The following is a 144,179-nucleotide window of genomic DNA, read 5'->3' as shown; positions in this document are numbered from 1 at the left end:
TAGGCTCCTGAAAGCCTAAGGAGTTTGGTATGGAATGACGGTTACGGTAACTGATGTCCATCTCACAGTAGCTAGAGGAGGATGTTCAGATTATCAGCTCTATACATAGGTATCGCAATGGTATGAGTGACCCCTTGAGAAAATCTCAAGATTATCATTTTGTTTAATCTCTTTTGAGTAATGTAATTATCTACCAAGTGTTGGGGTGCATGTCTGACACTATTTGGGAAACATGACCAGCAAGACTGGATATGTCACTCTCAACACCATCTGAGCAACATGCCCAACATGGCTAAGCGTGTCAGGTGGATGCCTAGATTGGGCGTGAACCTATATGGTGGGCTCAAGCTTTCATGTTTGAGTCCCGGCATACACTTAAGATGAGCGCAGGTTACCATATCGGAGCCCATGTACTTTGGTAGAAATTATACTCGGTAGCCAGAACTTATAAAAATGTTTTTAGATAATTTTTAAAATTTTTAATTTTTTTTTATTTCTGTTAAATTTAGATAACCAAGGACCTGATAAGCAGCACTATAATAATTATTTTTGGTTTTTTAATTGTCAAGACCACCAGAAACATTGATGATGTTGATAAGAAAATAATAAAAAAAAATATCTTTGTTTTAGAGAATATATATATTTCGAGCAGTTAGGCATCAAGATTGATGGCCAGTAGAACCGTGGCCAAATTTCGAGAACTTAGTCAAGGTAGGCTCCCTAAATCATACCCTGCCGAACACGAACCATCACCAGCCGCCAAGCTTTTATCGGTTAACGGGCCACTTGATGCCACTAGCTCACCTAGGTAGACCACAATTTCCTATCAAGAAAAACATGGTAAAACTTGACTAAAAGAAGATGGTAATAAATGATTGAATAAAAAAATAACAAATTATATATAAAAAAAACGTGGAAAATGGAGGGGCATAAGATCTTTATCCATATAATGTGCCACAGTGGATACATGTCGACAAGACAAAAAGTGACGTGGATGTTGAGTTTTCCTGTAAGCCCACGTGGACTTGTCGGATTTATTGGCGTTTTAAGAGCTTTTTCCAAGAGGATGTAACTCAATTGGACAAGGAGTCGGAGGACGCAACTGTCAGGATCAACTTGTTTGATATAATATCATATCGGCCAAAATTTGGCCCATTTGCCAGACTTGCTCTCAAGGGACGGGCCAGTTTGATTTTGCCAAGACTCGGTGCTGAGTCATGAACAAATTATATATATATAAAATAATAATATATTAAATAAATTTAAATTTTATAATTTAATTTATTTAACTCACAATCATGAATCATGAATTTTATTGAATTTGATAATGTTTTTTAGCTAAATATATAATAAAAAAAGAATTGTTTTTTTAAAGCTAAAGTAAGTAATTGAAAAAAAAAAAAAATTTAAAAAAAGATTAGATTTGCATGCTAGCTTGGGTAGACCAATGCATCTACATCTAAAAAAAAAACTTGTACATGTCGGTCTCAACTTTAGGCTCATGCTTTGGGCCCTTTATTTATTTATTTGATGTAAGGGGTGAATCACTTATTGTTTGTATCTTTTTTTTTTAAAAAAAAGTAAAACAATATCATGTTGTTTGTTTTTACCAAGATTTGTCGCTGAAAAATTATAAGTTGGTTTTTCTAGATAAAAATATATTTTCAACCTTATTTTTATCTAAAAATATCAAAATAACATCCTTATAAAATTAAAACAGTAATTTATCAAGTTAAAAAAAAACCAAAACCCGCCCCAAGAACACAAAATTAATCTGGGAAAGATTATTTTAGCATATGCTACAATTATAATAATATAATATATACACAACAGTGGTAATTTAAAGGCTGTTACCTGGCTGCTACTTGCTTCCATCAGAAAACAAGTCAGTAATGGAATCTAATCATCGCGACAAAGAGGGAGAGGGGGAGCATGTGGCTGCCTCAGGTCACCAAACGAAAATGGTAATGCATGCACTCAAGTTTTGTCGAAGGCTTTGAATGTTAATACAGGAAAGCATGAGAGGGCATGACAAGCTAGAGACCGCGATGGTGGCTGGAATTTTGTGTCTATGCTCAATGGATTATACCAGAAAACAGAGACACCATGTCCCCACCGTCCCTATTAGTGTTGGGCAGCGGCGAAGCTGATGTGAGACCCTTTGTCGTCTCCATTTGTGGCTTTTTACCAAAGATCTCCGGCAAAATATCATACTTGCGCTCCAATAATGGTTAGCTATTGCACCCTCTCAAATTAATAATAATATGATACCATGAAGGAGTTCATTTTCCAATAATATTTACTGATCTGCACATAATCATGCCAATCATAACAACAACAACAAAGAAATCATATTAAAAAAATGTTCATCAACACAAAAAAAAAAAAAATCATCAAGAAACTATAGAAAGAGAATATTTGTTGTAATTTGATCCTTTGATAGGAAAAACATTAAGAAACTATTGTTTTTTTTTTCTAGAATTAGAATAGTACGCTGTTGTTAGTCAGCAACCCATTCAATATCAAGGACAGCCATCATTCCACTCATCCTCTCCATACGAGAGCACCACTACACGTCAAAATCAAAAGTTACTGCTGTAATTTTATTCTCGTTATCTTCTTTCAAGTCTTCAATTCTTCTTTTTATTTCTTCCATGCCCTATGATTTCTCTCAATGTGACGTTCTCTTTCACAATGACAAGATAAGATGATAATAATAATTAATAAAAAAGACTTTAAAGGAAGACAGATTCACTGTATATGCAGACACATTTTACTATTCACTTGAATTTGGAGTTACCATTTTGAAATGGGAGGTAATTTAATTGTTTTAGATTACTTATTAGAAGATTGATTGGGAATATATGTATTTTTTATAATTTTTTAAGCATAATAAAATAATTTGATTATGTCCTTTTACTTTTTTAAAACATAATAAAATGACGACTTTACCTCTTAAATATAAAAAATAAAACGTGCATCTGGGGGCCTCTTGATTTTTTCACTAAGTTTTTGTTTTTAGATATTAATTGCTAGTTTCATGGAGGGTAATTGTATTGTTTTTTTTTATTTTTATATATTTTTTAATCTTTTAGAAAAAGTTTTATTTATTTATAATTTTTTTTATTTAATCTTAATTTGTCATATACTAATTTTTCAATTTGGTCCTTATTTTTTTTTATTTCTAATTTTTTTTCTTTTTCATCTTTTTGTAAAGGTTTTATTTATTTTCAATTTCATCATTCAATCCTAATTTGTTATATATTATTTTTTTTCAATTTTATCCTTATTTATTTGATTTCTATTTTTTTCTTGACCCTTTTATAAAGGTTTTATTGGTTTTTAATATTATCATTCAAACCAAATTTATGATATATTATTTTTTTCAATTTGATCTTTATTTTTTTGATTTTTTATCCTTTTATTAGAGTTATTTTTCTTTTCAATTTCACCATCTAATAAAAAATTTATTGTTGCCCTCTAATTTATTTTTTATTTGATTTTGATTCTTATTCTTTTAATTAATATTTTGTTTTGTTTTGTGTCCTTTAGTGTAATTGTTTTCCTGATTTAATTTTTTAATGTTTGATTTGTTGGAAATTGGGCTTCATGATTTTTTCATGCACGGTGTTTTATGGTCTAATGATCCATTTCACGAGTTTGAAAAATTAATGAGAGTCAATATTATTTTTTTGACTTATTTTCTTTTTTGATTTTATCGTTCGACATTAATTTTTTTTTTTAAAAAAATTAACTTTATGATTTTCTTCAATTTCTTTTCTATTAGGTTTTTCCAATCTTATGATCTAAGACACAAATTTGATGGGTTAACATGAGTTGGCTCGACCTTTATTGTCTAGATTATATATCTATTATGCTAACTCAAATCAACTCAAGCTGGTTTTTTTTTAATCAATTTTCCTCAATTTTGTCTTTATATTTTTCAATTGACTAAAAATTGAACTATATCATTTTTTTATTCTAGGAAAATGATTTATTTCTCATGTTATCATGATCATTTTATTTTTAATTTTTATCGATTATTATTATTATTATTTTTTTATCATTTGATTAACATAAAATCAACTTATTTGACTAATTAAGATGATAAATTGAGACATGATTTAAAAAAAAAACAAAACAAAACAAAACATACTTACAATATCTAAATATTTTAAAATAATAATAATGCAAAACTACGGCATAGATTGTACCCACATCTAGTTGAAACTATTACCGAACCAAGTTCTACCTTTGGATTTACTATGTCCATTAAGTTTCTTTATTTCTATTGTCTCCCCTCTTCTCTGCTACAAGAACATATGCATCATCTGCTGTCATTTCACTTCGTTTTCTTTCTTCAATGAACAAGTTATCTTTAACCATGGATAGCGATAAAACACAATTTGAAGCATAATTACAGCAGAGTGTCATAACCATAGTCTTTCAACTTTCTTGTAAAGTTCTAGTGGTAACAGTGCTTGTAACTCTTCATCGATCTAGCACTATTTTCATGATTTTCACTTGAATATTAAACGAATCGTAAACGTCATTCAAGTTTCCAGATGAAGAACAAGTCTCCAGATGAAGAAGACCTTCCATCTCTATATTTCAAATTCACAAGCTACTTCACCAGAAAAGCTTTATTCCATACAGTCTCACTTTTCGTATGAACTTTTTAATTTTATCCATATTTCTTGGGCATCTTAGATACATGATGAAACGCATTATCATCAACCCACTGTCTGATGGATCCAAAAAATTTCTTCTGCTCTTTAATCCAAGCATCATTAGTCTTGCTTGATGGGTTAGATTTACTCAATTCAACAGCTCGACTTTTGAATCGAGTAATTCAAAGCCATCAGTCTGATCATGGTTCCTGTTGATGGCTTTGAATTGCTCGATTTAAAAGTCGAGAATCTTTACTTCCTATAATAGCTACAACAATCCAAAATCTTTTGTGGTATTATAAGAGGGACCCATTACTCAATAGAGGTTGCTAAATGAAGGAGAATTATTAAAAGAATAATTATCAGAAGATAATTATAACTAGTTTGTTAATTGTTACTTGTATGCGATAAGTCAAAAAAAATTTAATTATAAATATTTGACTATTTTTATAGAAAATCACAAGTACTATAAAAAGGATTCTAATATGATATATTTGAGAACCTGAAAAGTTCGATCTATTATTGTTTTATTTAATTGTTTTGAAATTAAAAAATTTCTTATCTGAAAAAACATAAAAACTATCAGATAATAAATTTGATCCCATTATAGTGGCATTTGTAGATGTATGGAATCATGTGTAAGAACTACGTCTTAAAATATTTGAACTAATTTTATAATACATATAGTTTAATCAATAGTAAAAAATGTACCATAAAATATTTGGATCATAAGTATAAGTTAAAGATGCTAGTACGAAAAAGTTCATAATAAATGTTTTTTTTTATTTTAAGATGGTTAATTCAAGAATTATAATTAGCCAAATTCAAGATTTCTAATTCATCTTGCATGACATTCATACTAAAAAATTGGTTTTGAGTAAATCTTTTCAAATGAGCAATTATTGAAAAATTATCATCATTTTAAAAAGATTTTAAGAACTACTTTAAGTGTATGAAGATGAAAGTTGAAAGCTTTATTCCAAGATTAAGGATACAAGAGAAAAATAAGTTGTCTAAAAGGAGATCCAACACTTCTTTCATGACCTTTAAAGCAAATATTATGACAAACAACAATAAAAACTAAAAATAATAGCTTGTTATGAAAGAAAGGGCATTTCCAAGAAGTTCAATGGAAAATGCTTCATCGACAATAAAATTGGACATTTAGTTAAAGATTTTAAAAATATATCTCAACAAGGAAACTTTAATAAATAAATGACTGCTTAAACCAATTTCACTAAGGTTGATAACTTCTCAAATGAAGTGTGAGAGATGAGCTAGTTTGTCAATAATCTTAAATAATAGTGGGTTGATACTAGTGCTAGAAGATATGTTTTCATCAAAAAGAAGATATTTTGTACTTATAAATAAATGGATAGTAAACAATTGTATATTAGGAATTCATCAACCTTAAAGGTAATGGGTATTGGAAAGGTCATACTGAAAATGACTTTCATAAATCTTCTCACCCTTAACAATATGTTTTGTATTATTGATATTATACAAAACTTAGTACCTGACTCATTGTTAAGCAAAAATAATTACAAGATGATCTTTAAAAGTGATAAACTTGTATTCGTAAAAAGTAAGATGTTTATAGGTAAGGGGTATGTATGTAATGAATATTGTAACCAAGAATCACATTAATAATAAGAATAATTCCTTATTTTTTTATTTGCTTGAGTCTTATGATATATGATATGAGTGGTTAGGACATGTGAACTATAATTTTATACAAAGATTAATTAATCTTGAGTTATTATGAGCTACAATTTTTAAGAAAAATCCATAAGTATGGAGTTTGCAAATAATGAAAATTTATAAAGACTTATTTTTAAATAATTAAAAATACAGTGAACATCTATATTTAATTTACTCAGATATTGATAATTTAAAATTTATACAAAATAGAGGTGGGGAAATTATTATATTACTTTTGTAAATGGTTCATAAGATATTGTTAAACTTAATTTTTATGAAGCAAAGATGAGGATTTTGAAATGTTTAAATATTATAAGAATGAACTTGAAAATCAATGTGATAATAAAATAAAAGTAATAAGAAGTGATTTAGGTGTAGAATATGAAGCTTTTTTTGATAATTTTTGTTTTTAAATGGGATTATCTATCGAACTACTACTCTTTATTCAATTCACCAAAATAACATTATAGAATGTATCGACCAAAATCTAAAAAAATTAATGAATGTCATGTTAATAAGTTCGAGAGCACCTTAAAACTCGTGGGAGGAGCCAATTTTGATTGACAACTATATAATAAAGTATCTCATAAGAAGTTAGAAAAGATATCATATAAGTTATGGAAAGATAGAAGTTCTTTCTACAAATACCTTAAAGTATAGGTAGGGTTGTTTAGGAAAAAAAATGGCAATACCTAATTCTAAAAATGTCAAGATAAGACTTCTAATTATGGATTTTGTATTCAGTGGATATGATTACAGTTGTAATTCATATCGATTTCTTGAACATAAGTCAAGTATTGAAGATATTTATCCTAATACCATAATAAAATAAAGAGTTATTGTGTTCTTTAAAGATACATTTCCTTTTAAGAAAGCACAAGAAATTTGTTTACTTAAAAAGATAAATGAAACAAGCTCATATAGTTATTATCAAATAGAAGATGATGAAATTGATCCCAAAAAGAGTAGGAGAAAAAATTTTTTATCCAAATTTTCAAACATATTTGTTTCAAAATGAACCTCCAAACAACTATGAGGCAATATTCTATTTTGAAGCCTCCAATTGAAAGAAAAAGGCAGTCAACTATGAAATTTCAATCCATTTTAAAAAATTACACATGAGAACTAGTGAATGTTCCATTAAGAAGTAAACCATTAGTACATAAATAAATCTGAAAAAGGAAGATGAGAGCTTATGAAACTATTGACAATGTAAAGTAATACTTATTGTTAAAGGATTCAAATAACAAGAAGGTGTGAACTATGTTAACTCATATTCATCTATGCTAAGGATAAATTCTATACAAATATCAATAGTCATCTTAGACATTAATAAGCTTGAAATATGTCAAATGGATGTGGAAACATCTTTCTTGAATGAAGAACTTAACACAAAGGTCTATATGAAACAATTTGAGGGGTTTATAGTTAAATTACATGAAATAAAAGTTTGTAAACTTATCAAATCATTATATGGTTTAAAATAAGCACCTAAAAATTATCATGAAAAGCTTGACAAAATTATAGTGTCAAATGAGGTTTAAATGAACACGGTTGATACAAGTCTTTATATGGAAAAAACAAATAAATGTTATATCATTGTATATCTCATTATATATCTATATATGAATGATGTGTCAACTTTCGGCAACAATGAATATACAATCAAGTCTACCAAGAAAGTATTAACTATAGAAATAAGTGTAAATCTGTCTAAAAATAAAGGTGTGAGAATAAATCTATTATAATATTCTTGAATAATTACAAGATTGATGTATTTTAAGAACTGTGCAAGACTAAATATTACATACTTGGTTGGTAAGCTAAGTAGATTTAACAATAATTCAAGTATGGATAATTGAAAAGAAATATATAGGATACTCAAATATTTTATGCACTTCTTAGATTACTAGGTTGCACTATACTTGGTACTCGACTATACTAGAAAGGTATAATAATATGAATTGGATATACAAAACTTAGGATTTGAAGTTCATTAGTAGATATGTCTTCACACTTGATGTATACCTTTAAAGATGAAAAAGTGTCATGATAATAACCCTACCTAGTTAACAAATGATCATAAGATATAGGTTCAACAGAAAAATTAAATCATGTGGCATTCTAGTAGCATTCAAAAATACATTTTACTTGCTTATTCCTATAATGAAAACATGCTATCTGTAACCTAAAAAGGGTGTCAATTGTAGCCTAATAAGGATAAATTGTGTTCTTAATGATTTTCATATCTTAGTTTACCTAGTTGAATATAGTAGAATAATTTTAATGAAATATCATCTATATAAGAGATAGATGTGGTTATTTATTTAAGAACTTTTTGAGTTAAGACTTTATTGAAAATTATTATTTAATAAAAGTACTTTAACATGGAGCATTAAAATATTTAAAATAAATTATGGATGAATGAGAAATTGATTTAAAAAAACTTTGGTTTGCATGCTTTTACAAATCCAAATCCAAATTAAAAACCTCCAATCCTATATTTAAACATCACAAGATTTTCTATATAGTAGAAAGTTAAAGTGTTAAAATTAGGCTCATAGAGCACCAAAACATTTAGAAGGGAGAGGCTCCAAACTAAGTGGGCTTTGGGCTCAAGCCTTACCTATGTGATTACTCAACATGGCATTGCTTGGTATCGAGCATTGGCTCATGTTTGGACTTATTGTAAAATAACTTCTTCATCCAAAAGAATTAGTTTTTATTAGCACATGAATAAATTAATTGAATAATAGTTTTTTTTATTTGAAACAATTTATTCTTGAAGAAAAAATATTAGGTTTTTTTAGGCAAATAACTGCGGTTTTTTTATATAATTTGTAATTAAAGCAATAAACGACAAGAGTTAATTAATTAGAAGAACTAATTTTGGTTCAAAATTTTGTACAAAAAAGGTTAAAGGGAGGTGTTCTATATAATAAATAGTAGGTATTCTCATTTCTTCTCCTCTATTTTTTTCAGCCTTTTTTTACTCTATTCTTTATTTTATTTCTTACAGTATTCTAGAGCTTAGGTTCTAGTATTTTGTAGAGAGATTTTAATTATGTTTTCTAAGTTCATGGATTTTAATTAATTGTGTAACTAATTAAGGTATTGTTGTTGGAATATTGTAAGACTAATTGCAAACATTTTTTTTGTACAAAGTAACAAGTAATAAAGCCTTAAAAATAAATGATAAAATCCTTGATAGAAACTATTTTCGAACCTTTCTTATTCTTTCTAAGTTCATCAATAAATAAGTATAATAAATATTCTTGTTAAGTTCTGTATTCATTTTCATTATGTGTTGTCTTAGTAATTTGTTATATGCATTCTTTGTGTTTAAGGCTATACTATTCTCGAATGAATCATTTGATAATTATAATTAAATACTAAGTCTGCAAGATTATAAAGTTGATGATTTTGGTTTTATGTTCATGTAAATCACATCTAGTTAAACTAAATATTAAATTTCTCTGAATATTTTCTAACATTAATCAATGAAAATAAAATTTGTATATATTGATAAAAAAAAAATAGATAGATAAAAAATAATATGGTTTGAAGGGTAAATTTTATCCTAATGACACTTGTACCAAATATAACCTTATAATGAAAATACATGCACCTACATTAATGAACAAAAAAAAATGATTAATAATGTGTGTTTAGAGAAGAATATCAATTACAAGAAACAAATTAACAAATATATTAAAACAACTAGGGTGGTTATCACTATTCATATGAACAGTTAGGATGCTTCACAGTTCTTTCAGTTAATTGTCATACATCAACTCTCTTTTTTTAATTAAATTATTTTATCATATAATTTCATTTCATGAGGTAAAGTTTGAAATTGTTAAAGAAATGAAAATTAAAACTAAGAGGATCAAACTATTAAACATTGGGAAACTACATAGCCAATCTTCATTTCACGAAAATTGTTTTATCTTTTATCTTGAAATTTATTATGTGTTAGAATGTGGCTAACCAACAACTTTTTCTTGCGAGTTTCTCTCTTCTTTTTCAAACCTAGGAACTAAGAAATGAACAAAACAAACTTTTAAACTAAAAGGGAAATTCCAAAAACAAAAATAAAGGGATTGAAATGGAGGCAAAATGAAATTAGATGGATAGAAAACTAAACAATGATACAATTTTGTGTTCATTTTCACTATATGATCACTAAAAATGATGATCTTTGTGTCAATATATTCCTCTTCTCTATAGAAATTTAATGGAGATGGTGTTTTCCTCTAAACATGTCGATGAAAGTAGATCAAGGTGCTTTGTTTATGATTTAGTTGATTTTTATTTTGTAAGAATGATTTTTAGGTGTTTCAAGGTACATAATTAGTTTTTCGAGGTTTATATTATGTTTTGAAGGTGTATTTAGTTAAAAATAAGGTAAAAATTTGTTTTTCGAGGCATAAAACTTGTACCTTGATTTTCTCGAGGCAACCTAAAACAGACTAGTCAATAACCGGTCATTTGCCACTACATGTGACTTGTTGTTCAATTTTTTTAAAAAAAAAATAGATGATGTGTTGGTCACTTTTAAAAGATAAAGAAAAAATAGGTGTAAGCATGGGCTTTTTTTTTTTTTTATTAAGGCAAGGTACATGGGCTTGGCCCATTAGCACTTGATGTTTTTTTTTACTAAGACTAGGTACATAGGCGTGGCCTATTAGCACTTGACACTTTATTTTTTTGTTTTTATTTTTTTATCCTTTTTCATAAAATATTAATTTATTCCCTCTCACTTATTTATTAAACAAATTGAAATAGCTTTGTTTTTTAAAAAGTAATTGATCTTTTCATAATTGTTTTAGTTATATGATACTTCAAAGATATTTATTTGATTTATCTAAAACAATTTTCTCTTAAATTTTATATGTTTCATAACCTATTTTGAACCTTTGTTTTCCCTTTCTTTTTAAAAATAAAAATATTGGAGAGCAAAAAATAGACAATAAAGGAAAAAGGTTTCAAGATAACAAAGGATCAAGTATTTTAAGAGAAGATTATTGACACCAAAAAGTTGATGTCTTATCTCAAGTGCAGGAGTGTCAACGTAATAAATAACCTAGTAAGACCGGGGTCGAACCACAAAGAGGTGAATTGTATAAATTACAAATAAAGAGAAAGATTTGAAGATCATATTAACAAAAACGGAGTTGAAGAGAGTTTGGGAAGTGATATTGATGTAAGGATTAAACAATAATAAAACAGATGTCAATGTTAGATGATCAACTAATGGTATTTCAAATGAATATAATATAAACTCTTTTTATTACTCAATTGGAAACCACACACAAAGGAGATTCCAATCAGATGATTTATCATTATTAGCTCATTATAAATTATTAACATGATCATATTAATCATCTTATCTAAATAACACCATACTTATAAATATCATCAGGCATTCATGTTGCTAGCTTATGTTAACAATAAATCAAGTTTCTATCATAACAACGATGTCGATCGAAAACTATGAAGGATCAAGCATTTGATGTACTAAGTGTTATACAACACAAATCTAGATTAACCATTTAACAAGTAAGGTATTAAGAATTAGTAAGATAAAAAAGATAACACATGCTAATAACAAACTTTTTTGGATGTAAACATTAAAGTCCATGTTGAGTTTATATTATACCTATTCTAACACCATTAGTAAAACCTTTTCACCTTGACATAATTAACTTACCTAAACATAATGAAGAAGAAAAACATAAATAAACAATATAAGAACATAAACATGATATAAGTTAACTAAGTATAGGAAAGGAAATGAAAAAGTATAAACAAGACATTAATATAGCATAAAAGAAAACTTGAACATTACAAAGAGAGAAAGCAAGAAGATGATCTTGATTTGAAAAATAAGATGACTAAATACATGGAAAATGCCTCCTTTTATAGGCTAGGATTCAGAAATATTGATTGGTTGACTAAGAAAATAGTTGGTGGCTAATCATTGATTTGGTGGCTGGGTTTTGACATTATTGGCTGCTGGTTATTGATATTGTTGGCTGGCTAAAATGTCATTACTAACATCAGAATTTGAGCCCTTTATTCCATAAAAGTTGTGGGCAATTGTCTTAGCTTTTCAAAAAAAAAAAAACCAGAGCTCATTTGGACTTCTAGAACTCAAGATATGAGCTGAAAACCGAACAGTGTCTGAGCTACAGGACAAGTTCTGACTTCTCCGTTGTTGCTAAGATTTGAGCTTGAAAACAGTAGAATTGAGTCTTGGACTCCCATAAAAGTTTTAGGTCCATGTCTTAACTTTCCATCCATATAAAGTAGACCTAAATCCAAGTTCTACAACTCTAGTTATGATCCAATAACCAAATGGTGTTCTAGTTTGGAATTGAACTAGCATCTCTTCTCTTAGCCTAGTCCTCTTTTTGTCTCTTCACTTTCAATAGTTAATCACATCAATCAATTATTTGAATTATGAGATATACCTGCATTCATAATAAGCATTTACCATAAATTAAAGATATATTATATTATTAGACTTGTTATTATAAAATATACTTTAGTTAGGGAATTTAATGATACTTTAGTGCAATATGATGATATAAAGCCTTAATGACAATGCACTTTTAAGTACTAATCAATTATCCAAATGAGAGAAAAATAAAAATTCAAGAAAATTTTTAAGGGAAAGATTCTACAATTCTCAGAAAAGGAAAATTTAATCTTTAACCATATATTTTTTTCAATTAAAAATCATCATTCAAGAAGGAAATAATATAAAAATCTTTTAATATTATTTTTCTAGTTTTGATTTTTCTTTGTTTTTTAGGTAAACTGAACAATTTAAATATAGGGGGAAAACTAAACAAACAAAAAGATATTCCCTATAGATAAAAAAGCAATCTAGCCATCCCAAATCAAAAGCAAAACAAAAAAATCCTAGCCACTTAAAACTTGATGGAACCTTTCTTCCCTTGTTTTACCAAAATTCAACCATACACAGACCATTAAGTCTTTTCCTTTACCCCCAACCATCGTACTGAGAGCCAAACCTTAATAACAACTCATTTTTTTCTCATTCATATCGAAACAATTATAAAGCCATCATGCGATAGTCCCTTTCCCTCCTCTATGCAATACCCATTTATTTTGGTTCCTCAAACTCTTAAACATAGCAGAAATGGTGACTTTCAATATTTTTAAGAATTTCAAGGATCTCGTAGACAATTTAGTTTTTTTAAGGTTTATGTAAAGATTAACTAGGGATTATAATTTTTTTTAGGCTTGATCAACTTCTTCAAAGTTGGTTTATTATAAATCATAAGTCGTCTAAGTGTCCAATTTCTAACAGTAATTCATACAAGCCATCAGTCAGAAATCTTCTAAAATCCTTTTAAGACCCTTTTTAGAGAGAGTAATAACTATGTCTTTGAGTGCTAGTTCTTTATTTTTATGTTTTGTAACATACTTTATCTAGTCACATAAGATCTTATAGTAAAGAATATGTGGCATATAAATCTATTTATATAAAAAACCCAAGAACCTTATTAATAATAAAATATTATTTTTCTTCCTGAAAAAAATCATATATATTATTTTAGAATAATTTTAAAAATTTGCTCAATCAAATCCCTACTTGAATTTATAGGTCGAGAATTGTAATTCCTTGTATTAATTATATTTTAGAATAAGTCACTTGATTATTCATCTTTCTTTAATCTTTAACCAATGATTTTTAATGTGTGGGACACATTTGGTTCATAATAAGTTAACCCATATATAAATAATAATAGTAAATAAAACAAGATTAAATAAATTAAATAATTTAATTTATTATCAATTTGACAAGTTAATTTATTTATATTTGAAGATCACATATAATGTATAAAAATGTGTCATGATCCCTTAAATATTAGGAAAGTCATACGTGATTTGACTAAACCTTTCAGTGACAAGTTTCTTAATGTAATTATTATCCCTTCATCAAGAATATACTTGTTTAGACATTACAGTATGAAGTGTATCTGCTCTATCAAATCATATTTGTTCTCAATACCTTACACAAGAATTTCACAATCAATACTATTTGAGAACAAGTGTGATATTTTTTTTTAATTCATCTAGGGTGATAAATCCTTTCTTAATCACTCAAATGCTTTCATACAATTCATGGTATACCTTATATTTACTTGTTTATTACCATTGATTAGGACAACATATAGTTAAGATCAAAACATAGTATTCTCAAAATAAGATAGTGATATCAAGTCTAAGGATCATTTACACAACTTTCACATAAGTCTTTCCATGGATATAAATTATTTTTTCATATGAAATCCTTATGCAGGTTAGTTTAGTATATATATTGATGCAATCATATTATTTAATAGTTTTACCTATATTTATGTAGTATTTTATTTATAAAATGCCTTGATAATCTTTGTTTTATGATTTAAAGACACTTTGGATGTGACATTTGAAAAGGAGTAAATTGAAGATAAAATTCAGACCATGTTGCAACTTGTGTTGAATATTGACAAATTTAACATCTGATTGATATTTTATGCAGAACTTAAGTTGTAGAGGGTCGAAATGAAGTAATTCCAGTGGCATTATAAAGCTAACATCCTTACCTTTCTATACATATATGTCAAGAAAAATGAAAAATAAAGATAGGAAATCACAGCTTTCAAAGACAAGTTTCATATTCTACCAATTTTGACCTTCATTTATTCCAACTTGAATATCTTGAGTTAGAGAAATCCATTTGATGCAAACAAACTTTTATTGGATTTCTGACGCAAAGATCTATCATCATATCAAATTGCAGCAAAAAAAGATCTCATATGAGAGAGATATGATTTGGTTAATACAATCTATAAACTTTGCCAGCAGACAGATTTTGTGAAGAGACAAGTTCAACTTAGTTAAATGTAGATTGCTCACATTGGAAATGACTATTATTTTTTTGAGAGGATACAAACAGATTGGAGGGATGTGGGGATTAAGATTTCCTAGCATAAAAACTATCTTTATTTTAGAAAAAAAACTATTTTACTAAAATAATTTAATTAAAAAAAGTCATTAAATCCTAAATTAGGATATTACATAAATAATATATTTTAAAAAAATATACACTTTAATTCAACTCAAATTTAATTAGAAAAATTAATTAAATAATTAATTTAATTTATGGCTTTAATTTTAATATAGAATTAAAATTTTATTTATAGAGGGATAGAATTGTAATTATTTCCTAAAATACCCTGTTGTACTAAGGTATATAGATTGTAGGAGGCATCCTCAAGCTAGGATGGCAATGTACCAAGCATTGTGTATATTGGGGCAACAACAAGTTAGCTTGTATGCATAGCATAGACTAGTCATGCCAAGCAGATCTTATGCCATCAATGGTGGAGTTGATACCCCAAATGATTTTTTAAAAAATTTCTAGCCAGATCTGGGTAGAATAATAGTTGAAAAAAATAGTTTTTTGTTAAATCAGGAGAGAAAAAATAACTTTGACAAAATTATTTTGCACATAAAATAAATTTAAAATTAACATCAATATCAATTAAAACATGTGAGACAAAAATAACTTTGGGAAAAAAAAATTTACATTTGAAATTAATTCACAATTTATGCCAATAATAATTAAAACATGCAGTCCACAATTATAATTATCTAATGATGACTCTAATACCATTGTTGGGCTTTTCATAACTTTTATACACAACAAAGATGAAATTTTTATATTTTCTCAAAAGTCCTAAGAATCTTGTTAGACAATTTATGATTGTTTAGAGTTTATACAAAACTTACATGAAGATTAGATCTTTTTTTTAAGGTTTGATTGACTTCTTCAATACTGGAATTTTGCAAACTACAAGTCATCCAAGTTTCTAACATCTAACAATAATGCATGCAAACCATAAGTAATAAATCTCCTAAACCTTTTTAAAAAAGAAGGATCACTATGTCTTTGAATACTAACTTTTTTTTTCCTTCCATGTGTTTCTCTATATCGTATGTTCTATAACATACTTATCTATCAATCACATCAAATCTTACTTTAAAAAATATGGGGCATAATAGTGTATTTATAAGAAAAATCTAATAACATAATTAATAGCAAAATATTACTTTGACTCCTGAAAAATATCACATATATTATTTTAGCATATTTTTTTTATAAAAAATATTCAATCAAGTCCCTACTTGATTTTTCTAAGTCTAGAATTGTAATCAATATCATGTATTAATTATATTTCAGTTTTTAATTTCTAAAACTTATTTACAATCAAGTCACACTTGATTAATCATTCTATTTTAGTTTCTGAAAATGGTTATTAATGTGTGTGACCCATTATATTCCTAATGAGTGGCCTAAATATAAATCATAATCAAGTAAAATATCTAACAATGTGTCATGATCCTCTAAATATTAGAAACATCATAAGTGGTTTGATTTAACATTTTAGTAACTAGTTTCTCAATATAATTATTATTTCTTTATCAAGAATGTTTCAATTTAGATATTAGAGTATAAAGTGTGTCTACTATATTAACACTATATTAATTAATTTTTTGAATAAAATTTAAAATTCTTTTCAAATCTCATTTTACGTTCATAAAGATTTCACAATGAACAGTATTCGAGAACACGTTGGACATTTTTCTTAACTCACTTAGATGAATTCTCTCTTGATCACTCAAATACCTTCATATAGTTCATGTTATACCCAGTCTCTACTTTTTTTGTCACCTTTAATTAGAAAAATGTGTAGTCAGGACCAAAGCATTGCATTTTCAATACAAGATAACTTAGTAATTTTAAGTCTAAGAATCATTCAAACAATTGTCATATGAGGCTTTTCAAGATACAAGTGATATTTCCATATGAAATTCTCATGCAGATCAGTTTAGCGTACATGTCATTTGATAAATACATATCTATTAGTTATATATTTTCTTTATACCTTAACATATGAGAACAATTACTTCCATTCAGAAAGAAAAAGAATATAATATGTGTGAGTTCAACAACTCTAATTATTGTCTAGTCTTAAAATACCATTATTTTGAAATATTTAAAAATAATACTTTGATACAATAAGCATCTTATAACCATAACTTTATCATTTTCTTTGCAAAGTATTTTTTACCCAATGACTTTGTTTTTACTCTTGACCCATTAATCAAACATAAATAAATATTAAAGATAAATAATGTATTTATTAATATTAAATAAGTTTTGCATGAACAAACAAAATATCATATATAACCAATCAATTGATTATATAAAATATATACTAACAACATCCAATGTTCTTTTTCTCGTCTAACCAACCTCTCAATCTGCACCAAAAATCACCCCTACCTTTTTTAGTTTTAACAATAATATCGGTGCAAATAATTGACCCCGACACACCAAGAGATTCTAGGGATGTTGTCTCTATTGATTTTACAGGTTTCAGCTACAAAACATGAATCAAATGTGAAATGCAATACAACACTTTCTAGGCACTAGACTAATTTCCTTGTGTGATTTGCACTTTACATCAATATTCAATTCACCTAATATTATCGTTTATTCAATTCACCTAATATTGTCGTCTTATGACAGTAATACACTATTATTACATCGATATCTGACTACTTTTTCTCTCCTTAATATTTTTCAGTAATTTTCTCTCTCTTCCTTTGACATCAAATGGATGAAATGTTAAAAATTAAAGTTTGAGATTGAAAAATGAACTGCTAATATAATATGCACCAAACAATAGCTAACCTAAAACCTTAGAGAACAAATTTAGGTTTTATGTGTCAATATTTAAATAGAGTATTTTTTTTTGGTTAAATTTTGTTATTTGTCGTTTAATTCCTTTTTAAATTACAGATAAAGTTTTATTTTACGACAGTTTGCACATACAAGACAATGTAAATTGAAAAAAAAAAAAACAATTAACAACATATAAAATCATGCTATTGTAACTTAGAAGAATGGTCAAAAATGAAAAAAACACTTAATATAAACTATAAACGTTACCCTTGACCCATATTTTTCAGTATATGTGGTGATAATATATACTTTTTAAATAAAAATGTAATCCTCAGATTCCATGTGTAATCTGTGTCAAATTGAAAGCACAGTTGATGGACGGTGGGGGAAAGAAATGAAAGTTTCCAATTCTGCTAGATGGTCAACGCTAAGATTTTAAACAAGTATAGTGTTATATATACTCAGAAAGACCCGTACATTGAACCCATTGTTACTTTCGTTTATAGATTTTGTCCAGGTTCAACAAAGAAATTGAGAACGTTTGCAGTCCTGGGAGCTGATGCCATTTGGCCAAGGGGCCAAGTGCCAACCAAAAACACACATTTGGTTGTTACTGCTACACTCGACAGGCTTGATTGAAAGGCCGGAGAACGACGACTGCCTTGACACTGACTGAAGCTAAGTGCATGATCGAAAATAATTTAGGGAATTAGTGACTCCATGGTCAGCAGCAGGCAGCCCTTCTCGTGTAGCACATATTCTTTAAAACATAGTCAACGTTAGTCTTCCCTTAGATGCATGAATGTAGTCTTCCCAATCGACTTGTGCCTTCATATGAAAATCATGGAGAGACGAAAGTGGAACTAGCATGTTTAAAAGTATAGTTGCAGTTGTTTTTCAAAGTATTTTTTATTTTGAAATATATTAAATAATATTTTTTTTATTTTTATAAAATTATTTTTGACATCAACATGTTAAAATGATTTAAAAATATTTAAAAATATTAATTTGAAGCAAATAAAAAATAAAAAATGCTTTCAAAATGTAAAACTAAATAGGACTCAGCTTTATTGGCTGAGGTTTGCTGTTGGTTACCTGTGAACCAATACGGATATGCCAATTTTTGGTGAAAAATACTATTTCGAAATGTATCCCTGTTCATGCTACTTGAAAAGTAATTTCCAAAGGGCCGGCATGCATGCTTAATTAAGGGTTTTTTTTTTTCTTCCTTCCATGAGCGAGGAAGATCGCTAGCTAGAAAATAAAATGGAAAAGAAGTTATTGCTAGTTAATATTTGGTGATATGCTAATCATTCTTTTTAGCACTGACAAACGTCTTACAGAGTTGGAGCTAGCCCTAACCCATAAATGATTAGAGAAGAATAGAATAACATGAAATTAATTAGTGTGAGTGAGGATTTTAAAATAAATGGACTGTAGCCTCGAGAATCTTCGTGCCATTGCTGGTTCTAATATGTCAACTATTTGCCGCACGTTTAACCTCATTAGAGTCATGTCATATCAATTAAATAGTTCAAGGGGTTTGAGAGTGAAAATATTGTCAGTCAATTGAGCAATATTTTAAAGATGGAAATCAACTTAATTTCCTGGAACAAGCAGAAGTGGATTAGAGCACATGGTGCTATTGTTAGTGGGAGATATTGTTTGGTGACCCATCACTTTATTAGTTAGAGCAAAGCTTACTTTAACGTATTTATAAACTTGTTTATGATCCGATCTCTGTGAGTAATTAATTATGCTAATCATTCAGCCAGCGAGTCTTAAGATCTCAAGTATATATAGCATTCAATTACCTTGCTAATTATGCTATTGTACAAAACTATTAGAGGGGTAAGCATAGACATAATATATATTTCAAAGCGAACTTGTAATCAAAACAAATATATAACATTATATAATATATTGAAATACAATACTAACATGCATATTAAACATGTATTGAATTTATACTTAAACAAAATTAGTTTAGGATACTTACGTGTTAAACCACTTTGTATATAATTAAGGTAAAAATTTATTATCATTAAAAATTAATTATTTATCATTAAAATTTTATTACTCTGTATTTGGTGTAAACAAGATGTATCTAATTTGTAAGATTTCAACAATGCTATTTTGTTTGGATATATTTCTAAATAAGATGGATGATCTCAAGAAAATTTGACTTAAATATTTCTCTACAAAAACTAATTTTAAGCTTTATAGTGAGAGGAAAAAACAGAGAGTAAACCTAGTTTAAAAATTGAGAAAATTATCCAAAAAATTAAAGTAAAGCCGAGTGTCAAAATTCTTAAAATTTATCCAGAAAAACAATTTAAAAAAACAAACATAAACACTTTTCATTCAACTCTCTTTTATAAAGGATTTTGGAACCAAAACCGATATATATTTGTTCAAGTTATTACCAGAATAAATTATAAGAAATTATCATCCTTAATTAATTGTTATAAAACAATATTATGCTTGATAATTTTGGCTTTAAATCTAGCTTTTTTGTTTAGACTCTTTATCTATTGACTAGACAAACTAATTAATGGACTGATAAAAAAATAATTCTTCATGGATCAAAGAATTATAAACCCAAATCAAAGCTAAAAATGTATGGGCAGGAAATTAATTTGTTTTTTGTAGTTCGCTTAAAAGCAAAACCCACTTTGCTTAGGTCATTTCTTCTCTAAAAGCTTATGTACTATTTGGACTCAATTTTAATTATTTACCTTTCCATTATATAACAGCAATAAAATCATATTTCTTTTCTATATGGGATGGAGTTTTTTGGTTTTACAAAAACATGTCAACTAATAATTCTTTAAAATTAATTTTTTATTCACCCATAATCATTTTAATCATTATTAAATGTGCATGTTAATTATGTTTTAAAACAAAATTTTCAACATATACATCCAAAATTTAACCAATATTGTTAATTAGTTCAGCTCAAATGCTTAAATTCTTGGATGAAAATTCAAAAATGACTTTTTAGTATTATTTTTAATAAATGCAATGTTTTCTGGATCTCAATATATATAGTACTACATGGTTTAAGTGATTGTTCTTTTTAAGGAATTGGCCTAAAATTTGCTTATTTAATTTTTATATATTTGTTATTGGTTTTGTTTCCATTGATTTAATTATCATATACCGCATGCTTTTGGTTTTCATATATAATAAGTGATGGCTAAAGTACTAATTCAATTTTTGAATCAAATATTACAAAAGATAATGACCTTTTCATTTTTTTAATGACATAATCAGATTGTAGAGACCCTAAGAGATCCAGCAAATTTAAAAAATAATATTTTGGCAATCAACTTGAAATTCCAAAAATGAAATGCTTTCTTTTAATTTCTATCCATAATGACAACTTGCACTCGTAATAGTTCCATATTTACTTCATGTTATTCGAGCTCATTAGCATCTGGTAGTTCCATTTTTGTTTTCTATATATTAAGGAGTAATTTATTAACACTTTGCAAACACTGATTAGTAACTAAATAAATATATATATGGAAAACTTTTATGAACAAGTTATTTGGTTTCAAAGAAAAAACCTTTTGAAGAACTTTTCAAAAGATTAAAAAAAACCCTCTAAGACAACCAAACCTGAGATAGACAACTTTCACTAGTTTAGATGATTATAAGATGAGTATTTTCTACAAATCCTTTATGTCTATACAACCTTACCAAGACAAACTCTATGTTTTTTCTTCTACCGCGATAGCTTGCAAGAACACCATAACTAAAACATCCAATTGCTAACAGTTAACACATGAACTCTCTCTCTAAGTCTACGGGCTCACCAACTCTTTAGCAAACAATTTTCTTTGAAAATTTTTTTCACACTCCACTCATATGTCAAGAGTATAAGTTATGAAACTCTGTGTAACTCCTTAGCTTGTTGGGTATTCTTGCTTCGCTGCAAGTGCTGCTCTTTCCAAATGCCTCTAATTATCCTTCCTTATATCCATATATATGAGATAAAGATCAGAACCTTTGATAAACATTATCTCAAAGCTTCCTAGTCTGTTACGTTCTTAACATACTGCTAATGTGTTTCTTAAAAACACTTCTTTGACAGTTATATTCGAATAACATGTATTTATTTTCTTTAAATAAAACTTATTTAGACTTCCAATATAATTTACCTAAACAAACTAGTTAATTACAAAAATAATCACGCTATATCCTATATGATAAACTTGACTAATTCTTTATTTAATTTGGATAAACTAACAATCTAAACAAATTCATCTTCATCAACACAAATAATCATTCACTAATCAAAGTCAATCATTTTGACATCTAAAATCTCCCTATTTGGTTGATTTATGACAAAACATAATAAGAATGAATTAACATGCCAGTCGTTCAGATAGTTCAATCATAAACAAATACTTCATTAAAGTATACCTAAAAGCACAATTGAACCAGTGTTATATAGCATGAGAAAATTTAATAATATTTATGCAACAACATTCTAATAGTTCCTAACATTTTTCATGTAAACAATTCATAACATATTCAAAGAATACTTCATGCAGCATGTTGCATCCTAAAAGTTCATAATATGTTAAAAAACAATCATCCATCAGATATTGTTATGCAACTACATGCATCAAGTTCAAAGTTCATTAAGTATTCAACATAGAAGTTTTTATGCTACAAAACATATCCTAGTTATTATAGACTAGAATATTCGATATTCGATATTCATTAATAATTAACAATGAGTAAAATTCCATAAAAGCAAAATAAATATTATGAAGATTAGCTGGTTACTTTGCTTCCTCTTCTTTATTTGCATCCTTGTCTCCCTTTTATTTTGGCTCCAATCCTAGTCCTCATCTTCACCAATAATAGACCGATGCAGTTGTTCGATATCTAGATCAAGGTGAACAATTCTATCATTAACATGCATAATATCTTGTTGCATATCTGTTAGCAAGTTTTCAATATCATCAATATTTTGTTCCTACTTACCAGTAAAACTTTCAAACATGTTTGATAGTACTTGCAATTATTCAATTATAAGAGGGAGTGGGGGGTTGGTTTGAGGAGTTTCTGGCTAAGAAGAGGTAAACTCTTCAAAATATGACCTCATTTTACTGACCACAACTTTGACTTTGACAATAGTTATGACTGAGATCTTTAAAAAATATGAATTATTGGCTCACTATCATATAATTGTACTTTAGCCATGATTGTTACCCTTGATATCAACTCACCAAAAGGCAGACTCACATCCTTATCAGTTGTAGCTTTTTTATATGATATCAATAAGTGAGTGGCTAGGTTGATCGGGACATTAATAACAATAACATACATAAATTAAGCTTTCTCAATTGTAAGTTTAGTATGTCTTCTAGTAAGCTAAAGGTTTATTAGCACAATTTTTGCTAACAGTCAGTAAGGAGGTAACATAATGTTCATAAGCAGTCTATGTGCTTTAGCTGACATTTTAGTCCTTTAGGGCCAACAAATAAATCTCTCATCTTAGTCTTTGAAGATGCTTATATGTTCCTTTATAGGAAAAGCTAGGATTTATGATTTCAGGTAGCAGGAGACAACTAATAGTGAAAGTAATGGAGTGGTCATTAAGATTGAAAGGCTCATAATTAACATAAAACTTCATAACTTCTTCAACATATAAAGCAGATGCTCCTTGAATCAATTTACCCCATTGTTTTTTCATAAATATGTCTTCTACAAACGTAGATATAGGGTCGAGAAGATCACTTACCAAAACATCTCTTTCACCTAGTATGTTTTTCTTGGAAAAGTTGTTTTGGTAAGTCATCTTTACACCAGGGAAAGTGAAGCGGTCAATGTTTTCAAACTATGCTTCAGATTTAAAGGAACTAGCCATCGCTTTGCCTTTTTCTTCTGTCCTTTGAATCTTGGAGGGCTGGATTAGAGTCTTTTTAGGGGATGAGGTCTCTTGTTCTTATTAGAAGATCTTGAAATAGAGGCTCCATATTTTTTAGCATTTACTTTATAACGTCTCTTTAAGAAGAAAATACATTAGTTATTTTCAAAAACAATAAATGAAAAGGAATATGTTCTGTAAATATAACGCATAGATGATAATAAACACTCATTTTTTTTAATGGACTTCTTAATAAATTTCAGATCAAGATAGGATATCCTTACCATTTTTTAAAAAGGTTAAATGCAAGATGAAGAGGGCAAACATATGTTTTGTTTTAGAAATTTCTTTTTTATTTATCCTAAGATTTCAAGTAAAAATGAAGAGATTTTCTTGAAAAAATATGATATGAGTGCCTTAAAAAGAAACAGATAAGGAGATAATGATTATTGTGTGTTTTAATAAACAAAACCATTAATTTAGCTCTAAAAAATTGTTTTTCTCTTGTTCATGCTCACATCAAACTTCATGATATGCACTTATAGTTTCTTTTAAGATGACACATCAGTGTTATGATAAAAGATTAACTTCTTAGACTAACCATTTCTCTTTTTGTTTTATAAATCAGTTAGGCCACGTTATTTTCACATGTTTTCTCACAAGTGTATTTAATTGTACACTTAGGCAAAGATATAGACCTACATAAAGTAACTCAATTTTCTAGCCTAAAAATACTCATAATTGACATTTTAGGAGATATTTACCTTATTGGTCAATCTTCATTCATGAACACAAGTTTTTTTAGTTGACAAAATCAAGATGTGAGTGTGTTAGTGAGAAAGACAAAAGTTCTGATTTAAAAAAAAAATCTTCATCTTTTTCTTGATTGATTCTATGATAGTTTGAGTTTGTAAGTTGTAGACTTTATAGGCTTGTTGTGAGATGAGTATCCAAGAAAGGCTCATTTGTCACTATTGTTATCAAACTTATATAAGTTTTCTCAATCTCTCAAAATATAGCAAGAACTTCCAAATACTTTGAAGTATTGGATTGTGGAATTATTGTTGTTCCATAACTATAAGGAGAGAGTTTTATTCTAGGTCTAAACACAACACAATTTAAAATGTGTACAACAATGCTGATAGTTTCTCTCTAGATGTACAATGCGATTTTTTTTACTATTTATCATAGTTTAAGTCATTTCTTGTATAACTTTATTTTTCCTCTCAACTATACCATTTTATTGGGGAGTAATAATAGTGGAGAATTCTTGTTGTATACCTTGTTCATCATAAAAAATAAAAAGTTAGCATTTTTAAAATCTTTGTCGTGGTCACTGTGAATTTTAAAGATGAAAAGATTCTTTTCTATTTGCAATCTTTTGATCAGTTTTTTTGCAAGACCAAATGATTCAAAATTTTGTTTTAATATAATAGTCCAAGTATACATCTTTAATGACCATGATATACTTATTTCCATTTAGACTCTTAGTTTGAGTTAGATCCATTAGATCCATATGTAACAATTCAAAGGGTTTGGGGGTTAAAATGTCAATAGTTTTTTTTATGTTGAACTTAGTTTGTTTTCCTTCCTCACATGCTCCACACACCATATTCATAACTGTTTATAAATTTGGTAGATCATATACTACTTTTCTTTTAGAGATCTCTAACAAGCTCTAAAGTTGATATGACCAAGGCGTTGATGCCAGAGATTATTATCATCCAGTGTTACCTTATGACAACTCAAGATGGTTAAGGTTGAAACTTTAGATGTTGCATTCCTCTTTAGAAAATTACACACTATGATTCTTATAATAAAATTGACTTATGCTTAGTAGATTAGCTTTAAGACTATTTACAATCAAAATATTATGAAAAGTAGGTAAATTAGGAATATCAATATTTATCTTACCTTTTATCATAGTTATGCTTCTATCTTTAAAGGTTAATGATCCTCCACTCAAGGATTTAAATTTTTCACATTGACTTTTATCTCCTGACATATGTTTAAAATAACCACTATCTAAGTACCATGAATTATTATTCATTGTTTTTAGTGTTGTATGTGCTACTAGACATATTACTTTTTTCTTAACTGTCCACTAATTTTTCATTTTTGTTTTGTTCGCATTTTTAAACTTTTGATATTTCTTACAACCTGTTAACTTACTAAGTTTCCTTTCTATAATACATAATTGATTTAATACTAAGTCAATTTTATACTCTAGATCTTGACTCTTATTAAAAAATATATCTCATAGATTGAAACAATTTATTTTTACATATCCTATAATTCTACATTGCTGACAAGTAAGAATAAACTTACCTTTTTAACTTACATGTTTGGACTTTGTTTAACTCATCTATAGGCATGACAATCTCTTCTATTTTAACTTTTATAAAGGTAATTACTTTGAAAGAGGAGACTACTAATATATATTGTTGATCGAATTTCCATGTATCGTGTATTCTAAACCTTTACAATCAGTGTCGATCCTTTGAGCTTTAATAGTCCATCAAGTTTTTGTGTTACTGATTGTTCCTTTTTCAATTTGTACAGTGTCAGCTTGTTCTCAAGTATTTTAAGCTTAATGAGAGATCTAGATATCTCTACTTTTAAAAACTTTAGAGCCTCATCCAAATTGTTCTTCTCGTTCTCTATAATTATCAGTTTGTTAAACAACTTCTAGTTTAATTTCTTGATTTTCATGACTTCTTCACATATGTCACCATAAGCTTTTTAGAAGCTTAATTCATGATCATCAATAATACATGTAATATTTGAATCATTAAAGTAACTAACAGTTTGATTTATATCAGAACTACTAAATATATTAACAATTTAGTATTTGTTAGAAAGTATATATTGATAGTTTAATATATGTCAGTACATCCATCAACAAAATCAAAATAAACAATAAAAGCAAATTCATTATCAGATGATGAAATAGAATTTCTAGAATCATATTCATCACTTAAGGTAACATTAAGGGCTTTTCTTTTTATTTCTTTTGAAACTAGAACATTCATTTCTTAAGAGACCATATTGTGAGCATTCAAAACACTTAACTCTTTTCATAGATTCAATTTTATCTTTGCTACAATTTTTGACTCGTTTTTTTTGGAACAATCTTTGCCTTTTTTTTTTAATCTTTACCATTGTTCTTTTTTTAAACATGAATTTTCAAAATCTCCTATCTACAGGAGCAATATGTTCACTATTAAGATCATCATTAGAAGAATTATCATGTTCTATCATAACAGATTTAAATGCAATGGACTTACCTTTCTTTTGATAAGGCAATTTTGATTCATAAGTTTGTAAGGAACCTACCAATTCTTTAACATGTATAGTGTCCAGACCCTTGTTTTCTTATATAGTTATTACCCTTGGTTGGAATCTTTCAAGTTGAGATCTTTAAATATTCATCACAATTTGTGAGTCCTCGATTTTTTCTCTTAAATTGAATCTGAAATTTATAATATCATTAAGTTTTGCATAAAACTCATTAAAGGATTCATCTTCTAGAATTCTTATTTCCTCAAATCTTAAGGTTAGTATTTGTAATGAAGAATTTTTCATCATTTTGGTTCCCTCGTGAGTAACTTCAAAAATATCCCAAGCTTCTTTAGTTATCTCACACATGAAGATTCTTTTAAATCCATCACGATACACTACTATAAATATAACATTCAGGCCTTTATTATTTCAATTACAATTAGTGGATTCATTTCTAGTTTAGTAGCTGAAAAGAGTTTCAGGCTTGGTCCATTCATGCTGAATTGAGTGCTAGACTTTCTCTTTTAGTAATTTGAGGAAAACTTTCATCCCCATCTTCCAATGAGCATAGTTCTCACCATTTAATAGTAGTGGTAAAATTAGAATTGACATGTTCATCAGGAAAAATAGATCTCATTCTATAATGAGTGAACTTGCTTTAATACCACTTCATAGTCTTATTTTTGTTCCCTACATATTAAGAAGCAATTTGCTAACACTTTGCAAAAACTTATCAGTAGCTAAATAAATATAAGTGAAAAAAACTTGAATGAACAAGTTATTTGGTTCCAAACTTTTCATAAGATAAAAAAAAAAACTCTCTGAGGCAGCCAAACCTAGGATAAATAACTTTTATTAATTTAGAAGATTACAATAGGAGTATTTTCACCTAAAATCCTTTTGTTTCTATATTACCTTAGTTGTCAAGACAAATATTCCATTTTGTCTTCTATTATAGTAGCTTGCCAGAACATCTGATGATCTTCAAATTGTTGTCATTCTAACTAGAACATCTAGTTGTTGGCAATTAATATAGGAACTCCCTTTAGGAGTCTGCAGGCTCACTAACTCATCAGTGAACAATTCTCTTTGAGAATTTTTTCACACTCCACATGTGTTAAGAGTATATATTGCGAAACTCTATATAACTCCTTAGCTGATTAGGTACTTTTACTCTACTGCAAGTGATGCTCTCTCTAAATGCTCTTGATTGTCCTTCCTCATATGCACATCCATGTGATAACAATAAGAACCTTTAATAAACATTATCTTCAAGCTTTTTAGTTTATTACATTCTTAACAAACTGCTAACGTATTTCTCAAAAACACTTCTTTAATAGTTATATTCGAATAACTTGTATTTATCTTATTTTGATAAAACTTATTTGAACTTCTTATATAATTTATCAAAACAAACTATTTAATTGCAGAAATAATCACATTATATCCTATAAGATAACTTACTCATTCTTTATCTAATTTGGATAAACTAACAATCTAAAATAATCAATCTTCATTAATGCAAATAATCCTTCATTAATCAAAGCCAATCATTTTGACATTTACAACATCTAATTTGACTTTATATATAACATAAATCTTTTAGACTCCTAGCTAAAGATTTTTTTAGTAGCATTCATTATTAGAGTAGGAAAATTAATAATTGATAATCTATACTGATTGATCTGAAGCAAATCTAAATCCTATAAATCTTGACACATGACTAAAAATAATGAAAGTCAAGGAATAAGCAGATGACTATCTAAGAGGATTTGATTCTTGGAAAAAGTAGCTTTGTTGATTCCTAAGTGATGGTGCTTGAAAAAAACTAATATTAAAACAAAACAATTACTAGCCATATGTGCCAAGTCTAAACGGCTTGAATACCCTTCGCCTAATTCTAACTAACCTTGGTCTATCAAGCACCACAACCAATAACCAACCTCTCCACTACGCATAGAAAGCATCACAACCAAGCACTAACCTCTCTATCAATGATAGACTCCATTCTCCACCCATAAAGGTACCTATAATTGTAACACTACCTTTCATGTTTTTCGATATAAGTTAATGTGATCGAGGTCTATAAATATCTTAGTCACCATGTAAAAAGGTTAGGCCATACAATTTCATATATGAGTAGTAACCATTCAACAATTCCAAGAACCACAAATAATTATTCAACAATTCCAGGAAACATAAATAACCATTCAACATTTCAAGGAACCATAAATAACTATTCAATAATTTCAGTAACCACAAACAATCATTCAATAGTTTTAGAAACCACAAACAACCATTTAATAATTCAACAAGCTTCACATACGGAAACACATAACATTCAATTAAATACACTCTCTACAACTTCATTCTATTTTCTCTTCATGTGCATTATTTTCTTCTTCTACAATTTCTAACTGAAACATTAGAATGTTTCATGTTCTAAAATAAAAACTTATTTTGCAGGAAACATTAAGCCCGAAGAGTAAAGTTTACGTTCAAGTTCAATCACTATAGTCCAAAACACGGCCTAGAAAGCCCATTCTTGTTTGAAATTTTCACTAACTTCATCACTTGACATTGAATCTCATTTTTATTTCTATCGCGAAGTCGATATATATTCATTTCAAGAATAACAAATTTAATTCTATAATCAGATTAAAGATAGGTCATTTGTCCTAGTTATTTTACCTAATCTATACAGCTTTGTTGTTGAGGTTTAAAAGATAATTGTTACAACAATGATGTTTTTAATTAAGTATCAACATAATGCCAAACCACTAAATGTGATTATAGTGAGTTTTTATTATTATTATTATTGATATTATGTATATAGTTTACTTCAAATTCGGTAGTAATTTTGAACCTCTTAAATAGCATGCCTTCTTGTACTAATCCAACACATGCCCCACCATGTCTCCTCTCTTTCCTCTCACCCACCCATACACCTCCTGTTGATAAAAAGGCCATAAACGAATGGATATACGGTGAAGCAAGCGTATTAACAACCACCACGAAACTACCCTCAAGTTCATGAATCCTTCCTCCTACACTCTCGCTATATAAACCCGTCCACATCTCCTCACATTCATACTCTCACGCACACTACTCAGCTGTCCAGTCCACTATCATTAACCTTAAAGGGAAAAAGGAAGAAAATGCCTTCTTCTTCCAACACCACTATCGTCTCAAGATGTACTATCTACCCAGACCAAAAATCCTCAACCATCAAAGCCCTAAAGCTCTCAGTCTCAGACCTCCCCATGCTCTCTTGTCAATACATCCAGAAGGGTGTCCTCCTCACGTATCCACCATACTCCATTAATGACCTTATCAAATTCCTCAAACGCTCCCTCTCCGTCGCTCTTTCTCACTTCCCTGCTCTTGCTGGCCGCCTCCAAACTGACTCTACTGGCCATGTCCATATTGTATGCAACGATGCAGGCGTTGATTTCATCCAAGCCAAAGCAAGACACCTCTCCATCCACACCATTCTTTCTCCAACCCACGTCCCTGAATGCTTCAAAGGGTTCTTCGCAATGGACAAGACCGTTAGTTATTCGGGTCATTCTAAACCTCTGGTGGCAGTTCAGGTCACTGAACTGAAAGACGGCATATTCATTGGGTGCACTGTAAATCATGCTGTCACTGATGGCACTTCATTCTGGAACTTCTTCAATACCTTCGCTGAAATCTGCAAAGGATCTAAAAAAATCTCTAAATCTCCAGACTTTTCCCGCAACACCATGCTTGACTCACCGGCGGTGCTTAAATTCCCCCCCGGTGGACCTAAGGTGACATTTTCTGGCGACGAGCCATTGCGGGAGAGAATTTTCCGTTTTAGCAGAGATGCGATTCTCAAGCTCAAGTTGAGAGCTAACAACAGTAATTTTAGGTCCAATTCGGCAGAGATTTTCGGAAAGCAAAGTAACGACAGTTGGAAAATCGTTAACGGAGAAAGTAACGGCAAAGTAGATCCACTTTTCTTAAAGAACAACGAAACGGCAGAGATTTCATCGTTTCAGTCCCTTTGCGCGCAGCTGTGGAGATCCGTGACACGTGCGAGGAAATTATCGCCCTCCAAAATGACGACGTTTCGTATGGCTGTGAATTGCCGCCACCGGCTGGAGCCGCGGTTGGACCCGTATTACTTTGGCAACGCGATTCAGAGCATCCCAACCGTTGCTTTGGCTGGAAAGCTTTTATCTAAGGATCTGAGCTTTGGAGCTGATTTGCTGCACAAAAACGTCGTCGCCCATGGTGATGGTACGGTGCGGAAAGGTATAGCAAATTGGGAAAAGGAACCGCGGTTATTTCCTTTGGGGAATCTTGATGGTGCATCAATCACCATGGGAAGTTCTCCAAGATTCCCTATGTATGATAACGATTTTGGGTGGGGCCGACCTTTGGCTGTGAGGAGTGGTAGGGCCAATAAATTTGATGGGAAGATATCAGCTTTTCCTGGAAGAGATGGAAATGGGAGCGTTGATCTTGAGGTTGTTTTGTCACCTGACACAATGACTGGTCTTGAAAACGATGATGAGTTTATGCAATATGTTTCAGAAATTGTGTGAGTGGTTTACACTATAGTGAAAGCTCTGGTTCATTGCTGGAAGAAAAGAAATGAAGAAATAAAAGTCACAACCGTTTTGGGGTATATTATCCCGCACAAGAATTGAGGGGCCAAGTTTGAAGGTCATAATTGACTACAAGAAAATTTGATTGATTTGGACTGTTGAGATTTATTTTTCTTTTTTTTTTTCCTTTAATAATCAGCATTTTAAGTAAAAATCCGAGGCCAAACAGCGACGTTTTGGCCATCTAGACAACGAGTGTGTAATTTTTTAGACTTTGAAAGTAGCAGCGTTTTAAGTTATTAAGTTCTTCATGGATAATGATTCAACTGACGATTGAACCCAAGTATTTTGGATTTAGTATTTTGCCAGACCCATGTTTTATTGGGCATCTAATAGCTGAACCCAAGTATTATGGGTCCGGCATCTCGCTAGACCTATTTTTCCTTGGGTTCAGTTGATAATTAAACCCAAGTATGTTGGGTCTGGTATTTTGCTAGGCACATGTTTTATTGGGTTCGGCTAATCATTGAACCCAAGTGTTTTGGGTTTATCATAACGTGAGATCCATGTTCTTTTAGGTTTAGTAGATTGCTGAACTCAAATGTATTGGGTTTGTCATTTCGTCAGGCTTATATTGTTTTGGATGTAATATGTCATCAAACCCAATTTACATTGCATTCAGTTGATTATTGAACCCAATTGTTTGGGGGTCTTGCGGTCTTACATATCACTAAACCCACCTTGTTATAGACTTTTTCAAGTCTAAAAAAGATACATAAAAAATAATTACATTATCAGTTGGCCCCTAAGCCTTTAATATGTATCACACATAAGGGCTTAAGAGGTGTTTTGGGAGACTATAAGTCAGGATACATCCTGTCTACCTTTGGGAAGAGACATTTAAGCCTTTGGTGATTTGAAATGATTTCAAAAGGAAAAGGAAGCTAACAGCTTAGGAATATCACTTGACGGTGTGCAATGAATGTTTATTGGCTTTTAACCTTTCTATAGTTATGATGAGATATCATTTGTCTTTTATTTATTGTCGGAGAAGGAAGGTTGCTCATATATAAAAACCTTCATTCACTTTAAATTGTGATTTTTACTTCTCCTAAAAAATTTCTTTGTTTCCTTAACTTAGAAGGTTCAAGACATAAGAACAAGATATTTTTATCATATATGAATTTTTCTTGTTTAGATAAACCAAATCTCCATATTCTTCTTTTCTTGTATGATTTTTGTTTTGGTTTTTCTTTGTTTCTTTACAAGATTCAAAATGACTTCTAAAAAAAAAGAAGGAAGTATCCCCTAAGAGGGATTTTACCTTGGCGTTAGAAAATAACAATACTCGCTAGAGATCATCGACCATTAGGATTGGCCCACAGTCTAGAATTGATGCTTCTCCACCTCCCCACTCTAGAAGGATGGAAGACAAAAGTCCTCAAGAGGTTGCAAGCCTTAAAAGGAAACAACATGTGCCTAAGACTCCCATTAATAATGTTCAGAGCTTGGTAACTCTAAACCAAATGGATGAGGACAATCTTCAACAACCAGGAGATTATGTGGTCTCGTTACCAAAACATGGTAACCATGTTTCAAAGGTCACCAATAAGCACAATGGAGGAAAATTTTTAATTATAACTCTCATTTACATGTATGAGTTTGGGTACTCGTTTCCTTAACAAGGTTTCATAAAGGAAGTGTTCACATATTACAATCTGATTCCAGCTCAACTCCACCCTAATGAGTGGGCCATTCTATCTACATTCAATAAGTTCCTTAAAATGTTGGATAAGGAGCCTATAGTTTTAGGCAATTTCGCACCCTGATTAAAAGCATTGAAAGGGGGCTTTTATTTCCGTTGGTTCCTTAACTTTGTCAATAAGCCAAATGGACCTATATAAGAGACTTTCAAAGAAACGTCATCCTGCTCGAAGAACGAAAAAGGACATTCAGTGGCGATAAGTTATCATGGGACGGCAAAGCCGCAAGACGATACAGTATCACTTGGGGCTGTACATATTATTAAAGAGCACCCTCAGCGAGTATGAATGACAGGTGTCATAACTTGATTTTTTACTATTTTTTTCTTTCTTGTTTTAAAAATATCCAAAAAGAATCAAAATAACAACAAATATATATATTATGTGTATACGCTGTTTTTTTTTTTTTTTTGCATTTGTAGCGTCTTTTCAAAAAAATTAAAAATTAAAAAATTTACTTTTGACGCATTTAATTTTTAACGCACTCATTTCAAAATTATTAATCAATTTTATTGAGTTGATGTTGTCTTTTTTAAAAAAATATCACAATAAAAAAAAAACATAAACAAAAAATATTTGGATATGGAGACCAAAAATGCAAAGGAAAAAAAATAAGGGACCAAAGTAAATTTTTTTAGTTACTTGAGGACCGAACAATTGGGAAGAAAAAAATAAATTATTTTGCCTATAAATAAGTGGTTGTACGACACACAAGAAAAGGAGAAATTTTAAGGAGGCCATTAATTAAAAAAAAACTAAAAAAAAATACAAAAAAAAATTACTCTCTCCAATTCATATACTCTCCCAAAAATAATACATAGAAAACCCTAGACCTATTATTTCTAAACCCAGTTGCCAACCACTATCCTATCTTCTCCCTAGCAATAACCAACCTAAAAAAATAAGCTCAATAGCCACTAGCATAATATCAGATTTTCCCCTCCCTTAATCCACATCAATCATCTCATAATCTCAGCTCCCCACAAAGGCCTATTTTCTTCTCATTTTCCAGCATCCTCCCTCAACTTTCTCCCATTCTCTCCACAATATCAACACAACCCCTCTTCTTCACTATTAAGCTCACCACTTAACAACTCCTCCATTTTTAGTCGAGATGAATACCGTCACCTTTAAGCAAAAGCCAAAAACAATCATCTTCCCCAAATTTTTCTTGAGCTCCACCATACCAACCACTAAAACCAAAGAACCACCACCTCAGTCAAGAGTTCAATCTCTCTTCCCCACCAACAGTCCCTACATTAGCGACCACAATGCTAACTTCTCTTTACCGTGACCCAACAACATACCATCAATCATATAAGCTCAGCATCACCATCTGTTATACCTAGTTATAGACCACAACCTTTTCTTTAGTTCCATCATCAATCATGATTTCTCTTCCCAAAGAAAACACACACAACTATGACCCTCAACCACCCATCTCGGCCCAAACCATAACCACGACCAGCAGCTTCTCTTCCTTCATTTCCCATGTTGCCTTCTCTTATTCTTCCTCAGCCACTATGAATTACAACAGCTCCAACAAACATTTACAACTTTAGTAAACACTTTTCGACCTAATCTTAAATTATTTTTTAGACAAATTGTTATAATGTTGTGAAATTTGAGATAAAATGCTTTATTGTTTATAATTTTTGGATTGTTTGGACTCTAATAATTTGGTTTGTTACAACCACTCACCAAACTCTAGTTAGCCACCAACAACTACTCTTGAAGGATTTTTTTTTATCAGCAAATAAACTTATCTAATGTTGATTTAAGAGCCATCTAGTTGGAGATTGAAAACACAACAAATATGATGTGCCATAATAACACTTTAGTAGTTAATAAAACCATGCAAGTCATGTTGACCAGTTAGTATATATGCCCTATATCATTGAATTTGTTCAATGTAAACTTATTTAATTATTAATAAAGGCTAATTTATCTTTAACATTCATCAAATATTTGATTTATAAATCTAATATTTAATTAATAAATCTAAAGTAAAGATAAAAATGTTTTGCAAAGAAAATAATAAAATTTTTATAATTATGAGATTCTTATTGCATCAAAACATTATTACTAAATGTTCCTGGTTAATGTTCTATTAAGATCAAACATTAATTAGAGTCATTGGGATTGTACTTATTATGTTATTTCCTTTTGTAAAATAAAATAATTATTCTCATAAGTTAAGATATGAAGTATACCTAGAACTAATATGTAGGTTCTTGCCATATCATATGTACACTAAATAACCTACATGAGAACTAAAAGGCTCATGTGATGGTTGTGCAAGTGATGCTTAAACTTGAGATCACTACGTTAATTTATATATAAAATGTTATATTTTAATCATGTTATATGTAGTCCTAATCAAAGGTAACAAACATGTAGATATTGAGTATAACATAAATTAAATAAAGACATTTAAGTAATTAATATAGGATTCATCACCCTAGATGAATTAAGAAAAATGTTATATCTATTCTCAAATAGTATTAATTATAAATCATTGCGCAAGGTGGAATGATAATTGAAAAGATTTTCAAATCTTATTTAAATAATCAATGACTATGATGTTGAGAATAAACATGATTTGACAAAATAGACACACTTTATGCTATAACATTCATTGCTGATAAAGAGATAATAATTACAATAAGGAATTGATCATTATAAAGTTAAGTCAAACTATTTATGACTTTTCTAAAATTTAAGGAGGTTGCTAGAAATTATATTTGATCTTCAAATATAAATCAATTAATTATTGAATCAATAATAAATTATTTTATTTTATTTAGAATTATGATTTATATTTAAGTCAACATATTAAGAAACCTAATGGGTCACACACATAAGAACCGTTAGTTAAAAATTAAATTGGGATGATTAATCAAGTGTGACTTGATTGTAAATAAATTTTAAAAATGGAGGATTAGAATTTAATTTATACAAGAAATTACAATTCTAGACCTTGAAAAAATCATGTAGGGACTTGATTTAATAAAGTTTAAAAAATTATCCTAAAATAATATATGTGATATTATTCCGGCGGTAAATTGATATTTTGATATTTATAGTGTTTTTAGGTTTTTCTATAAATAGAATGTTATATTTCTTATTCTCTATATAATAAATACTATGTAGTACAATATAGAATACCTAAAAAATATAAAAGAAAAGAGCTAGCACTCAAAGGTATAACAATACCTCTCTTCTCAAAGATTTAAAAGACTTCTCACTAGTGGTTTGTGTGGATTATTGTTAGAGGTCGAATACTTGAAAGACATGTGATTTGCGATAACCCAACTTTAAAGCAATTATTTAAATCCAAAAAGAACATCTTATCTTCAAGTAATCTTTGTATAAACCTTAAATAACTATAGATCTGTCTAATGAGATCTTGAGACTATTGAGAATTTTTAAATTTAATTTTTTTCTGTGTCTGTGTTTTGAGAAAACCAACATGATCAACTCAATTAGATTTAGAATATGAGATAAAATTGATCTCTCATGCAAACACCTAATGGACAAGTATAAGGTTATTTTTCAACAACAAACTCTTTAATAAAATCATATGGAAGTTCTTAACTACATCCATGGTATCACTTATTTGCATAGCAAATATAATTGCAACCCTAACAAAATTTGAGCACGGTCTCACAAAAAGTGTCAGCTACTATACAAGTATACAAATAACCTCAGGCCAATTACATGGCCCAATAGCCTTACTAGTAGACAATTTAACTTGTGCTTAGGTAATACAATACCCTATATCTTGCTTTTAAGCAAGGCAATATCAATCCTTATATACCTTAAAAACCTATTGTTGGATATGAACCGAAAAAAAATTTGATAAGATTAAATCAGTGTAACACTTATGAGAGATGGAGCAAGAAAGCAGGTGTACAACAAGACTTACATACCATCATTCATACTAGGAGTGAGCAAAAAACCTAAAAAACCAATTAAACCAAGAAAACTGAATCAAGAAAAAAAAAATTAACTGATTAGAAAATCCTAAAAAAAATCTGGTTCGATTTGATTTTGGTTTCAAATGCTTAAAACCGATTAAACCAAACCGGTTCAACCAGCACTTTGAACAAATAAAAGAGAGTATAAATAATCTAACCCTAACCTAAACCAAAGTAGCCCCCTCAGCCCTCTTTTCTCTCAACCTCTCATCTCTCTCAAATCCATCCATATATCTTATCTTCTCCTTTATGCTCTCTTCTCTCTCTTAACCTAAAAGATTCTCTCTCTTAACCTAAAAGATCGTTGTTGAGTTGATCTCGGGGTACTTCCTTTTGCTTCTAAAGTAGCTAGCTGAGCAGATCTATTTTCATTCCAATTTCAACCGATTTTCAGCTTCTATTTTCCTTGACACTTTGTTGGGTATATTGGGTTTTTTTTTGCTTTTTCCATTATGTTGTAATTTTAAACTTTGGTTTTGCTTGTATGTTAAATAGAATTCAATCAGGTCTTTAGACCATGTAAACTGGAATAAGTTCCTGAATTTTATTTTTCCTGCCATTTTTTCTTTTCTTCATAGTTGTATATATATATTTTGCTTTTGTTCATGCAGGCTGTAAAAATCATGAGGTTCTGAAGAGGAGTTAATAATTGTAAGTGGTATTGATCTCGATCATTTTATTGGAAAAATTGGATAAAGTATTGTTTTACACGTTTGGAAACTGATGATTCGATCTATAGACTTCGGTTTGATTGATGACCTTCTCCTAGGCTTATACTTATAAGTTTCTTCTTGGTTTTACCAATTTTTGAACAACATAAACCGAACCGAACCAAAATCGATTGATTTGAACCGGTTTTGATTTAGTTTTGGTTTTGAATTTTAAAAAATAATAATTTTGATTTGGTTATTTTTTTCAAGTGAAAACCAAACTGAATCAAACCAAAAATGATCAACTCAAATGTATACCCTAAATAGGTTGATCAACTCCATCCAATTCCTAGAGAAATGAACATTATTTATTTCAAATAGCTCTCTTGGAAAGATAATGAGTCAACAAGGGAACATATCATTAAATTCACTTATTAATATGGTGATGGTGTTGTCAATCCCTTAATAAAACTAAGGCTATTTGGTTTTTCATTGATCAAAATGCCTTCCATTGCTTCTCTGTATTGTAATCCAATTCCATCAATAGTTTAGGGGAAATAGAGACTTATTTTCATGATCACTTTTACAAAATAGAACTAGAGGTAACATAACCTAACTTGACCAAGATTTTCAAGACCTAGGAGAATCCATAGAAAGTTGTGCACTTCACTTTAGAACTCTAAAAAACAACAATACCATAGTTATAACAAAGTAGGAATGTATCAAGTTAATTCTAGAGGGGATGCAATGGAATATTAGAAAGAGGTTTGTTGAAACCAAATATATTGATATTTATATCTTCATTGATTATGTTGCTCGAGAAAAAAAAAACTAGTAGATAATTATAATTGATTTGCAAGGCTTTTATCTACCTCTACTTAGAATTCAATTGCTAATTATAGTTTATCCTCCATGAAAATTAAATAGCATGTTGATTTGGATTGCCTGAGTTATCGACAAAATTAACACTTATCAAATTATAAAAAAAAAATGCATGACTTGATTATTCAAATTATTGGAATATTTTAAAATTATTGACACCTTTTGCAATCATAATAGTGTCAAATTTAAAACACTCTAATTCACATTTCAAGTACATACTTTCTTGCTTTTAAAGATTTATGTATAAAATTTATTTGTAAATTTGCAAGGATTATCAATATTGTTTTTTAAGAACCACTAATAAATACATGTGGTGAGAATTTATTTGCCAGCTTGCAAGAATCATGAATATTCTTCATAAAAATGTTATTGTATAATATATATATATATATATATATATATATATATATATATATATATATATATTCCTACTCAGATCCCAGTAATCTGTTTAATACGCTTTGTTACTTTGGTATATATATACTTTGGTATACTTTGGTAAATAGTAACAGATCCCAGTAATCTAATAGGCTCTGTTAATATTTACCAAAGTATACCAAAGTATATATATACCAAAGTAACAGAGCCTATTAGACTACTGAGATCTGGGTAGGAATATATATTACCAAAGTAAACAAGCAAATATAACAGAGCAAAGACTTCAGTATGTGGCGTTGTTATACCTGAGAATGATCTAAAAGATCGGGTCACAGGTTTCCAGCCCATATACTGATTTTATAACAGAACAAGAACAAAGAAAAGAAGCAGAAAAGCAGATTTCTGATGCGAATGAACAAGGCAAGACAAACAATGTCAGGATCCTTGATCAAACACACAGCATACTTAAATATGACAAGAATAAAAGAATAAGAATAGAGATAACAAAATGTAGATAAAAATAAGATTAGCTTACTTAAATTTGTAATGAAAAATAATACAGGAGATATTGGTTACAGAGGAGAATGGAGATGGGTTACAGATATGGGTTACAGGGGAGAGTAAAATTTTCTAGGAAAAAATTAGTCTGCCTTCTCAGGATTTTGTAGTGGCTTTTTATAAACGAATTGGCATGGAAGGGGCCAAACTATCCTATTGAAAAAGCTTTTCAGCACCCATGTGAACCCATGTGGTATTGTATGTCTTGATTGGATGATGACAAAATGGAAATTGTCCATGTTTTTAGTGAAGCTTTCTTTGTTGTCGTCTTGCCACCGACACTTGATTTGGTGGTTTGTAATAGCAGGTAACATTTATGGTATGTCTGGGACAATTAAAGACGAACTGTCAAAATGTTGTAGATGTATTTTAATAGCTTTAAGAAAATCTGTGTGGTTTTCTTGGATTTGTGTTTGGCTGGTTTTTGTAATTTGGTAAGGTTTAAAGACTGGGTTTTTTAGTTTTAAGGTAGTTGAGGTTTTAGTGTCAACTGAACTTGTAGTAGTTCTTTGTGTTTGTTTCTCTAATCGTGTAAGCTGTTTTTCCAAGATATTAAGGTTGGTGTTTGTAAAGTTGTTTTGGTTAATGATGTGTTTTGTATTGGAAAGGGTGTCATCAGTGGATAATTTGTAAGGAGCTTCCTCGACAGTCTGGTTATTATGGGTTATTTGGATATTTCTCAAAGGTGGATGTTCAAACTCAACTGTAGGTCCACCGGTGAGGTTCCATATAGGGGTTTTTGACCTTGATGTGACCGGGCATGCATGTTTAATGGATGAAAAAGGATATAGAATGTGATCTTCAGATACATAATATAATTCGAACCAATCAAAAAATAGAATATGTATTTTGTGTAACTCAATGAAATCATAAAATTGTTTTTGGATTTCACTTCTGTGTTCGAGAAAGTTTTGAAAAAACCAAATTCGTTTTGTAGAGTTACAGGCCGAATAAAAATCCTTAGAGAGTTTTGTCAAGAACAAAATGTTTTTCTGAAGTCAAAACATTCAGCTCGTTTTGGATATTTTCAGTAATAGCTGAAAAGGTTGGTGAGGTTGGAGGAGATGGTTGCTCAAGGTTTGTATAGACAGGTTTTGGTATATTGGTAGTATAGTCTGTATTTTGAAAACTAGGAGAAGGGATATCGGATGTAGATTTTCTTGGAAGGTTTTCGTAATAAGGGATATTGATAACAGAAGGGATTTTGGAAATTCTTCCCAGATCTATTGTACTGGAAGAGGAAGAGGCTTCTAAAAATCTGGAACTTGTAGAGTAGCGGTGGAAGGACAGTTTGACTTTTCCATCCGTGTATTGGGTAATATTTTTAATTTGGATATTGGGTTGAGGTGGTGGTGGTATTTCTGGTGGTGTTGCACCTTCAAGAATCCAATCTTCTGGTAGGGATATATCTTTCCATGGGATTACTTTTGGGACAACAATGTTTGAGCGGGATAAATCTATTTGTAGTAGAAGTGTTTCGCCTTTTTGAGATTGGAATTTGTGTTTGCTTGCAAAGGCTGAGAACATGGCTTTATAATGGATTTTGAATATGAGAGCAACATGGATAGATCCTTCGAGCATGTCGTAATTATAGGTTTTTATTTATAGTAGCATACTTTGCAAGATATTTTTGTCTTTGAGAAATATGGTTATGTTTGGATAACAATCAAATGATACCAAACCACTGCAAAGGCTAGACTCAATAGAATTGAGGAGAGAGCCTTGGAAGTTTTGAAATCTAGCATCACGGAGTATAGCTAGAATGGAGGTGTTTCAGCCTTCTTTTGTAAGGGGTTTTATTCCGACCTGGACACGGCCAACATGGATATATTTATAGTTTCGGGCTAGATATTTTTGTAGGGATTTTTTAGAGAGGAGTTGAATGGTTTCAAAAGGTTTGGTAAGCTGAATATCTCGTTCTTTAGTTTTGATATTAAAATCTGTTTTGAAAATATCATATTTAGATTTTTGATAAATCTAAGTTTGAGAAATTTTTAGAATTTTCCAGTCATCAATATTTTTTGTAAAGTCTTCAATAGTTATTTCTTCACTTTCTACTATCCTTTTGTTTTCAGAAGATTCAGAGGTAGAGAAAGCTGAAATAGAAGTAGTCCTCTAAAAGACGAAATTCATAGAAAGAAAAGATAAACTAGGAAACAGGCTGCAGGTTATATGGATTTATTGCCCTAAAACTCAGACGAGAGTTACACCATTCAGTTGCATACCTATAGTCTAATGGTCTCTTGTTCTTCCTAAGAATACTGACTTTTATATTATTATTCCTACCCAGATCCCAGTAGGCTCTGATACCAGAGTGTGTGTGTGTGTGTGTGATAATTACAAAAAAAAATTATTAGTTTAATATACTTTGTAGTCAATCGGTTAGTTACATGTGACATTATTATATTCATGTAAATACATATTTATTATTAATAAAGGCTTAATTTATCTTTAATATTCATGTAATATTTGATTTATGAATCTAGGGTAAAGATAAAGTTCATGAAACAAAAATGATTTGTAAAGAAAATTATAAAGTTGTTACAATTATGACATCAAAGAATTGTCTTAAAATGTTCTTGGTCGATACTCTCTTAAATACTAGACATTCATTTGAGTCGTAGAAACTTGTATTTATTATGTTTTTTTTTTATGATATGAAATAATTGTTCTCATAAACTGAGGTATAAGGGATACCTAGAACTAATATATAGGTGCTTGTAATAAGATATGTGCACTGAACTGACCCACATAAGAATTCTATATTAGGATATCACATGTGTCTATAGAAGGCTCGTGTGACGGTTGTATAATTGATCATTAAACTTAAAATCACTAAGTTATCTTATATAAAGAGTGTTATGTTTTGATCACGTTACACGTTATCTTGGTAAAGGTAACAGATGAACAGACTTTGAATATAACATAAACTATATGAAGGTATTTGAGTGATTAAGAGATGATTCATCACCCTACGTGAATTAAAGAAAATATTCCACATGTTCTCAAATACTATTGATTATTAAATCCTTGCGTAAGGTGAAATGAGATTTGAAAAGTGTTTTAAATTTTATTCAAATGATCAATGACTATAATGTTGCGAACAAATATAATTTGACATGACAGACACACTCCATGCTAAAATGTCTAAATCAGAACATTATTGATGAAAAGATAATAATTACACTAAGAAACAAGTTACTAAAAGGTTAAATCAAACCACTTATGACTTTTCTAATATTTAGAAAATCATGACATGTTACTAGACAGTGTACTTGATCTTCAAATATAAATTAATTAATTTTTGAATTGATAATAAATTAATTTGTTTGATTTATTTAATTTTATTTATTTAAAATTATAGTTTATATTTGGGTGAACATATTAGGAACCTGATGGGTCACACACATTACGAATCATTAGTCAAAAATTAAATTGAGATAATTAATTAAGAATGACTTAATTGAAAATAATTTTAGAAATTAAATACTTGAATGTATTTAATTCAAAGATTATAATTTTAGTCCTAAAATAATCAAGTAGGGACTTGATAGATTATATTTCTAAAATTATCCTTAAATAATATATAGATATTATTTAAAGGGCAAATATTTTTTTTCTTTTATTTATAGGGTTTTTAAGATTTCTCATAAATATAAAGTCATGCCTCTTTTTTTTTTTTAAGTCACAAAACAAAAAGCTACCACTCTAAGCAAAGCAATTCATCTCTTCTAAATATGAATTTAATAGATTTTTCACTAATAATTCATACAGATTACTATTAGAGACTAGATAATTAGATGGTTTGTGATTTGAGACAACCTAACCTTTAAAGAGTTATTCAATATTAGAGAAGATTTCAGGTAATAAATCTTTAAACAGCTCTATATCTGTCTAACTGAATCCTAAAAACTCTTAAATAATTTTATTTTATTTATTTTTATTACATATATAATACTTAGAAACTAATAAAAACCTTTTATAGTTTAATTATGTTTTCACTTTTCTTATATATTTTAAGAACTTACGCTTTACATCATAAATTAAAAATAATTTCAAAAAAAAATTAAAAGATAAAATTGCTCTTACATATAACATACATGAAACGAAACTAATCGTAGCAACACTCAACTCTTACTCTCTTTCACTCATCTTTTCTCTTTGTTTCTAAATACAAATTACCAATTCGGTAACAATTTTTTTTTTCTTTGGTGTTGTGGTTATGAAAACATCCACAGAAAAAGTTGAGAAAATTGTGGAAAAACCAAAAATATTTGTTGGTAACAAAATCAACACTGGGATTTCTTTGTTGAACCCATCTGTTCTTGCATGGATGCATTTTTTTTTTTTGTTAATTATGCAATTTCCATTTTGGGTTTTGAACCAGATCCATTCTAGAGAACTTGTAGTGCTTGAATGGGGTGTTCTTGGTATTCTTGTTCAGGAGGAATTTTAGTGAACACTTAACGGGAATTATTAGAAGTGTTTGTAAAGTTTATATTCATGGAAATAATAAAAAGGGTGTGTGTGAATGAATTGTTTGAAGTGATTTTGGCAATAATGTGCCTTGGAGATGCAGATTTGTCATTGTGAGAGGAAAATGCTTGTGGCAGTGTACTGGGAAAGTTTAATTTCAGTCTGAGAGAAGAAAATGGTGGACAAACCCCCTCAGATCTTGTTTCTAGGACCAGATCTTTATTCCAAAAGCTGAAATCGTTCAATCAACCTTATGATGATAGCAGACTGTGAAAGGCGACTGCTAATCTTTAAAGCTACTGATAACAAAAAATTGTACCTGGCAAAAAGTGTGGTGGTCCAGTGAAGTTTTGATCATCATGCCCACCACCCATATTCCCTGTGGCTCCTATAGCCTGTTTCCCACCATAAAGAACAGATCCTCTTCTATTTCCTTGAATTATGTCTTTTCCCTTTTCAACCAATGCAGTTCTGGATTACTTGATTCCGCAGAAGCCTCTGCCGGAACATAAAGCTTGTCAATTGCAACAGAGTTGGGTATATTCTTCCCCCCGTACCAATGCTCTGTTTGTGCTTTCACCACTACCAGCACCATCAGGGACGGAGCAAGAAAAAAAAAATCAAGGGGGCCAAATTAAATAACGTTAACAGGAATTTTTTTTCTAAGACTTTGTTTCAAAAAAAAAAACTGAAAACTTTAAGGAAAAGGCTGGAAAAAATTTTCCTTATAGATATCGGGACTCTTGCCAGCCCCTTGCATCCACCACTGAATACCCCTTGCTAAAAAATAAAAGTAAAAATAAAAAAATAAATTTGTTATATAATACTATTTATTTAAATAATATTTTATTTTTATTTTTATTTTTATTTTTTAATAGTTTTCTTTTCTTTGGTTTTTTTTATTTTTTTTATTCAATATTTAGTATTAGCTTTATTAGGGATAGGGCTTCATATATTTTTTTTTAATTAATTTAGCTTTTGATTAACTTTGTTGACTCAAATGTTTTTTATATAATTGATTTATTTTTTTAATTCTAAAAAAATAAGATTACTTACGATATTTTAAATCTGATGCACATGTTACTTGTATTGCAAGTCTTTCAATGGAGGAACCTGCTCAGGTTTTTATATGCCCATTGTAATATAAAGCTTGCATGGTGGATTAACTAGAGTCATAATCATCGGTTTACCCCGATAACTTATGGTGTGTAGCACATAACTTGTATTGATGTCAACTAGAATGTGTTATTTGTAATCGAACATCATATCACCTGATTAGGGCAACATAACTCAACCATCTTAAAAAACCAGTGGGAATATTAATTTATCATCATTATATGGAGCCCACATTACCTACAATATAAATGTCAAAACAATAAAATGACAGTAATAGGTAAAAGTTAAACTGAATTACAAAAAATGTTGTTCAATATGTACCTGGAAAGGTTACTGCCTATCTATCTCGTTTTGGTAAAATAAGAACACATTTGTGGAATTATTATCAAACACCCTAATCATGTACCACCTAACATTACAAATCATACGCTTATTAACAATTGTTTTTGTCACATTTACACGAACACAATGTAATTGCATATAATTTTGAACATAACATTACTTGTATTCTAATAAAAGCTTAAGCGTAACCTTTATAGTCTGTGATCATCATAATTGGCTTATTCAGAATCTGGGAATGACCCATAGAGAGATGCTCTCAAGACTATAGCTATGTCAAAAAAACCATTGAGTAATTTTTTAAATTTATTATAACTATTTTAAATGAAAATGAAAATTTATTTCATTCATACCAATAAAAGTAGCATCCATCCCCCAACCTAATTTGCCTCATTCATGCATGCAATGCATAGATATTTTTACAGGCATGCCAATATAGCAGAACCCTAGCTATATATGGGAATCAAATCAAAATCCTTAAGAAACATCGGATAAATAAGTGACACATATCTCTTAGACAAATATGTGAACATAATATTGGCAAACATATGCAATATATATGCTCTAACATACCTATAATAGCTTCACATTATCAAACAAAGATTTACAAATAATTGACATATAAAAAAATCATAATTTAATGCATACTTGTACAAGATCTCATCATCAGCATCCTTTGATGTTGTGGTGAATGTTGTTCTAAGTCATTTAAGGCATATGTTATCCCCCCCTAAATTCATTAAGAAGGGTGCCACTCTATATACATGCTTAAACAACACAATATGATCATGTACCTTTCTAATATAATTTCTCGTCCATTAATGGACATACCAAGCATAACTACTACATTCTATAATATGAGTGTCATCTCTTCATTCTTGAGGTGGAACATATGTGTCTCATGTCATCATATCTCAATAATGAATGTAACAAAATGTGATCAAGCTTTATGTGTTTTAGATAACTAATGTATAAGAATCCCACCTAGGAACACGAATGATTTAACCCAGTCATGTAATTTCATCAACAATATAACATATCATATTCAACAATTTAAAACATAATTACATTTAAGTTAAACTAATCACGATATAAAAAATAAAAGTGTTAATTAAAGTTATTAATCATATTATTTGCAATTTATACAAGTAAAATAGACTTACAATGACAACTAAAACATCTTATCTTTTCCTATCCTGCAACCGTGGGATAAAAGTATTAATGAGCTCAATAGACATGCCTTATGACCTTACCTATCCGAATGAAAGGTCTAAATCAGATGAACCGGACAAGTCAACCTCGGCTTATAAATGCCTCTATGAGAAGATGACTCACCACCTTGCATGCGCAATATCCTAAGTAAGTGTACCTATAAGACATAATGTAATATTAGATAAGTAAAATATTATACTCATCGACCATACTCGAGTTTTCATCTAGATAGACATGCTTTTACTCGAGTTCTAATGCAATCACTTCATTTTAGTTCATCATGTAATATAGATAATGCAATACCATATGTCAATCTATATCTTCAAACAACGTAATAACCATTAACAAATTGGGTGTAGTCTAGATGATTCTTAGTGCAACATGTAAGAATATTTGAACATGGTCGATGGAATATTTGACATTTACCATATATGCAAGTTTTATCCCTCAATCTAATTGTTTGCCTAACTTATTTGACTACACTCGGTTTTATAGGTGTGTTAACCTGAAAAACTTAACATTCAACATCGAACAACATTGAAGTGTGATCTCTCGATCTATCCCTACTAACTGTTAATTTAACTTGTACCACTAGAGGCCATATTATTTCATTTTAATGAAATTAGTTGCTTGACCTTATCTTATAGCCTACTAGCCTAATAACTATTACACTTATAGGTTATCAATTGAACTAGAGCAAAAACAAGCATTACATAAGCACTTTTTAGGACATGATTAAAGGCTTCTAATAGATTGGTTTCATATTGCCATACCCGTAACCACTTCATAAAAAAGTTCTTATTTTTCTTTTGATTCATGCTCAAACCATTCTTGATATGTTAGGTCTAGCTTGCATATTCTCAAGAACCACACATCAAACTTACATCTTAAAGGTTCATAACTCGTCTTCATCAAATCTTTAAATTTGTGATTGAAGTTATTGATGAAATATTGAGCATGATATTGATGATATCCTAAAGGTTCTTGCAATATTTGTGCGATTCCATTATTAATTTATGCATATGTATTTGATATTATATAGATGTTAGTTCATTCAATGGTAATGTATCGCTGCAAACAAATTATGAACCATCTCTAGTTGTAATTTTTTTTTCAACCACTGCAAAATTCTAAAGGAATATCCTATTATCTACATAAAAAACAACTGCAATCAATAATTTTCTATTATATCATTCATACAGATGTGTACCATCAATACTATAAGTAACTTATAATACTTAAGACCTTCAATTAAAGGTCCAAATGACCAGAAAATCTTTTTCAAAAACCAATGTGCTATCATCAAAATCTCCTTTGTGACCCCACTCAACAATCATTCCAAGTTTTGATTTTTTTGTTGCCAACAACAATCTTGACAACATTTCAAACGACTCCTCATGTGAACCAAAAAGATGCTCAAGCACCTTCTGTTTTGCAACCCATGCCTTGTCGTAGTAAATTTTATACTTGTAATGCAATTTTAGTTTGTTTCACCATCATAAAAAGGTTATTTATCACAAATATTGAAACAATATTAGCAACAAAAGTTTTCATGATATTAATAGTTATTTTTAAGACAAATATGGCGGTACAAGTGTAAGGCCTTTTTAACCTTACTATCTCATATTAATCCAATCTTTTATAGTACTCTATATATAGATATTATTAACATTTTAGTGCTTGCACACATTGTGATTAAGCAAATGTGAAGGTTGACCATTGAACTCGATATTATAATGAATGTTTAATATATCATCGCTTAACTACATTAACTATATCACTTTTACTATTGAATGTTTATCCATCTGCCAATATTATTGCTGAGCATCATATGTTATTTTAAACTTAATGGATATGGATCACAATTCAACCTAATTCATGTCATTTTAATTTTCAATTGAATGAAATCAACCCTAATTGCATAAAATCACAGCTAATTTAATACAATTCAATCATAACCTCAATTTTAGCAACTTAGCCAAAACAATCAACACAAAACATAATTGATCATAATTCAACCTAATTCATGTTACTTTTACACTCAATTACATGAAATCAATCCTAATTTCATAAATTAATATCTATTTCAACGCAATTCAATCAAACCTTAATTTCAAATAAACCTAATTTTTAAACTAACCCTAATTTCAAGCAAACACAAATTAACTAAGAAATACACTATATTAATTGAAATATAGGTTGTTTACCTTGTGTTTTCAACTAGAGAGTGGTGGTAGTTTGGTAGTCGCACCTTAGGGAGTGGTGGTAGTGCTATGGGAAACGAATTTGACGCTAAAATTGATGAGTGGAGGCTTAAAGATAGGGAGAGTGATTGTTTGGTGTGTTTTAGGGCTAAGGGCGATGGTTTTGATTGATTTTTTATTGAGAAAAACAGTGTGGACATTAGTTTTGAGAGAGAAAAAATGGGGAAAAGAAAACAAAGTTAAATTTCATGTTTTGTTGCAATTTATAATTGCAACGTTTAAATTGTAAGTTGTCATGATTTAGAATCGTGATTTTTTAAAAAGTCATGATTGTGAATCACATGTATAAACTTTAATATTTCACCAAATATTTTTTAAATTGTGTTATTCTACTATTATTTTTAATTTACTTTGCTAATTTTTTTAAAAAAAATCTACAATGTCTTGATAAGAAGAAACATCCTAAAAAATGTCAACTTCCTTTGCCTTAAAAACACAGCATTTGATGGCGCCTACAATGTCTTGCCAATGAGAAATTAAGATCCCATTAGCCTCTTGAAATTTTCTATAACTTACCTGAGACAGTAACCTTTCCCCAAAGAAATCTTGTAAATGTCCACAACACACGCCCACTTTATTTGATTGTAACTTGAATTGCCCCCGTCCTCATCTCGCCCTTCCTCTTATCTCTCTCATTCAAAAGACCTTCATTGACAAAGTTAAGGCCAAACCGTATGAGATGATATCCTCTGTTTTTTTCTCAGATTCCAGTGACTATTAATAACAAAGTTATGGCTACCACGGCATCTGCCTTGAGTTGTTATTATTACAATGTTTTGAATTCCATGGAGAGATTTCATCAGACTAAAAACTAACCAAATCATTTAATTGCACAAATGGCCATAACTGCAGAGTCCATATTATACAAATGAATCATGAATATATTACACAATCAATCTACCACAACTTTTGAGGGTTTTCTTGAAGCACTGGGAGTCTACTACCACAAGAAATCTCTCTCTCGTTTACCTTCGGAAAGAAAGCCTCTTCAGAAGAATGTTCACAACCTGCATTTAAACTTCTGGGATTGGAAAAAGACGTTTTACTAGCCACTGAATTGGTCTAAATAGCTGGGCTCTATTCTCGCGCCAGAACCAAATGGCTGCACTGTAATGTTCATTGCGTATTTTCTTTGTCGCTGCCTTCCAATCATACTTCTCCGTATCTTGACGTGCTGCCTTACCAATGGTTTCTCTTAGTTCTTGGTTATCCAACAAAGGCTCTAACTTGCTCAAGCAGTCATCAAGATCTCCTGGATTAAAGAGAAACCCAGTTTTGCCATCCAGTTCTGGAGGAATTATATCTGGGATTCCCCCAGCACGAGCACCCACTACAGGAATTCCTGAAGACATGGCCTCCAAAACAACAAGACCAAGTGTCTCGGATTCTGAAGGCATAACGAAAACATCCCCACTAGCGTATGCCTGAGAGAGCTCTTCTCCTCCCAACATCCCAGTAAATACAGCAGGCATGCCAGTAAACATCTTTTCCAACTCCTCCCTGAAAAGAAAGAATCCATGTTTCCTAAAATAAGATGCTTGGAATTGTCAAAACAATCTTTTTACAGGAGTAAATACGAATTTCATTGTCTAATTGTAATGGGAAAGTTTAGATATGGCTTAAAAGATCAATTTGAGAAATAACTTCAGTGGCAATTCAGTTCATAAAAATCAAATATTTGAAGCTGGTATGGGTCATAAATCATCACAAAGTATTTACTTCCCTTGAACTAATCTAAGTTTTAAAATGCAGTACCTGTATGGCCCATCTCCAATAATGGCAATTCTTGCTCCTGGAAGCCTATCCATAACCCTGTTAAACCAAATTCATCAAATTGCAAAGATGCAAAAAATAGTAGTCATATATTAGGAAGAATAGAGAGAAGAAATATGACTCTCTGTGCAAAACAGGGAGAGGGGAGTACTTGAGGAAAGAAATAAACTACAGGGAAAAAAAGACAGAAAGAATTATGATAGCTTAGTGAAGGAATTCCATCTCAAAATACTGCTAGTAACAATAAAAAGTACCAGTCTGGTCACAAAATCCTTATTGGATGCCCTTTAACTTTAAGGAAGATGTAATAGGCAGGATTAAAGGGGAAAAAAGAAAGAAAATTCTTGTTTATAGGAAAATGTCCTTGAGAGCATCTGATAGCAAAAGCTGTCAGACACTTTAGTTGCCAATTAACCATAGTCAATGAGATCAAAGCATACTGAGTCAGCTCTACCAGTGCTTTGATATTTGAACTTTTTAAGAAATGCTGGGTCTAAATTTGAAAAATGTATTAAGTTTTGCATCTAGTGATTTAGGAAAACAAATTTTCATTCATCAAAAAGAAAATAAAAAAAAAAGTGAGAAAGGATCATATGATACCTTTTGAGAAAATCCAAACTCTTCTCGACTCCAAGTCGTCCAACATGGACTATCAATGGTTTTTCAGGTTCACCATTGCTGTTTAGACCAAAAATATATGATGCTCTGATACATTTGAGATTCCTTGTCTAATGAACTGGTTGTCAAGGATGAGAGGATGGCCTTACCTTAATCTCATTCGCATTTCATGAGAGCGGAAACGGGGGTGGAAGCTCTCAGAATCAACACCCTTATTCCAAACACGAATCTTGTTAGCTGTAAACAAGGTATAACAATCAATTTAAAACACAGCTGTATGGACGCAGGAGCAAAATTTCATTGAAGCGATATCAGGAATAAAGCGCATTATGCACAAAAATTGACACTGGGAAAAGTCAAAAGCTAAGTAATCAGAAATTGGATGTTTATGTACACCTGCTGTCACCCTAGCTGCTTCAAGATCCCTCCCAATAGCAGCTGATGGCACTAGTGTGAGATCGGCTGCTCTGTGAAGAAATTCTGATGGAAAGGGCATACAAGTCATTATTGATAAAGTAATCAGCAGCCTGCAGAATTTCCAGAACTATGAGTACAAAATGCATAATACATACTTATGATCATCCACATGGGTTTCACCAGCCAGCTAAAAGTGTACCTTGGGATGTATCTGCAAATGAAAATAAGGAATTAAACTCGGTAAATAACCACTTGACACATCAAGGGAAATCTGGCATAAGAATTTGAAGCAACAGCATAAACATGTGTAGCACAAAGCCAGAAAGGCAAACTCACACAGGGACATGAGTGTGATAGGACATCACGATGGGGACACTCAACAGTTTTGCAATGGCAAGGGCACCAAAAACCTGCGATACAAGATTGTGACTGTCAGCCATGCTTATCCAATAAATAATAAAGATTTGTTTGCTTCAAAGGCAAACCTCACCATTATCCCAGGTGACGATGCATGTATTATGTCAGGCTTAAACCGTGCAACCTCTGAAATTATTCTTGGACTAAGTGCTAGAGAAAGGGGCACCTTCTGATACCAGGGGAAGGGGAAGCTGTAAAGAGGGAAAAGTTTAAGAACCATAAGGGGAGAGTTAAAATGTCAATGCTATTGATCAACTTGGAATAATGCCCAAGTTTCTAGATTACGCAGCTCAACCAAGAATATAATTAAAGCAAACCAAGATAGGCAAACAGAAAATATAACAAAGAATTTAGAAGAAAAAAATGATGGGAAATAATGACTACCATAACTTGACAATCATGCATGTAACCATAAAATAACCGTAAGGATGGTTGCAATCAGTGTTGTCAAAGGTGAAAGGCACTAAAAGACACCAAGCCTGTAATATGCCCAAGGCGATAGACGCATGCCTAGGCGTCTTCATCCATGCTTTCCTCTCCTTCACTTGAATCCTCCATTTCATGATTATAATCTAAATCCTCATCTCTCAAACCATACTACACTTGTATAGATGTGTTACCATACTACACTTGTATAGATGTGTTGTTCTCTGACTCCACTATTGAAAAAAGAAAGTGTGGCTGGTGTTTCTCTTCTAATTCTCCTTCATTGTCTATTTGTCTCCCACTTTAATCATTTTTTTAAATTTTTTTACCATAATCTTTGATTTTTACAAAAATATTCCAAAGTTATTTCTTGTGGTAAATTAAAAAAAAAATTGACAAATAGGTCAAAACATAAATCAATTAAAAAAAAAAAGGAAAAATCCAACAACAAAGGAAGAACTTCAAGCAAGCGCTAGCCTTAACGCCTTGCACCCACTCACAAGGCGCTTGCGCTTGCCTAGACGGCGCTTCATTGAAATCCAACGCCTGAGGCTAATAAAGGTGTAGAGGCCTCGCCTTGCCTTAAGCGCCTCAACATCTCTTAACAACACTGGCTGCAACACTAAATGACACTAAAATTGTTTAATGATCAATATTGCATAACCACAGTTCTGATGGGCTAAAACAATAAGCCCCCTTCAACTCGTCAATATATTAGGATATGATAATGTACAAGCCACAGGTAAAATGCACACTAGATAAAGGTTGTTGTAGCAACCTCCGTGATCCAATCAGTTTGGCTCCATAAAATTCCTGGGGCACTCCTTCATGTGTTGTCACAACCATCACCTGCACATTACTAAGGGAACTTGTTGATATTGTGAAGTGATAGAATTTTTACCAAAGAAAAAATAAAAAAAATTCAAAATCGATGTCTTTGTAGCTTAAACATGCCAAGCTGATTAGGCCGGAATTAACTAGAAAGATAATGACAAGCTATATCAAAATCTTTGCCGGTTCAACTCTAATTTCTTTTGAATCATTGTGTTCAGGGGTTTCAAAAATTTAAAGTACCATTCCCAACCTAAGTAAAAATGAATATTTGAGAATTAGGTTTTCTGATATAAAATCAGTGAACAAGCGATCCAGTCTCTATTCATGTTGCTCAAGTTATTAAGCCACATCAGTATGCATAGACCATAAAAAACAAAATAAAACCATAGTCATGTAGCACTCAAATCAAAGTATTATAAATCACCTCATCCCCCATTTCGCGTAAAAATCTGATGAAATTCTGGAACCGGTTTTTATACCCTGACACATACCTGTAAAACAAAAGGAAATAGTTGGTATTCAAAAAGTGCCCATTATTCAGTCTCAACTAACAAGCATAAATTGAAGATACCAAAAACAAAACAGAATCCCCATTAATGAGAAAAAACCTAAATATAGTGATAAAACACGTCAATATATGAAACATTTCTATGATGACATCCGCTCCTACAGGACAACTAAGCAAAGAAGACTGAACAACTAAGGAAGGCAGGCTCACTTACTGATACAGAAGAGAGAAAATAGGAGAAAGGAAGGACAAGTCACCGGAGTGCCACCATGGCTGTGATGACTACACACATCACACCAATGGAAAAAAAAAGGCTCAAAGCCCATTGGCTCATAGAAAGAAAAAAAAAAAGAAAAAAAAAAGACATATTTAGTCAAGCTGTTCAGCCAAAGGACCAACAAACAAGACCAAACAACCACCTATCCAGACAAATTGGTTGGGCAAAAGGATCTACGTTAAAAAAATTGAAAAGACTGAACATCAGTCTAGCTGTTTGACACACAAGAAGCCTTGATGACAAATCAAGCCTGAACAACAAAAGAAAATCTCTCCAGGACAGCTAAGCAAAACTTACTGAATAGCTACGGAAGGCAAGCTCAATTATTGAGAGAGGAGAGAGAAAAAGGAGAAAGGAAGGAAAAGTCACTGAAGCGCTGCTGTGGCTTTGATGACAACACGCATCAAACCAAAAGGATAATCTCACCAACACAAATTCAACGACACCAAAAAACATCATCAAAACCAGAGCCAAAACAAGCTCACGTAGCGAGACTTGTTCACATGTTGGCACGAATAATACAGGTGCCAGCTAATTTTTCTCTCTTTTCTCCAATTTAATCCCTAATTCTTCTACAACTCTCCACTTCAGTCCCTAAGTTTACTTGACCGGACAGCATGCAAGGCAGGAAGGGAGTATTTTTATGCTCTAGCATTGTCAGAATGGTGTTGCACAATAACATCTACCAGTGTTATGCAATGCACATCTAATTCCCTGACACACTCATTGTTAGTGCGGGGCTGCACAATTGCCTACTAGTGTTACGCCACGCATACCTAATTCTTCATGGCAGTGTTATTAGGGCAGGACGTACCTTTCTTGTCAATACACGCCTACCTGTTTCATTAATGATCAGTATGACACCTACATGAACAACTTGTTTTACAGGTTACTATGTGGTAATAAAGGTAATTATTTTTCATAATTATCCTAACACGATATATCTACAACTACACTCTCAACAAGACAAATTCATGTGATTGAGGTACGTAAATACCTTAGATCGCAAGGTAACAACAAGTCATGATACAATACCTAACACAACAATCATAACACATACCCTTATGTATTTTCGTTCTTCGCTGTATATTATTTTTCTCCTACTTTTATCAACCTAAGCGTTGAAGGGTCCCTATTCCAATAGAGGACTTGTTTGCAGGAGTTCATAAGCCACAAGACTAACAAAAAAAAATCCCGCCAAAACCCGTTGCACTAGTCATGGAAAGGCCCTACTTCATCAATTTGTTACAAGTAGTTATATTTACCACCTCTAATATTTAGCTTCTACCCTCCCAACTTAGAGTTGGCAAAACAAGTTCTAAAACAAAGGGGTTAACAAGTTATATCGTATACCATAAAAGTCTTCGGTAATGAAAATCTGGAATGTGTGATCGAGTAACATTCAACCAGAAAAGAAGTAGTGACGATTGCAATCAGTGACAAAATGCTCCATATGGTGAAATACGCCAGTCAAGCAAGCACTTCCCAGAAACGATTAGTTTCTTAGACACTAAATAACAGAATAAAATATAAAAGGTAGACGTCTACTAGGTGACCCGTTAAAGTCCAAGTATGCAATTATAGCTAGTGAGTTTCTATAAGCAGAATACTAAATGAACTCCACGATATGCATTGAGCTAAATAAACCACAGGCCACGGGAAGTTACAACAATAAATTCTTCAAAATAAACGTAGACATATGACAAAGCCAACCAATTACGACATGTGAAGTAATTATATTCACAAGAAAACAAAAGGCCGCTAAAGAGAAGCCATAAAACACAGATGCATATGTTTAATCAACCGAGGTAATGGAACAACGGAACAATCACCTAACTAGATTCAAACTTCACAACATTGGCAGTTAGCAGAACCTATGACATAGTCATAAAAATCGCAATGGCAACTAGAGCTAACTATTTTTAGTAATCAAACAGCATGACTTGAAACCAAAAAAAAAAAAAAAAGCAGATGTGAACAGGAAAACAAAATGAAAATCATAACGTGAAATTGTCACAGTCGTTTCATCAAACACAAAGCAATCAAAGAAACTCAAAGTCAACGTCAGCTTCGAACATCAAAAATTAATCAAACAATGCAAGAAACTAGCACTAAGCCCATGATTTTTCAAGAAATTGAAATCAACAAAGTAGTCAAGACTCACGCAAATGGAGAAGGCTCAACAAAAAGAGCAATACGTCGTGGCCTCGAAATGGTCTCATAATCAAGGAAAGGAGGATTCTCCTCATCTTCTCTAACTTCACCGCGAGTCATATTGTTGTCACTTTTAGCTCTAACAAGAAACACCCTTTATGTCTTTCACCTTTTTTAGCCTCCTAAACTCAGTAAAAATACTTTCTTTGCAAGAAAGACTAGTAGGTTGCGGTTCAAAAGAAGAAACTTTTGAAACTTCAAGAGAAACAACAAGTGGGTACAAGAAAGAAGAGGAGGATGACGCAGAAGGAGAAGAAGAATAAGTGGTGGTACATAAAAAATGAGGAGAGAGAGTATGATTTATAGAGAGAGAAGTAGAAAGTGTGACGATGAGGGAGTAATTTAGCTGGTGGAGTAGCGAGTTGGATTTTGTAGATTGATTAATACAGTGAATTAGAGAAGGAATAATTTTCATTCTCGAAAGGAATCTTGAAGGGGTATGACTATGAGGGAAATAACAATATCACATTATCAATGAATATTCCCTATCACAGGAGGGACTCTCCCCCGTCATTGAGGTATCAATGGAAGAATATGTAAAGGCATATGCTTTCAGCTAATTGAGAACAGATGCTTATCTGTGATGGCTATGGTTTTTGCCCCTCTTTCTTTGCTATTATTGCAGATTTTTCACTTCTTCCCTGCCCAAAGAAGGATATACACAAGCCCTTTTTTATATATTCCTATTTTTAAGAGAGGGAAGAAGAAAATGTTTTATTCCCAATTTGTTTATGTCATCAAATTAATAGCTTAACTGGTTAAGATTATCTGAAAAGAATAGGAATCGAATCTTCTTAGGTTAGGAGACAATCTCTTTACGAGATTAAAGGGAGAATTAACCAAAGGTAGTGAGTTCTTGAAAATGATTAATTCGGTGTGACTGTGACATAGGACAAGACTCATTTGACCTAACATTTGAAGTTTGAGACTTGCCATTAGTTTTTTTTAATGTAATATTCACGTGTGTTTAGTAATTTGGTATAGATTGTTTTATTTAAAGTGTTTTTGAATTGAAAATATATAAAAATAATGATTTTTCATGTTTTTGTTTTTATTTTTTACTTTAACACATTAAAAGCATTCAAGAGCACTTCAAATATATTAATTCAACCATCTAGTAGGTGGTCCGATGATAAGAGCTCAAATTAAAGAGTTTACTCCATGTATGGTTTTAAGTTCGAGCCTATAAGGTTACTAGTATAACGGTCATTGGAGGCTTACATAACTTTTAACTTCAGAGCCTGTAGGATTAGTCGAGATACATGCAAACTGACCCAAGATACCCACGTTAATAAATATAAATATAAATATATATGTTAATTTAATATTTTTTAAAAATAAAAAAGATTTAAAAAACACTTTGATAACAACCTAAACCGCAATAACAAATACACCCTTAATTTTATTAATATATTTCATCACACACGCTAAGCTAAGCTAAGCTAAGCTAAGCTATCTCTAGAGAATGTAAAGGTGAATACATAAGAGATTAAATTAATTGAATAAAAAAAATATAATGGTAATATTGACTAGTGCTCTCTAGTTGTTCTAACAATTAAGGAGATATGTTAATTTCCTTGATTTTTTGAATTTAAACCTATTGTTCCTAGTAGAATTTATTGAATGTCTCAAATACATCATGTTAATCTAAAAAATATATCTAAAAAATCTATGTTAAAACATAAACTATACAAAAAATACATATCACCATCAAATAAAAAAAAAAAACTTGTGTGGTCCGAAAACATAACATCACCATCATTATTCATTCACATTTACAGCAAAACTACAAACCACATACAGAAAAAGAAATCTTAAAAAACAAGATTTCACTTTTGTGTTTATAGTTGTGTCCCAAAATCTAATTATAATCAGAATGTTTCACTTTCTCTTTGTGTAGACAACCCTCCTCTGATATAAAGTAAACATCATCCAACTATTTAGGTGGTGGTCCAGTGATACAAACTTAGAACCAAAAAGTTTATTTTCTCTATGATCTTAGGTTCGAACTTTGTGGTTACTCCTATGATGGCTACTAGAAGCTTACATGGTCGTTAACTTAAGGCCCGTGGAATTAGTCGAGGTGCGTGCAAGCTGGCCTGGATATCTACATTAAACTAAAAAAATAAAAATAAAAAGTTAATATGATCCTCTACTCTGGTTCTTTACTTGTACTAATAATGCAAAATTTATCATCTATGCAACAATACCGTCGCATTTTTGTTTAAGTTTGGAAACATGGTGCAAATCATGGTTTTTTAAATTTTAAAATATTTTTTTGTTAAAAATTTTAAATTTTAAAATTGTTTTGACGTGTTAATATTAAAAATAATTTTTAAAAATTAATAAAAAAATATTATTAAATTATAACAATTTCAAACCGGACATTTGATTCATGCATGACCTCCTTGATTGTCCACTGTTCTTCCAGTTGGATTTGTGTGGCCACGTGGATACAGGAGTAATAAATGTCAACATAAAATTGTTTGTCGTTTTATTCGACAAATATATGGTTATTTGGACAGGCAGGGCGGGCCAAGGAGTGGACAACGTGATCATCCATTTCGATTTCAGACAGCTAATATGTTTTCAAGAGGTGGCGTTTACTGTGCTTTCTCGTGATTAAAATAATGCTTCTTTTACAGCTTGGACATGAACGTACAATATCATTCCTTTTCTCTCTCTAAAAATGTTGTTCAAATGGATTTCTCATGGAGAAATGTCGAATAAAGAAGAAATTTGGAAATAAATATTTGATTACAAGTATGAGTTTTTACTCTATAGTAAACTAAGTGAAAATTATAATAAATAAGTTTTTAATTTTTTTATGTAGATATTTATAAAATTAAAAGATAATACTTGTCACTTAATTATCTGTAATTTAGAATTTAGTTTGTCAGTAAAATTAATTTTTTATGAAGTTAATTTCTTTTAATTTTTTTAAATAATTTTGATATTTATAACTATTGGGATAAAACTAAATAATAACTATTCAGTTTGATTAAAAATATAGTTATGTTATTAACAATCATATAATTTTATTAAAACGTTTCAAGTTTATATAAATATGTTATTACACGTATTTTATATCAATAAGTTTATATAAATATGATAAAAAAACATATATTTTTTTCTTTTTCTTTTATATTTATTGTTTAGAAGTTTAAAGAGTTTAGTTGTATTTTGGAGAGATGTTGTGTTATGATAAAACTAAATATATAAATATGTTATTGCATATAGAGAAATGATATATAAAAAAACAAACGCATTTTTATTCCTTTTATCTTTTCTTTTATTTTGTTTAGAGGTTTAGAGAACTTTTATCTTAAAAATATTAATTATTTGTGAAACAAATAATATCTTAAAAATAATATTTTCAGTACTCCTTTAAATCAATTACTAACAAAAACTGCCTTTTAGCCCATGCATATCTCAAAACAGTCTCACTTTTGTCTTGTGGAGGTGACTGATAGGTTTAGTAATCCAATGTAAATATACCATTTTATAAGAATTTAGATAGAATATAGATTTCCTAGTGGGGGCTTCGTAACAAGTCGTCTCTTTCATTTTTAAGATAAAAAAAGGGGAAAGCTGCTCTCTCATCATCCATTTTATTTCACATCTTTACGTAATCTCTTGCTTCTGGACGATGATCTTTGAACATTTTAAGTTGATGTGACCTTCAAGAAAAGAGTCTATTTTTATATTCTCCTGGAAACGCGCGATTCAAATTAAATTTTATAAAATTTTAATTTTTTTTATTAAAATTATTCTTTATATATATTTTGATTCATTTTAATATGTTGATTTTAAAAATAATTTTTTAAAAATAAAAATTATTATTTTAATATATTTCTGTATAAAAAATACTTTAAAAACTAATCACAACCACACTTCCAAACATATAAATCAATTAGAAATCAATTGTAAACTATTAATAGAAATGGTAGAAGGCTGTTACCTATCAATTTTTATATCCAACTTGCATCAAAATCTGAGGATCATTGTAAATGCCACTGAATATACTCTTAATGTTATTTTTGTGCTCAACAGGGGGATCATGCAATAGCTAATAATTAATGTAAAAAAAAAAAACCTATTATTATACTGATCCAATAGCTAAAGAGAACTTTATACAAGTTCATGACCCAGGTTGATTTTCTCAGTGATGCGTGTTTAATTAACTAATGGAGATTTGCTGGCGCAAAAGTTTGAATAATCTCATGGGACATGGTTGGTTTTCCTTGAAAGGAACTTCAAATTGAGTTTTAGTTTGCTAGCTCCACTCGGGTTGGATATTTTCGGTTCGATTTAGTTTTAAATTGAAAATATAATGATTTTAAATCTTAAAAAATAACTATACTAAATTTAATTTATTTAATTTAAATTAAAATTAGTTCAAACTAAATAATTTTAATTTGGTACATTCTAGTTCGATTTATATTATTAAAAAGCCAAAATAACACATAAATGATCTTGCATTGAAAATAATCTTGCAGTTAATGGCAGCATCATCTTTTTTTTTTCCTGATTTTCACAAAAACCCCACAAAAAATCATAAAAATTCAATATTTAACCTTAAGACAAACAAAAAAAACACATATTATTGAGCTTGTGAGCTTGTGGGTTGGACTTATCAATAATATTATTGGTTATTATTGATAAATCAAAAAACACTGATGGGTGCTCCACTCGTCTTGGAGTTGCCTGCAGACCTTGATTAGATCCAAAGGGTGAGTGGAGCACCCAATAACTACTGATGCAATACCTTCTTCAACAAAACTCTTCACACTCATCGTATGATTGATCAGTTTGATAAATTTAAAGTTTTCATGTTACCAGTTGGATTTCAGGTGAAAATTGAGGCTAAAAGCAATGGAAAAAGAATGGGGGATGTTTTGTCCTGGAGATATGTATAAAAATAGGAAAAACAAGAGAGAAAGAGAGAGATTGAGATCCTGGGAGTGAGAGAAAGACAAATAGAGTCTTGGAGTATATCCTGGGTTTTTTTAACTTTATTTAGTTTAGTTCGAATGGTTTAATTTGGTTTGGTTTATTCAGTTTTAGTTTTTTAAAATCAAACTGAAGTGAAATTTTTTTAAAAATTTCTAGTTAGTTTAATCAAATTCTTTTTATAATTTAATTTTTTTAATTATAATTTTCTCAGTTTAATAAGTTTTTTTTCATCTTATCTTTAACTTTACTTGTCCTCCACTCATTTGGGGGGAAGGAATATAAAGGGCTAGCCTGGGAATTTTTGTTAAGGGCAAACCTTAATGTTATATCTCAACTATAGACACTCTTAATTTTGCCACCAAACATTTTCTTATATCATTTTTACCCTTAATTCTTTTAAAAAAATCTCAATCAAGGACTCCATCTATTTTTAAACTGTTTTTTAATCCAAATTGTACTTTAAAAAATTATTTTATAGAAAATTTAATGTTTTTAAATAAATGATCTTAATGGAAATCCTAATTGAGGAATCAAAATAGTTTAAGGTAAAATTGATATAAAAAATAGTTTAAGACAAAATTGATATTAAGGATGTATTTGATTTTGATCTTTTTTAATAATTTAATGTATTCTCTCACCGTTGTTTCATATGAAATCCTTTTGTTAGGCTGGCAATCCATGTGATTTTGTTTTCCCTAATTGACATAAAGTTTGAACTTAAATTCCTAATCATAGTTTTCAGAATTGACCCGGTTCAAGATCTAGGTTTTGAATTTTAATCGCGTTACCGGATCGTCCGAGTCAAATTTTTTAAAATTAAAATAACATTGTTTTAGTAAAAAAAACAAAAGTCAACGGGTTGCAACTGAGTTTTTGACCGGGTCTTGACAAGTCAATCGAATCAACCCGCCGGGTGAACTGGGTCACACCAGGTTTTTCCTTCCCCTATTTTTTTTCAACCCGGCCCAATTCCAGCCCCGAGTCAGCCGAGTCCCAGGTTAACCTACCAGGCCAGACCGGGTTTCAAAACTATATTTCTAAGGAAACTATATAAGTTTGGATAAGTGAAATTGTTCATGATGTTAATAAAATTTTGTTAAAATATAATGGCTTGTTTGATATTTATTGTATTTGTGATATGTTGCATTGTTAAATGAACGTAACATTAGTAAAAGTAGTGTCTAGAATAACTCGTAGTTATATTTGTAAGAACTTGTACTAAGTTAATTATAAAAATGGTGACCTTTACAATAAACTATTTTGCTTTTGATTAAAATTAAGGTTACCTTGCTTTGTTTTATAAGCAAACCGATTTTCTTTTAAAGTATCATGTGTCTTGGTTTCAAAGTAATCAAAATAGAACTTAGACCTAGTTTGGCTATGTAGCTAAGCAACATTTTTATAAAAATTTTATTTTTTTGTTTTGTATTATTATTTTTTGTATTTTTAAATTATTTTGATATAGTGATATTAAAAATATTTTTTTAAAAAAATATCATTTTAATGCATTTTCAAGTAAAAAGCATTTTGAAAAACATTATTTCGATACATTTCAAATACTATTTTAATGTTTTTAAAGCACAATACTATCAATACACTAAGATTATCATGTCTTGAAATTCAAGCACTTATCAATTCTAGTTTTTTTAAAGGAGAAACCTATAAATATATCTTACTATATTTTGTAGAATTTTAAGAGATAACAATCTTATCTTATGTATATAATTTAGAAACTGTACAAATATATACAGGATAGAAATTATGCACCAAGAAAAGCATATCTTGCCTATGATTTCTTTTATGATCATTGTCATGACTATATACTAATAATAAAGACACAATCATATATAATAAGGGAACACATAATTTATTCTAGGCAATGATATAATGGTAGAGATCTTCAGAATATCTTTAATATCTTCAATACTCCCCCTCAAGCTGGATCAAGCGGATTGGTAGATCCGAGTTTGCTTAATAATCGATGAAATTGAGTAGATGGTAAAACTTTGGTGAGTACATCGACTAGTTGATCATGAGAACATACATGCTGAGGTTGGATGAATTTAGCTTGAACTTGTTGATGAATGTAATGACAATCCACTTCAATATGCTTGGTGCGTTCATGAAACACCGAGTTAGATGCAATATGCTTAGCAGCTTGATTATCACAAAACAATTGCATAGGAGTAACATGAGGAAATCTCAAATCTGCAAGGAAGTTTTTAAGCCAAAACAGTTCACAAATAATAGAGGTCATAACACGATATTCTGCTTTAGCACTTGAGCAAGCTGCTACAAGTTGTTTTTTTTTCTTTTCCAAAATACCAAATTACCACCAACAAACATTAAATATCTTGTGGTAGATCGACGATCGAGATAATTTCTTGCCCAATTAGAATCAAAGTAGCCCATAATGTTAGTATGGCCATTGCAAGTCATAACAGTTTCACGGTCAATTGTCCCTTTGAGATATTGTAAGATACGGTTAACCATACCAAGATGTTGAATAGTGGGAGTATGTATATATTGACTAATGAGGTTGACAACAAATGTAATATCTGGTCGCATGATTGTTAAGTAAATTAACTTACCAACAATCTTTTGATAGTGATTGTAAGAAGCAAGAGGTTCACTAGAAGAATCCAGTGTTAATTTGATGTCTAAAAGAGTTACAAAAGGCTTAGTATCCAACATCTCAGCATCCTGCAATAAATTAACAACATACTTGCGTTGATTTAGAAAGAGTCCTTTACTGGAAGTTGCCATTTCAATACCTAAAAAATACTTCAAAAAGTCAAGATCTTTAATCATGAATTGTTGTTGAAAAGCTTCTTAAGCGGAGTTATTGAATCACCATTATTCCTAGTTATAATAAGATTATCCATATAGATGAGCACAACTAGCTTAAGAGTTGAACCAAGCTGAATAAACAAGGAAGAATCTGTAGAACTTCTTATAAAACTAAGAACTTTAAGAACAACACTTAATTTTACATGCCAAGCCCGAGGACTTTGTTTTAAGCCATAAATAGATTTATGAAGTTTGCAAACTAGGTGAGGTCATATTGAACAGAGAAGCCAAATGTGCACTTATTTTGTCGACATATATCAGACATTTGTGACACTTTTTGACATAATTAATATAGTTTATTTCCATGTCAACCAAATGTATCTGGATTGTTGCATTTGTTTTACCATTATATGCTAATTAGCATGAGTTGTATAGATTCCCTCATGGATTTCTTGTAATGCTTATTTAGCTTCTTTTTTATTCAAACACCTTAGAAAAGTTCCATCGAATAACCTTTTATACAAGATTTCACCATTTAAATAATAATCCATTGCCATTTTCCTCAAAGTTTTTGCATCCATTTTGGAGACTCTATGAGGGTCTTCCTGGTGTTGGATAAACTTTTTAATGTCACTATACTATGGTTTTTCATCTATTATCTCTTCGAGTGAGCAACAATGAGCTTGAAAATTTTTGACTTCAATGTTTATTGGTTGAATTCTACTCCCAATATTGATCCGTTTCATTGAGGCTATGGTAGCCAAGACATCAACAAATTGATTTTTGTCTCTACCTATATGAGTGAATTTTATATCTTCGAACTCACTAGCCAACTTTGAGAGATAATCTTGGTATAACTTCAATTTATCATCCTTAGCTTACCATTCTCCTTTTACCCGGTAGATAATTAACATTGAATCTCTATAAACATCAAGCTTTTCAACATCCAGCTCTAAAGTAAATTATAAATGGATGATACAAGCTTCATATTTGGTGGTTTTGGTGCATTCAAACTACAATCTCACTAAAACAAGATACTACTTCTTTTCTAAGGAAATTATTACTGTTATATCCCCATTCCCTAATACATTCACAACTCCATCAAAATACATGGTTCACCAATCATCCATTCTACCATCATTCTTAACTGCTATCACTTCTTTATCGGGAAGATAAAAATTTAGTGGCTCATAGTCTTTTACATAATTATTTGCTAAATGATCAACAATTGCGCTACCCTTTTACGACCTTCCTTGTCATATAGATGATATCATATTCTGCCAATAACACTAGCCTTTTTGCACTCCAAACTAAAGCACGATCATTCAAATTTTTGCTCAAGTAATAAATTGTTTGTTCTCTCCTCTCATATTGATTATGTTGGTCCAACACACACCTTATAGTTGTTTTCATCACTGTCATGTATAGGATCAAAGGTCTTCCTGGCATAGGGGATGTGATAACCCAATTCTAGGTTATTCCTCAAAAATTAATTTTTTTTCAAACTAAAAAATCAAAAAATAATAATAAAGGCTGGTAACATGGAGAAAGCAAACCAGGGAATCAAGCTGCAATTTTGGATGAAATTTTAAGGCCTAATTGTACCCCATTATGCCCAAATTAGAGAGAAAATGCAAATTCAAGGTGAAATTAAATGATTATTGGATGAATTTGCATAAATATTAAGTCCAAGGACATAATGAAATTTTTAATAAGCCAATTTGATTTAATCATGGTCCAAATTGAATTTTAATTATGTTTAAGAATTAATTTGGGTCCCATTGAAGGATTAATTAAGTGCAAGGACTTAATTGTACTTTAAATGGGTCAAATTAATTTTATTTAGGGATTAATTGGTGAAAATTAAGTGTGGGAGCTAATTTAGGCTTAATTGAGAATATTGAAATTTTAAGAGACCAAATTTAATTTTTACCAAGTTAATTGATTGAAATCAGGGATAAAATTGAAGAAATTCACAGCCAATGATCAATCTGCAAAAAGCGTCAGACTATAGGGGCTCAATTGATAAAAATCGAGGGTGAAATTGAAGAAATTGAAAGTTTAATGGTCAATTAGGGGTTAAATTGCATAAATTCGAGATCAAGGATCAAATTACAAAAGGCGCGTAAATCCGGGGCTGACGTTGAAGTTCCACAAGGGTCTAATTGCATTAAATCAAAAGTTTAGGGTCAATTAGGGGTTCAATTGAAACCAACCAAAAGCTGAAAGACTAAATTGAAAATCAGCAAAAATCCCTAATTCAATCCAAAACAGCGCCGTTTTGAATATGTATATATATAAAAAAGAGGACTAAATGACGTATCCTCTTTTTATTGATTTGAGGTAAATCCTCTTCAATAAGGAGATCTTTGTCTTTAGAAACTCAAGACAAATCCCTTCGTAAGGATTTCTCTACTTTATCATGCTAAAATCTAACCATTTTAAGATCGAAATTTTAATATTGTATTTATTTCTATTTTGTATCTTTAACACTTGATGATATACTTCAAAGTGTAATTTTATACCTTTAAATATTAAAGTATACAAGTAGTTTCTAACATTTATTTTTGTCAATTCATTCAATTTAATATATGGAATATGCATTACAATGTAAAATTCACATCCTATGTATTAATTAAACAAATTAATTTATGTGGTGTTTTTGAAATTTAGGTCAAATACTAATGGATAATCACAAACTTATTATGATACATATTAATTGATTTTTATATTTTTTAAATTAGGATGAAAACACAACTTGTTTTTTTTTATAAAATATGCATGAAAAGTTTTAGAATTTGGCAGTATACACACAAATAAAAACATATTTTTATATTTTTTAAATAAGAGATTTTTTTTGTATTTTTCTGAAATTTTAAAGAAAAACATATATATTTAATACCGGGTTAGTATCTTATAGTTAAGTTTACAACCCAAATATTAAATGAAATGGTTGAAAAATATGCAAGGGATCCACAAATAATTTTAGAATTTTTGAAAATCATTTGGGGTTTGTTTAGCAAAATAAGAAAAAAATTTCAGCAAAGAAAACTATCAAAAATTTGTTAGGACATATTTGTCAAACACGTCCTAAGAATTAAAATGTATTTTTTTCTGATTAAAATGTATTTTTTTCTTTGTAAAATTTTGCACAACCGAATACTACTTTAGGCTCATAATGGACTCAGCCCAGCCACGAGAGCTGGGCTTCCCAACCCAAAGCCTTAAAGCTCCAAAACAAAGCCCATACTAAAAAAAAGATCAAATAAGATTTTTGTTTGAAATTATACTAAGAACACGATGAACAAGAAGAAGAACCTAGAAACCAAGTTGAAAATTTCAACCAAATCTTGTCAAATAAAAGGCATAGAAACATTAAGTATGGAACAATGAAACATAAGGTGCATTATGCAAGAAAAACAAACTAAGAATGACTTAAAATTGAACCTGACATTTATGAACACAAACTTGGATATTCAAAATTAAAAAGGATCGATTAGTAAAAATCAAGCTTCTAATGAACATATTGATGGCAAAGAATAATCATACATAGATCCCAATTTGAATTTAGGTATATAAGGCAAGCCAAAACACTGATTTGTGAGAAATTAGAATTTGTAACTTAAGAACATTCAAAGAAAGAAACCCAAAAATTTCTAGAAATTGCCCAAAACTACCTGATCATAGAAAAAAGCATAAAACTAGAAAAAAAGACTTAAGCATTGTAACTATAGCTTAGAGACGTTACACACAACTTACTTGAAAGAATAGAAACAACAAGAAACTTCAAAAACAACAATCAAAACCTATTATCTACAGCAAGTCAAAAATGTATTCTCTTAAGTATAAATATTTTTTCTATGATCATTTCATTTGTTTCTAAACTCAAACCTCATGCTTGCAACTTCAAACAAACATAACAAGCTACTTAAAACAGCCTAATCAACAACAACATCATACTTCAAAATATCCATATCTACATTATTGATTAACTAAATATTAAAGTATGCAAAACAACATTTTATACAAACATTTATCACTCCATTCTCATCTCTTAAACATTAAACAAGGCATCAAACAAACTTGAGCATGCACAAACTAACTTCTAAGGTATGATTAAATTACTTTAAATAAACATTCATGACATTTAAACTTACATATGACTATAATGGATGCATAATAAATATTTTAAACATGAATTTTAAAAATAAAATATAAGGGGAGGGTGTGCTCATTGAGCTACACCCCTATTAAAGTTTAAAGGTATACCTTGTAAAGGAACTGTTGATTCCTACTATGGATTATTTGTTTATTTATTGTTGATTTTTATCTTCTTTTCGATCCAAGATTGACCTTGATTCTCTTCTTTCCTTCTTTCTTAACTTAGTACACAATTATTGTAGCTTTTTTTTAAATAAGTTTTAGGGTTCCTCCTCTCAATCTTTCTGAGTTCCCTTTTTTTTTTCTTCGTGATTTTCCTCTAAAAAATCCCTCATTCACTACTCAAAAGCAGATGCCCTTTTGTAAGCAAGCTAATAACATAAATTTCAAAACCATGATGGTTTTTTCCAAAAGGTTATTAGGGAAGATTCCTTTTCTTTCTCTTCCAAAACCTTCCTCTCTGAAATAGATGATGTATGGTCCCTTTTCATTCTCTTGTAAACCAAAATCACATGAGAGAACACCCTAAGAGTCTTTTTTTTTTGTTATGGTGAATTCTTTTTCAGTAATAGATGATTGGGTTAGGTATTTTGTCAAGATCATTGTGGAGATTAAGCTATAAATGTATCATTACCTAAACCTTGTGAGGGGAATGTGATATATCATTAGGAACAAACCATACTAGATTTAGAGGTTTAAAACTCCATATTCATTGATTGGAAAGTGAACTCTTAATCAGCTTGAATCTGCTAATGCAGAGGTGGCTGATCAGGGATAAGATGTTATTGAGTTTATTGAGCCGAATGAGGCATAAATGTGTGATGGGGATACTTGATCCTTGTAGAGCAGATGTTTCTAAGTCGAGTGGTGGTGATCGGATCTTGTGAGGTGGTCGGAGATGCTATGTTCATTTGTCTGAATATGGCAACTCGATTAGCCTTCTTAGCTGAAGGAGATGATAAGAGGGTTAGCCAACGTGTCACACATTTCTTCATTAAAGTTCGAGTGATGCATCATTCATTTAAATCCTAAAAAATAAGGTTCTTAAAATAGGATTTTAGGAAATTTTCATTCTAATCCCCGCCTTTCTAATTTAAGCGTATGAATCCTTAATTGACCTTAGAACTTCTCAATTTTGGCAATTACACCTTTAGAAACATTGATTAAAATCCTTTAATTTGACCATCCTTTTCCATTTGCTTTTTGGCCACCAGATTATACAATTTCACCCTTGTCAACCATTAAACTCTCAAATTCTTTCAAGTAGACCACTGATTTGATTAGTTTCAGTCCCTGAACTCACGTGCTTTATGCATTTTATTCTTTGGTTTTGAAGTTCTTCAACTTGACCCTCAATAAGCATTTAATATTTAAATTTCTTTCAATTGAATCCCTGATTACACCAATTTAGCCTTCCAAGTTTCAATTGGGTCCTTAATCTTCCAATCTTTGTGAATTGATTTGAATTAGGCCTTAAAACTTGATTTTTCTTCAATTGATTATCTTAATATTTCATGTTATGTATTTTTGTTGAAGAATAATTTTAAATAAAGTTTTAATCTTAAAGTAGGCTCCACTTTTTTTTAATTTAATGCTAAATAAACTTATTCATTAATAAGAAGATAAGGTTTCGAGTCCGAGCATGTTCACAAATACACTTGTGAATTAGTGAGGTGGTTGTAATTTGAATTCAGGATTTCTCCTTCTATGCCATCCTAAAACAAGGGGTCAAAATTTTGTTGTCCAAAAATCTATAAGCATCACTTTCAATTCAACCACAGCTACATGTGTACGATACCTTAGCCATTTGCTTTCACGCCTCTGCTGTTTTCTCTTCTGTCTTCAAGATGGTCGGCTGATTAATTGCTCGTCCAAGACTGAGAGAAATGGGACATAAAACTGGGACCTCTTATCTCCCCAGTCAAAAAAATAATAAAAAAATAAAAAATCACCAGCAAACAGATCTGTTCATCAGGAATTTTCTTCTGTCAAAATGACAGAGGGAAAGGAAAAGATGGGTTCCATAATGTTCAAGCCATGCCCACGCTTCCACATTCAAATAGATTCCCTCTTGAAATGGGGACATCATTACTAGAATTCCTGATCCTTTTGGAATCATGATGGCCAACAAAAGGCAAAGCAAAGGGTAGGTAGGGCCACAGGAAGCCTAAAAAGCAACGCTGACGAGAAGAGTATCAAATTCTGCCCCTCTTCTGTCCTTGGTTCTCTCTTCTTTTTTACCTCATTTCACTCCCTCTTACCCTGTTGAAGGCTCCACCACCTCCTCTTGCTTTTGACCAAACCTATTTCTTCTTGGTTGTGTTGAATTCGTGGATGCACAGCAAGCCTATTGTTCATACTTGCTTCAGAAAACGGGTTTTTAAATTATTTAGCCTGGCTAGCACATGCAGACCTTGAATTATGTAACGTAGCTGTAATGGTTTCCTTGACTATAAGAGCGAAACATTGAATTCTTAGTGTTGGCTATTAAATATAAAGTTCATACATCCTAAAATGACCATCGTGACGCAAATACAAATGAAATAATCAAACACAACTAGATCATATAAACCAAACCGATCATGTTACAGGGATCAATGATAATCAGACAATTTTGATTCACATGGATCAGAAGCTACCACTTAATTTCTCCATATTTTGAAAATGAGCATCCTAAATAGTATCTAATCATAAGGCATAAGTCGGGGAGTATATTGTCGATTGGTATGTACAATATGTAGAATACGGGTATGTACAATATGTAGAATACGGTGAACATGCCATGTACATGTCTCATGCATGGCTACACGTATTCCCTTACGAAGTGGTGAGAAGTTGAACCAAACGGCTGGCTGGCTGGTTATTAGAATGTGTTTATAATTGTGGTGTAATGTGGTTTTTAAAAGTATTTTTTATTTGAAAAATATTTAAAAAATAATTTATTTTTGATATTAATATATCAATATAATTAAAAAACACTAAAAATAAGATTAATTTAATGTTTTTCATACTAAATATATTTTTAAAACATACCTAAATATAGTTTTTATCTGGTTTTTTTTTTTAGAGTGTAGTTCAAATGGAAGTTTGCACAAATTCAAAAAAAAAATTTAATTATTTTTTTATGTTTTTAAATGATTTTGATGTGTTGGATATTTTAAAAAATAAATTTTAAAAAATTAAAAAAATTATTTTAATATATTTATAAATAAAAAATATTTTAAAAAACTAAATATCAAATACTCTGTACACCTCATAACAAGTATAAATTTTCACAAATTTTCACAAATACAACTGTCTATTCCTCCTTTCGATGAGAAGCCTTAATCCAATATTTGACCTGACCAGTATCTTCTTTACCTTCTCTTTCTGTCACATTAATTTTCATCAATAAATACCCCCCACAAACTTACCAACTGCCCCTTCTTGTTCACAACTCTCCCTCCTCCCCTCCCTCCCTCCCCTCCATGCACTGTTTCTTTCTCTATCTCAAAACAAGCAAGGGTGTTTTTCTCATTGGAACTCTCCACTACTAGTCCAAAATGTCACGCAAAGCAAGCAAGCGATTAAGTTTCAGTCCTGATGAAAATGATAAGCCAACAATCTTTCTTAAACATGGAAGTGGAACAAGGGTAGGTGGAAACAGGAAGAAGATTGCTGGAATTTTCTCTTTTAGGCTTCCTAGAACCTCAAAATTTTCACCAGCAAGACTACTAAGGCGCCTCGGAGCTAAGGTAGCAAGAGCTCTACGTTTTGTGTCCATGGGAAGGAAATCTTCACGTAAGGTTACTTCATCAAGTTTGCCAAGATCAAGATCACTTGCTGAGGCAGTAGACTCTCAACGAGCTGAAGCTATTGAAGATTGCATTGAGTTCCTAAATTCTTCATCCTCTTTGCAGAGGTCAAACTCAGTTTCTACAAATTCTTATTAGACTTTGCGGTCAAGAGAAAAATATGTATATGAAATGAACAAAAAGTTCATAATATTTCATTGATCATTAGTAGTTTCTTAGTTTCTAATAGAGAAGTAGGCAAATACACGAGGAATCGGTACAAGTAGCAACAGCCACTGATATGTTTATGCATAGAGTTCGAGTATCAAGAATCTTTTGCATATATACGGGGTTACGTCTTGAGTCTAATTCTCTCACGGCATAGGATACACCTTTGAAGCCGAACAAGACAATAAGTTTCATGTATGACACTTCGACAGCATACAACTAATGGAAACATGACCATTCCAAGGGTGGGCCAACCTAGAGGGTCGAGCCTATCTAGCACTAAAAGGCTGAATCACTATCATGGCAATTACTGATCAAATATCCCATTTGTGGATTCACTTTTTTCATTGTTTTCTTACGAATAAATTTAAATTAGCCAGCTAGCTCAATACACTCTATCACAGTGCTTGAGTCATGGACGCACAGTGCAGACAATGCTTTCAATAATGGGAACGGTTCAATAATTTTCCCGTAATCATGTCCAAGCATTGTTCTTGACACTAATTTGTCTGAACATCATCCGCAGAGAATTTGATAGAAAAAAGTAGCACTATGAGAGAGAGCACTTATCACTAATCATTGAATGTCCAGTAATAGCACGCTAGCTAGTAAAAAGAAAACTAACAATTCCAGATTCATTTCCTCATGTGCAAGGAATAGCATGAAATGACACATATAACAATTGACTGAGAGCTTTCGAAAGTTCTCAGATGCAATAACTTGAAATTTTATAATTTCAAAAGCTCTCTTACAGGGAAGGGCAATTTGGGATCATATGGAATCCAAGCTCCAGAAAGTGCTGAGTCCTTGGCACTTTCTGTTGGTGATTAAACTTGTTTCTTGAAAACCAAGAGCATTAAAGTCAGTATTAATAAACTGACATCAAAGTCAATTTAACGAGTCAAATATTCATTTAAAATCTTTCAAGTTTGTAAAAGTCTATATATATATATGAAATTATCATAATAAAAAGTGTGAGAGTACTAATTTTTAGTGTCTTGTATTAAAAAAAAATGTGTATAGCAAAAGCTTCTTATGAGTGTTATACAATTCCACCTCCACTTCTAAGTGATATTTTCTAACAAATTTGGTACTAGAGCTTGAGAATAACCATGGTTTCTAGTAATAACAGTACTCAAATTCATATTCCTCATCTTACAAAAAGAAAAACCATGGTTTCTAGTAATAACAGTACTCAAATTCATATTCCTCATCTTACAAAAAAAAACTTATGATTTATGATGTATTTAGTACAAGACATCGTTGAAATCACAAAAATTATAGGAGTTAGTTAAAGATGATTATAATGAACCAGAATCAACAAGAGAATAGGAAGCAATAAGCAATACCAAAAAAAAAACAAGATCTGAGAGAATCAAGAAAGAAGAATAATAAAGCTCTATTCACCTTTTATCAAGGGCTTGATGAAGCAACTCTTGAGATGGTGGCCCTTGCAAAGATTTCAAAGGAAACATAATTCTTAATAAGACTTATAGTGAAGTTGAAAGGGTAGAAAGGGTACGATTGCAAACATTGAAAGAAAATTTTGAGAAGCTAAATAAAGAAAGTAATGAAACAATTTCATATTACTTCACAAAAGTAATCTCTTTAGTACATCAAATGAGAAGGAATGGTGAAAATATTGATGATGTTCGTGTGATGGAGAAGATCTTAAGGTCTTTGGATTTATGTGGTAGTAGCAATTGAAGAATTAAAGGATTTTGAAGATTTGACAATAGAAGAACTTATGGGATCTTTGCAAGCCCATAAACAGAAAATTGATAAAAGAGAAGAAAGATCTCTTGAGAAAATATTACATAAAAATTTAACTATAAAGAATGTTGCTAGATCTAGTAGAGGATCGTTTCAAATAGGAAGATTCTTCTACATAATAGGAAGAGGAGGAAGATCATCTACAAATCAATAAACTTATGGAATAAGAAATCAAAGTTTCAACTTCATAAGATGTGGTAGAAGAAGAGGAAGAAGTCGCAGTGGATATTCAAATTAAAGGAATAATAATGCAAATGTTCAATGTTATAATTGTAAGGAGTATGATCATTTCGCTTCAGATTGTTCACAACATAAATTTAAAGATAAAAGTGTTAACTTTGCCGAGAAGGGACCTGATTATGAAGACCTGCTTTGTTGTTGGCTTGTGGAAAATTTGATGGTAGTAACTCCAACACATGGTATTTAGATATAGGAGCATCTAATTATATGTGCGGAATGAAGGAAGTATTTTTTTTTTTATCTAGATGAGAATTATATAGATAATATTACTTTTGGAGATCTTTCACAAAGACTTGTTGAAGGAAGAGGCAGAATTCTAATTGAGCTTAAGAATGGTAAGCAAAAGTTCATTTCAAAAGTGTTTTACATTCCAGATATGAAGAGTAATATTCTAAGTTTGGGACAATTTCTAGAGAAAGGTTTTGCAGTGCAGATGAAAGATAAGAATCTGAGAATTTTTTATGAATCTAGAGTTGTAATTGCTTCTGTAAGAATGACAAAGAATAAAATGTTTCCCCTAGATTTGAATATATATCAGTCAAACTATTTTAAGGCAGAAACAATCAATATGTCAAATCTTCGACATTTGCGTTATGGTCATTTAAATTATGGATCATTTATATTATTAGAGAAGAACTAAATGGTTCTTCAAATACTAAAGATAGATCACACAAACAGAATGTTTAAAGTTTATGTAATGGAAAATCAGAACACGAAGCCATTTCTAAGAAGAAGTTTAAAAGCATCTCAGCCTCTTGATCTAGAGTATTCAAACATGTGTGGCCCTACCAAACCTATTTTAATTGGTGGTAACAGGTACCTTCTTACTTTCAGAGATGATTTTAATGGTAAGATATGAATGTATGTATTAAAATAAAAGAAGAAAGTGTTAAACAAATTTAAAGAGTTCAAAAACTTAGTAGAAAATCAAAGCGAATGCAAACTGAAGTGTCTAAGAATAGATAAGGTTAGAAAGTATATTTTACATGATTTTGATGTTTATTGTAAAGAAAATGGTATTATGCATCAACTTACTATACCTCAAACCCTACAACATAATGAGATGTCTGAAAGGAAGAATGGAAGCATTATGAATATAGTTAGATGTATGTTGAAAAAAATGAAATTGTCTAAAAGAATTTTTTGGAGATATAATAGTGTGTGCTATGCATCTATTAAATAGGTTTTCTATAAAGAGACTTTAGAATATTACACCAGAAGAAGTATAGAGTTTGAAGAAACCAAGAGTTAAGCATTTGAGAATTTTTTACGGTATTTCATATTCCAAAATCTAAGAAGAAAAAAGAGCCAACCTTGAAGATAAAAGCCAAAAATATATATTGCTGGGATATGGAGAAAATTTGTATGGTTCCAAATTGTATAATCCAATAACTAAGAAGGTTATTATGTCAACAGATGTGAAGTTTAATGAAGAGAAACTATGCGATTGGAATATTGAAAATCAATCATGGAGACTAACAGTAGAAGAAGAACAAGTTCAAAATGACAATGAAGAAATCTAGTCTGCACCATCTCCACTTATTTAGGTTGATACTCTTGCTAGTCCTTAAAGGAAACATACAATGCACTACACATAATCATAATCCTATACAAGGTAAAAATATAAATATAAAAGAAATTCCAAAATCCCATAATACACCCCCTTAAACTGAAGATGAGGACTCCACACAAAGCTATGATCATAAATAGGCAAAGAAAGCATGAGGAAAAGGTTTTTAAAAAACATCACGTAATTGATCTTAATAAGAGATAAACCAAACTTGAATCTCTTTTTTAGCAACTCTATCATAAATAAAATGATAGTCAACCTCAATATGCTTCATAGAAGAAAGAGAAACAAGATTCATAGATAGATATATAACACTCAAATTATCACATTATAATGTAGTCATAGAAGTAGAAGGAAGCTAAAGTTCTGAAAACAAAGAACGAGTCTATAAAAGTTTAGTATATCATCAACTAAAGCCTTGTATTCGATTTCCATCAAAGAGCGAGCAATTGTTCTTTATTTCTTAGACTTCCATGATATAGGTGTATTGTCGAGATACACAAGATAGTTTTAGTGGAATTTTGATCACCAACACCGCCACCTAATAGGTATTAGTGAAACCATTCAAAGAAAATGAATATCCACAAGTGATGTGTAAACCATAGGAGGTTGTAGCCTTTTAATAATTCATGATGCGTTTGACCCTAGCTTAATGAGCATCAAAATGAGCATGTATAAACTAACATGCCTTATAGATAACATAACAGATATATAAGGTTTGGTAAATATGAGATATTAAAGAGAACCCATGATATGTTTATAACGTGTATGATTAGAATATAAAGCACTGAACATCATGACCAGCTTAGAAGAAGATGATATATATGTCAATATGTTTACAAGAAGATATATATGCTTTGTAAAGGATATCAAAAGTATACTTGTGTTATATGAGCATGAGTCCTATAAAGATAGGTTTAACTTCAATTCCTAAGAAGTAATGCATAGAACCTAAGTCTCGCAACTTAAACTTTGAGCTTAATAAATCAATCAAATGTTTAAGCATAACCAAAGTGCTTCAGGTAAGCAAAAAATCACCAGTATACATATGTAAGCAAAAATATATCTCCTACAAATAAAATGAATAGAAAGGTATCCATTTTAGAAGTATGAAAACCAATAAAGAGAAGATAATCACTTAAATGATTGAACCTTACCCAAGAAGCTTGTTTCAACCCATACAAAGACTTATAAAAGTGACATATAAAAGGAAATAGGAGGATGAATAAAACCAGATGGTTGTTTCATATACACCTCTTCTTGAAGTATCTCATTCAAGAAAACGTTATGATCATCAAGCTGATTAATCAAATAACCGTGATATACGACAATATAAGAACTAATCATATAGTAACATGCTTAACTGTAGGACTAAAGGTTCCTAAATAATTAATTCCCTACTATAGAGCAAGTCCTCTAGAAACTAAACAAGATTTGCATCTCTTAATGCTACCATCATCTCACCTCTTAATCTTATACACCTAATGACTACTAATAACATTCATAGAAGAATGAAGGAAACTAGAGTCCATGTACCGTTTAAGTGCAGAACATTAATCCTCTCTTGCATAGCATGATGCCATGATGAATATTTAGCATCGTCCTAAAAGGTCATTGATTCATATTTATGAGGAGAAGTGATCCAAGAGACTCAAGAGAGAGTTATACAAAGATTAATAATCTTGGTTTTTTTAGGCAAATGACCATGGAATGCTATCATGGGATTTGAATCAGAGATATTGGGTTGACATTTATAACCTACTTACGAGAACATTTAGAGATATTAACCACCATATTTAACTTGAAAGATGATAATTGTGAAGGAAAACTTAAAGTTAAGCTAGACCGTGCAAGAGGTGATGGAGAATGTGAAACTTGATGACATAAAGAAATAAAGTTTGTAATTTGAGAAACAGAAACTATACTTGGGCAGTGATCAATAAAGGAAGAACCATGTGGAGGTAGAGTATCACGATATTGCTTATTGAAATGGATCGAGGAGAGGGAGTATGTGTAGAGAATGGTTTAGGATATTGAGATGGAAAAAATGTCAAATATGGTAGAGATTTACTTATGGATAATGTAGGTAATGATACTATCTATTAAGAATTTTCAAATAGGAACATATTTTCATGAAATCTAAAATGTCGAGAAATGTATATTCATTTTAAGGACAAATCAAGGCATCAATAACCCAAGAAACCCATAAGAAATAGATAAAAAAAAATCTAACTTATGAGCATTGTATGGATGAAAGAATAGAAAACATATACACTTGAAAGTACGAAGAAAACTATAACCCGTGGAAGATTGAAAAAGGGTTTCAAATGGTATGTTATAATTTTCAACACAACAATTGACATACAATTAATTAGATAAACAGATGTTTCAAATGCATAAATCTAAAATTCTAAGGTGTTTTTCATTAAACAAGAAGTGAGATTAGTTTTCACAGTATATCAATGGAAACTTTTAATAGTATTATTTTGTTCATAAGTATGAAGACAAATTATTCGATGTTGAATACCAACGGTTTTAAAATATGTATTTAATTTTATATATTCACCACCTAATTTTGTTTGAATATATTTAATTTTTATAAATAATTTTTATTTAATATGAGCTTGGAAGTTTGAAATACAACAAAGACATCAAATTTTGCAACCAAAGAAAAGAACCATATTTATTTAGTGTAAGCATCCTAAAAACTCATAAAATAACAAAACCATCAAATGAGAACATGGTGGAAGGTCTCGAAACATCACTAAATATCAGTTCAAGATGAGCAAAAGTTTTGTACCTATAGGTCTTAAAGTCAAACACGGTGAATTTCATAAAAGACATGTTGGATAATTAAAATTAAAAAAAAAAATTGACATGCAAGACACTTTTTTATTAGACACTAGAAACTCAAAATTCATAAACTAGGATACTCAAGCTGACAATGTTTAATATCATGAGAGGTAAACACAGATGTTGATAAGAAGGCTTGAGGAAAAGATATTATAGAAAACTCGAAGATAACATAAAGGTTATCCTTCCTCTAACTAGGAAACTCCACCTTCTTGGTTATTAGAACCTTGACATAGAACATATAGCTGTATGATCTTGGAATTTGACAAGAAAGCAAAAGCTTTTTAAAATCCTTCATATGTTGAACGATGTCTCACAATCAACCAAACTTCAATTGATAAGAAGGAGATGAGAGCACTTATAATTAATTGATTTTGTTGTTTTTATTATAAAAAAAAGGTTAATCATTAGATTTGTTCTTTTGGTAATAATAATATATGAGGAAGAGCACAAGTAAAAACCATCAATGATAAAGTATACATGTCTTAACCCAATAAGTACGACTTCATTTACATTCTTCAATATAAAAAATTATTATTGATCAACTTTAAAAATATAACTTGATGGGCATTATAGAGGGGGATCACAATAGAAAGATTAGGAGAAGTCATGATTTGATTATGATTAGGATCCATAAATAATTATGCTAAGATTGTGCTCTAATACCAAGTTAGGAACTATAAGAGATATGGTTTTCTAAGTATAATAAGAGGCTTCAACAAGTGATAGCAGTCATCCTCTTATATACATATGCAATAAAAAATTGCTAGAAAGAAATATAGGTCACCTGGTGAAAGCTCAACTTCCCTTGGAATCTACAACACTAGATTTAAGTGGAGAAATATGAAAAATAAAGAAAGATCACAGCTAGAACAAAGCAACCAAATGGAGATAGAAGTCTAAAAGAATATGTTAAGCTCATTAGCCTTATTGAGCACGCACTATTAGCCATACCATCAGGGGAAGGGACCTACAACTAAAAGCAAACTCATATAGAAATGCCACAATACCCTAATGTCCACTCAATGTCATAAATGATGTCAAGGCAATATGCTTTTGCCTACCAAACTAAAGGGTATTAAGCACTTCTTTTGAGCTCTAATTCATAATATATTTTTCATATGTAAGTACACCACAAGTATTGTAAGCATAGGTTACTCCAATTATTGACCTTACCATTGAAAAAACCTAGAGGGTTAAGATGGTAGAAAAGCTTGACTCTAAAAAGTTATCTGCAATAAAAAAAAATAGCTTTGAGTAATAGAAGCTCTAGACTTTTATAACCTAGTAAAGGCAATTGAAATATGTCTTATGCCCAACATCGTAATACCTAAGACATCTAATGTGCATGAGTTTATAAATGCAGTGGCACATAGTATCCTATTATGCATCTATGGGTATATTGCAACAAAATGGATGAGATAGTTCATAACAAGAAGCTTATAATCTACTTTTTTCTATGAGAGTTTAAGTGGTATAGTGCTAAGTTGATACATACATCAAGATAATACCAAGATCAAGAGGTAGAGGGATTTGATAAATGCCTTTTATAAAGTAGTATAAGTTCAATATAGATATAGCTCCAAACTACTTTAATTTATAAAATATGGAAAAAAAGCTTAAAAATCCATTAGAGAGTACGCCCAAAAATTACGCAAAGTGGTTGCACAGACCCATCCTCCACTAATTGAAAAGGAAAAGATAACACACTTCTTAAATACATTTTAAGCTTCGTACTTTGAATATTTGGTAGGTGGTTTGACGTGGTATTTTATAGATATTGTTATTGTGGTCGATAAAATTAAGTAGATAATAAGGGTAGGACAAATCTCGGACCATTCTGAAATTAACAAAAAAAAGAAAGGTTTAGAAGTAAAGAAAAGACAACAAGGTGCATTAGGTGGAAACCAATCACTTTTAAACTAAAAGTTATTGAAATAATCAATAAAGATCCAACCAACAAGTTAATACCAATAACATCTATCTTTAACCATTCACTTAAACATCATCAAATGCTATATCCATCACCAATCTAAACTCATCTTCATAATTTTTTTACTTACTAGCCAAACAATTTCTTATAAAATCAACCATTGTTTAACTAATCAACATTAGACAACCAAGTTCACCCAAAAAGCCTAATGAAAAAAGACATTACCACCTCTTTTTTTACCTATGAGATAAATGTTCAAAAAGCTCATTAGCATTGGATAAATTGCTATTACCCCACACCACCTTACCCTTATTATTGCAAATGTAAAACCCGAAAAAAATATATAAAGAGGAATGAGATATATTTTTTAAAAGTAAAAGAAATTAAATGAAAAGAAGGTATTAAATAATCAAAAGGAAAGATTAAGAAGAGACTAGATTTCAAATAAGAAACAAGTGGGTTGAAAGTGATAATACATGAAATTGTAACAATAAATATCCCCTTTTTTTTCCTTAAAGATGGCCGACAACTTTGGAAAGAAAGAAAAGAGTGAAGGTTTTCTTGAAACTTCTTCAAATTTTCTTATAATTCCTTATAAAAATACATGAAAAAGGTTGGCTTATGATGATTAATAGAGGTCAAAGTAATTGAGTTGTTTAAGAGAGTTCTATGAGTTTAAGAGTGAGAACAATGGTTAAAGAGGGAATGAAGAAAGAGAAGGATATAAGATTGATTTTTATTTTACATTTCTTTTGAATCTTTGTCATTTCAATGTAAGTATTGCTTATATTGTGCTTAATTTTGATAATTCTATGAATGAGAGCTTGAATGATGTTATGTATAATTATGGAATTTTAAACTTGAGAAATTTGTTGATTTAAATTGTAATGTTGCTAAAATCTTGTTTATAAGCATAAAAGAATTATTTAAATTATGTATAATTAGTGTTAGTTGAATGGGTTGATGATGAAAACAACATGATATTTTCTCTAGGGTTTTTGGCTAAGGAGTGAATGAGAGGGATGAGTTGAATTAATTTAAATTGATGTTAAAGCATGTTCAAATGTATGAAATGGGAGTGGGTGATGAGTAAAAAACAGAGAGGATTTTCGGCAGAGGGATAAAAAAAGAAAGAAAAATTGGTAGTTATGGTTAATTCATACAAGTAAATAAAATTTTGAATTAATTGAGAATATTTGAATATAGCTTGAATTAGTGAAAAGATTTGATCGTTTGACATGAATATGAGAATTGTGACTTTTTTAAGTATAAGATGTGGATTGAATGCAAATTTAAAATGAAACTCTTATGATGAGAATATTAAATTTAAAATGATTTTTTTTATTATGATGATATAGGAGAGGTTGTAGTAGCGACACAACATTCAAATCTAGTTATATGACAATAGACTCCAGATGGGTGTTTTACACCTTTATAGTTAAAGAATTTACTATAAGTTAATATGGACTGTAATTTTCTTTAAATGCAAGATTTAGTTGTAATAATTAAAAATATGAATATGAAAATGTGGAATTGAGTTATAAAACCAATGTATTGGCTTCTGAATAGGAATTTCAGAATGATTGGCAACCATAAGAATTATCTAGATTGATTGGTATCCAGTTAGGATTACCAGATTGAATGGCTTCCGAGTAGGAATGCTAGAATGATTAGCAACCATAAGGGTTAGCCGAATTATTTAGTATCCAGTTGAGATTATTGGATTGAATGGCTTTCGAATGGGAATGTTAAAAGGATTGGCAACCATGAGGATTGGTCGGATTATTTGGTATCTAACTGAGATTATCGAATTTAGTGGCTTCCAAATAGAAATGCTAGAGTGATAGATCATTGAGGGTCTTATGGAATTTTTATTCAATCAATAAGAATGGGATTGCAGTTGAAGGAAAGTAAAATACTGTAGTTCATGAGGAGTTTTAAAGTAATTTATAATAATAAAGATTTTTGGTAATGAAATATTGATCTTTATTTCAGGTTCTTTACTGGATCGCTATGAGGGATTTTCAGTCATTATTCTTTTGTTGTTGTTGAAAGGTGGGAATTTCTACTAATTATGTGCAGTCAAGCTTTTGTATTGTAAACTCTTGTATACATTTTGTGTTATGTAGCTAAAATATATAAGTTTCAAATATTACATTAGTAATGGTATGTAAAGAAGAAACTCACTTTGAATTTTATATATATAATTTTGAATTAGTTCAATGCATCTCATTTATTAATTTATGCTATTTGTATTTGTTGTTAACATGAAATCAATGAAAAATGAGAGATGATATAAGGATAGGTGAATGAATGAGTTAGGGCTTATTCAAGTTGAGTATTGGTCCAAAATGATTGGATCGATTTTGTGTTAATTTATATTTTTTTTTTGTAAATATATGATTAATCTTAAAATAAAACTAATATTTAATATACTGCACAAACTGGGGGACCATTTAGGATTACCAAATGTTCGATTAACTGATTGATATGAGAAGCAGTAAAATTGACTATTGTTTAATTCAATCGATCAAACTGGTTAACTGTTTGTTCGACCTTTAAAGGCACTGGTGAAATTTAGTAGCATCTGGTTAACCGATTGGTTGTGTGAATATGAATCAGTTGATTGTTCTAACTGACAGTGAACTATTACTAGAAAAAAAATACCCTAGTATTGCATTAACCATAACTTATCATGATGTAAAGAATCAATTTAAAAATTAGAGATGTTACAACAAACCTAACCACAAATATGAATCCCATACTAGTGACATCGAGCATAACATTGAAGATTGTAATACCTTTAAGTGCAAGCTCTTTCATCTTATTAAGGCAAGTTAGATAATATTTTATGGGATTTTATATACCTAAATGTAAACACAAACCCTTTGCTAAACCACATTATTACAAGGAAGAGAGGTGTAAGCATGATTTCCACTAACTTTAGGTATGAATGAAAATGAGCCACCTTGAAAATAATAATGAGTAATTTGTTTGAAATGTTATCCCAAATAAATTACCTAAGGGTACCCTCCAAAACATAAGTTGGAATCCTAACAAGTACTGTAAGTCTTATCATGAGTCAGGGAACAATATCGATAACTATGATGAATTTCATCATGATGTTGAAACCATGATGATCCTAAGTATGCTATGATTTAATAATAACGAGGTTGAGAAAAAGGTTAGAAGGCTATCTTTCTAATGAGTAAATGTTAACAAAGTGAAGGTATATAGGTACCAGCCAAATAAGAATGGTCCTCTAAGAATGATTCTTTCTATACCAACCTACACAATCACTAGTAACTATTATGATTTGCCTTATAATTATAAGTACATCTATTATAATAAAGAGCCATACACTATCATAGAGACTAAGATTGGAAGTTTGATAACAAATAGAATATTTTTTACTTTAGGAGAGTTAGAAAGGCAAATAAAAGTAAAAGAAAAAGGTAGAACAAGAGTTTGCCAATGATGATGATAAAGCCACTAGTTTTCTCAAATTGATGAGACATGGTGACTATAGTATGGTTGACTAACTAAAGAAAACCTTAGCTTAGATATCCCTAATCTCTTTTATCTTGAGTTTAAAACCATATCAGGAGATTATAAATAAAGCATATGTTCTTGAATATATCATATCTGATTCTATTAATCATATAGTGAGAAGAATCCAATCCACCAACTATATGTATGTCTTTGATGATGAATTGGGTCTAGAAGGTACTAGCATAAGAATTCATTGCATATCTTGGTTAAATGCAAGGATTATATTATAGAAAAGGTTTTGATAGATGATGGTTCAGCTTTTAATATGCTTTCAAAGAAAATTTTGGACCATTTACTAGTTGATGCATTAGATTTTATGTCATTTTATAAGTGATTGTGATAACTTAAAGGGTAAGAACCCTAGAATCTACAATCAAGATAGAACACGATTAAAAAAAAAATCAAGTTGAAAAGAATTTGACCTAATGATTACTTGAACCAAATAACCGTACTTATTGGATGAAAAACCTCGATTTGTTGATTATAACAAGCTAATAACCAAAGGTATAAGATTAAAAACTAGACGTGTTGATTATAATGAACCAATAAATAATGGTTTAAGGATTAATGCCGTAAAAAACTAATCTTTGATAAGTTATATAGGTTCTATGAAGAACTAAGAGTAAAAAGAGACTCTCCCACACAAGTTTTATTTTTGAATAATCAATCCATCTCCCTAAATATAAGATAAATAACCTTATTTATAATAGGTAAAACATCTTAAACAAGATTGAAAAATTAACAAAATAGTTCTAAATAAAATAGAAAAAATAATCGTAAATAAACTAGGAAAATATTGCAAATCCCAAATAGTAATTTTTAGGCTATATCGCAAGGCCTTCTCGATCTACTAAATTTCAAACTTATATGAAACAAAGCCTTTTAATCCTCTAGAAAAATACTAGCTTGATCTAATGATTGAATCAAAAGTTATGTCCATTAACATAAAACTATACATTAGAAAAATAAGCTCAATCCAAATGTAAGTAGGAAAACAAGTTGAATCCACAATTCTTGCAGGAAATAAGACCTAAATACCTTGAATTAGCCCATTGGATGCCTCTTTAATCTTCTTAGCTCCTAACCTTGTAATAAACCCAAATGACACATGTAATGAATCTTGTGGTGTTACTTGATGATTCTCATCATTTTTTCTCTCCTTAAAAGGATTCGGTCACAAATCATCACCTTTCTTTGATATTGACTCGTTTTTGGAAAACATATTTGAAAGCTATAAAATATATTAGTAATAAAAACCACATACTCTCTTATATATTTTCACCTAAAGATATGTCACTTCACTCATGTTCCACTTTTAACTTGGTTTTTTTCAATTTTATTCTCACACCCTCTTACTTTTTATCACTCTTAACTACCCTATTTAGTTTTTTTATTGAACTAAACAAAAATCTATAAAAAAAAAGTCACCTTACATAGTTTAATCAATTAATGCGACAAGGCAAGATTTGAATCAATCGATTTGATTGTCCTTCTCTCTCTCTCTCTCTCTATATATATATATATATATATATATATATATATATAACACTAACACTAACACTAAATTGATATATAACTTTTCCATTTTTATCAATGAAATCGCAAATTGAAAAACTAGGATAAAGTTGAAATTAACAAAGGATACATGATTCAAAACATGAAAAAAAAAAAAGAATTTAAAGATATATAGATATATAAAACTTGATTTTAGAGCCAAGTTTTGATACCAACTTATACGAACTCGAAGGTTAAGAACCTTAGAACTCATAATTAAGATTTCTTTGTAATTTCTATTTATGGTTGAAACCAAATTTATCATTTTTTTTCTTCATCTTGTTTCTTATATATAATTAATAAAAATGCAACATTAAGCTAAACTAGAGAACAAACTGAAATTCAAGACACAAGCACTAGGGTTCAACAATTTTAAAAGAACTAAACCTAACAAAAAACTTGATCTTTTTATTCCTAGTGTTGTTATTTATTTGTTATAAGATTTTAAGAATGTGTTTTTTAATGATGTTCCTAGTGGTTTGCCACTACTAAAAAGAATAGAATATTAAATTGATCTTGTACCCTGAGCTGCGATTTCTAATCAACCAGGCTATAGAAGTAATCCTGATAAAATAAAAGATCTTCTAGGACAAGTTAAGGAGATGATGTCTAAAGGGTATATAAGGAAGAGCATAAGTTCACGAGTAATTATCGTAGTACTTCTTCCTAAAAATAATGGATGTTAGAGGATGCATGTTGATTGTTGTACTATCAACAACATTACAATAAAGTATAAACATCTTATTTCTAGGCTAGATGATATGTTAGATGAATTGCATGGTTCATAGTTTTTTACTAAAAATAATTTGAAAAGTGGATAGTATCATATTAGAGAATGAAAAATTGCTTTTAAAACTAAATATTAATCATATTGTTTGATCTTACTAATGTTCTTAGTACATTTATAAGATTGATGAATCATGTTTTACATGTATTTATAAGCAAGTTTGTTGTTTATTTTGATTATATCTCAGTATATAGTAAAAGTATAGATGAACATATTAAAAAATTGTTTTATGTATTTAATGCTTTAAGAAATGAAAAACTATATTTTAATTTAAGGAAGTGTACTTTTTTCAAGTAAAAATTATGTTTCTTAGATATGTTAGTGCGAAAGGTGCAGAAATGGGTGAGAAAAATGTGGTTGATTCTTGTAGAATAAGTTGTTAATTTTTTTTTGTTTACATGTTGAATTGATTAAAAAATAATTGGTGAGAATTAATAAATTTGAAATTAATAATTAAATGAAGTGAATGATGAATCATTATTGATGAAGTTAAAAATTGTTAGTATTGTTTAGATTTTGTTATGTGATTTTGATTTAAAGATAATGAATAATAAAAAATATTATTAAAGAGTGAACAATGTTAATATTATTTGGATTATGATGATTTGATGAAGTTGAAATTAAAAATTAAATAGTTAAGTAAAATGTTTTTAGAATTTATATATACATTGTATTTTTCATGTATGTTAAAAATGTATTTTTAATAATTTTAAAAGATGTTTTAATTTTTTTGTAATAATAATACTTACTAAAAAAACAATAATTGAAAAGTTTTATATTAAAACAAAAAATAATAATGATATTTTTTTTAATACAATAAAAATATGTTTAGAAGTATGGTAGCGATTATTTTTTTAAAATATTTTTTATTTGAAAATATAATTAGATAATATTTTTTTTAAAAAAAATTATTTATAAGATGAATATGTTAAAATAATTTAAAAATATAAATAAAATATTTTTTGAAACGAAATTCCCAAAATATATAAATAAGAAAGGGACTGACGACATCATTTGGCTTTCCTCAAAATATAAAACGACAACAGACTAGAGAATAGAAGAGCTGTGTCTTCGTTACTCCTCTTTCAGGCGAAAACCTAATCCCCAAATAATCATCCGATTTGATTTCTCAAAACTCAGTCAAATCAAATCAACAAAAAAATGGTGTTGGCAGAGTTAGGAGGGAGTATATCCCGAGCAATCCAGCAGATGAGCAATGCTACAATCATCGACGAGAAAGCATTAAACGATTGCTTGAACGAGATCACTCGCGCTCTTCTTCAATCCGATGTTCAATTCAAGCTTGTTCGTGATATGCAAACCAATATCAAGAAAATCGTCAATCTTGACGATCTCGCCGCCGGTCACAACAAGCGCAAAATCATCCAGCAAGTAACCACCACCTTTTTTCTTACAAATTTTTTCAATGTTCAATCTTTCTTTTCCTTTTTTTTTTAAAATCCCGAATTAATTCAATTTAATTAATAATAATAATAATAATAATAATAATAATAATAATTCAGGCAATATTCAACGAGCTGTGCAAAATGTTGGACCCAGGAAAGCCATCTTTTACTCCAAAGAAAGGAAAAACTAGTGTTGTTATGTTTGTTGGTTTACAAGGTATTTCTATTTTCTTGGACTGATTTTTATAGTTTTTTATTTATTTATAAAAATAAAACAGGAGTAATGAAGTTTTTTTATATGTATAATTTAGGGTCGGGGAAAACAACAACATGTACGAAATATGCGTATTATCACCAGAAGAAAGGGTGGAAACCAGCGCTAGTTTGCGCTGATACTTTCAGAGCTGGTGCTTTTGATCAGCTGAAACAGAATGCTACTAAAGCTAAGATTCCATTCTATGGAAGGTAGGTAGGTAGGTAGTGATAGTTAATAATTGTAAGTTAGTGAATTCAATGCCTTGTTGTTATGAATTGAAAATGGTTGGAATGCAAATTATTGTTTTGTTGGTGTGTACAGCTATATGGAATCGGATCCTGTTAAAATTGCTGTGGAAGGTGTGGAGAGATTCAAGAAGGAAAATTGTGATCTTATAATTGTTGACACTAGTGGGCGGCATAAACAGGAAGTTGCGCTTTTTGAAGAAATGCGACAAGTTGCTGAAGCAACGGTATTTTTCTTTTTTTGTTGGTGGTTTTACATGATCTGGTTACCACGCTAGTAGTCACTGAATGTCATTGGCACTAAAAGAAATGTTTCTTTTCTGTTTTGACACTTCCAGAAACCGGATCTTGTTATATTTGTCATGGATAGTAGTATTGGTCAAGCTGCATTTGATCAGGCTCAAGCATTTAAGCAAAGTGTTGCAGTTGGAGCTGTGATTGTTACCAAAATGGATGGTCATGCTAAGGGTGGTGGTGCACTTAGTGCGTGAGTATTTCTTGCAGTTTTGTACTCACCCACTCTATATTCATGGTTTGATTAAGTGTGTTGAGGAAAGATCTTACACCAATAAAGCTGGCATTTTTTATTTTTATTTTTTTGATAATGAAGATATCTTATCACCTTCATTCTATACAGGATTAACTTCCATATACCTTTAAGTTGATATTCTGAAGTTGCTGCATTTGGGATTTTTTATTTTCTTTTGCATGTATTTCTTTCATGTGTCTATGTCATGTCCTTTCCAGTTGTTGGAATGAAATATAGGTATTTTTGTTGGGACATTGATACCTAACTAATGGAATGCTTACAATATAGCCATTTCCCGATAAAATAATCATGTCAATGTTGGTCTAAATTATCTTTCCTTCATGTTTGGCTGTATTTAACAGAAGCACAAAAAAAGACTTTGCTTTTGGATCACCAACATATATTTCTTGATTCATACTAAGCTTCCTTTTGTTTAAATATCTATACTAATTGTTTTAGTACAATGTGTGCAGTGTTGCAGCAACAAAGAGTCCTGTCATTTTTATTGGCACAGGAGAGCATATGGATGAGTTTGAAGTCTTCGATGTTAAACCTTTTGTTAGTCGGCTTTTAGGTATGCACCTCCCTTCTTTCAGTTTGACACCTTTGCTCTGATGATGTTATTCTGCATTTGAAATTTGTTTGGGTGCTCATGATGCTTAAAGTCCTTCCATAAAAATGCTTTTCCTACCAGGTATGGGTGATTGGTCTGGTTTCATGGACAAAATCCACGAGGTTGTTCCTATGGATCAACAACCAGAGCTTCTGCAAAAACTTTCTGAAGGGAACTTTACCTTGAGGATTATGTATGAACAATTCCAGAATCTACTAAAAATGGGTCCCATTGGGCAGGTTCTCATTTAACTCCCCTGTTAATCTTTGTTACGTGGTGTTCTATTTTGATTATTTTTATCAGTTGTGTCTATGGTAAGGGAAAAAAATGTTTTCTTATCAATAACTTCTTTGTGACTGCCATCATATCTCATGTAAGTGCTAGTTTGTGGATAGTTGAATAACATTTTCCCCTTAACATGTTCAGAAAAAATCTACCATCTTAGGAGAGTTTCTATTTTGTTATTTCTCATTCTGGCTTGATTCTAATATGAATTACAGTTTGTAATTGCCTGCTCTTTTGTCAAGTAGTAGACTGAAATGTTTGAATGCATTAGGTATTTATTGCCTAGGATATTGTCCAATTCATTTAGTTCCACAATTAAACTTTTGTGGATCAGAAATTCTTTATTAGATAACTTGTTAACTACTATCAGATTAAACTCCCAACTTTTTCTTCCTGTCACTTCTCTCAGTGCTGTAGTCCAATCTCTCACAAGTCACCAGTTCCTGTGAACTTTAGCAGAGCCTCTGAACTTTGTTTTGGCAGAAATATACTTGTGTAGAGATATGTCCTGGACTTTTTATCTTCTAATCTCTGATATTCACAGGAAATCAATAAGATTAACCCAATATGCAATTAATGGATGAGCTTTTTTCTACAAGAAAATGCTCTTGCATCATGTTCTTAAAATGATACAATTTATACCCAAGTTAGATACAAGAATCTGACACTGGAAACTGGAGGTAGCTTCGATAGCAATACATTTAGGCCTTCCCTATTTTTTCTCACATGGGAAAACTTTTAACAAAAAAAAAAGGGAAGTGATATCTCTTATGCATTTCTTATCCAATTTGATTGCTGCTTTAGATTCAGGTCTGATTTGATTTGTTGCTATCCACACTTTAACTTGTTTGACTACTATACCTCAAAGAATGAAAATGAGAGAAGCTAGTGAGAGGGAGGCAAATGGTGCAGAAAAAACTGAAAAGAAAACAGAGAGAGAGAGAGCTTTTAATCTGTCCCGAATTAGTTTTATACAGTTGCATGAACTCCATTTTTTTGCATGAACAATTCATGACACACTAAGTTGAACCATCCATTTAAATGAGTTGGGCCGAGCAATAAACAATAGTACCATTCAAGGTAATAAAGGCTTGAGTATAGTGATGTTACTGTCCATGCTGACTGAAATGCTTCTCTCCCTCAACCCTTTCTCCCCTTCTTCCATTTATTTGAGTTGCGACTTTCAGCTTATTATTCCTTTGGTCTCCTTGTGTAGGTATTTTCAATGCTTCCTGGATTTAGTTCTGAATTAATGCCAAAAGGTCGTGAAAAGGAAAGCCAGGCAAAGATTAAGCGCTACATGACCATGATGGATTCAATGACTAATGAAGGCAAGTAATGCAATTGATATATTTATGTCAAGGATGTTGTCTCTTGGACATTGAAAACATAATTGTTGATTGAAGCTATGGGGTTTTTATCTAACATCTATTACTGCTGATCTTTTACAGAGTTGGATAGTTCAAATCCAAAGCTTATGAATGAGTCACGTATTATGAGGATAGCACGGGGTTCAGGTCGTTCAGTTAGAGATGTAATGGAAATGTTGGAAGAGTACAAACGACTTGCTAAGATCTGGAGCAAAATGAAGGGACTTAAGATTCCAAAGAAGGGTGAAATGAGTGCCCTTTCTAGAAACATGAATGCACAACACATGAGCAAAGTTCTCCCACCACAGATGTTGAAGCAGATTGGTGGTATGGGTGGCTTGCAAAATTTGATGAAGCAAATGGGTTCTGCCAAGGACATGATGGGCATGTTTGGAGGTGGGGACAAGTAAATGTGTGATTAGAAGTTTAGGAAACTATAAATGAGTTAAATTGGTTTTTATCCATGACTGAGCATTGCCTGGCTGCATAGGAAGAGGTATGGAATGGTTTAGTAGGGAAATGGTGCCTCCAACAGTTTTTAGCAGACATTCTTGAAAGATTAAGGCCTTTGACTCAATTCGTTTCATTTTTCTCCTCCCTTTTCTGAAACAGCGGTGCAGTCTTGTAACAGTAACTGTGGCCGTTAAAGTCTTTCCTGTTTTATTTGTATTTATTCAAGGCGGGTGAAAAAAAGTGTGAAAAAATAGATGTCATGTCTAAGCATAAAAGGATGTAGAGCTAAAGATGTATTAGTGAGGATTTTGCATAATAAATTGGGCTTAATTTTTTCTTGTCAGAGTTCCATTCGAAGATGCTTCGTGAGAATTTTGCTTTCTCACCATATCTTGATATTTGCTCTACTTTCTTGCCCATAATATCTTCATTTCATCTGCAATCCTTACTTATAAGTTGACGGATTAATCTTTTGCATCTATAAATCTTGCCAGAGGCTGTTTCTCAGGACTGTGATAGGTAATTTTCCAGGAAATTACTCTCACAAAAGACTTGAACCAAGAAAGTTAATGTCGAAGCAAACTCAGTAAACAAAAATTACCTTCCATAAAATTGTCGTAATGCAAGTTTTCATGCCAAAGAGGTGACAGGTAAACCAGGTCCTTTCAACGTGAGAGACTAGGGATCAAATAAGACAACTGAACAAACATGCAACCCTGTTACTGTGTTGTCAGCACCTTTTATTAATAACAAATTGCCTTGGATTCCTTACAATTTCTTTTTATCCCTTTATTATGAAGAAACTCTAAAAGGTATGGGTTTTCACTATAGTAACTTACTTTGAAAATCTCATTTTATCCTTTTAAAAACCATCAAATTAATTAACTAGTTATTTTGGGGTAAAATAATATTTTTATAAGAATACATTGGTCATTGTTAAATTCAATGGGGTCAAATTGATTTTTTTTATATTATTTAAGAACCGTGCAATGACTAAAATAATCTTTCAAGCAAAAAATAATGCACATGGTTTTTTTTTTTGTTTTTTACTCTATTTTTTTATACATAGTTAACTAAGAGGTAATTTTGTCTTTATATAAATATAAAATATTAATAAAAAAGATGGTTTTTATATATAATGAAATGACTTAATTATTATCGAGATCAAAAAATTTAAAGCTTTCTTACAAGGGCTATTTGTCTTTTACACTTGCTTTTTTTTTTATTATACTCAAGATAATTTGATCTTTTTAAAATATAAAATATTAATTAAAAAAAAAGATGGTTAATGTGTGTCACTCACACGTCAATGAATAAACGTTGGTCGCATCATATGAACAACGCATGTTGCATCGTTTAATAGTCAAACACTAACTTTTTTGGTGGCATTGAAAGCATGTTGACACCATCTTTTTAGTGATACGGTGCGTATGTAATATGGCATAATGTTTGGTTCTAGTGGACTTTTTTCTTTTTCCTCCTCTTTTATCTTTTTTTTTTTTGTCAAAGTATGAAGATGTCATATCATTTATTTTTTATATTTAATTTGATCTTCATTCTTTTATTTTTTTTATTAATTTTGTTTTTCAATTTTCCCCATCATCATTGGTTTTTATAGGTTCCTTTGTAAAATTGATTTATTTTTCAGTTTCATCCTTCAACATTTGTTTTTTAGAATTGGTCTTCATGCTTTTTTTTTTCAATTTCTTTTATGTGGGGTTATTTCAATCCTATGCTCATGATCGCAGAGTTAGCGGGTTAACTCATATCTATTTTTTCTAAATTAATTTTTTTTTCAATTTCATCACTCAATATATTTTTATTGAGAATTTTTCTTCATTGTTTTTTTAGGTATGCCTTCTATACAGTCAATCTCAGCCTCATGACCACGGTCACAAGTTTTGAATGTTAACATGAGTTAACTTTGTTTTTTTTTTTCTAGGGTTTTTTTTTCAACTTCATCCTTCAACATTTGATTTTTTAGAATTGATTTTCATGCTTTTATTTTTATTTTCCTTTATATAAAGCTATCTTAGTCTTGTTTTCATGGTCTTGGGGTTAGCGGGTTGACCAATAACTTTTTTTCATTGCTTTTGTTTTTTTTTTTAGTTTCATCATTCAACATTGAGTTGTTTGATAGTTAAGTTTCTTAATTTTATTCAATTTATTTTTTTAATGATTTGTTTTATCTTTATTGGCAAAGATAATTGTTTGATTAAATAAAAAATTTATTCTAATAAACAAAATTATTAAACGCAAGTACATAGGTGATGTTACAAGATCAAATATTTAAATCTTAATTATCTTTTGATCAAATATTGATTTATTTAATTAAATGTGTGTATAAGTATTTTGATTTATAATTGAAATTTTTTTATATAAAAAAAAACGTTAGAAAAGTTTGTATATTTATTTTTTTACTGAAAAAAGAAATTATTCAACTTATGCCGAAACACAAATCAAATAGTTAGTTTTGACAATTATGCATCTTAGTCCAAAACTTAATTTTCTTTACAAATCAATCCATGAGAAAACAACATAGGACAAAAAACCAATTTTGTTGACCACACTCCAATAATAAAAAAATCATTCTTGGAGTTGATAACTTCATCTTTTTTAGAGAAGTTCAGTGACCATGTTTCTTGGTAAACATGCTTGAAAAGTAGATTGAGCTCTTATAGAGTTTTTAAATTTGATTGTTTTTACTATTTTAAGTGATTTTTGGGTGTTTTAAATTTGAAAATGAATTTATCAAGGTTGTTGTGGGTATTTTCATGTGAAAGGAGCTGGAAAATGGGTTTTTAACATCTAAAAACTTGGACTCTGATTTTTTAACTATCTTCATGGTGTTCAAGGAGCTAGGTCAAGAGATTTGTGTTAACCTCTGAGATTAATAATGTTGCCAAAGAGTTTCTTATAACAATACACTAGCAATATTCTTATGTTATTTAATATATTTGCGTTGAAATTATTATTATTTTTTTTAAATCAAGATTTGCTTTCATGATTATGTTAAGATGTTGTCCAAAAATACAAAATTTCTAATACAAAATTACCAGAAACAATTGATCACGTTAATAGATAAAGAGGTTTTATATAGCACAATTGTTTTTAATGTTTGTTCTTATTGTTGTTTTTTTTATTTTTATTAAATGAATGACATAGAAGAATAAAAAAAAATAGAGGTAACAAATATTAATAAAAAAATAAAAGGTATACTAGCAATTTATTTTTTTCAAGAAAATCCAAATTATTACTCTTTTTATATATAAAAAAATTGTCGCTATATAAATAAATAAACAAAACTTTAAAAGCTCACTGTAGAACACGGTCAGTTTTCTTGATCTAGTCTTTTGTTAATATTAATCTCTTTTTAAAATTTATTTGCACATGGAAACATCGATCATGCTTCCAATTTTGAATTTACAATAGAATTTTTCTTACACTGACATTGGTTACACATTTTTTTTATATCAAATCCACAGCAAATCGAGACCAGCAAACTAGCAATAACTAATGAAGGGCTTGGTTTCACAGCCAAGAAGGACGCTATTTCCCCCCTGAATTTGCCTAAAATATCATCTCTCAGAGGCATTGAAAGAAAACTCACAAATTGCATTATTTATTAAAAAAAAAATGTCGCAGGTAACGCCAACATCTCCAACTTTATCATCAATGTTGTATTCAATTTCACGCCTACATTTTCTCAACTATTATATATCATCAGGTTTGTGCATATATGCATCAAGTTCAGAGTCAAAGTCTGATTCTCTCCATAACACGATCAGGAGAAAAATGCCGAGGTTTCAAGTCGTCAAACACCATGATCTCAAAAACAAGCTGTCCTACTCATGTTGCTCACAAAGGTCAGGCATCTTCAACAACTCCTTGCATGTTTTGTATCTTGTCTCATGCCAGAGTTTCTTGCGGAGAACTTCAGAAAGACTAAAATCGGATGCAAATTTTTAGTTCGGGATAGTTACATAGACAGATATCTCGGGGTGAATAGGATCAATTCTTAACCAAATTATCATACTCAACAGACAACCAACCAAACGATAATCACATATTAGCAACTACAAATCGAGATTTGTTTAACTTTTCATTGAATACATTCTCAATCGGCTTTCAAGAAAAGATCTTTCTTACCGCTAACATCTTCTACTGGGTCGAGAGCATGGGAGCCGAGAGAGGGGAAATTTGAGTTCTTGGGAACAAAAATGGTGTCTTTAAATTCTATAATTATTATATATACAGTCCCACAATCTGAGATCAAAAGTTCAAATTATCATACTCAACAGACAACCAACCAAACGATAATCACAAATTAGCAACTACAAATCGAGATTTGTTTAACTTTTCATTGAATACATTCTCAATCGGCTTTCAAGAAAAGATCTTTCTTACCACTAACATCTTCTACTGGGTCGAGAGCATGGGAGCCGAGAGAGGGGAAATTTGAGTTCTTGGGAACAAAAATGGTGTCTTTAAATTCTATAATTATTATATATACAGTCCCACAATCTGAGATCAAAAGTTCAAATTGCTAGTACATGAAAAGATGAGTTAAATAGAGCAACAAGAAAATGTCAGCAATTGCCCATTTCAAGTCGCCAACAAAAAGGTTTCCATTACACTATTTTCCTATGAGCATGAACAGACCAAATACATATTCCATGGGCCGTAATCAGATATTATTGCAACAGACAATTCTTTCTCCATTCTAATGCTGCCAGTCCTAAGAAATACGTATCATTGTAAAATTCAAGGGCAACACATACCAGTGAGATATCCTGAAAGCCACCAATTACAGCAGCTGCAGATCATCGGATTCTTTAGTATCTGAGAAAACCCAGTGCCATTTTAACTTTAATAATACTAAACTAGCACATACTAAACCAAAATTGCACCAGAAAAATAAGAACTTTCCCACACTTCAATACCCTCAACATTTTCCCTACTAACAAACAACCTATCTCCGCCACCTTCAATTTTCCTTATCACCCCTCTGTTTGAATCCTCCACTTTATCCACAAAATTTCTCCTATACAACCCCTCTCCACCTCCGTTATTCTCTTTTGACCAAACCTCTAAACTCCCATCTCTTCCTACAAAAACCTGGCTCTTGTAACAATGTAGCACACTATTACTTGCACCACCAATAAATCTCATGCTAGGGTTCCTCTCGTTAATATAGACCCACGGATCATCCCCTAACTTGCGCAAATCTGCCACTGCTAAATCACCAGACTTCGAGCAGACTTTAAACAACGTCAACCCACCCACGTCAACGTCCACGTCCGCAAACGAATCTCCGAACCTGCTGCTTCGTCCCGAACCTGGCTCACTCGTCTCCCAAATCACCTCCCCATTCCGTGGGTCCCACATTCTAATATATCCTGAATAACCAAACGCCCCACATGTAACCGCCGATCCGATTAATGCGCCGGTCTCCGGAAGCCACGTCAGCTTCCCGGGGACCGTGTTCTTGGAAGCGCCCCCCGATTGTCTCGTGATCTCTGATGAGATCTGAAGCGTTGATTTGTCTATTGATAGTATGCAGTTCTCTCTGTGTGGACAGTCAAAGGAGGCAAAGATTTGACTTGATGAGTCAGCGATTGAGCTGACTCGCGCTTTGTAGATTCTCGGATCGGTCGAGTCAGTCCAGTGAATTGACTCGATGTAACGCGCGGTGGAGAAATTGTAGAAATGGATCCCCGCGGCGGATTCTGAACCGACGGCGGCGACATCGGGCCATACGTGGCGGATAGAGGTGATATCTTCGAGGTGCGTACGGACTGTGGAGAGGTGGGTTAGGTTGTGATCGTAGAAGGAGATTTGGCCGCCGTGAGCAGTGCAGACAGAGCCGTCGTCTGCGGCCGCGGTGAATGAGGATACGAGGCCGTCAGAGGTGGGGCAGATGGTGGAGACGATTGAAGCATCAATTCCAGAGAGAGGAGGAGGAGAGATGGCGTCGCGGATGTGCGAATCAATGCCGTAGTAGAGAGCCTCGTCGGCGAGTTCTTGCTTAGAGAAACGGCGTGCAGTGGAGGGGAGACGGTTGGAGCGGAGTAGAGAAAGGAGGACGGAGAAAATCTCCGGGTCTCGGTCAATGAAAATCGGGTCATGGCCAGGTCGGGTCGAGAGAGTGGATAAGAGTGAATCCTGACCACCCGATTGGAGTGTGGATATTGTGGTTTCAAAAGGCTTGCCTCCAACGTTGAGCTTGATACGATCGCTGGGGAGGGTGTTAGCCGTAGAATTGGAAATTTCGTTTTCCATATATGAGAGAGGTTGACAACAGTAGAGGAGGAGGAGGAGGAGGAGGAGGAGGAGGAGGGCGGGTCTGGGAAGGGAAGGGAAGAGATGGAGGCCTGAGTAGGAATTGACTGAAATACCCTTGCTGACGGCTCTGCTGTCTGTAAGGAATAATGAAGTGGTAAATGGATGGTTTATTGGAGTTTTATAACATATTTTGATAAACCAGATAAAGTACAAAAATGAGAACATATTTAGGCGAAAAGAACTTGTAAAAGGGTTAATTACTATGATGGTGTGTCCTCAGCAGCTAATTATCCATAACAAGTCAAGCCCGAATTTAATTTTAAAACATTAACTTATTAGTTTTTTTTTTAGATCAAACATATATTTTAAATAATATGAGATGGCATGCTCGCGCGCTGGTGTGAGCTTATAAAATAAATATACTTGATAGTGTTATAATTATAAATCAGCACTAGATAAGTAATAAAAACTAAAAGTATGATGGAATTAATATGAGAAAAAAAAGTTGTGTTGATGATAAAAAAACTTAGAGACTGAACAAAATGATTGTTTTCGCCATATTTTTTAAAAATACAAAGCTAAATTCTTTACCAACTTAACATTAAAAAAAACCAACAAAGATAATCTTGGAAGAAAAAAAACCATGAAAAAAAACATTGTAGCAATTGACAATGTTTTGTGAGGAAAACTACAGTGCTTTCTCCAATAAAATCGACAAAGATAATTTTAGAAAACATCATAAAAAAAAACATTTAGAGAAATACTGTAGCAATTCACAGTGTTTTGTGAGAAAAACTACAACGCTTTCCTCATATAATTTAGCTTTATTGTAATTATAATTCTTAACTAACTCAATATTAAAAAAAAATCGACAAAGATAATTTTGGAAAAAATTATATGGGAAAACACTGCAATAATTCACAGTGTTTTAAAGAAAAAAACATTACAAAGATAAATTCTCAATAAGCTCAATATTAAAAAAATAAAATTGACAAATACAATTTTAGAAAAAAAAATAACAAAAAAACAGGGAAAAAAACTATGTTAGAAACATTGTAGCAATTCACAATGTTTTGTGATGAAAGCTACAGTGCTTCCCCACATGATTTAGCCTTATTTGTAATGACTTGTAATTGTAATTCTCAACTAGCTCAATATTAAAAAAATAAAATTGACAAAGATAATTTTGAAAAAATCATAAGAAAAAAAAACCATGTTAAGAGACACTTTAGCAATTCACAATGTTTTGTGATGAAAGCTACAGTGCTTCCCCACATGATTTAGCCTTATTTGTAATGACTTGTAATTGTAATTCTCAACCAGCTCAATATTAAAAAAATAAAATTGACAAAGATAATTTTGAAAAAATCATAAGAAAAAAAAACCATGTTAAGAGACACTTTAGCAATCCATAGTGTTTTGTGAAGAAAGTTACAATGTTTTCTCCACATGATTAAGCTTTATTATAAAGTTAAATTCTAACCAGCTCAATATTAAAAAAATAAAATTGACAAAAATAATTTTGGAAAAAAATATTACAAAAAAAGAAAACACAAAAGAAACTGGAAAAAAACCATGTGGGAAAAAACACTATAACAATTCACAGTAATTTGCGAGAAAAGTTACAGTGTTTGTCTTACATATTGTAACTGTAATTTTTCACCAACTCAATATTAAAAAATAAAATCGAAAAAGTTAATTTTGGAGAAAATCATCAAAAAACAAAACAACAAAAACCATGCGGAGAAACACTATAAGAAATCAACAATGTTTTAAAGAAAAAAAATTACAAAACTAAATTTTCAATCAGCTCAATATTAAAAAAATAAAATCAACAACTATAATTTTAAAAAATAAAAAAAGAAAAAAGAAAAACCATATGGGAAAACACCGTAGAAATTCACAGTACTTTAAAGGAAAAAAAATTACAAAGCGAAATTTTTAACCAACTTAATATTAAAAAAAGTAAAATCGACAAAGATAATTTTGAAAAAAAAAGAAAGTAATTTTTAAAAAAAAAAAGAAAAAAGGGGAAATTTGGAAAAAAAAAGATGAAAAAAAAAAGTAAAAAAAAAAAAAAGAGGAATGCACTGTGGATTACTATTGTAATTCATAATGCATTGGGTGTGGGTGAACAGTGAATTCCTCAACCCTTTAGCTTATTACTTAATTGTAATTCCTAACCAGCTTAATATATAAAAAAAATTGACAAAGACAATTTTAGAAAAAAAAAACTATATGGAAAAAAACATTGTAGCAATTCACAGTAATTTGTGAAGAAAGCTACAATGCTTCCCTCACATATTGTAATTGTAATTTTTAACTAACTCAATATTAAAAAATAAAATTAAAAAAGATAATCTCGGAGAAAATCATAAAAAACAAACAAAAAAAACCGTGTGGAGAAAAATTGTAACAATCAACAATGTTTTAAATAAAAAAATTACAAAACTAAATTATCAATCAGCTTAATATAGAAAAAATAAAATCGATAAATATAATTTTGAAAAATACAATAATAAAATAGAAAAATCATGTGGAAAAACATCGTAGCAATCCATAGTGTTTTAAAGGAAAAAAATTACAAAGCAAAATTTTTAATCAGCTCAATATTAAAAAAATAAAATTAACAAAGATAATTTTGGGAAAAAAAAACAAAAAAGGGAAAAGAGTGAAAAAAAAATGAAAAAAAATGAAAAAATGCAAAAAAAAAGAAAAAAAAAGATAAATGCATTGTGGATTACAACAGTAGAGTATTGTATAATATTAGATTAAACTGAAATTTTATAGGAAGATATTAGACACATGAAATTATATTTTGATAAGTTTTCATGTCAAATAAAGTTTAGAAACATATTATTTCAAATAGTTAAAATTATTAAACAAAGTTTAGAAACACGTTAAATTTCTCAAATTAGACCTTTATATACTGTTTGAAACATATCATACTTTCTAAAAATATATGGTAGACCTATTAATTCATCAAGAAAAGAAAGAATAACGTATTTGAAGTCATGACTGAAATCTGTCAATAATAAGTGGAAATTGGAGATTTAGGCTATGTGGAGAAATTTTAACATGAAAACTTTATTTTTATTATTCTATTTAATTTATTTATTTAATGTTGAATAATTATTTTTAATTTGAGTTTATTCAAACCCGTTAGATATTATTTAAGGATTTATTTCATTATTGGATTTATGTTAGTTGATTGTTAGTTTAGGTTCATTACCTTGCAACTCAAAAAGGATTCATTAAGGTTAATTAAAGGAGATTATATTATGTTTTTTTTAGCTGCAAATTTTAGCAGCAAGTTAAAGAATAAATGTGAGTTTTTATTTTGTTTGTTTTTGGCAAAATAATCTTTCTTTGCATGGACAAAAATCATACATTGACTTATTGAAGATTAACTATTTTCGCGGTATCATTCACATACTTAGAGTTATTATATACAAGGTTGTCTCTAGGTCTAATACTTTTTTCAATACTTATTGTTCTTAGGTACATGCTTACCTTTAGGTAATATTATGTTTTTTTAGCTGTAAATTTCAACAGTAAGTTGAAGAATAAACGTGAGTTTTTATTTTATTTGTTTTTGGCAAAATAATCTTTCTTCGCATGGACAAAAATCATACATTGACTTATCAAAGATTAATTGGCTTCATGGTATCATTCATATACTTAGAGTTATTATATACAAGGTTATCTCTGAGTCCAATACTTTTTTCAATACTTATGGTTCTTAAGTATATGCTTACCTCTAGGTCGGGTTCTATTAAACCTGATTTTTAGCTTTCCGAGTTGTTATCTACTTTATTAAGAGTTGCTTGACCACATGATCAAGAGGTCTGCATCAGTTAGTATCAGAGCTAGGCTCTAAAATCAAATTATATCCTTTATTTTCTTATTGTTAGTTTTAGCTTTTTTAGTTGTAGTTGTCTTTGATTCGGTTTTTGATAATTTCATGTCTAGAGCTTAGTAGTTTGCCACCAGGGTTCTTTTTTTAAAAAAAAGAGGTGTTATTTTAGTTTGTTTCTGTCTTAGTACATATCATTATCATAAAGAGTAAAAAACAAAAAATAACCTTCAAAAGTCATTTTTATTGAATCTGCCATAGTACACAAACATTGGATAATTTGGATCAAGCCAATTCATAAAGTTCTAAAATTTTATATACTAGTTCTAGGAGTCCTAATAGCATCCCCTATCAAACTTGAGCTCATTCAGAGATCATTTTCTATAGTAACCAAGGTCAGGATTAAAATTTATTATAACAGGTCATATTCATATCAAAAAGGAATTTAAGTCATATAAATTTAGAAAATTCTCAAAATATATATATACTTGGTTTTAAGGTACTAATAGCATCCCATATAAAATTTAAGGTCATTTGGAGTTATTTTGCTATAAAAACTAAATTTAGAATTAGAACTTGTCATAACAAGTCTAATTCGCGTCAATAATTCAAACTTGTTTCGCTTAAGTTATTTTTCAATTTTGACTGTATAATGACATCATAATTGATATATTTAGGTGTCATTTAAATTTTTTTTATAACCTTTGTATCTGTTTTCTTTCCCATCTTCAAAAACATCTTTTTTTTCGTACAAATTCGTTTGTTACTCTTACAATTATAATTGTAGTTTCGTCTTTGCTTGTTTTCATATTTTTATTTCTTCCTAAGTCATATACACATATTTGAATACGCTGCTAAGTCTATTATATTTGGTGTTGAAATCATGTTTGTAAGGGCCGAAGAAAGGTGAGATGAGAGGAAAAAGACAAAGTGAACCTATTTGAGTGAAACATGAAAGGAATTTAAACAAGTGAAAAAGTGCATGAAGAATATATATTTCTTCTCAACTAAACAATTTTTATATTTAAAGATATTATAGTCAAGCAATAATATGGCAACACAAAGATGAGATAGTGAAATTATAACTCAATTACGCATTATGAATCAGCGGATGGATCAAATGACCAATGAATTTGAAGATAGATTAAATAGGTTGGAGAGGCAACATGCTAATAATCATGGTGGAGTTCAAAATAAGCCTAAGCAAAGAGAACTTAATGTTAGGATGGTTGTTAGGCGAGTTAACACTGATGTGGATGAGTTCGTGGCTAATAATGTGGGCATGAGTGATGTTGATTTTGAAAATGTTTTCATGGGACATGGGGAGCATTTTAAACAGCAACAAAATTGTCAGTTTAGAGGGGAAAGATATGGTGATAATTTTGGCTAAAGGGGTAATTATAAGTATCAGGATTATAATGTTGAGTTTGGTGGAGATTAGGTACAATTAAGCTGAAAATACCAACTTTTGAAGGGGAGAATGATCTAGAAGTTCATTTAGAATGAAAGAAGAAAATAGAGTAGATTTTTTAGTGTCATAATTATCCGAAACCTAAGAAAGCCAAACTTGCTATGATGCTTTAATTGAATATACCATTATATAGTGGGGTCAGTTAATGACAAACTACAAAAGGAATTATGAGAGGCAGGTTGATACTTGGATGAGATAAAATTCTTTATGAGGAGGAGATTTGTGCCTAGCCACTATTATAGAGACTTGTATCAAAGGTTGCAAAGTTTGAGTCAAGATATAAAGAGTGTTGATACGTACTTCAATGAGATAAAACTTATTATGATTTAAGCTAATGTTGAGAAGGATAGGGAGGCTACTATAGCTAGATTCATGAATGACCTTAATTGTGATAGAGCTCATATTATGGAGTTGTATTATTATATAAAGTTAAAGAAGATGGTGTATATGGCTGTGAAGGTGAAAAAACAATGTAAACAGAAGGGTACCATTCAATAAAGCCAACTATTAGGCCATTCGACATCTTGGAGACCCAATTGGAAGGCTAATATCGGGTGTGGTTTATCACAACTGAATGAGAGAAGGGTAAAGTTGAATACCCTAGAAAGAAAAAAGACATCTTAGTTATTGTTAAAGGTAACAATGTTACTCTTACTTTTCATAATCATGACATTAAATGTTTTTAGTGTTTGGGTTTTGGTTATGTTGCTTTTTAGTGTCCAAACAAGAAATTCATGTTTATGAAATATAATAATGAGGTTGAGACCGATAGAGAGGATGAAGAGAAGAAGATGTCACCATTAGAGGATGCTGATGATGTTTATGTTGAGTTTTCGGTTGAAGGTGAGACACTTGTGGTGAAGAGAGCACTGAATGTGCATGTCAAAGTTGATGATTTAGAAGGTCAAAGGGAGAACATATTCCACATGAGATGTCATGTTTAGAATAAGATATTTAGCGTAATTGTAAATAGTGGTAGTTTCACTAATGTAGCTAGTACTAAATTGGTGAAAAGTTAAACTTGCATACTACCAAACATCACATACCTTATAAATTAGAGTGCTTGAATGACAGTGGTGTGAAGTGAAAGTGAATAAGCATGTTTTGGTTGCCTTTTCTCTTGGTAAATATTGTGATGAAGTGTTATGTGATGTTGTGTCAATGCAAGTTAGTCATTTGTTGATTGGTATACCATGATAGTATGATATGAGAGTTATGCATGATGGAGTGACAAATAATTATTCCTTTAAGATGAATGGAAGACCTATAACTCTTGTATCTTTGACACCTAAGCAAATATATGAAGAGCAACTTAAATTGAAGAAAGGAAAGATGGTTGAAAGGAAAGCTTGTATATCATAAAGATCTTCTTTGCTAACAAGATTATTCTTTGTTTTGATGTTAATGTTATTCTTTAGCTTGATACTGATTTTTTGATATTAAAAGAAGTTTTCCATAATACATATTCGAGGTTGAATCTTTTTTAAGAAGGGTAGGATGATACAAACTAAGTCAAGTTCTAGTTTGGCCTTAAAATGTATGTTAACTAGTTTTGCAATATCAAACATATCTCTCAAACCATACATCGAATCAAGTTGAAACTTTACAAGAAGATACTAGACATATAGAACCATATCATGGTAATTTTTGAATTCAAATGAACTTTGAAAACATATTACTTTAGAGAATCGAAGTTACTAAAAGAATCTTATGAATCTGTCAGACTTGATTTTTATGTACTATTTGAGACATATATGGAGCTACAAGTGGAATTGTGGTGCAATTAAAGTTTTTTTTTTTTTAGAACTAGACATCTCAATCATATATGGTAGGCCCAATAATTCATTCGGATGAGATAGAACAATGTGTTAGAAGTGAGGACTAAAATCTGCCAAGAATTTGTAAAAATTAGAGATTCGGGCTATATGGAGGAACTTTAACATGAAGACTTTGATTGTATTACCTTGTTTTATTTATTTATTTAATTTTTAATTATTAATTTTAATTTGGGTTTATTCTGGAACATTAGATATTGTTTAATAGTTTATTTCATTATTGAACTTATGTTAGTTGATTACTAGTTTAATCTCATTAGCTTGCAACCCAAAAAGAATTTATTAGGGTTAGCTAGCGGAGACTATATTATGTTTTTTTGAGCTAAAACTTTCAGTAGCAAGTTGAAGAATAAATATGAGTTTTTTTTTTATTTTTTTGTAGCAAAACAATCTTTCTTTACAGGGACAAAAATCATACACTGACTTATCAAAGATTAATTGGTTTCATAGTTTCATTCGTATACTTAGAGTTCTTAGATACAAGGTTATCTTTGGGTCCAAAACTTTTTCCAGTACCTTCAGTCCTTAGGTACAGGGTTACCTCTAGGTCAAAATTTTATCAAACCTGATTTTTAGCTTTCTGGGTTGTTAACTACTTTGTTGGGGGTATCTTAACCACGTGATCAAGAGGTTCGCATCAACTCATTTAGATATTTTATATTATTTTTTAAAAAATACTATACGAATATACTTATCATGTTTCAGAAATCATTAGATTTGTGGGACTGTGGCCACGGGCCAAAATATCTTTTTATCAATTAAAAAAGATGTTTAAAAAAGTAAAAAAAGAAAGAAGAAAGAGACATGATTCAAGGTATAGACTTGACTAAGAAAAAAATGGTATAATTTAATCAAATAATAAAAGAATAGACAACAATAGTAAATGGACCAATTTAAACAAAAAACAAAATCATAAGAACCTAAAAAAAAAAGGGTTGCTGAAATGAAAAAGGAAATGAAGCTAAAATTCCAGACAATTAAAAGAAAAACAAAAAACAAAATGACATGAGACAACCTTAGTGAGCATGCTAAATATACAAGCAAGGTCATGAGATCGGGATAAGAAATAAAATAAAATAAAAATATAGTCAAAGTTCAATTCTAAACAAATCCAACGTAGAATGATGAAATTAAAAAAACAAAAAGACAAAAAAAAAATAAAACAATCAGCAAATTGGGCAAGCCAACCAAACCTTACAACCCAGATCATGCAAATAAGATAACTTAATAGAAAGTAAACCGAAAAGAATTACAAATCTGAATTAAAAAAAACAACATGATGTTGAAGGACGAAACATAACAAATATTAAATTAAGAAAAAACAATTCTAAAAAAACCTAAGCCAGCTCAAACTAGCATGCCAACCTTATTGTCTAAGTGATGGACCAAGATAAACGAATAGAAAGGAAATTGAAGAAAATCATTAAGCCCAATATAAAAAAAAACCTTCAACCTTAAAGGATGAAACTAAAAAAGAGAATTAATTCTCAATCAATCTAAGTAAAAATAAAAATATCAATTGAAAAAATTTATCAAAGTAAGTTCAACGAAAAATGACAAATAAAAAGAACCAAAATAACCTAAGTCATTTTAAAAATTATTGGAAAATTATATAGAAAGCAAATAAATAAAAATAACGGAGCCTCATCTCCAATTGAATAAATGCTAAAAGATGAAGTTGCAAAAACATGAGCTTAAAAAACATTTTAAAAAAATCAAGCAAACTCGGACAAACCTTATAAACCTGAGTTAATCTCTCAAACTGACAACCCGTGAAATCCAAGACTCAGGCTCAATCAAAAAACTTAGTTCCAACCAATTTAATGTTAGATGATGAAATCAGAAAAAAAAAATTCAATTTATAAAACTTACCAAAGTAAAAAAAAAAATAGCAATAAAAAAATGAAGATCAATTTGATAGGAAACAAAAACTTAAAGAGGATGAAATTATAAAAATATCAATCTAAAAAATTATGTTAATTAAAAGAAATAGAAATCAAAAGAATGGAGATCAATTTTGAAAGATGAAAAAATCAAAATGGTGAAATTGAAAAGAAATTTCAATTTTATAAATTATTTCAAATATAACAAATAGTAATCAAAAGAATATAAACCAAATATGAAGGAATAACAAATTAAAGGACTCTTTTAAAATTTTAAAATGGGCAACTTGACAATACAGGATGAGAGAGAAAAGAAGGGAAAATAGAAAAAAAGTTATTGATATGAAACCAATCAGTCATTATCCACACACATTGCCTTATAATGAAGACAATGCCAAGACAATTCAAATGTCATTGCGGAAGGTAATTATTGGTCACTGGACATCCACATATGCATCGCTCGAAGGGCACGAGGGCTCTCCACTTATTGCATGTACCACCAAGTTTTTTAATATTATTTAATATTTAGTAAAATACAAAAATGTCTCTAAGCTAACATGATATGAACCAAAAAACCAAGATGAAATGATGAAAAAATCACTGGAATATAGTTTTGTAGATTTTGCTTTTTAGGGTAATTAAATCATTTCACTATGCTAAAAAAAATTGAAAAGTCTAAAAAGCCCATGGATGTAAGATTTTTTTTAGGGGTAACTAAATCATTTTATTGTAAAAAAAATAAAAAAGATTAATTTGCCCTTGTATAATTTGAAAATAATAATTAAATCATGTTAAAAAAAAACTATATTGCTCCAGTGCATGGTTAAAAGGTTTTATTGTTGAAGGAAAAACCCATTATTATACTATTATAATGAATAATATTTTGAGTTTAGATCAACATTAGCTTCACGGGGAGATTTAGTTTTTTTTTTTTTTGTTAAAATAATTATTTTGATGTAAGGATTTTATTACATTTATATCAAGATTATGATGAGTGGAGGTATATCAAGACTTGAATATGACACATCAAGATAAATAAATTCTTTTTACAATGTAAAACACCTATTAAGAAGCTTTATCAAGTTTTGAAATACCAAGCTAACGAGGAATTAGTTTATGATTAAGAATTAGAATTATATTATACAATACAAGTATTTTTTTTTAATAAAAGAGAAAGTTTCTTAAAAAAATATAGAAAATATTTCATTATATTGAAATTGAAATTCACCTCTTAGACGGAATTAATGGGACTTGGATATATAAGTTCAATAAAGAGAAAATGTTGGGAAAAAGAAATAGGTAAAACCAACAAGCCTTCAGAACAATATTTGTATTTTGATTTTTTTTTATTATTATTATTACAAAGTTAAAGCGTTTTCTCCAATTAGTTTCTGATTAGTTTGTTCATCAATTTCCTTTCTTGATTTTTTTTAATATTTTATTGTTATTTGACGAGAAAACTTTAACATTATCAGTATAACAACCATCATCATTATTATTTTTACTATTATCATCTTATTATTAAAATAATCATCATTTAATTATTATTGTTTTCATTACTATCACTTACTATCACTGTAGCAATTATCATTTTATAATTATTAGTATTCTTGTTATTATTATTAATATCATAAATATTATAATCATAATCATTATCATTATTAATATTTTTTGTTATAATTATCATTACTGCTATCATTATTTTTATAATAAATATTATACCTTCTTTCATTTTATTATCATCACTTAAAAAACTATAAATAAAAAAATATTTTTAAGAAAATTTACTTTTATAGAAAAATGTTTTCAGAAAAACCTAAAGCTAAGAATATTTCAAGTTAACTGAGGCCCACACCCCAGTCCAACTAATCTATCATGCATAGTCCAAAGATCTAAGGAACCACCCAAATCTGAAATGGATATGACGCATGGGTTCGAGACTGATCTTAAATGGGCTTGGTTTCTGCCCAAGCTCTCAGGAAAGTAGGACTTGAGGAACATGGAGCTGTGGCTGAAGGGGATGGGCACTGGTGCAGAAAGGAAACAACCAAAACGAACCAGAAACACAGCCGCCTTATCAGCAATGGTCTGTAACCTTTGGAAATTTAAAGTGAATTTTTGTATATCCAAAATAGAAGGTACATAGAAGACTTGTCTCTAGAGATAATATTTTTTATTTTTTTATTTTTAAATATTATTATAAAAAACTCTTAATTTTAAATAATACATGAAAAAATAAAAATAATTATTATCATAATTTAAAAATCAACTTGAGAGTTGACTCAGAGCAAAGCTTAGGTCACGGGTCGGGTTAACCCGTATCAACGTAAAAATAAAAGTAATTATTATTATTATTTTAAAAATTGATCTGGGGTTAACCCGGGGTAAGGTCTGGGTTGAGTTGACCCGTGTCAGTGTAAGAATAAAAATGGTTATTATCATAGTTTTAAAACTCGATTCGGGGATCGACCTAAAGCAAGGTTGGAGTCATGAGTGAGGTTGAATGTTGACTCAGGTAAATTTAAGGACAAAAATGGTTATTATCATAGTTTTAAAACCTGACTCGATGTCGATCCTAGGTAAGGCTCGAGTCACATGTCAAAAAGGTTAACCCGGGTTGACCCTAGTCAACGTAAAATAACAATGGTTATTATCCCCGTTTGGTTGCTAGAAAGTAGTTTCCTTTTGGAAAGTGAATTTCGGGAAAGTAAATTATTTTTTAATGTTTGGTAGTGTAATGAAAAATATATTGGAAAACACTTTCCAGTGTTTGGTTATGTAATTGAAAATGAGCTAGAAAATAATTTATTATGTTTTATTTTTCTCAAGTTTATTAAAATAATGAGAAACAAATCTTACAAATTAAAAAGTTGAATGAGAATGAAATTGAAAAAAAATATAATTTCATAAATGATCTCAAATAAAATAAATAATAATCAAAATAATAGAGATCAAATCTAAAAAATAAAAAAAAATGAAAGATGAAGAAATTAGAATAATAATAATTATTATTTCATAAATTATTTTAAATAAAATAAGTAATAATCAAAAGAATGAGGATCAAATTTGATAAATAAAAAATTAAAATAAAAAAATGATAAGGGAAAAGCAAATAACAATTATGAAAATGAGGACTAAAATTAATATAAAAAATAAATTTTAAGAGATGAAATTAAAAAATAAATATTCAAAACAAAATATATGTAGCAATCAAAAGTTTGAGAACCAAATTTGATCTAATCAACAAATAGCATGACATTTCTAATTTTTTCACAACTTCTGGAAAGTGTTTTCCGCCCAAATTTTCAAGGAAAACACTTTCCTGAAAACCAAGTCAAATTTTTCTCCGACTGGAAAGTGTTTTCCGTTAACCAACTTTTCTAATGGCAAACAAACACAAGAAAGTTTGGAAAGTAGTTTCCCGGAAACCACTTTCTAGAAAACAAACATAGCCTTAGTTTTAAAACTTGATTTTATGATCAACTCGGGGCAAGGCCTGCGTCATAGATTAGAAGGGTCAACCTGTGTTGACCTAAATCAATGTAAGGATAAAAATTGTTATTATTATAGTTTTGAAACATGACTTGGGGGTCGACCGGAGCAAAACCTAGATCACGGGCCGGGAGGTTTAACAAGAGTTATCCAAGTCATCGTATGGATAAAAGTAATTATTATCATAGTTTTAAAATCCGATTTGAGAATCTACTCAAGGCAAGGTTCATGTTACGGTCTGCGAGGGTCAACTTGGTTGACCTAATTTTTTTAAAAAATAATAATCAAAACAACCTTGTTTTGACTAATGTTTTCCAAAAAAGTCAAAGGGTTTTTTATCCGTGTTTTATCCTAGGTTAATCTATGTTTTTGATAGGGTCAGATCGAGTCAATCATTTCTCTATTTTTTTCTTAAACTCGGATCAATTCAGGTATCAGGTCAACTAGTCAAGTCAGTCCTAATTTTATAATTAATGTTATTATAATATTATTAATTTCAATACTCAATATAAACTAAAATAAAAAAAACAATATCTAATTATTTTTTAAAATATATAAATTTGATAACAATACATGTTAAAAGTAAAATAGATTTTTTTATATTTTATTTTGTTTTATTTACCATAACCAAATATGATACAAAGACAATCATTTTATCTTATACATTACTATTAAACATAATTTTATTTCTATCTTGTTTCTCTTATTTTTAATAATTTTATTTATTCTATTTTGAGACAATAAATACTATACTAGCATATTGGTCCGTGCTCTATAGTGAGTCAATAATAATTTTTTTTCCAAATGTAAAACAAATATGAAAAGTATAGAGCACTAGACCTAATATTCTTGGGTCTGACTGCTACGAATCTAGATGCAACAACATTAAATTTGGTTGTCAAGTTAGACTCAATATCCTAAAAAAATAAAATTAAAAATATCTTAAAATATGTTTTTTTAAAATTATTGAGATAATATTTTTAATTTTGTAAAATCAAATTTTTTATATCATCACATCAAAATAATACAAAAACTTCAAAAAATATTTATTTGAAGTAAAGAAAAAAATAAAAAAATTTCAAATTTTTTTAAAAAGCAAAAACAAACATGCTTTAATAAGAAAATTCAACCCAACTTCAAATGAAAAACAAATTATCATCACCCAACTTTTATACAATATAAAAAAAATCCTATCAATTTATATTTTCTCTTTACAGTATGAAAAAAATTAAATAAGAGAAGAAAAAATTTTAAAGAGTAAAAAGAATAAAACTGGAAATATCTTAAAAGAAAAAAAAAATAAAGTGAAAGAAACTAGTTGCTGGTGTAAATTACTGCTATATGCTATTTATGGTGCTACTGTAGAAAATACTTTTTTTGAAGATAGTGATACTGCAAATATATTCCATGTTTTTAACCCAACTCAAGCATTTTTGCATTTGAAAAAAAAATTGTTATTATCCTGCTACAGAACACGGGCTAATATGTTAGTTATTATATTATTACGGAACGGATATTTTTAAAAATATTTTTTAAAAACATATATTGAGATAATATTTTTTTAAAAAAATTGAATTTTTTATATCATCACATAAAAATAATAAAAAAAAATCAAAAAATATTAATTTGAATTAAAGAAAAAAATAAAAAAATTTGAAATTTTTTGAAACGCAAACACAAACACAAACATGTTTTATTAAGAAAATTCAACCCATCATTAAATGAAAACAAATTATCATTACCCACCTTTTATACAATATAAAAAAGTCTATCAATTTTTTTTTTTATTATATAAAAAAATAAAAAAAATATAAAAAAAATTAAAATTAAAATTAAAAATATCAGACAATTTAGCCAAACTTAATAATTATAGATCTGATTGATAAACCTGACCCAGTACCTTTTAAAAGCTTTTTAGATCTGGTTTTCAAGCAGACCCACTGTTTTTTCCAAACCTTTTAAAGTGCAAGTATAGTATGGCTCATGTATAATTGAATTTGATAGTACAACCCTGTTCCTCATTCTGAAAATAATAAATGAGATGAACTGCGCTGCAAATAATAAATGATGTGTAACGTACCCAAAATACTGTGCTCCTCCTGAATTATGATATGTTTATGGGCAGCATCATGAAAATAATAATAATAAAAAGCTGTTAATTTATAATTGTGTTTAAATATATTTAGTTTGAAAAAATATTAAATTTATATTTTTTAGTGTTTTTTAATAATTTTAATATATTTATATTAAAAATAAAAAAATATTTAAAAATATTTTTAAATAAAACATATTTCTTTAAAAATATCGTATATCATAATATCAAATATTTATTTAAACACAACAAAAAAGCAATAATGTTTGGAAGATATATATATTTAATATATTTAAGATGCTTGAGAAGAATAGAGTTGCGTTACTTAGAAAAACCAGGACTGCATCGAACTGTCTTTTTTTTTTTAATTTTTTAACAGCCTCAATACTCGGATAACTGGGAGACAAAAAAAACGACCATAATTAAAAATAAATAAATAAAGAGGGAGCACAAGCTCAATTCACTATTCATCTAGATAGTGCAATAAGATGAATTTACTATCTTATTCTTATGTTTTAAAAAAAAGAGTTTAGACAAATAACCAAGGGTAAAATAATCTTTGTGCAATGAAATTATTTTGGCATTTTAAAATTGGTTTCGGAAAATATATAAATTTTTCTTTTGTTTACCACAATCAAATTACATCATTGTTCTTATAAGAAAAAATCTGTTTGTTTGCAATAAAAAAGTATTTCTATCTTTTTTTTTAATCATATATAGTTAAATTATCATATTATCCTTGGAATTAGAAAAATATTTAATTGGCAATGGGGTTTCTTATGCCTTTTTATTTTTATAAGTATAGTTAAAAGATTAATTTACCTTTTGAGCTTATTTTTCTAAGCTTATGGTCAAAGAGGTTTTTAGTTATTTCATAACCGCTCTTTTTGTTGTTTTTGGGGGCGGGGCAAGGGAATTTTGGTCTTTTAGAAAATGAAAAGAAATAAAAAATACATTGACGAATGCTAAACACGTGTCAATCACGCTATCATTTTTGGACAGCACATACAGCTGATTCTAGCAGCCAAAAAGGTCATTTCAAGGTGGCTTTAGCTTTGTCTCGGTATCTTCTCCATGGATATGCGGTGCGTGCACCGATAAGAACTCCGGTTTGTCGTCGATGACCATTTCTTTTTTTTTTCCTCTCTTTTACTCAGTGTTTATGCCCTATCACATGATTTTTCAAGTCAACCCCTAAACTTCTATTTTTTTTATTCAATCCATGTTCTTTTGGTTATGATTTGTTTTTGAAATAATTCATTGAATTAGATTTTTGTTTCAATTTTATCCTCATTTAATTTTTACTTTGTTGAATTTGGTCCCTATTCTTTTAATTGTTATTTTTTTTTTGTAATCTATGATAATTTTTAGAGTTGCATTTTTTTTTTGTGATTCCACCCATCATAATTTTTTTTCTTAATAAATTTTATCCTTATTCGTTTGATTTTTTTTTTGTCTTTGTAAAATTTTCAAAACTTGTATTTCTTTTACCTGCTTCAATTCTTCAACATTTAATTTGTTTAGATTTGAGTTTCTTGGTTAAGCTCATGTCTAAGATTTCACGAGTTGCAAGTTTTGAAAATTAACCTGGCTTCATGATGTTTGCATAGGATTGCTTTGGTTTTTTTTTTTTTCATTTTTTCAAGTTGTTTTTTCGATTTCATTCTTCAATATTATTGAATTGGAGATTGAACTTTGTTTTCTATGAATTTTGGTTTTATCATTTTTTTTATTTAATTAGGTTATCTCAGGTCCTTTTAATTTGTTATTCTTTGTTAAATTTATTTTTTTAAATAAATTTTATTCTTGAATTAAATAGTATTGATTTATTGAATATAGGTGAATGCTCACTTCATTTTATTTTGTTCAATTTACTCTTTTTTTAGACGTTTCTCTAGCAACCCATATGACTTCTTCATATGTTGTCATCCAAAATTTTATAGTCAGGTTTGAACCGTCTTAACAAGCTTTTTTATGATGAGCGATGTCCATAATGGAGTGATGATGGGTTTCCAAATAATTTCCTTTTCTTTTCTTTCTAGGTATAATATCAATGGCTCATTTGTTGCCAAATGTTTTTTTTTTTTTTACCTCTCGTCTACCATCAGTCCCTATAGTTTAAATCATATTATTTAACTACCCGGTCTATATTAAGTGCAAGTTGGCCCATGATATGTTCTTACAAAAAAAAAAGTATTTATGTTATGCTCTTCTATTAAAATATATATTTAAACTATCCCATATACTTTGTAAGTTACATGTATTTAGTTTTCTTTATCAATGGTATTATAGTTAAATCTTTTAGTTTTGTTTTTAATGATGTGTGCCCACACCTGCACATGGTAGGTTTCCTAAGAGGTATTGTCTTACTGGAACCACATAGTGAGTTTTGTCTTGAAAAACCACCTTTCAAGGACAGATGTTAAATCGTGTACTTATAAGTGACTAAGGCTCTCATCTTTTAGCCAATATAGGATAATAACATCATCATTGTTATACATGATCGCGTGGCGTGGAGGTTAAGAAGTTGCCACCTAATTATTTGATTCAGGATCTCTAAGAGACCAAGCTTGGATACTCACATATAATTGACATTTATACAGACGACACTAATAATAATATATATCTACACTAGCATATGATAGGTCTTTTATAAGCGACCAAAGCTCTTGTCTCATAACTAATATAGGATAATAGAATCATTATAACCTTCCAATAAGGGGCTTGAATAGTCGCATATTCTTCGAAAAAAAATATTATCCTACTAGAATCACATAAGAGGATATGTTATGGAAATACACCTTTTTTTTTTTTTAGAGAGAGAGAGAGAGGGGGGGGGGGGTTAAACGTATGTTTACAAGTGATAAAGCTCTTGTCTCGAATAGTGGCATTATTAGTTATATATAAAAAAAAAACCAAGAAAACAAATTTGCTGAAATCTTATCTCTGATTTATGACTGCAGCAGTGACTTGTGATAATAAATTCCAAGCTAGCTGTGAGCATGTGCCTTTAATAATCTTTGCCGAAGTACACATCGATTAACAGAGACCAAACAAGAAACTTGTCCATGTCACGTGGAGAGCTATGCGAGGATAATTTAAGGATTACGGACAATGCTCAGTTTTGTAGGGCTGCATCGGCTACCACCCGTCAACCGCGGTTTACAAATTTCAACGATTTTATTTCCAGCAAAGAGGCCCTTTCCCAATAATTCATTTATTTTGGTAGGTAGGTAGGTATCTATTCTCTTTAGTTTCTGGATTGGTCTTCACAGATATGCCATTTAATGCCTGTAGAGATGCTCATGATCTGCTAAGTCATATCCAAAGTCATATCAAAAGTATTAAAAAAAAACTAATTTTTTGATTATTCATTTACTTTAAATTAATATTTTTATATATTAATATCAAAAATTTATTTTGATTTATTTCTAAGCAAAAAAACACTTTGAAAAATAACTACTATCACACTCTCAAACACCCCCAACCTTGCTTGAACTTGATATCTTTATATTACTTTTGTTTTTAATTTTTTAAATTTAGATTTAAATGCACTATAATTTTTTTAACAATCTATTTCTATTATTATTCAAAAAATTACCTTTCTTAAATAATATCGTAGATTTTTATGGGAAAGTTAATATTTTCTCCAATTCTTACATGGAAAAAACACATGAATATTCAATTAACATAGAATTAATATTTTTTAATATATTTTTTATAATTTTATAATGTTTATTAATATTTTTTTTCTTCAATCGTATATAAAATACTAAGATTTAATTTTAATGTTTTATTTTAAATTTGCTTTTAAAACCATAATGGAATTTAGTTTAGAAAACAATGCTTGCAATTTCTAAAACATCTTGACATTGGGTTGATTCTTGGTTCTACGAGGTCTATTTTTTATTATTTTATTATTATATTATTAAATAAAATATAGTTTCAAAAAATATAACATTATTAAATTCAGTTGAGTCCATAACTTGAAGTATGAGCTTGATGAGTTAACCAAAGTTATTAAACTTGGTGAAGTCCATGGCCTAAATCGTAGGTTTAATGGGATAAACCAAGTTAATCTAGATTGATCTAATATATTACCGTCTCAATATTTGAAAAAGGTGGTGCCATCATAATTTTTTCTTAGAGCTAAACCATATTTTTATTGATTATCTAAATTACATTTAGATTTGCCAAGTCGATTAGGCTATGACTAACCCCATAACAACAACAAAAAATCTAAGTCAATATGGGTTAAATCGCAAAATTCGCATCATGGGCACATGATTGAAATAACCCAATAGAAAGGAAAGAAAACAAAGTATGAAGATTAATTTTTAATAAATCAAATGTTAAAGGATAAAATTAAAATAAATAAATCTAAAATAATAATAAGAAAATCGCATCATGGGCACATGATTGAAATAACCCAATAGAAAGGAAAGAAAACAAAGTATGAAGATTAATTTTTAATAAATCAAATGTTAAAGGATAAAATTAAAATAAATAAATCTAAAATAATAATAAGAAAATCAATTCATGTTAATATTTGAAATCGATGTCTCTGTTTATGAGCCTATGACTAACCCCGTAACAACAACAAAAAATATAAGTAAATATGGGTTAACTCGCAAACTTCGCATCATGGGCACATGATTGAGATAACCCAATAAAAAAATATAGGAAGTCAATTTCAAATAAATTAAATGTTGAATGACAAAATTAGAATAAATCAATTTAGAAAAAAGATCTAAAAAAATCAACCCTTGTTAACCTTTGAAAATGATGAATTTGATAATAAACTTAAGACTAATCCTATAGAAGACAAACTGTAAAAAAAAGAAGCAAAACTCTATAGAAAGGGTAAGAAATAAAAAAAAAACCAGCTTTAAAAAAGAAAAAAAACCAAGCCCACCCAAGCAAACCTTCTAAACCCAATTTATTTTTAAAATTCACAACCCATGAAATCCTTGACATGTGTTCAATCAAAAAACTTAATTTTCAACCAATTTAATTTGAAGGAGGAAATCATGAAAAAATAAAAGTTTAAAAAACATTCCAAGAAAAAAAAGATAGCAATAAAAAGAATAGAGATCAAATTTGATAGAAAACAAACCAATGAAGGATGAGATTATATAAAAAATAACCCCAAACAAAATAAATAACAATAAAAAAATAAGAACTAAATTTGAAAGATTAAAAACTAGAATGGGGTTGAAATTGAAAAATATATAGCTTATTAAAAATAAAAATAAAAATAAAAATAATAAAGATTAAATTTGAAATATTAAAAAATAAAAGGGGGGAGAAATTGAAAAATAGTTGTAATTTTATTGCTTATTCAAAAAAAAAAAAATAGTAATAAAAAGGGACCAAATATGAAGGGGAAAAAAACAATGAAAGGGTTGGTCTAAAATTTTAAAGGGGCTATCACTAAATACGAGGAGGAGAAGAATAAGAAAAAAAAAATGGTGGTTGGTGCCAAACTAAAGGCGTATATGGTCTACTCGCCACGCCATTGTGCAAGGGCATCGACACCTTTTATATGCCACCCTAGAAAGCAGTATTTGAAAGCTTGATGACTTTGCATGCACCGATCTAATGACATTGGGTCATCCACACTTGTCAATATTTCTTTAATAATATTTAATATATATGAATTATAAAAATTCTCATGAGTAACCTCTGAATATATAATAAATTCAATGTAAAATAAAAAACAAATCTATTGTGAAAGAGTTATCTTAATTCTATATATAGAGAGAATATGAGAGAATCGAACCAAGCTATCAAAACTCACAATACCATCACACCTAATCCTCATTTTCTTAATGGCAATTACACTTTGTTGAAACCAAATGGGTGATAATTTTAAATAATGAGATTTGAATTATAATGGCGTTTTTGGTTGTTAGGTGATTAAGTTTTAATTAAAATAAATAGATTAAATATCGAAGATGATGTTTTTATTTTATTGAGATTTTGTGTTCTTGGAGAAGAGAGAAGAAATCCATTAGATTTTGAAATTAATTTGGGTGTTTTTTTAAGAGAAAATTTGATTCTTATGTCATATTATATATGAGGATTGATTTTTTTTTAATCTAAATATAAAAATTATTTTAACCCAAGATGTAAATTGTATTTTTTAACGAATGGAGCTAGAGTGTAAAAACATCAAAAGATACAATGGAATATGGATAATTGTTCCTTAAAAACAAATTTCTCTTTCTAAAGTTTTTATAGACATAATTTTGAGCACTTGAAATTAAACAAGCATACATGTATAAATATATGATTTTATTAATATATGATTGGGTACAATCTCTATCTAAAATATTCTTTCAAAGGAATAAGACAATCATCTGATTCTTCCATTGGATTTAATATATTGTGACTTGATTTATTTGTGAAATGAAGTCAAGATTTGTGCTTTGCAAGAACTTGAATTTTGTTGTGTATTGCGAAGCGAGATTTGATGATTTAATGCTTTGCAGAGTACATTTGATTTGTCTTCAAAATATTATTGAAGAATTCTTATGAAGCGTTTAGGCTTGAACCAATAGAGTTTCATTTTTTGTAGTCTTCAAGCGTAGATAAAGGAGGCTTGAGAACTTTTGAGAGAACTTTCTTGCTTCAAGAGAGTTTTTTTTTTAAAGAGCTTGTCTTGAAGAAAATTTGTATCTCCAAGAATTCCTTTTTGTTTTCCCTTTATTAGGTTGAGACTTTCTATTTATATAGGTTTGTAAGGGCTCTCAGGTTCTTTTTCAATGCCGAATGACATGATTTTATTAGTTGATATTTATTGATGGGATCTTACATTTATAACAAGATATTTTGAATTTCTCATTCCATGTGTCAATCTCTCATTGACCAAGAGATATACGAAGGCTCATTTATTTTTAAAGTTATTTATTTCAATTTTATTTTATCATTTCATATAAAAATAAAATAAAAATAGCACATGGTGAAATTTGATTGGTAGAAAATTTTGGTTTCTACAAATGCCCACTCGAGACAAGTTTATTTACTTTGAAAAATAAGTGGACATGTCTTGAAAATATAGTTGAGAGGGTTTTATACTTTAAATATATTTTTGATTGATTAATTTTTCACAATAAATGGATATATCTTGTTGTGAAAAAAAATATAATAGTCAAAATTGAAAATTTATGGACCAATTTTGATTGACATTTATCAAATCAAATAATAAAATCAAAGTTCAGTACCTCATTTAAAACAATTGCATATTTAGAGACTAAATAAAATTTATCTTTATACATGAATAATAACCAATAACTTTGACCGGCCAGTAAGACTAATTTCTTTCACTATTGATTAACGTCCTATGCGCCAGGAGCTATTCTTCTGTAAGAGCTTATTTATGCCAACAACTTATTCTAATTCTATAGTAGTCTACCTCACACCAACGACTCAAGCAGTGGTCAGTGACTTAATTTCTAGTCCGATAACCGCGTGATACTAGACCAAGAGCTCCTATTGTAAAACCGGTAATTCCATCGAAGCATCATCTCGAGACACTATCTTGCCTTCTCGTTTTCGATGCCATCTCTTGTTTCCCCTTAGATTTCTTCCTCTATCAAAGAAGAGTTATCAAAGAAGAGCTATTCATAGGTGATTTATAAAATCAAATATTACAATATCTGATGTAACAACGCAAAGTGTAAAGTGCTAATAAAGTTTGTTTTCTCTTCGGGTGAGAAATGTACCACAAGTTGAATGCAAATACTTGAATTCCTTAACGAAAGCATTGGCTACTTAAATAAGCAAGCCCTGTACAACAAACAAATAAACTGAATTACAAAGAAAACTAACAGTAATCAAAATGGACTCAACCCATGTAAAACAAAGAATTAACAAAGTGTAAAATAGAACAATCACAACGAAAATAAAATGTTGTAAAACTCGCAACTTCGGATGCGTTAAACTTGCAACAATGGAAGACCATTTCCTGCTGCACCTCTGCACGTTAACCAACACAACCCAATCAATCCCTTTTCCATGTTGCATGCATGTATGCTCATGCAATGGCCCTGCACATCCCTTGCTCATCCCAAATATTTAGGATTTGGCTTAAGGCCCTTCTCATATCGACATGGCCTAACAATACCCTTTCCATTAAGTGGACGTTCGTCCTTAAGGTCCAGAGAAGGAAATCGTTCAAGTAAAGATTGATAAGTCTCCTATGTGACATCCTCGACTGGTAGATGCTTCCACTAGACCAAAGTTTCTTCTTCAAATTTGTTTCCTCGTTTGACTCAACAAGTGTCCTGGATATATTGAGGTTCGAGTATAATTGCCCTGTTATAAGTAACGGGCGGCAGCTCCTTTGAAGCCGTTGCAAACTCACTGACACACTTTTTTAAGAGTAATACATGGAAGACAAAATGAATGCGGGCACCTTTCGGCAGTTGAAGTTTGTACACGACAACCCCAATTGCCTGTAGGGATGCAGCTGAAGAAACATTAGATCCCTAATTTCAAAGGAAAATCTCAATGTTTTTTATCCGTAATTTGCTTCACGCAATTAATGGAAGTTTCCATATTGCATTTGAGTTGTCACAATAGCTCGTCTCAAGCCTCTAAACTTTGATCTACTTCCTGCACGGAAGAACACTCGTTATGGTAAATGGGAATTGCAGGAGGTAAACGTCCATATAGTGCTTGAAAAGGGGTCATTCTCGTAGACCCAAAGGTATTTGCTCCACTTGCACAGCCACTAATGAACCATACTCCAGAGGTATTGCTCAACTCAACGATTAACAACTTCTATTTGTCCGTTCGTTTGCAGATGATAGGCGAAACTAAGTTGTAGTTTGGTTCTTAACATGTGAAAGAACTCCTGCCAGAATTTGCTGATAAAAATAGGGTCCCGATCGCTGATGATGGACTTGGGTAAGCCATGCAATTTAATGACTCCTTTTACAAACCGTTCAGCCACGACTTTAACAGTAAAAGGAGGAGTTAAGGATAGAAAATGAGAAGACTTACTCAAACGGTCAACAACCATATTTTTTGTTATACTTTTGCACCGCCTAGTACATTTTAGGCCAGTAGAATTGTTGGGCTAGTTTCTTGAACGTTTGGAAGACCCTAGAGTGTCCTTAAATTATTGTATCATACATTTCATGGAGTAATTGCGCCTATAATGTTGCCTGATGACCACTCTTCCTTTAAAGAACAGCAACCCATTATGCCATGCATACGGTCCAGCTTGTTGATCCTTGGCCATGCGAATTAGAGATTGGACATAAGAGTTTCTCACATAAGCCTTTTGAATTTCATCCCATACGGTCACTGTCAGCATATGCAGATTGTGAAGAACTAGACTACCAGACCTGCGTGAAAGGGCGTCTGCTACTGAATTCTCATAACCTAAGTGATAAAGAATCTCGTAATCGTACCCCAAAAGCTTGACCACCAATTTTTGCTGTTCAAGCGTACCCATACATTGCTCTAAGAAATATTTCAAGCTACACTGATCGGTGAAAGAATGAAGAATGTTTTTCCCAAAAGATAAGGACGCTATAAGCGTAAGTCCTCTACAATGGCCAGTATCTCCTTGGCGTAAGTAGACTAGGATTTTTTTTGTAACCCCCAATGCTTGACTCACGAACACTATCAGTTTACCTTGCCGTGATTGACAAAACTGTGCCAATTCTGTCCCCAGATGCATAAGTTTTAATGGTGAAAGAGTCATTGAAATAGGCATAGCTAACGTAGACGTAGTTGTCACTGCTTATTTGAGAACTAGAAAGGTTGTGTCAGCTTCTTCATTCCATCCAAATTTTCCCTTCCTGAGCAGATTGTTCAGGGGTTGTGCTATGATGTCGTAGTTTTAAATGAATTTCCTGTAATACCCTGTTAAGCCTAAAAAACCACAAAACTTAGAAATAATAGTGGGGGGTGGCCATGCGACCATGGTTGCAATTTTACTATTATAAACCTTCACTCCTTAATGTATGACAATGTGCCCCAAGTACTCCAGTTCCTCTTGGCCAAACACGCACTTGCTTATCTTGGCAAAGAATTGGTGTTGTCGTAAAGTTTCCAACATTTGTCTAACATGCAACAAATGCTCATTCTAAGTAGGACTATAGACCAAAATATCATTAAAAAAAACAAAACGAACTTTCAAAGGTAAGGCTGAAATATTGAGTTCATAATGGCCTGAAATGTCGAAGGTGCGTTACAAAGGCCAAAAGGCATTACGAGATATTTGTAATTGTTGTTTTGAGTACAGAAAGTAGTTTTAATAACATCGAAAGGATTTACTCTTGCTTGATGATAGCTGACTCTAATATCTAACTTGGTAAAGTAAGTGACACTATATAATTCTTCCAATATATCGTCAACTGTTGGAATGGAAAAACGATCTTTGACAGTGGCGATGTTAAGTGAACGGTAGTCTGTACAAAATCATCAACTACCATCTGTCTTCTTTACCAATAGCACTGGCTATATATATATATATGTATGTATATATATGTATATATATATATACATCTATATATATATATATATATATATATATATGTATTTGGACTTATAAACATCATTGGACTTGTAATCTTGTTCCTTATCCCTTCTTTTAAATATACACCTCATACACAATTTTTTTAGATGGTGACTTTCAGGAATTCTTCTTCTTCCTCTAAAACGTTCTTAGTAATTGAGGAGAAGTATCATTAGACAAGCCTTCACGTATACAAACCGACTATTAATCCATTCGTTAAGAAGTGGTCTTCCAAAAGAATCAAGTATTTAACTTTATGGTCATTGGAGACTTCTTATGAACTTTATAGTCCTCTTTTCCTCAAGAAGTTTTACAACTTCAGTCCTCTTTTCCATATTCGACAACTTTTCCAGTTGATTTGCCGCACTAGACTACCACAAACATGCTAGAGACGCTACTTACAAGGATTACTTCCCAATTTTTGATGCACTTAAGTATACTCTCAAGCATTAGGAATGAACAAAACATATTTTGAAACACTACGAGCCAATCCTTAAGAGGGCACATATTCAAGAAACCATTTTTGCATCTTTTTTTTACATATAACTAGTAGATGAATGTTATCCATTCTTTCTACAACCATTGAAATCCTTTTATTTTTGCTCGTATTTGCTCTAGCAATTTTATACATCTTCTCAAAAGCTTAAAGTCCCTTCTCATATTCAGGATGAAGTTTCTTCAGTGGCTTTCCTTTCATGTTGGCTATGTAAATTTATATTTCTTAGCAAAGATGTTGGTTTCATTCATCCTAGTACTTTCAAAGTAGCATCTAAGATGACTACTGAAAGGCAATCTCTCGCGATACCAGTTCTAACGAGTATTTCCAAAGGTTTAAAGAAGATCCAATATGTATTAGGTGTGATTACACGAGACATCCCTTTTCCTATTTATTTTCTCAGCAGTTGGCTTACAGAAAAATTTGGCACTCATCAAACAACCACTAGCCCTGTTAAGTCAGTTGGGATGACAAAATACTGGCGAGGGGTTAGCAAAACATTTTAATGAATCTCAAGTTAATGCTCTTTACAGAAATCCTAAGAGAATCATATATCGTGCATTACTTCCCCTGGTTAAAATGGTTGTCTTGCATGATGATGACAACTTATTGGTCCTCAAGAGTGACTACTTTATATGTATTTGATTCGGTTATTTGACTCTCTGTTATGATGATACTTCTATTATTAAGCCCTATTGTCCTAATAGATTTAGTAGACAGTTTGGATTTTGCCAACATATTCCCTATAACTTTGGAAGGAGAACTGGGATTCCAACCTTAAAAGATGTGTTTCAACTTTGGCATAACTTTACTAAACTGAACACTCATTCTCCATGCAAGCTTTTGTTGCCTCCAAGTACTAGACTTCCTTTAATGACTAAACTCTACATGGACTGATGGATTTTAGAGTGGCCCAAAGTTTGTCCTCCTGAGATGAAAGTCATTTTCAAAAGTCCTACTGATGTTGCTACAGTATTCCCAGGGGCAAAAGAAAAAAAGAATGACCTTAGCTTAATAAAAAAGAAAAGAATTTCTCCTAACCATAAAAGAGACAATAAGGCAGTTGATGTTGATTTAGGCAAGGAAAAAGATACCCAAACATATGCCCACATATAAAAGACACAAATTATGATTCATAGTACGAAGGGAGTGAATGCTGTAAAAGAACATCTCAAGAAGAAATCCATTAACTCCTCAGAGGTAAAGGAAGGGAGTGCATAATCCTTTTCTCCACAATTGGTAAATGAACACTTGCCTTTTTTATGTGCCTTGTTATTTTTTTATTAAGATGCTCACAATAATATGTCTGTAGGAGAAGAAATAAGAAGATGTTAAAGCAATTTTAAATGTTGAGGATAGTGAACATGAACATAGTAATCATTATTGGAAACATTTAAAACATACCAAAAAGGTGTTCAATCCTTGCGAACTGAGTTTTTTTTATGGAGTCCCTAGTGCATCATAGGTGATTGGACTTATTATTTCCTTTGAGCCTTCGGGAGTTACTAGGTATTATGTTAATGACATAATAGATTATATAAGATCTGAATTTGCTGTTAAGTGTTGGGAGAGCATCAGAAATAAGATTGTTTGCACACCGGTCCATTATATTCCTAACTTAGCTAGTGAAGTTGAGAAGATCCCCCACTCCATATAAGATATAAAGGTTGATTGCTCCTTTATTAGAAGAATAGTGACTAAGGTGATTGGAGATGCTAAAAAACTTATCCATTTAGAGTCTTCACTATCTACTATGATGACATCAGTGCAGCAAGCCTTAAACAGTGAAAAGCTTGAAAGGCTGCTAAAAAATTCTGAAGCTTTTGAGGAGGAGGCATCTAGATCTATTTTCATCACTCATGTTGAGATAACAAAAATATAGGAAATAATGATGGAGCTGCAGAGTAGAAAGATCGAGTTAGAGTCATCCCTCAAAGCATATGATGAAGAGCTTTCTAAGATAAAAGTAATCATGTTTGGTATTCGAGTAGAGATCACCATAATATCCACTTCCCCTTTGATAAGTGCAATTAATGCAGTTATTCTTCAAAAATTAAAAGGATTATTAGAGACCAAATAAAAAGGGTTAAAAGAATGTAGTTGGAAACCATAGTATATTGATAGTTTCTCATGCTTTGGAATGCTTTTTAGTTTTGGTAAAACTAGTTTATGACTTTATATTAAGAATACACACTTTATGTAATAAAATTCTTCTTTATCTTAATAAAATCTATATTTTCCCCACGCTTGCATCTTGTTACTTGAGTTTCTATGTTATGATTGTGTTGTCAGGTTTTTTTACCCCTCTTTTTTTGTGCGAACAATCATATGGGTTCGAATAGTTTTAAAGGATGACACAACTGTATTTAGAATAATTCTTAAGTTGCCTACGTGTCTTTGTGGATAAAGGATCAGGTCATAATGTCGTTCAAAAGATTTTTTTTTGTCAATTATATTTTCTTACGTGAGTTTACTAAAAACGAGTTTCAAGTTGCCTACGTACCTTTATGAATAAAGGATCAAGTTATAATGTTGTTCAATTTTTTTTCTTTGTTTTTTTATGCAGTTTGTAGTTTTACCTCATGTGGACCAGAAATTATATCAGATTTCAAGCATAATATCTTTTTAAGAATTGCTATTGCTAAGCCCAATCCTCAATCTATTCTTATTGATGATTTTGTAAGCTTCATTCGTGTAGACTTCTTGAACCATATAAGGACCATCCCATTTGGAAAAGAACTTGTTGCCTATGTGTTTTGACATGATTATTAGGCATCGTAATACCATGACAACATCTCCTACTTGGAATAAGCACGATTACACCTTCTTGTTGAAAGCTCTGTAAATTCGGGCTTGATAATATTTTAACAGTTGTTCTGCTTCAAGATGCTTTTAATCTAAAATTTCAAGTTTTTTTAGGCATAGATGAACATTATCTTCATCGGAGAGTCCTTATTGGATCACAATTCTTAAAGATGAAATTGACATTTTAGTGGAAGAACAACTTCAACCCTGTATAATAAGGAATATAGAGTAGTTTGAGTTGGTGTTCGGAATGTAGTACGACAAGCCCATAACGCTTCTCCAATTATATCATGCTAGTCCTTTTTTGAGCGATTTGCCACCTTTTTTTAGAATATTGCATAAGGTCTTGTTAAAAGCTTCTGTCAAGCCATTAGTCAAAGCATTGTACATAAAAGAGTTATGTTGTTTGAAACCAAACCATGCACACAACTTGTTCATTGTTGTATTGTAGAACTCTTTTCCATTATCAGTTATGATATATCTCGGTACCCTATAATGATAGATGATATTTGTTTGAATGAAGTTTACAACTATCTCTTTCTTGATCTCTTTTAATGTTGTAACTTCTGTCCATTTTGAGAAGTAATTTGTTGCGACCAATATGTAAAGATGCCCCCCAAATCTTTTTAGCGATGGCTTTACCACATCAAGTCCCAAGCATCAAAGGGTTAAGAAGCAATTGTCGGGTGTAAAGGCTCAGGTGGCTGGTAGATCAAATTAGCATGCAATTGACAACTTTAGCATTTTCTAGCATAGTTTATGCATTCTTTCACCATTGTAGGCCAGTAATACCCTCTCTTTTTTATTTGAAAGTGAAGTTTTGGACCTGATTGGTGTGCTTCATAAATACCTGAGTGTGTTTCTTCTAGTGCTTTTGTAACTTTTTCTTCTTTGAGACAACACAAAAGGACTCCATCAAACGAGTGTCATTAAAGAATGCCTTGAAAGTATATGAAGTCTCTTTGCCTCATCTCTGTCATATAGCATAGGTTTTTCAATAGTTTACCATGTATCAAATAGTGGAAAAACAGTTGGCACCAGCCTTCTTTTTCTATCTTATAGATAGAAATTGTACTAACATGTTTTTTCTTTTCTATGTCATGAGTCATCGGTGGAATGACCCATCTTTGACATAAAAGGTCTTTTATTTTCTCATTACATGATGCTAATGTTGACGTCATATTTGTTAAGGCATCGGTTTTCTTATTCTCTTTTCATGGTACATGTTCTAAAGTGACACAATCAAGTGATGTCATTAGTTTTAATGCATACTTGTGATATGGGATATTCTGGCTTCTTGACTTCATAAAGTGAGAGGAGTTATCTAATAACTAATTGAGAATCCCTAAAAACTTTAAGGTGAGACATTTTTATATTCACCACCATTTCCAACCCAAGAATTAAAGCATGATATTCAACCATCTTATTGAAACAAGGTAAGTGAAAAGGAGAAAAACAAGACCTTTCCTTCTAGTGTGATGAATATTACCCTAGCTTTGGCTTTATTTTGTCATGATGCACCATCAAAGAATATTTTTCATGGTTTTAACATTTCAATAAATAAAATATTCTCATCAGGCAAGTCTTTAGAGAACTTTCATTCATTGAGAATAGGATGATCAACGAGAAAATCAACTAGTGCTTGCCTCTTGATCGCCTTTTGTGAGGCGTAGATAATTTCAAATTCTTGAAGCAATAAAACTCATTTTGCCAATTTTCCTGATAGTACTGGCCTTGAGATGATATACTTGAGAGGGTCAACTCGAGAGATTAGTCATACTGAATGGTTGACATCAACCCGCTAAGTTAGAAATGAATCTTCGTATATAGGCTCCTTGGAGACTTTTCAACTCGTTGATGTTTTTTGGCTCCAACATTCTCTCAATCTCAATTCCTCGATATTGAACTATAAATCCTAGGAATTTGCCCGAGGACACGCCCAATGCATATTTTAGTGGGTTTATTTTTAGTTAGAATCAACGTAACCGTTCAAATACCAAACAAATATTTTGCAAATGATTTTCCTTTTCTTTTGATTTCACCACGAGGTTATCAATGTAGCATTCAACCTGTTAGTGAAGCATATCATCAAAAATCTTCTGCATCACCCTTTGATAAGTGGCACATGCGTTCTTTAAGCCAAAAGGTATGACTTCATGGCAATATATCCCTTTAAGAGTTTGAAATGCTATCTTCTCCTTATCTGTGGGTACCATTCAAATTTGATTATAGTTAGATGAACCAAGGTTGTCAATTCCGTTCCGTTTCGCCCGGAATGACCGAAACGTTCCATATCAATTCACAAAACGGAACAAATTTCATCTCATTTTAAATCTCAGTCCGTTCCGGATTTTTCAGCTAAATTCCACCTGGAACGTTCCTGTTTCATTCCACATGTTCCGTTCCGCTCTTGAAAAGCCATTGAATCAAATTGAACTTTGTTCAATTTGATTAATTAAACCACCCAATTATAAAAAGTTCATTTTCATTACAATTTTGAATAACAATGATATTGATAATAATATTGAAAATTATTATTACTATTTTCATTAACAATGATATTAATTTTTTAAAATTAGATTTATCACTAATATATGTGGTTTATATTCATGTTGTTTTTTTCATGTTTATACTTTGTAGGAATTTGAGCAAAACAAAGGATGCTTTAGATTCCATTAGCCTTGATAACATTAACCTAACTTTATATTTAAAATATTTGTGTTAAAACATTTTACTTTCATAATATTTTGATATTTTGTTTAAGTTGAATTATTTTAAGTTAAAGATCTATTTAATCTTGACTATTTAGAAATATTTTAAATTTAAAAATTATATTTGTTTGGCATTGTGTTTGTATTGCATAATTTATAATTAATTTATTTTGAATTTAAATTATGTTTGTTGAATATATATATATAATTAAAAAAACTGAAACATTCCATTCCAATTAAAAAAACAAAACACCTACCGAAACGGAATTGACAACCTTGAGATGAACCATCCATGAAGGTTAATCTCTCATGGCTTATGGTACCGTCAATCATGATCTTGGTAATTGGAAATGAAAAGTCATATTTGGGACAAACATTGTTAAGGTCTCGAAAATCCACTCAAACACGGATTTTTCCATTCTTCTTTTTTACCAGCACGATATTTGAAATCCATGTAGGATATTTAACCTCACGAATGAAACCTGCTTGGATAAATTTGCTGACTTAGCCTCAATTAATGAGATGAGTACATGATGAAAGTGGCGTTGGGTTTGTTTTACAAGTTTTGTCCTATTTTTTACTACTAATTGATGGATAACAACCTTTCGGTCTAAACCTGACATTTCATCATAGGATAAGCGAAGATATCTCGATACTCTATCAAAAGTTCCATGTAACTCATTTCCTCTTCAGATGATATGTTTGCATTGATAAAAGTTGGGCGCTGGTTTTCAATGATGCCTAAGTTAATCTCTTTAAGCTCATCCATTGTTGGCTTATTTTCTTATTCAAAGGTGGGCAGAGCCTCCTCAACATCTTCTTTAATGATAAGCTCATCATTATCATCTTCTTCAATAGTGATGTGATTTAAAGTGAGATATATTATTTCATCTTTTTTCTCTTTATTAGAGGGGTTTATGATCATTATTGTATATTTTTTCCCTTTCTATATTGCCTTAGCACTCACCACCCATTTGCACTGTCTCTTCATACGTAAAGGTATTTGGCTACGAAAATCCTTTGAACCCTCCATCAAATTTGGTTGATAATCGAGTATATGTTTGTCATCTTTTAACTTGGATTATCCAAGTTTTGTAAAGACTAATGTACATTTTAGTGCTCTTCCATTCTTTTAGGTTTTAATCCTAACAAAAACAGAAGCATGAGTTATAGTCACACCAAGATGATCCCAAACTAAATCTTCAAGAGGTGTAGGTTGACTTTGTTATTTGTCCTTCGCTTCTTCCAAACTTATATATCACAAGGCTTCTTTACTAATCTGAAAATGAAGTGATGTGGAAGACTCATATCCAAGACTAACCCTTAAAGTTTTGCCAGAAGTTTTCTTCTCCCTCTAAACCTTCATAGTCTTTACAAAAACTTGTTTACCTTCGAGTTGAGTCATATTGCTATCCTTTGCTAACTTATTGATGTACTCATGACTATAACCAGCCCTGGCTAAAAGCTTACAAGCATTGGGATCGAAGTTGTTCGCTTGTTTATTAAGGAGTCTTTCAAGATTTGTAACCACAAACTCAGTCTGATGAACAAACCCTTTTAATAAAGGTTTTTAAAACATTATTCAATGCGAGATTAGTAGATGGTAAGGTAAAGTTTTCAAGCCCTTTGTTAATCTTCTCTTCATCTTTAGTAAAATAAAATTGACCCACTTTTCTTTCTGATACTAGGATATATTATAGTACCATGGCTTTACGTGATACCTTATCATTTACAAAGTTTTCTACTACCTTTTCTTTTCTTTTATTCTTTATTGGATGACTCTCTCATTCATTTGCAAATAACTTATGCCCTTTTGAGCTTTTAAAGTCAACTTTTTCCTTTCTTGGATGGTTAGGTGGGGATCTAGTTCTTTCATCACAGTTGACTTAAAATAAAACTTTGCATCGGTAAATTGGGTTTCAGCTATGGTAAAGAGATTGGTGTTTGTCATTATCTTTCCCGCTTGTCCATCTTAACACTACTTAATACATTGGTGGAGTGTTAAGGAGACGATGCCATTTTCATGTATTCATGGTCGTCCAAGTAGCATGTTGTAATGACATGGAAAAATACATTGGATTCCATTCTTCTATGTGTATCACAAGTTTTATCTTTCCTTTTGTGTTTTACCCTCCTTAATTAAAGCCTTGAATCATCAGATAACTTGGGAAGAGTTCATCTATAGGAATCTCGAGCTCTTTCATGGTCTTAATAGGTAATATATTGATATTCAAACCATCATCCACCAAGATACAATTCACCATCTTTTCATCAACATATCCTTTAATAAGAAGAGGTCTACTATGGAGTTTTGATCTAAGCAACAGGTCTTCATCATTGAAGGATATCTCTATGGTGCATACATTGTGAGGCAAGTTTGAAAAGTCATCATGACTTTCCATCATAACCTTTTTAATAGGAGTTTTCTCTTCATCAGCATGATAGCAAGCAACAAATACATTTTCCATCCTTCTCATCTCCCTTGGCATGTACTCATTCAGTGTAATGGGCTTTCTTAAGGTTTGAGCTGGAAAAACCTCCTTTCTAACTGGTATGGATTTTCATTAAATATTTCAGCGTATCAACTCATTAATTAGCTTCCTCACCATCGAGATTCTAATTATAGATGGCTTTGTCATCTGCATACGCTTATTTCATCCTCTTCCACACATGATTAAAGTCCATCCTTTGTCATCGTTATTTTTAGATGAATCAAGCTTCAAGTTGTTAACTTAAGGTGCAAGGATTATGTATAAAGTTTGACTTGATGATATAGTGAAGCTCATAGGCAAAATGATGCCAAATTTTATAGGTTCAAAGGAGCCAAAACTTATTGTAGGGGACGAATATTGTGGACCCAAATTGATCATGGTTGTGATATTAAAGGTTGTTATTTCATCATTGAAAATGATATCCCTATTCTCATGCAGCCTCATGATCTTGTCTTTCAACACAAAACACTTCTCTGCAGGATGGCTAATCAAACAATGGTATTTGCAATAGTTAAAATTGTCCATTTGCTTTGCTTCTTTAGGACGCTTCACCTTTGGAAATTCAATAAGATTTGCCTCGAGCAGATCATCCTAGATATGTCTAATTCAAGGAATGGATACACTTTTTCTTGTCGCTCTTTCAAGGATGGCTTTTTTCTTTCACCCTTTTGAAAAGTAGCCGGTGTTGCAAGATCATTCCTTTTAACTCTAGTTGGTACCTTTATGGCAACAGAGTTAACTATTAAAGATTGTTTTCCTTTGACCTTTAGAGCACTCTTTTTGAATCTATGACCTTCAGGCTTATTTCTCTTGGGCCCTTGTATATGCAATAATGAGCTTTCAGCTGCCGCAATGCTAAATTCCATGTCGTGTGCTCGAGTAGCCAATTCTTCAAAAGACTTTGGTTTGATGCCTTGTAAAATATAGCAAAGTCCTCAATGTATCCCTTGAATACACATGGCTAGCGCAGAAGTTTTGGTGAGTTAATCTTTATAGTTGAGGCTAAAGTTTCTCCATCGATGAATGTAGTCGATGACAGGCTCTTCCTTCTACTAACATGCATTGGTGAGTTCAATCATGCTAACCATACAACGAGTGTTGTAGAAGCAGTTATAAAACTCGCGTTCCAATTGCTCCCAACTATCAATTGAGCCAGACTCTACGTTAGTGTACCGGTCGAATGCATTACCTTTCAAGGAATGAACGAACGAGCTGTTTGACCATGAGATCACTATTAGTTCCGGCATTGTTGCAAGTCTCCACAAAGTGCGCTATATGTTGCCTAGGATTTCCTTTGCCATCAAATTATTGAAACTTTGGTAGTTGATAACTTAGAGACATCTTTAATAGGTCGATTCTTTGGGTGCATGGCTTCGCATAATAATACAAGAGTTGAACTTTTATTTGGTCCGTGATGGCTTCCTTAATGAGTTCTTTCAGTTGATTCGTGGTGAAGAAGACATTCGTAATAATGCATATATTCCTTACAGCTCCAATTGTAGAATCCTTAATGACATCTAATTGATCTAATTGATCTACTTGAAAAGCCTTGGTAGCCGAGCTTTGACCTCTTTCGTTTATGCTCTTAAGTTTGTTCATCAACTTTGTTATCTCATAGTCTTTTGCCTTGAGTGAAGTTAAAAGCCCTTCAACGAGTTTTGTCAAGTTACCCACTTGATCCTCTAAATATGTATTTTGGAATTAATATATTTTGGCTAAATTTTTTTTTCTCATTATTCATTTAAATTCTTGTGAATTTTAAAAAAAAATTAATATCAAGTTGATGAAATTAGAAATGAATAAATAACAAAAGAAAAGAAAAAAAACCACTTGTTGGAAAATTTAAAGAAAATATTTTTTGAGGGTGAAAATAATAATAAAAAGTTGGAGATTGAATAAACATTGCATTAGAGAAATTTGATATCGGTATGCATACTTAAAAAAAAAAAAAAAGCAAATATACACTAAAGTTATTTTATAGTAATTAATCACAATAGCGATTGTCAAATTTTATTGTTATAGCAATATTTAATAGATATAAAAAAAACAATAGAGAAATTAAATCATGGATTTTCTTTTATGCCGCCTTTTGGAGAGAATAATTTTCTGAAGCCTTTTCCTTCTTAGTTGCAACACGGCCGTCTGTTCCTGCAAGGATAGCGTACTTGTCCTTCCTAGTCAAATTAGTGCACTCAAATCCAAGTGTCCCAGCCAGCACCCTTTGTATGTAATTTGCAACTTCAATGGATGATTTGCCTCCTTTGCAAGTAAGCTCTGTGGGCAGCTGATTCAAGAAGGTGATCTCATATGTTGGCATTGGATTCATGAACACAAAATAAGGGTCCAACAGTTTGTGCCCTCGAACCGTCGTGCCATTGAAAACAGATTGTTTTGTATTGATAGCGACTGGCACAATCCTATCTGTAAGTTCTGCAAAAAGAGCACTAAATCTCAAGAGAAATGGCTCTCTACAAGTGGTTCCTTCCGGGCAAATTACCAAGTCACCTTCTTCAAGTAGACGCTTTATATTTGCAGCATCTCTGTCTCTCTCCCTTGATAAAGCAACAGCCTTGATAGGTGAAATAATCTCAGTGAACTTGCTTATGCTGTATGTGACACAGCTAATTTTTCTTCTTAGGGCGACAGCAGTGACAACAGGGTCTAAGACAGTACGGTGATTGCAAACAAAGAGGACTCCACTTTGGCCTTTTCTTGGAGGGGGTGGAGGATTACCCTTAACAACTACTCTAATTCCTAGCAGCTTATAATTGTACCAGGCAATTCTCTCAGGCAAAGGGATGTTAAGGTAGACCCTAAGGACGGAGAGAATAATACCAATTGGCATCCATAAGAACGTCAGAAGGGCAACCAAGGGAGTAGGTCTTTGAACCAGCCGGCCCTCATGGAATATGACAGGGCTTAGAAGCTTGTTTCTTGGTAGTGGCTCGCACTTGGATCTTGGCACCATATATCCTTCCTGCAGTATAATTTAACAAAAAATTCATGTCAGAAATTGATCGTGATTTGTCCTTATTCCGCTTCAGTTGTAGAAAATTAATTATTCAGCCTATTGAACTATTTTCAGCAATGTTTCACATGCATGTTTGCGTCAAATCTGTTTGCTAATTAATTGATCAAACTAATGAAAGCGAAGGTAATTAATCAAGATCAATTAAAGGAATGGGGATCCACTTGTGTTGTTGAAATAACTGTACTTTATCTATCTCTGAAAACGACAGGGGACTAGATTAAAAAAATATTTCGACATACAAGAAAATTCATTAAAACTGGACTACATCACCCACTGGACCACCCGACCAGTTCATACTATTACGACATAATTAGCTTTCAATTCCTGTATTGTTTGTTAGGAAATGGCTCCACAAACGGAGCAATAAATTATTACATGAATCTAGTACCAGATCAATTATATTATCAGGATCTACTGCAACAACAGTTTGTGGCCAGTATCAACTAGCTAGATCCGTGTACATAACCAATTTTGTAGAGTGGAAATGCTCCATATAATCACGAACGAAGTGCTAACAGAATTCAAAGATGAGAAAATATTGCTAGAGCTATAATTTGGTCATCATAGTTCTTACATGATGCGCATGGATTACAATTTGACTTGAATAGAAGAGTGGTTGTGGACATGAAGAATGAATGGCGTGGATATTTGTTGTGATAGCATATGCTATAAATGTTTTTCGTGCTTCATAATTAGGTATTTGAAATTTATCAGATAAGGGCAGGAAAAAAGAGGGGAGGAAAAGCAATAAGATTAAGGGCTAAGAATAGAAGCCGTTAGCAAAGTGTTCTCTACACTGATGGTCCTGTACCAGTAGTAAATTATTAGAATAAAAGCCCTCCTAAAATCTGATGGACAGAGAAACATAGAAAGAGATTCATGAACAAAATAATGCTTCCATAAACTTTCTCACCAAACCAACAATAAATATTAAAGATATATTGACAGTTGGACTGTACTGTACATATTGAGCTAGAAACAGCTCACACAGCGCTCAAAATTGTTGTCAAAATTGAATAGCATGCTAAAAGGTGTATGCATTGAGGGCATTTGTGCATCTAGTTGTGTTCAAATCTATGCTTAGCGTAACCGATTCAATTTAGACGGAGTATATTACATGCATGTAACATCTGACCTAAATTGAACATTTAGATATTGAATCTTTGAGCATGCAATTTGACATATTTTAACGAAGACAAGATAGAGTAATTTACTGAAAAAGAAAGAGGGGCAAGTAAAGAGTAGTGAAATAATTTTACAGTTTAATTAATTCCGAGATCTTACCTTGCAGATGGACATGAAGTCATGGTCAGTTTCGCGGTCTCCCAGGCCTAAATCAGGCAAACTTGTACCAAACTCCTTTAAGAGAGCATTCCTCTTGTGATCTCCAACAAGAACTCCAGGTTTCTTCACAAACCCAGTTGCCCTTCCAGATTTTGTAGCCTGTATTTCAGTGCCAAGAACCTTGTCAGCACCTAAAAAGTTCTTGACAAATGGCTCTACCATAATCCTAGGATTTGCTGTGACAATGTATCTCTTTCCAAAAGAATTGAACACCCTCCAAGTTTCTGGATGGACATCATCAGCATAAAACTTTGGCAAGACAGACCTTGAAACAAGCTCAATGTCTCTTATTTTAAGTCCAGCGAAGGCAATGAAGATGAAGGTCTTGATTGCCATTTCCTCTGATATAATTAAGTACGTAAAGTACACAAATGGGACTGATGATAAAAGAATTAGTCCTCTCAGGAGACTCCCAGCTTCAATGGCAACAAGCAAGAAGTAAGGAAAAGCACTTCTTGATACAAGAAGTGTTCCATCTAGGTCTGCTGCCACGGTCTGATTCGATCGCCCCTCTGTGCTACATTTTGCTATTGGTTCAAAATGGCGATGAGCCCCCATGACCATCACAGAGGGGGATAGAGAGGGAGAGGGAGAGGGATAGATAGTGTTTATTTTGAGAGTTCTTAGGAAGTGTGAGTTATGCTGTGTTAAGAAGAGAGAGGAGAAGGGTTTATAAAAGAAGAGAAGAAAAAGATGGCATGGACAGGAAGTTAAATGTTTGAGCAAGGAGCATGAAGATAATATGTGGTTGAGACTCGAGAGACTACACTTGACATTTCGTTTTTTTCCCCTTCAAAAAAATAACAAATAAAAAAAAAATATTTTAGGTAGGGATTAAGGGTTGTAAGTCAATTTTTTGACGTATAAATTAGGGCAGTTGTGAGGAGGGGTCTCTGAGTAGTTGGCAGTCGATACCACCACCCACAGGACATTCAATTAGCCTACTTTTTAGTTTTTGGACGCCGGCCATATGCCTCCTTATTAAAGCTCAGCTTCCTTTCTCTTTGATTTGGCTAAGCTTGATCCTTTTTTATACCACTAGTCGCAGCAAATTTCAATGGCTTGCAGCAGTGCACTTAGCTAGCCAACATAATTTCTTACCTAATATAGAGATTCAATAAATAAATTCAAGAGATGAGTGGCATCAAACGGATCGACCCCTTGTAGCCTAGATCTTTTCCAGAGTGAACGATAAAAGGAGATTAGGGTGGGGAAAAAAAACATAGCGTAGGTTATACTTATTTAATTTCCAGATGTGGAACGTAGGATTTCAGAGTCTGCATTCCAGAATAAAAATCTATTAAAATAAATCTCAAAATGAGTTAAAATTAGAAAAAATTAAAAACTGAAAAACAAAAATGGAAAAAAATATATTTTTGGTTGGCTAAATGGAGAAACTATAGAATTCATGGGTCAAGCTAAAATCTTTTAGGTCTTCATTTCATATGGTTCTAAGGTTGAGCTAGCTAGATATGGACAGTAAAAAAAAAAAAAAAAAACCATGCTAAGACTCACGCTCCTCTAATTAAAAAATAAATCACACATAAAATAAAATTTATTGTAGAAAATTTATTGCATGAATTTGGAACTCATATTTACGTATATAGTGCATTCCAAAATAACAAGTCTTGTATGTTTAAGTCTGAGGTGATATTATTTAGGTATCCTAAAACTTAAATAATTAATTGCAACACTAAATTTGACCTATTCAATGCCGAAGTGATTTCTATTTATCTGTCAACCTTGATGACATATAAAATTGATATTGTTTGGAATTTTTATTAATGGATGGTATTTAATCAAAAATACAGTTTCTGTTAGAAAATAATATAAATTATATCTTGAAACCTCACCTAACAAGTTTAAGTTTTTGGGTTAAATTGGTTGTTTGATATGGTATCAAAGCCTTGATGATCAAGCGGTTATGAGTTCGAATCTCATCATCCTTATTTATTTGATAAAAATTAAACACAAGTAATATGGATCTGTACGTTAAAGTTTCAAATTCAAAAAACTTTCATTTGAGGGGGTGTATTAGAAAATAATATAATTTATATTTTGAAACGTTACCTAACAATTTGAGCTTTTAAATTAAGATAATTTATTGAAATTTTCAACGTTTTTGTAATCGCCAATCCCACGAAGAAGCATGGGAATATTCAGTCACAAATAATAAGAGATCTAGCAGTCATACGTACTAACAAAAAGAGAAAAAATAAGAGAGAGTTACTACAATTAAATGCGCTATGGCATTCTAAAATCACCAAAAAGATATCTAGAAATAAAGAAAAAGAAAAAAAAAGAGAGTCATAAAGCTATGTGGCTTTAGTAGTTGAGCGTAAAAGGAGGCCAGGAAGAAACCCATAATGAGTCAATGGATAATTGGTCTTTTAATTAGTTACGAGTTTTTTTAAGATAAATTATTGTTTAACGGTATAATAATTATTCATTAATTTTGTTTTCATTACAGATCTGGTGATGATCGATGAGGTTATGAAGAAGTATGTACGTATGATGATATTTTCAAAGAATTTGATGAAGTCATTGGTTGAATAATTCCATGACACTTGATTCAAAATATTTATTTATTTATATATTTTAAATTATCATTTATTTTTGGATTAATTAAAAAATACATTGAAATTAATATTATAAATTATGCTGAGATTGAAACATGTAGGTTTTGATTTTATTAGAGTTAATTTAGTGTTCTAAAATCTTTTTTTTTTCGAACAAGACAACCATGATTATTATTTACTTGAACAGTTCAAACAAAGTAACCGAACTGGGGGCTTAATTACTTTAATATAAATTTGGTTTGTATTTTTTATTTATTACTCGGAGAATAAATTAAACAGAAAATATCCTTCTCGATCGATCCGTTTTGATTTTATCGATCGTTGTTGAAGTTTCTATCAACAACTTTAGGAACAACCTTCTTCTTCTTCTTGCAAGAGTTTCCAACTGGTAGATATTGACACCAACCGAAACTCTCTCTTGCTCGGTAAGAAACAGTTTACTTGAAAGCAATCGAAACCACAAGATATATAGGAAAAATACATGCAAAGTGTTAATTAATTGCAATAACTGTGGATTTTGTAGTTGAGGTTAGGAAGAATTCTTCCCCTACCAGTTAAGTTGCTGGAAACTACTCACGGGAGCACATAAAACATCATTGTTTACTCTTTATAAAATCCAGGCATTTTGTTACATTTAACGTGTCTCTAAGCTTTGATTTCTTTGATTTTTTTTATTTTTTTTAAAAAAGGGTTTTAAGGTTATGAACTTCTCCCTCGGGATTACTTCTCTTTGTATTTGTGTCTTTCTCAACGATATTATTTCTATTCTTAAGTGACCTAATTTAAACTACTTGTACCAAATGGGAGTACTCGGCGGCTATAACGTGGCCTGCCATCATATGCTTGCCGATAAAGGGCATGCCACACGCTTTTGTAAAAACATTATGGGTAATAGAGGTGATTGTTTTTTGTTTGATTTAGTTTTTATTAAAAAGTTAATTAAACTGGTTTTTTTTAAAAAAAAATAGAACCGAACCGGAACCAGTTCAAATCAATTGATTTCAGTTCAGTTTGGTTAATTTAGAAAAAAAATGATTCAAACCGGTTTGGCTCGGTTTTTTACGGTTTGGGTTCGGTTCGGTTCGGTTTTTTGTTTCAGGCTTACAATACTAAAATCAAACCGATTGGTTTTTTCAAAATTCTAATCAGTTTAATAGATTCTTTTTCACGGTTATGTTTTTTCGGTTTTTTCCTCTCGGTTTTTCAGTTTTTTTACTCACCCCTAATGTATATGACAATTAATGTGTTGGAGCATAAATAGTAGTTAACATTAAAAAATTATATAAATTATATTTTGAGATTTATTATAATAATTTAAATTTTTAAATTAAAATAATTCGATTGATAAAGTGATTATAAATTTAAATTTTACAATTTCATTCTGATTAATAAAAATTAAATATAAAATAATATATAAAATTATACAAGTTCCATATTTAAAAAGTTTTCACTGAGAGAGAGAGATTTTAGAAGAATATCTAACACATATCAATTGCTTCTTTATGAAATGATTGATAATTAGGTGTGCATTATATGCCACTCCGACAACGAACTTAAAATTATATGCATGGGAAGAAATAGAATTTAGAAATGGGGTGTCTCTATTAAATATAGTTGAGCACATTGAGGAGAAAATAAAACGATCATGCATGCTCATAGGTATTTTTTTGTCCGGGGAGATGTTTGTTGTCTGATATAATCCTGAATTTCAAGGTATGTTTTAATTAAATGTCTTAGAATTTTACGACTAAGACGAAAACAAAGTCAAATCTCATCAGACCGGAAATGATGAGATTAATGAAACATTTCCAAGACACGAACGATCACTCCATGGCCTGGATCGAGCTTGAAGAAGAAGGATTTAATCAATACAAGGATAGATCCATTTAAGTTAAACCACTAGACTGGAAAGAATTTAGGAATTGCTTGAAGAAAAAAGAGACGCTAGCTAGTTAAATCTTTTTATTATTATTATTATTATTATTATTATTATTATTATCAATGTAGATCTTCAAGTCGATTTGCGCGCATCTCGATCAATTTCATGGATCTTAAAGTTAACGATCATATAAATTTTCAGTGACCCTGAAGTTTGTGAAACTCAAACTGATACTCTTTAGAAAGCAAATCTAAAACATAATCAGTTGATCTACACCTCTCAAAATTAAATCTTTAACTATAAGAAGAAAATAAAAAATCCTAGGAAGCACTGCTCCATGGCATGAATCACGCTCTAGGTTGGATTATAGGTCAAGATACAGGAGCACCGATAATACTAAGATAAATGTGGTCCTGTAATTTATATTTGGGCATAGCTGTTAAGCCAAATTTTGGTTAGGTATGAAGGTCACCTTCTAAGCATGAATGAGCCCTCGTTCATGGTTCTAAGGCATGCCTAAAATTAATCAAGGGCCCATGCATTGCTCTCAAAATTCTCACCTAATTAGACGGTTTGCTTCTCCTACCATTCAACACATTAATTGAGTTTATGAAATTAAAAAAAAAAAAAAAAACCCACTAAACACTACGTAAATGGCCCTGGAATCCTAGATTATGGATACTTGCCCTTCAGCTACGTAAGTGATCAGCACTCTCATTTCACAGAAGAAGATGAAACGAAATTAAATGTATCAAATTGTGAAAAAGATGCAAGTTCCATCAGTACTCGCACATGAACGGGTATCAGTCTTATCGCCATTGTTATGCATAATAAATCACCGTATCTCAGTTGGTACATTTGTTAATTTCCTTGCCCTTTTCTTCTTCTTTTTGTTAAAATTTAAATTTTATTTTTTTATTTGAAATTAATTTTTAAAAAAAATTTACATAGTTTGCATATAAAAAATATATTATTTTAATATATTTCCAAACAAAATACATTATTAAAAAAAACTGTTACCGCCATAGTTTTGAAACCTGATCCGGCCGGGCAGGTCGACCCAGAGCTGGAACCGGGCTGGGTTGAAGAAAAAACAGGGGAATGAAAAACCCGATGTGACCCGGCTGACCCGACAAGACCCGATTGTAAATCCATTGATTTTTATTTTTTTATTAAAACAATGTCGTTTTGATTTAAAAAAAAATTAACCCAACTAACCCGATCAAAACCTAAAATCCAGGTCTTAGACCAGGCTAGATGTTAAAACTATGGTTACCGCAATGCTTAATCGGTTAATAGTCTAATCACATATATTTTTAAAATCTTCAATTATTACAAAGAGACAAGGTAATCTTTAAATCTTCTTGTAACTTATTTGCAATAATTGCATTTAATGTGATTACTTTTTATACATGTATGTGTTAAACGTGGATTATTCAAGTTTTGAAAAATCTTACTATATTAATGACACTATCTATCTTAATGAAATATATTTAAAATGTTTTTTAATATATTTTGTTTCTAACTTTATAATATTTAAAAAATCACATTAATAAAAATAATAATTTTGAGAATTCTTGACACATACATAAATACACTTACATCAAAAATAAATTTTAAAAAATTAAAAAGAATATTATTTTAATATATTTTTAAACAAAAATACTTTAAAAAATAACATAAAACACCTTTACAATTATTATTTTTTGTTTGCAGTAAGATATTTCAAACAAATCTTAGTGAGAATCCGATAGTAAAAATAAGAAATTTAAGTTTTCAAATATAATTTTTAAAATTAAATTTTTTGATATGTGATAGCTCGTATTATTTTAAAATCTCATCCACCGTACCTAATATACACGGATAGCATCTAGGGCTGAGCATTTTCGGTCCGGTCCGGTTTTGGACCGGAATATATAACCAAACCAATTTTATTTTATTTTTAGTTTTGGAACCGAACCGAACCGAAAACCGATTCAAACCGATTAATTTCGGTTCTGTTCGGTTCGGTTTTTTCCCCTTCCAGACCGGTTCAAACCGAAATTTTTATATTTGCTTCTATTTTCCAAAAAATCAACTCCAATTTTCATTTTGTTCTCCTTGTCCAGAAGATAAACCCAGCAAAAAAATACACAAAACAAAAGGATTTGCCTGCAAAAAAACAAGGATAAAATCAAAAGTTATTGAAATGTAAAATCATCAAAAAACATGGAGGAAAAGAATACAGATTTGAGAGATGAGAGACAAGAAAAGCATCGATAGCATTGATACAGAAACTGTTGAGAGTGCAAAGTTTTTAGATCTTGGTTTCTCTGAAATCCCAAGAAAACCCTTTCATGGTAAGCAAAACGGGTGCAGGGATGTTAGGTGGTAGTTGTGTTGGTATTGATTCAAGAAAACCCTTTCATCACTAATTGATTTAAAGCTAGGGAGAGACTAGAGATGCCAAAAAAGAAAGGAAAGCAAATCGAAGAGGACAAAAGTCAGCACACACTCAGACAAGAGAGCCCAACAAGAGGGAACAAGTAAGAATGGCAAAGATGCACAGGATAATAGGTTTTTGAAAGAGAGATTTTTGCTATCTAAGAAGAAGAAGACAGATTTGAGAGTGAGAGATAGAGAGCAGGGAAGGGGCGGCTGAGAATGTTGAAATTTAGGGTTAGAAGAAAATATGGTATTTATACTTGTTTTCGAGGGAGGGGGCGGCTGTAACCTGCTAGGGTTAATGGGTAGAAAGCGTTTTTTTATTTCTAAACCGAATCGGTTCGGTTCGGTTCGGGTTGTTTGGTTTAAGCATTACAAAACCGGAAACCGAACCGAACCGGATATTTTTCTAAATATTTTAATCGGTTTAATCGGTTTTTATTTTCGGTTCGATTTTTTCGGTTAATTTTTTTTTGGTTTTTTTTGTTTTCTCGGTTTAATCGGTTTTTTGACTTTTTTGCTCACCCCTAATAGCATCCCAACAACACATAATTCTATACCACTATTCCCATTCTACGTGGTAACGAAGTTTGGAAGTTCAGAAGTTTATGATTATTTTTTACAGTAATTTTTAATTAAAAATATATTAAA

At 30.7% G+C, this 144,179-nt stretch overlaps 6 protein-coding genes across 8 annotated transcripts; 3 read left to right on the top strand and 3 right to left on the bottom strand.

Moving 5' to 3' along the window:
- The first annotated feature begins 30,319 nt into the window (after positions 1–30,319).
- On the top strand, positions 30,320–32,189 carry LOC133676587 (BAHD acyltransferase DCR-like). The gene has a single exon (XM_062098276.1). It carries the CDS (start codon positions 30,472–30,474, stop codon positions 31,885–31,887), a length of 1,416 nt encoding a protein of 471 aa, XP_061954260.1. The 5' UTR covers positions 30,320–30,471; the 3' UTR covers positions 31,888–32,189.
- An 18,124-nt stretch (positions 32,190–50,313) lies between these two features.
- On the bottom strand, positions 50,314–57,684 carry LOC133677625 (sulfoquinovosyl transferase SQD2-like). 2 transcript variants are annotated; one of them, XM_062099737.1, is made up of 11 exons: positions 56,943–57,684; positions 54,418–54,484; positions 53,938–54,018; positions 52,807–52,924; positions 52,653–52,726; positions 52,472–52,527; positions 52,296–52,379; positions 52,049–52,136; positions 51,882–51,959; positions 51,264–51,320; positions 50,314–51,008 (listed from the first exon to the last, which is right to left on the bottom strand). In XM_062099737.1, exons 1-11 carry the CDS (start codon positions 57,025–57,027, stop codon positions 50,522–50,524), a joined length of 1,275 nt encoding a protein of 424 aa, XP_061955721.1. In that variant the 5' UTR covers positions 57,028–57,684; the 3' UTR covers positions 50,314–50,521. The 2 variants fall into 2 exon arrangements, with proteins under 2 accessions (XP_061955721.1, XP_061955720.1); XM_062099736.1 differs by having other exon boundaries at positions 53,938–54,008; positions 56,943–57,680.
- Positions 57,685–72,246: 14,562 nt separating this feature from the next.
- Positions 72,247–73,041, top strand: LOC133676447 (josephin-like protein). Its single transcript, XM_062098088.1, has one exon. The coding sequence runs from the start codon at positions 72,442–72,444 to the stop codon at positions 72,829–72,831; it is 390 nt and encodes a 129-aa protein (XP_061954072.1). The 5' UTR covers positions 72,247–72,441; the 3' UTR covers positions 72,832–73,041.
- A 15,143-nt stretch (positions 73,042–88,184) lies between these two features.
- LOC133677464 (signal recognition particle subunit SRP54 2) lies at positions 88,185–92,662 on the top strand. Of its 2 annotated transcripts, none has more exons than XM_062099543.1 (9): positions 88,185–88,554; positions 88,686–88,785; positions 88,880–89,033; positions 89,146–89,296; positions 89,408–89,556; positions 90,072–90,172; positions 90,293–90,450; positions 91,713–91,827; positions 91,948–92,662. In XM_062099543.1, the coding sequence occupies exons 1-9, from the start codon at positions 88,324–88,326 to the stop codon at positions 92,274–92,276; spliced, it is 1,488 nt and encodes a 495-aa protein (XP_061955527.1). In that variant the 5' UTR covers positions 88,185–88,323; the 3' UTR covers positions 92,277–92,662. The 2 variants fall into 2 exon arrangements, with proteins under 2 accessions (XP_061955527.1, XP_061955528.1); XM_062099544.1 differs by having other exon boundaries at positions 88,414–88,550.
- Positions 92,663–96,801: 4,139 nt separating this feature from the next.
- Positions 96,802–98,766, bottom strand: LOC133677705 (protein ENDOPLASMIC RETICULUM-ARRESTED PEN3). Its single transcript, XM_062099836.1, has one exon. It carries the CDS (start codon positions 98,599–98,601, stop codon positions 97,213–97,215), a length of 1,389 nt encoding a protein of 462 aa, XP_061955820.1. The 5' UTR covers positions 98,602–98,766; the 3' UTR covers positions 96,802–97,212.
- A 35,465-nt stretch (positions 98,767–134,231) lies between these two features.
- On the bottom strand, positions 134,232–137,343 carry LOC133676435 (glycerol-3-phosphate 2-O-acyltransferase 6). Its single transcript, XM_062098077.1, has 2 exons — positions 136,587–137,343; positions 134,232–135,248 (listed from the first exon to the last, which is right to left on the bottom strand). Exons 1-2 carry the CDS (start codon positions 137,208–137,210, stop codon positions 134,349–134,351), a joined length of 1,524 nt encoding a protein of 507 aa, XP_061954061.1. The 5' UTR covers positions 137,211–137,343; the 3' UTR covers positions 134,232–134,348.
- Positions 137,344–144,179: the final 6,836 nt, after the last annotated feature.

Source organism: Populus nigra, chromosome 17, assembly GCF_951802175.1.
Source record: "Populus nigra chromosome 17, ddPopNigr1.1, whole genome shotgun sequence".
NCBI classification, from domain to species: domain Eukaryota; kingdom Viridiplantae; phylum Streptophyta; class Magnoliopsida; order Malpighiales; family Salicaceae; genus Populus; species Populus nigra.
This window is presented reverse-complemented; position numbering and strand designations above follow the sequence as displayed.

Coding starts and splice junctions, on each gene's coding strand:
- LOC133676587 (XM_062098276.1), top strand. CDS start 30,472: ATGCCTTCTTCTTCCAACACCACTATCGTCTCAAGATGTACTATCTAC.
- LOC133677625 (XM_062099736.1), bottom strand. CDS start 57,052: ATGACTCGCGGTGAAGTTAGAGAAGATGAGGAGAATCCTCCTTTCCTT. Junction 52,925..53,937: donor AAACTGATTGGATCACGGAG/GTTGCTACAACA, acceptor CCCTCTTTACAG/CTTCCCCTTCCCCTGGTATC. Junction 51,321..51,881: donor AGTTTGGATTTTCTCAAAAG/GTATCATATGAT, acceptor TTGGTTTAACAG/GGTTATGGATAGGCTTCCAG.
- LOC133676447 (XM_062098088.1), top strand. CDS start 72,442: ATGTCACGCAAAGCAAGCAAGCGATTAAGTTTCAGTCCTGATGAAAAT.
- LOC133677464 (XM_062099543.1), top strand. CDS start 88,324: ATGGTGTTGGCAGAGTTAGGAGGGAGTATATCCCGAGCAATCCAGCAG. Junction 88,786..88,879: donor TATGTTTGTTGGTTTACAAG/GTATTTCTATTT, acceptor TGTATAATTTAG/GGTCGGGGAAAACAACAACA. Junction 89,297..89,407: donor GACAAGTTGCTGAAGCAACG/GTATTTTTCTTT, acceptor TGACACTTCCAG/AAACCGGATCTTGTTATATT.
- LOC133677705 (XM_062099836.1), bottom strand. CDS start 98,601: ATGGAAAACGAAATTTCCAATTCTACGGCTAACACCCTCCCCAGCGAT.
- LOC133676435 (XM_062098077.1), bottom strand. CDS start 137,210: ATGGTCATGGGGGCTCATCGCCATTTTGAACCAATAGCAAAATGTAGC. Junction 135,249..136,586: donor ACTTCATGTCCATCTGCAAG/GTAAGATCTCGG, acceptor ATTATACTGCAG/GAAGGATATATGGTGCCAAG.